Source organism: Dermacentor albipictus, unplaced genomic scaffold, assembly GCF_038994185.2.
Source record: "Dermacentor albipictus isolate Rhodes 1998 colony unplaced genomic scaffold, USDA_Dalb.pri_finalv2 scaffold_33, whole genome shotgun sequence".
Classification (NCBI taxonomy): Eukaryota; Metazoa; Arthropoda; class Arachnida; order Ixodida; family Ixodidae; genus Dermacentor; species Dermacentor albipictus.
The window spans coordinates 1,779,411-1,923,589 of record NW_027225587.1 but is presented as its reverse complement, the minus strand read 5'-3'; the positions used below and the strand labels follow the sequence as shown (position 1 = coordinate 1,923,589).

The window sequence follows — 144,179 nt, the reverse complement described above, 5'->3', positions numbered from 1 at the left end:
CAACAAACCTGTTTATTGACTGAAGACACCAGAGTATGACAGCTGCAGTTCAGACTCTTGCAATATTGATTGAGGCTGCTATGCCAGGGTGGCCAGGTAGCATTTCAGAGCTCAAAAAGTCGTGTGTGTGAAGGTCCAGCATCCAACTCTCAGCGGATTTCTGGGGAATCTGCCACAGCAAGGAAGCATTCAAGAGTATAGGACCGGTCAGGCACTCAGTGGTTCTGGGTGGGAATGTGCCTGAAGGGGGATCATAAGGTGGCCAATCAGAGTGCGTCCTGGTAATGTATGCCTGCACATGTGACTCTGCCCTGGCAAGAACCATCGTTTGTCAGGAAAAATAACTGGTGTGCTATACAGTAGATTTCCATTAATTCGCCTCCAGTCAATTCAAATTTTTGGTTAATTCGACACTGGCCGAAAGTCCCGGCTGGCGCCCATGAATTTCTATGGACCCAAACTCTCGTTATTTTGATCCTACAATTGGCCTTCGCCGTACATTTTGAACTTGACCAATCAATATTTATGTGCTTGACTCCTATGGGGACCCCTTTAGTGGCAGCATCTGTCTCGATAGAGCCTAAAGGGCAACTCTGGCAATTGTGTCATTGTGTCAATTGTGTCATTCAACGCATCGACTGTCCCTTAAAGGGCAACTCGAGCATTTTTTCTTACCATATTAGGATACTGTCATTTTCAAAGGCATTGACAGTCCTGTCACTGACAGAGTGGTTCAATTTGCTTAGAAGTTCATCAATAATTTTAAATAACCAATAATCGAGATACCAAAACCAAAATGGGTAGCTGTTTTGTGTGACATCACGAGTCGATGTCAGACCGTACACTACCATAATCTAAACATGCAGAACACGGGCTAAACGCGCAGTACACGTGGCGCTAACGCCAAAGAACTGAAGCTGATGATGTCTCCGAAAGACACAGGGAGCTTTTACAGATTTTCCGAACTATAAAGTGTTGACTTCAGCAAGTGGCGGCGTAGTGTCTGACATCGCAAACACAGGATGGCCAGTAAGAAGTCTCGAGTCGGGAATGCAACCATTCTCTAAAATTCAGTTTCAGGAAAACTAAATTACTTGCAGCCATATTGTTTGGTACAAATAATTGTAGTGCAAAAGAGAATGTATATTCAGTTTTATTAAGATAAGTGCCCATATGAAAATGGGCTGTGAATTTCCAGCTGGAAAATGGTCTTTTCGGCGAGGTTTCCAACTGGAATTAGTCCCTCCAGCTGGAAATTGCTGGAAATGGAATCCACCTCAGCTGGTCTTCAAGCTGGAAGTTTTCAAAGTCCAGCTGGTAACAACTGGATTGAGTGTTTTCCAGCTGGAAATAGAATCCACCGGCTGGAAAGTCAGGTACAAAATAGCAGGAGCTTCATGCTTGCATTAAGACATTTTTTATAGCTGCTACATGCCCGTGCTTAGTCCCAGTTCATGTTTGTATCAGAACGAACAACTTTCACTCTTGCAGCAGCAAAAGATAATTTTCTTCATTTGTTTTGTGACAGAAATCCTAATTGCATATTCCACAGGAAATGCCTGACACTCGTGCGATGGGTTGGCTTGCCTTGGTTTCATTTTTGTTGCCTCTTGTGGTCGTGTGTTGGTTCGGGGCTTGGAATCTGACGTGGCAGCGCTTGGGTGCCCTTATTTGATGCCACTTTGGCAGAGCCGCACTCTGTCGTTTGTTTTTTGAGTTTGTGCGATGGGTTTCATTTTCGTTGCTCAGTGTGGCCGTGAGAGCGGCAATTTTGGCGATGATTTCAGTGACAGTGGCATTGTAGCCTCTGATGTCATAAACACAGGGTGGCCAGTGAAAAGTCATGTCGAGAACACGCAACCAATCTTCAAAATTCATTTTCAGAAAAACTGAATTACTTGCCGTCATATTGTTTGGCACAGGTAGATTGCAAAATAGAACGTATATTCAATATTTCATTAGGATCCGTGAGCATCGTAAAATGATTGGAGTTGCCGTTGAAGCTTTTCTGCAGTGGCTGCTCTCCCTTCAACTGTCGTGGGCACTTATGCATGTGTACAGGTGCTCCCAGAATAATTCGGAACGCTAGACGCGCAGCTGCTCGTCGGCGGAGCGCGCCGGCGGATAAATACAGGCAAGATTTGCGCATGCGCGGTCTCCCTAGCGAGCAAGTTTCGCTCCCTAGTCCATCTAGATTGGCGTTGCCTTGCTCTAAGAAGGTAGCGCTAGGTGCCCTTTAGCATTGTGTCATGGGGGCTGGGCGAATGAATGTCTGTAGCACAGCATGCATGCATGCACCGTAATCTACAAATAAAGGCTCCTGCATTCCTTGCAGCGCATTCTCGCCATGGTCTGCATCCCGTCTGGGAGATAGCAATGCTTTGCGTGATTACGAGCTAGTGGGGCGGCTTGGCTACAATGGCAACGCTGCCTTATTTTTCCACCGTGTTAGCCTGTCCTGCGAAGTATTAGCTCTTAGTAAAATGTCTCCCTATCCGTGTTACTACTAGCTTCGCAATACGAGGACAATTTCCACTATTACATGACTCCTCTTAACGGGTGTGTCTGCGATAGTGGCAATAAAAGAGTTCACAAAATGAAATAACTCGACACGTTCATCAAGGCCAGTTTCACGCACAGGAAGTCGCATCATGCAAAGGGCACTCTAATGAACTCTTCACGACTCTAGTCATTTATTGGCGCACCCCGTTACGGGGTTCGTATATATTGTGCTCCAATCAATCACGGAATCTGGACCATTGGTAGCGAGTATCCTTACGTATTGATCGCGAGTCGGCGTTTTTTGATACTCATTTTCTTTTGCGCAGAGGAAATATACAATGATAGGCTGTGTGAGCTGAATGCAAAAAAGTAGAAAGGAGAACATAGGAAATTTAAATAACAGGAAGAACATGGGGTTTTTTTCCATAGTAAAAAAAAGAAAAAAAATCCAAACGTAACTGTTTCGTCTAAAGCGATTGGCGTGTTCCGCTATCAATGTCTCGCGAATGCGCCGTCCACGCGAAGCGCAGCTTGTACGCGGCGTGGAATTGACTCGTAGAGCGCATCGACGAAGTCCGTCCTCTCACCAAGACGCTTCCACTCGCGCGTTATGGCGAGCCAGAGCTCGTCGGCACTGGCCCCTCCCAGATTCAGCTTGGATAAGCTTTCCTTCATCATGCCCCACACGTTCTCCATGACATTGAAGTCTGCACCTTTCGGAGGACAGTCAAGAACGCGAACCCCACGTTCTTGAAGAAGTTTTTCCACAGCTCTGGCGGTGTGCACCGGGCTCTGGTCTTGCTGGAACAAGTAGCAGCCATCTTTAAATGGCCCGTCCAGAGCGTATGGCAATAGGTGGTCGTCCAGAATGTCGCAGTAAGCTTCAGCTGTGAACGATGGGGACAGTCGGATTAGCGGACCGAGGCCCTCTTTGCTAATTGCTCCCCAAACGTTGACAGTACAGCGGCCGCTGCTGTAGATCTCAGAAACATACCCAGTCTCGTATCTGCACGAAAAGAAGGGAATAGATAATGGTCTTTTCAGATGAAATACCTTTTGCGCGTCCGAAGAATTTGTGCTTAAAAGACCAGAAAGAAAATGAAAATACCTGCTGCTATATGGTCTCCATACGCGGCGCTCTTGGTCCCATCTAGATGAAAATGTCGATTCATCTGAAAATATGACTTCCTTCCATTCTGCAGTTGTCCAGCGCTCATATGCCCTGCAAAACTCAAGGCGCCGGCGTTTTTGGTGCTCCGTAAGGTGTGGCTTTTGTGCCGCGACAAATCCACGAAGACCAGCCTCTCGCATGCGCCTTCTAAGTGTTTCCTCACTGGCTTGCAGGTTGAGGGCTGTCTTGGTCTGGCGGGCGCTCTGATAAGGATCAGCAACGGCTGGAACAACTATAAAATCGGACTCTTCCGATGTGCATCGGTGTCGTCCCGATCGTGCTGCATCTTTGAGTCGGCCATCTTCATCCCTGTAGGCTTGGATTATTCGGTTGACCGCGCTTATAGACTTTCCATGGAGGCGGCATGTCTCACGTTGAGGTATACCTTGTGAACTGAGCTTAATTATATTTCTCCGCACATTCATCGGCCCTCTTTTCGGCATGTTGCCTCGATTGGAATAGGGCGGAATTGGCGTAACTGTCGTTGTTTAAATATGTTCGTATCCCTTTATCAATCGGGCCGCCGATATCATCACGGTTGCATCAGACGAAAACGCCGCCATTTGCCAGCGCTTGTCACGGTAACCTACCATAAATATTTTTAGCAAATGATAAATACGGCCCACACGAAAAATGAAAAAAAAAAGAGCCAAGCACGTGAACATGCAGACACGAGCGCTTATGTTCCAAGGCGAGTGCATGCATGCGCAGACACAGCTTGTCACAGACACCACCGGCCCAGCCCCCCTTGACAAAACGTTAAGGGGCATCTAGGGCTACCGTTCTGAAGCAACGCAACACAAACTAGATGCACTAGGGAGCCAACCTTGCTCGCTATAGGGAGACCGCGCACGCGCAGACCATGGTACTACTTCTTCCACGGGTGCGCTCCGGCGGCGAGCGGCCGCGTGTGTGGCGTTCCGAATTATTCTGGGAGCGCCTGTACAATCTTAGCCCTGGTAGTGTTAGCCTGCGCCCGTTACGGTCATGTCCTGTCAACTGCAGGCGGCACGTAGTACTTGAACTTGGGAGCAGGCAACTAATAAACTCTTGATGCCATGAGGTAGCATATGAGGGTTTATTGGTCAGTTGCCAGCTTATAAGTTCAGACACTAAGTGTGGTTGAAAGGATATTTCCAGAGCTGCGATTGTTGGTAGCTAACACCACCAGTGCTAATATTGTACTCGTACATGAATGCCAATGAAAATTCATCCACTCCATCATTGATAGATGAATGAACGCTGTAGGACAAGAGGAGATCCCTGGCAGAAGTGACGGCAAATGTCCTGCCTGATCTACGTGTTTTGTATTAACATATGAATATCCTATTTGTAGTTCTACCAGGGTAGCATCCTGAAGGAAGGCAATGAGTTAACACTACTAGCCTTAGACATGTAAATCCTTGAGGAAACAGCAGTCGGTTGAAATGGTTTTACACGATGTGATGGTCTTAAACCAACCCAGAATATTAAAAGGCTACACCAAACAGTTGGTAAATGCAGAATAGACGGTCCCCTGGGTCTTCGAAGATATGTACCTAGCTCCAAGTAGAACTGGCTTCAAGAATCACTGAGACAGCCGGATACAAAACGCTGAAAAGCATTCGTACGCCGGAAGGCGCTTGTTAGGTATTGCTACATCTAGGAACACTGCCAGGTTCGAGAAATTGTCATTACGAAGATGCTTCACATGGCGAATCAAGCCTAGGATGTTCTATTATTCGTAAAGTCAAGAAGAAAAAGTGGTTCCTGCACGTGAGAAAAGCCTTTAATCTCGAGGTGTTGAAGATGGTATGCACGAGTTCAGCCTCGCACATTCTCCATGCAACTCCAAGCAGCGTGTTAGGAGTCGAACTCCGTTGGGTCCATTCCAGATATATGGACAATGACGACTCGGGTAAAGCTCCAAGTGCTTGGGTAAGCCGCAGTGGTCCTCGAAAGGTTAAGAATTCGCAACAAATCGTGCAGTCGCACTCAGTGGCGTAGCTAGGTCGTCTGGCACCCGGGGCCCATAGGTCTTCTGTCACCCCCCCCCTCCCGGGTGTAGTCAAGGAAGGCGAGGATATCGAGAATTTCCGGGTTTCAGCACCAATAAAGCCGCCTTGGATACCGCGCACGTTCCCCGCGTCCCCCTCTCCTTCGCTTTCTTTCCCAGAGATCGCGAATGCAGCAGGTATTGGCGGCGAGGAGTTACGGAGTCGCCATCTATCGGAAGCGCCTCGATGGCGTAGTATGAGGGATCTCGCGGCGCGCTCCTCATAGGTTTTGCTGTCAGCGCTCACTGAAAACACCACGCGTCAGCTCTCCCGGACATTTCTGTAAGTACTTTCGAAACGAGAGAAGTTTTTTAATGTCTCAATAATAATCATGGACAAACTGAAAGCACAGAATCGTTTACAAACGCTATCTCTTTACCGAATACGTACAGTGAACGCCACTGCGCGCGGTCGCCGCAATGGTGTCTCCCGAACCGGCTTCTTGCGTGAAAGGTAGTCAAACGCTGAGAGCAAACTATGTGAAATATGTTCTTATTGTGTTTGTATTACTAAAAGGAGCGTAATAGAATGAAGCCTCAATGCAGCGATCGCACAGCTTCGCAGCGACCGACTGCGTGTCTGCATGCATGCCTGTCCGCGCACTGCTTCGCTTTCGGCGCGTGCGCGTTTTCTCACCGTGCCATGAGCTTTAGGCCCCAGAATATGAGCATTTGACAGTATACAAGCAACATTGTTGCGTGGGCGCTATGAGAGCTGTTAAAAAATGATTTCATTGTAGAGACTTCGACGCCTACTCCCCGTTGCGACGACTCAATATTCTTTTTTTTCTAAATTCTTGTACGCATCAATATTATTTCTCGAGTTGCGTCGCACTATATGTTTATCGGTGTTCTCAGCGTGCGATTTCCCGCTGCTTCCTTTTTTGTAATCCAGTGCATTAATTCATAACGCAAACATGACCATATGCCATGCTTTTCTTTAATGTGCTTCTTACCACTCCCTTTCCACTCCAGCGAACTTGCCAGTATCAAGTTCATAGACCAAACCTTCATGACGTTAGTCGGGCAGCGGACTCGGGCGAGCGTCTCAGTGCGCGTTTTCCGAAGATCGCAGACTCGGCGCCGCAGCAGAAATCTTCGCGCCTGTGCTTGCTGCATACCCGAGTTGTGGCTGATGACTGTTTGCCGGTTTTATGTTTCGGGAGCCAAGCTTCACGCGGCTTGTCCTGCGGCTACGTGTGAATAAGGCTGACACCGGGCTCCGTTGCGTACGTCCGGCATTGCGGCACCGAGCAGTAGCCTACCATGTTGCGCGCCTTCAAAGGGAGCCACTACCTATTGTAGTGCTTTCAAGCGTTGTAAAGGAGACACTCGAAGCGGGAAAATCTCTCCACTAAATGAGGACCGCAGCCGTACGAGGGAACTTAACCTCTCGTTTTCAGCTCGCTTCGGCGCTCCCGAATGTTGCGTACTCCAGGGTAGCGTATCGTGCTGCTGGCGAGTAGTAGCGGCGCCTGCCTATCGAAGTTCGAGCGACGTTACTTATTGGGGAGCGTGGCGTTGTCGGCGGGCTGCAGGCATCCGGTAGACCATGGCGACCAAGCAAGGGCGAGACGATTTTCTAGTGCGAAACTTGCACGGTTTATTCAAAGGTAGATGAAAGAAAATTAGAAGAGCATGAAGTGATCAAAAGTACATTTCGGAGCCCCTTAAATAGGCTCTCTACAATCGTGAGCGGGATCTTGCTTCCGTCGATGTCACGTGACCGGCACGGAAAGAGGGCCCCTCCTCCTCTGGTTATACCGAGCCTGCTGAAGGAAGAAGTCGTCCCGCCTCCCGGAATTACACGCACACACACGCACACACACGCGCACACACACACACACACACACACACACATACACACACACACACACACACAAAGAGGCTGTACACTGCGGGGCTTCCGGCAGACAGGCACACTCGAAACGGTCATGGCGAATTAGAAGTCACGCCTCATTTCGGCGAAGATGGTCGGATGAAATTCCTTTTGCTACGTGGTGTCAGACGCCAACCCTAACACGAAGCAGCCGACGCGGCCGCTGTCCACGCGATCCCTAATAGGACGTCACGCCGACGGTGGCGCCGGCTTTTCCAGTGGTGGAGCTCGAGGCCAATACACGCTGTTTTTTCTGCACCAAATAACACAGGGTGCTGCACTGATAACTTGTGATAAGCGCATGTGCACATCTTCTGTGGGACTGTAAGGCTTGGCAACCAATACAAATGCGGCATCGTGGCAAATACGGCTCACGTCACAAGTAAAAAACATTTTATAAAGTTTTAATTACCAATTTTAGCGGCAACATTGCATTTGCAAAATTGAAGGCCGACATTCATATCTTGCCCAACAACAACTTCACAAAAATCGTCGTAAGTACTATGGCCCGCAGTATTTTGGCTGTGGGCAGCCCTGAACGAAAACGAAAATTAAATTGTGTCTCAGTGACGCCGATGTCCCCACCATATTAGAAAAACGGAAAACGCCACCTGCCTCCCTGCTGCGCGGGCGCCAATGTTATGGCAATTACGAGTTCTCTTCATTGTGATCAATAAAGACCTGTGTTTTTATTTGCTGGTATACGGACAAACGTGATTATCCGAGTTTCGGTACCACCAAAAGATTGGGAACAGAATACAGCACGCTTCGCGTCGATTCTTGGCGTCACAATAAAAAAAAAAAAGACCGCGATGAAGCCCGTGCCAGCGAAACATGTTGGTCTGCGCTAGCAATGGAGAGGGTTGAGGGATCAAACTCACTGGTCCACTATTTCATATTTCTTTCGCTACTGCCATACTGGGCGCCGCCCGCAGTGCCAAAGTATGCTGTCGGTTGTAGCACCCAAAACGATTTTGTTTAAGAAGTTTTTGTTGAGTTAATAATATGACCTCGAGTCCTCAATTCTGTAATTGAAGTGCTTCCTCTGTAAGTACTAATTAAGGAATTATTAAGGATATGGTTATTATCTGCCATATTTTTCACGCGACCAAGTTCCTAGTAATCACAAAGACACATAACTTCATAGAATATCGGGAAATATCCTTACAAAATTCACGTTTCTTTTTGTAAGATTCTGTGCAGCTGACGCAGACACTGTACTTGTGACGTGAAGTCACACAACAACAACAACTTTCTGAAACTTTCGAGGGTAAGAAGGAAAGCGTGAAACATAGCGGCAGGTTTCGCGGCGGCTTCTCGGAGCCCTCGTCAGTCTGCAACGCAGATACAAACACAACAAGCTCAATCGAATGCTCAGGAAACGTATTAGTACTCGCACCCTTCACATCGAAGACTACGCACAACTTACTCGTCAAAATTGGCACAGCACATGCGACAGCATGGAGCGGCAACCAAACCTGCCCAAAACGTGGAATATCCTCCGTTGCCTCCTCGATCCGGCCAACAGCAAGAACACACAACAGCACAACTTGCAAAAAATTATTCACACCCATCCGGGCACGGACGCACAAGTTCTTCAATAATTGATAGATCGATACATAGGATCTCAACCTACTACACCCGCTCCGGCCAGCATCCACAGGCACCGCTAACGACCACCTGGACGCGCCCATACAAGCAGCAGAAGTACGTGAAGCCATCCTCGCACTTCGCCCTAACTCAGCCCCGGGACCTGATGGCATTACTAATAAAATGCTTCGCAACCTAGATGAAGATTTCATACTAGCCCTCACAGCTTATTTTAACGCATACTGGGAAACTGGAAACCTCCCCTCACAATGGAAAGAAGCCAAAATTATTATGATTCCCAAACCCGGGAAGCGCCTCCTACTCGAAAACCTCCGCCCTATCTCCCTGACTTTATGTGTCGGAAAGGTCTTCGAACACGTCATCCTCACACGCTTGCACAGACATATGAACGACAACGACTTCTTCCCCAATACCATGGTTGGCTTCCGCCCGAAACTTTCTGCTCAAGATATGATGCTTCAGCTCAAGCACCAAATTATCGATGGCGACAAAAGCTCCAGGCTGGACACCAGAGCCATCTTGGGGCTAGACCTAACCAAGGCCTTTGATAACGTCACTCATGAGGCCGTACTGAACCAACTGGCACAACTCCAGGTTGGACATCGAACATATAACTACGTGAAAAATTTTCTTACAGGTCGCACGGCCACCATTACCATCGGAGGGTTGCAGTCCCCAATTATTCACTTCGGCAGCAAAGGCACGCCGCAAGGATCGGTTCTATCCCCTTTTCTGTTTAACGTGGCCTTGCTCGGACTACCGCCTGCATTAGCTAGCATCCCCAACCTCAAGCATAGCCTCTACGCAGACGATATCACCCTGTGGGTCGCCGGGGGCAGCGACGGGGACATCCAAGACACGCTGCAGCAAGCCATCAACGAGGTCGTTGCATACGTAGAACCGCGCGGCCTGGCGTGTTCCCCACAGAAATCGTCGGAGCTCCTTCTGTACAAGCCTAATTGGGGAGGTCGACGTCCAGACCCTCACCCACCCGAGATAGAACTCCACGTGCACCAGCAACGCATACCTACAGTACCTAGCATTCGTATCCTTGGCTTCCGCATCCAACAAAATGGCAGAAACACGGAGATACTCAAGCAATTAGATAATCATGTACACCAAACCACTTGCCTCATTGCACGCATCGGAAATCGACATCACGGCATGAAAGAAAGCAACTTGATACGCCTGGTAACCGCCTACGCCCTGAGCAGGATCACCTATGTCGCCCCGTGCCTTAGCCTCAATGCAACTGACAAGCTCAAACTCAATACCATGATCAAGAGGGCCTATAAACAAGCCCTACATCTTCCCATCACCACCTCTAACGAGAAACTGGACGCCCTCGGAATTCATAACACAATAGGCGAGCTTATTGAAGCGCACCGTATTAGCCAATACGAACGACTCGCCAATTCCACCACGGGCAGGCACATTCTAGGCACCCTAGGCATAACCTACACCACCGAATTCGGACCAAAAGTACCCATCCCTCCAAACATTCGTGCTCAGCTAGTTATCCCGCCCATAACTCGCAATATGCACCCTGAACACAATCCGGAGCGACGTGCAGAAGAGCTAAGCAACTACAAAAGCGCTACGACCAGGCCGCTGACGTAACCTACGTGGACGCGGCAGAGTACCCCAACCAAAACGCCATGGCGGTCGTCGCAGTCGCGGGTTCGCAGTACCGCCTCTCCGCGGCCGCATCAATATTCGCCACGCAACCCGAAGTAGTAGAAGAAACGGCCATCGCTTTGGCCTACGCGGCTACCAATGCACACTGCATCATCAGCGATTCAAAAACGGCCATTCGTAACTACGCAAGAGGACTAATAGCACCCCAAGCGCAGAAGATTCTCTCTGGCACTCCTCCCCCAAGGCAACGCCGCGTGCAGATCATCTGGGCCCCTGGTCACTCGGGTCTGGCTGGAAACGAAGCCGCCCACGATGCCGCCCGAGCTCTCGCACACCGGGCGCATCATCCTTCACCTGCGTCTTCCGATCTCGACCAGCCCTCTGTTCTGCATCGTGGTCACGCGCGGGACCGAATGATTACGTTCAGAGAAATTCTCCTGCACTACCGTTAAAAGCGTTTCCCCAAAAGAAATTAGTCGCCGTATGGCTTCCGTGTACGTTGAACATTGGATTTCATTGGCCACTGTGAAGCGTTGGAGCAAACTCGTCAAAGAAGGACGTGAAAATTGCGAATACGATCCAAGACCGGGACAAAGCCACCGTGCAGTCACCCCCAACGTAATTGCAAAGGTTGATGAGCCTATTAGACAGTAACGGAGGATAAGCATCGATGAATTGGCAGGGCGTGTGAACATCCCCTTACAAATTTTTTTATAGAAAGTCTATAGACAGTCTATAGACGTCTACAGACTGTCTATAGACTTTCTATAAAAAACTTTGTAGGGGTCAGTCACGGTTCGGTTCACACCATAACTCATGAACATCTCGGTTATCGGCTCTTGTGTGCGCAATGGATGCCCAAGATTTTGAGCCACCGCCAGAAGACGGAGAGGTTCGGCGCTTCCTTGACTGATATGATCCGGTATCATGCACGATGAGGGTGACGACTTTTTGCCTGCAATCGTCACCGGGGACGAATCATGGGGCCACTATTACGAGCCTGAAACACGACGGCAATGCATACAGTGGAAACATTCGAATTCATCCCCCCCAAAGAAAGCAAAGGGCGTCATTTCCGCCGGAAAGGTGTTGTTGACTTTCTTTTCGATCGTCAGGGGACAGTACCGATCGAATTCGGTAAACCGGGAGAGACTATCAATCGTTTCCGATATTGTGAAACGCCGCATCGGCTACGTGCAAGAACAAACGGCGTGGAAAATGGACGAATGGGGTCATCTTGCTCCACGATAACGCCCGTCGCCACGTCGCTGATGTGGTTAATACAAAACTGGCAAAGTTCAAGTGGGAAACGCTGCAACATCCGCCATACAGCTCCCTGGCGACTTCCATATTTTGGAGCATTTAAAGAAACAGCTCACGGAAACCAGATTCGTGTCAGACGATGAAGTGAAAGAGTCAGTTACAGACTTTTTGAAGCAGCAACCTAAGGAGTTTTATGAGACGGGAATCAGGCGACTCGACTCTATCAAGGCAAGTCAGTGGGACAAATGTCTAAATGCTCATGGAAACTACTTTTACATAAAGTGCCCCGTTTGTCATATATTCGCATTGACTCACTTTCATTTTACTCGCCCTTGTATATTTTGCAGAACTGCTTTTTAAATGCGCTCTCTGTTGCGACTATAAATTCGGTGCAATTACAATACGCGACCGGTGACAGCTGCTCCTGCACAATACATTGGAACGAAGAACAACGTCATTGAGATTTTTCCCTGGCCGTTGCATATGCACAAAAATGGAAACAGGGTTCTTCAATGACAAAGTTTCATTAAAATATTTGTCTTGGACTTCTTCATTTCACGGTCTTTATATACATTTTTCATATCGGCGGCATGCACTGCTTTGTTGGTTTCGAACTGATATAGTTCTAAAGTTCGTGTGATATTTTCTTTACTTATTAAATATACAAAAAACATCGAAGCATTGATAACAGTTATTTCGGGCACAATTTTTGGGACATACGAGTATATTCTTTTATGAAAAAAATACGTATTTTACTTCTCTTGACAATGCGTAGTGTTGAAAAATTCGTTTGCTGCCTCTTTTGCAATTGCAATGCAGTTATTATTCAGTATTTGATCCCTCGACAAATTCTATAAGGAGGAGGCCGAGTGTGTGTGTGTGTGTGTGTGTCTGCGTGCGTGTGTCAGTGAGGCGTTGAATCACAATAACCGGATGTGAAACAGGTTAAAGAATAGAAGCACGTAGGAAAACTACCGGGATATTGCTGAAATTTTGGCCAGGGACTTTCCACAGGCCACATCAGTTGTGTTTGGGACCTTAACTTTTTGATTACTGTATTAACGCGGAAAAACCAGTTTAGTGAAGCCAACGTACGTTCTCTAGAATTAAAAAAAATTTAATGCGTAAGTATTTCTGTGCCTACCCAACGAGAAATTTGCCGCTCATACCGACTCGCTCATGAATAGCTCATACCACCGTAAGAAAGCAAAAAATGGAATGGCTCATTCCCACGTTAAGGCAGAGGCGACAAGCGCTCAGCAAAGTGAAGCAAACAGTGCATACATTCATTGAAATCACCCATACAGCACACAGGACAGCATACCTTTCAACAAAGAACAAGCTCAGAACAACCATCCGAAACGTCAGTAAAACATTACATACCCCCTATACCCCCTTAGCAAACGTAGCGGTGGTTTTGCAACAGCTTCGTTACATTAATCTTAATTCAACTTAACACCAAAGGTCGTGGGTTCGACTACCACCAAAGGTCGCGGGTCCGAGTGCCTTAGTAAAATATGTCTTAAGTAACTGTGGCTAATTATCTTCACCGTAACTAACACAAACAGACATGGGTTCAAGAACTGTAATGAACTCTAAATTAATTAAAGCTGCCTTATCATGGTTGCTATCGGACATGGTAAGGGAACGATCGATGAAGGTTGATAAGAGTTTATACTGGTCCGATCAAGTTCCATAACATTGATAATGACTCCGGGCTGCGTGGAAATGAGCAAGTGGCACAATGCTTGCGCATACTTGGACAACTACCAGAGGAGTTTCTGCGTGAACTTTTTCATGGGCGTTCTGTATATAACTACATTATTCTTATTGTGTTTCGGACATTTACTTACATTAGCACGATACACATACAAGCTGTTTGCTTCGGCATTACCTTTTTGGCCTGTGTACAGCAATAATATATGAAAGGGTTCGCATAAAAAGAATGCGATGGCTAGTTCTGAGCGCAAATTTTCCGTAATACGTGTGAGTGTGTAGTAGAGAACTGAACGAACACAACCGAAAAAAAAAATCGGTTATCATCCTCTTTCTGTAAAAAGCAAGAGAAAACGGGCTAACGCCGCACAACGTTTATAAATATATAACCGCTGATGCCGTATGCTTGGACCATGCGCTATATAGAACAAGAATATCTGTAATCCAGCACCTACTACTGCTTAGGACGCTCGCGCAGTTCGTAAACGGTCGCTTTGCTGGACAAGCTTAATTCAGACTGTAAGGTATGCTGCTATTACTAGCCAAAACTGTTTTATTCATGGGTGGAAACCTCATCCATCCAACCAAGTAATCACGGAATGTAACCTGTAGCGAACAGTTTGAACGCTTGTCAAAGTATAACAGCACAGCTCCTGTCGTAGCAGAACGGTACCCACGCTGTTACGATCGTCGCGTATGTTTCATGGCTCCTAAACCGCAGCTTAGAAATAGAGGATAATACTGCAATAAGGTCACATTAGTATTTGAACATTCGGAAATACACAACTGATCTCCGAGGCTTACTGTAGGCTCAAATATGCGCGCGCACATCGCGCTGCGTGTTCCGTCCACCTCAACGCCAGCAGAAATTCCGGCCATGACGCCTTGAACCACTTCAGCACGTTTCACAGAACCGTTTACCATGTAGAAGACGCACGTCATACTAAACAGACTGCACGACCGCGAAAACAAACGCCAGAACCTACCGCCGAGCACATACCTGCCATGCAAAAGACCGCCTTCATCCAAACCAGTATGGCGCTGCTCATAGGTGGCGCCACTGCGTTCACAATATGGCGGCGCCTACGAAAAAACGGTCTATATCAGAGAGGTTCACCGTGTCCGGCACGGAGGAAGGAAACTAATGGCGTTTTTCACTGGTCGATCTGGAGCGGCCGCCGAAATCCTCGAGCGAGCGCTCGGGTTTCGCGAATCCGAATCGGCCAGCGGAGCGCAAAAATGCTCCGTGGGGGATCACACAGGAAGTCTGCGTGCACGTCGCACAAACCGGTTCCGGAAACCATGCCCGACTTCTTCTCTCGACGTTTCCACGGCAACCAAACTCACCTTCCCCCGCGCGCGGCCCGCGCGTAATTTGACCACGGCAATCGCAGAGTCCGTCATTTCCATGTCGCGCCCGCAAGGATTATGCATGGACAACGTGCATAGAAGGCTTCGTACAGCACCTGCGTCACCTAGTAATCGCTGTCGTCCGAGCTCTCATCGCTAAACGCGAGCTCTGCAGCAGCAACGAACGCAGCCATTTTGTGAAGCAACACAATGTTGTGCGTACCAACCGGTACCGATTTCGCTTGAAGACGGAAGTGACGCGAGCTATTTCCGCCCGAATCCGCGCCTCGGCGGCGGAGCAAGTGAGAGCGATCCGGCGCGGAGCGAGTTGATCCGAAACGACCAGTGGAACGCGCGAACCCGCTCCAGATCGACCAGTGAAATTCGGATTCGTTGCCACGGAGCAAGAAATCCTGCTCCGAATCGACCAGTGAAAAACGCCATAAGGAGAGGCCCTGACGTCACTCTTTGTGAAGCAAAAGTGAAGCCGGAAGTTGGCGTTGCTCATGGCGATGCTCCGCCTTTTGTGCCACCCTCCTCTCTTGTTTACATCTTTCGCGAAACCACGCCGCGCTGCGCGTGGTTTCGCGCGCGGAGCGCGCGCTCTCGCGCAACATCCGGCAGAGCACAGTGCAGGTAACACAGCGCAACAAGACACGGTGACTAACGCAAACCCGCCCACACAGCGCCTTTGCCACGGCACGAAACCTACCAGAGCAACACGTGTGAGCGCTCAAAAAATCAGAACAACGCCGCCATTGTGGCCCAAAAGGCGTGGCCATGCAGCAAAAAAAATAAAAAATAAAAAAGCAGCAAAAAAATGAGAACCTATACGTCATTTCCGCCACACTTTTCTCCTAGCGCGCGGAGGGGGTAGGGCCTCTCCTTAGTTTCCTTCCTCCGTGGTGTACGGTATTCGGGTAAACGCAGGCGGGGGGGGGGGAGTAAATGGGAGCGTCCTGCAGGGTGCATCCACCTGGTGGTGCAAAGCTCAAACGGACAAAAATAGCTAATATTGCCGTATACCCAAGTCTATTCTACTTAGCTGCTGGTGTAAATTTTCGGCACTGGCGTAATCGTGTTGCTGCCAAAAATTTACATCCGCAGCAGAGTAAAATTCCCTTTGGTTACTGCAATATTAGCTGTGTTTGTCTGTTTGAGCTTTGCGCCACCAGGTGGCTGCACCATGCAGGCAGCTCCTGTTTACGGCTCCGCCCCAACCTGCTCCGCCTGCGTTTAACCGAATACCGGACACGCTAAACCTCTCTATTAACTTCTTTTAATAAGAATAGTTTTTATGTATGTGCTTATTCATATGCTTGATTGCAGTTTTAAGAAATGATAACGTAGCAAAGATCAGACGTTGATGGCGCTGCGAGCGCATGCGACATCACTGCGGCTTGCGTTTGGGGCCGCTAACCTATAGCGTGTTTCCGCTTGCGTACGGAAACGCAAACGCACCCAAGTGCTAGGGGCCCCAACGCCTTGCGTCCCCCTAAACTAAAGCTCTCTATTGTGTGCGCACATTCGTCAGGCGTGCACACACGTGTGCGGAACTGCAGCATATGTCCTCGTCCTTGCAGACCATCTACCTAGCGCAAGTGCGTTGTCGAACTAATTGAATGTCTCAAAGTGAAATGCGTCAGAAAATTTGCAAAGTATGGCTAGCACACAACCTGCAGACATGATATCACTGAATTGTAATTTGAGTATACGAGAGAAGATAATTCGTAATTCGAATACACGAGAAAACATAACTCAAACACAAAGCACTTTTTCATCTGCCCTTTCAGGTCTGTTTGAGCGGCCGCGGCCGCTATGTGGCGGTGTCTTTTGGGTGAGCAGTCCACGCAACATCCCGATCAACTAGAGGCTAACAGCTTCGATGTACATTAAAAAGTCGCAGTTCCGCCCTGCAGGCGAGCATTGCTTGCAATAGGAAATATTAGACAGATACACAAAATAAGTATAGTACTATTATCAGCTGCACAAACTGCTGTAAACATTCGCTTGCTAACTAAATTAAGAAGCACGTAGTCACGCACGCACAGTCAAACAAGAACACCTGTCACTTGATGGCCGCGGACGCTCGCTGTCACCTACAGAATACGGAGCGTGGCCGCCATCTTATCACACTCGGACTTAGTAGGGAACATCACGGCGACGCCGATGGCAGAAATTCGCCTGGATTGTTCATATAATTGCTATGACAATAAGAAAAGTCGCAGTTTCCCCCGGAAGGCGAATCATCGATTGCGATAGCAAAGTTGTAGGCAGCTACACGAAGTAAGGATAGTAGTTTCATCGGCTGTAGAAACTTGTGAAAATGGACATACTAACTAAATTAACAAGCATGGTGTCACGTGCGCGCAAGCAAACATGAACACATCTCACTCGATGATTCCGAAAATTCGCCGTGAAAACGCTGGAGCGAGGAAGCGCGGCAGCAGCAGCGAGCGAATTCGCCGTTGTGCTGCGTCTCGCATCAGCGCATAGTAAGCTGCGGAAACACAGCACGCGGCCGATTTTGAACCCGTCGCAGATGACATTCAAGATACAGCGGCCCAGGTGGGCGCGCGCTGCCGCCCGGAGTAGAGAGCGACCAAATAGAGAGCGACATCGCGACTCCCGAAGACCTTTTAGTGAGATCCAAAAAAAAAGACGCATCAGCTGAACAGCACTTGAATGCAAATATCTGTCGCTTTCTCTTTGGGAGAACAGGCTGTTTTCATCGAGTGACTCGCGATTCGTTGCGAACAGGATACAGCATAGCACATTTGTCTGGTATAGCCATTATGCAGGGTGTTTTAGACGACACATATTCTGTAGAAAGAGGCTTTGTGTAGAAAGAGGTGTTTCTGTATAGGAGTTTGCGATATGGATATACTTTGCTACATACAACGTAAGTTTCAGAATATTAATTACACAAAAACCTTTAATTAATTTTGATTAGAAGCTTCAGGGTGGTTGTTTATGTGGAAAATTTGGAGGTAGTCACATTTTAATGCACTTTCATTAAGAAGGCTTGGAAATTGCAGCTAATTCGAGATATTCATCATCGAATTTCAACGCTCAATCGAGGCATTATTGAAACCAAGCGTGCCGCGAGCGTAGAAGAGGGAGATCTGGCATGTTAAACATAAACGGACCCGCGACGGAAAGCGCGACGAAGTTAAACGTGAACGTCGGTCGCGGCAATACTGATGCGGCACATTTTGCCCGGCAAGCATCTGCCCCAAGCATCCGTATTAGCATTTGCCGCGACATGCCATCGTTCAATATTCATCAAACAATTCGTCACGTTGCGCTTCCGTCTGTCATAACCGCGGGGCTACGCCTTTTCTGCGCTGCTGGCGCACTCGGTTTCGATATTGCCTGGACTGAGCGTTGAAATTTGTGTTTGACTATCTCGAAGTAGGAGTAACGTTCAAGATTAAAAAATAATAATGAAATAAGGGGAAGCCTTAAATAGTTACAATTGCCCAAACATTTGCCCTTAAGCATCTAATATTATTTTGTATCCAGATAAATGTTGGCCGTCTCGGCTGTAACAAGGTGGACACAGCAAATTTGCACATAGCACTGAAAAATAAAGCAGGTGAATAAATGAATGAATTCTGCAATTTACGTGCGAGAACCATGATTTTATTCTGAGGCACGCCGTAGTGGGGGACTCTGGATTAATTATGACCACCAGGACATTTTTAACGTGCCCCTAATGCGCGGGACATGGGCGCTTTTGCATTTCGCCCGCCATCGAAATGCGGCCGCCGCAGACGGGATTCCATCCCGCGACCTCATACTTAGCAGCGCAATACCATGTAAAGTAAGAGTGAACAGAGCATGCATAAAGAAAATATGAAAGATTGGACACTATTTCGGATAACATACATATTTGTGACACTATGACAATGAAAATGTGTGCAACCTGACATAAAAACACTGCAGGATATATTTTAGAATTACGGGAATGTCCGCATGCTAGTTACAAAATGCTTATTTTATGAAAGGTTTTTTAAGATGTTCTCTATAAGTTTCAATATAACTGGAATCTAGAACAGACAGTGGTAAACAGTTGAATTCTTTTATTTTTCGCGGAAAAAAATGAAAGCGCGTATACATCAAGAAATGCGCAAGTAATTGCAAACATGCAAATTTTGCTTGATTTGACATTTCTAGTTTGCCTGGAAACGAGGTAGGGTGTGGTAGCACTATTGAAGTAACCTTTTGACAAGACAAGTAATTTAGGTATACTTCGTAATAACAATTAAATTAAATTTTTTAATTAGTCTGCCGAAATACGTTATTTGCGGTAAAGTATTTCCGTATCGCTTTACAACTCCTCTATAACATCGCCGCGTTGACTGTGCTCATCGGCGTTTTGTAAATAATCGATATAAACTAAAAAAAAGCCAGACAGGCAGACAGCCTTAAACGGGAGGAAAAAATAAAGAAGGCCGTTTTGAAATGTTATTGACCGTGGAACTCTATTAAGCTTCTGGCTATGCCGATCAATGAAATGACCAGCTTTCCATTTGAACCACGTTGGCCAGTTGTAATACTCGGCAATGAGTTCACATTGCCATCCGAAATTGGTCTGACCTTTTCCAGTGGCGCACGTGTAGGTAATTAAAGTGCCAGTTTTATTTATCGATCAGCTTACACGCCCCACCAACGCGAACCAGGGGCCAGATTTTGTAACGTTTCATTTCATTTTCTGTTCTCGCTCTTTCTCCCTTTTCATGATCCTTCACGCCGAGTGGCGGATCAGAGCGATAACGACGAAGTTTCAGTGTCTGATCCAGTGACGAAGGGCCAAAAGAATGGAAAAATGAAATGCATCTTTAGAAAACTCGGCTCGAAGGAGCCAGTTTTTTTACTAACGTTTTATTTAATTTTCTATTATTTCCGCCTTTGGTCATTGACTCGCACTCTACTGTAGCCGTACTACCATTATCACCGGCGTGGACCACTCGTCGCGCAAGGTCGTAAGGAAAGAATGCAAAAAATGCTGGCTCTCCCATAATCGAGGGTAGATGTAAGCATGAAATTGCAACCGGCAAAGCAGATTGATTGGCGGTGATGCAGGCCACATTCTTAAAATGGGTCTAGTGCATGTTCACAACGGCGCACGCCACCACACCGCACCGCACTACGCCATATAGTGCACTGGTCCATATGGACGCTGCCCAGCTCGGGTGCTCCAATCTGAATACATGTAAGAGGAGAATTAGTTTTTCTCGGCAACCACTGCACCAAATTTGGAGAGGTTTGTTGTATTTATAAGATAAGCTTAAAATCTAGTGAGTGTTGGTTTCAGATTCTTTGATTTAGGTCGTCAATTCTTTATTAAAAATTGGCAAAAATCGAAAATGTTAAGAAAACGAAACTATCAAGTTTACAACTATGTGATTCAGCAATGAAAATTGATATCAAATGTCTGTGAATTGCACCTCATAGTACATCAAATGTGGACAAATTTGATTGTTACACATAAATTTGAAAGAAATGTAGTACTATGGAAATACAGCTTTTGCAGAAAGCTTGTACACATCGCAACAAATTCGCGTAAGATATAAATTGACATAAAGAATTGGTCCGCTTTGAATGATCTAGTGGATGCCGTTTACAGAACCGCGATATCTGTTTTTGATACGGAGCTATTAATTTGTAAACTTCGTGCTTCTATTTTTTTTCTAACTTTCGAACTTCTAAAAATATTTTGTACAGAATGCAGGCCCTAAATTGAAATTCCGCTTCCAACAGTCACTAGAATTTAACTTTGTCTCTCAAATGCAACAAATATCATTAAAATCGGTCCTGGGGTTACCTCAGAAAAGCGTTTTTGCGTTTTATACGTATTTGAATAGGCCGGGTCGGAGTTGGGCCCGTGCTAAAGCTTCTTCTTAAAGGGCCCCTGAAACGGTTCGGACAAATTTTGTAGGCGCATAGGGTACAGCTTAAGTAGAACATTCGCACCACAATTTAAGTGAAGCGTTACGTATTAATGGAGTTACAAGCGATTAGAAGTTACCCTTCTCCCTAGCCATGCCTTTCCTCCTCAACTCGCTCGCCAAGCGAGCGGCGCTAAGCTCTGCCTTCACTGGTCCTGCGTCACGATGCGACGTCACATCGTCCACTTCCGGTTGTTGGAGCACGCCTCCTCCCGCGCGAGACCTCTCCGCTGGCCGCTTGGCCGTCGACCGAGAGCCATCGAAGCAGCGTGCGTTGCGAGCATTTTGTCGTAGCGCCGAAGGTGGCCGGTATTCCGGTAACCACAGGCAAGCTGGTCATTTCGGCAAATGACTGGAGGCATAAACTCAAGCTGATGAAGGAACTTCAGAGTAGACGTACGTGAGCAGCCTGATCGGTCTGCACTGTCCAGACACTTGTTGGCGCAGCGCTTAACCAGTCAAACGAAGCGCCAATATTGCTCTAACCAAGTGTAAAACATTTTAAACATTTATAAGAACAATGTGTTGATGATTACACTCCTGAGAAAAATACACACCAGCAGCAAAGAAGGATGCACTTCGTTGCTGCTACTGTGTATGGTTGAGCTCTGTGCCACCAGGTGGCTGCACCGTGCAGACCATTCACATTTACCTTTCTGCTCATCTCATGGTTCATCCCGGCGCAGTCAAGCGGCCAGACCCTGTCCCCTTGCGCTTGTGTTTGCCCTAATACCGGACTTGCGAAACGCTATTGCGTTAGTAATCTTCCGCTGTAAAGTGACGGCCACAAACGCGCAAATCCTGGCGCCTATCGGATAGCCACAGTCCGATGCGCAGCAGCCAGTTCGCTCGTATGCTGCCTTGCAGAGAGACACGATTTCGCAACTTCACATCTTTCCAGTCGCTACGTCTGCAGCCCACAACGCAACAAGGGTGATTCATCGTGCTCACGAAAAGACTGATCGACACTGACGGCGGAGCTCTCGTCAAAGACTGCGCACGTTGTAACACAAGCAGACGACACTTGCTGTGTGCCGGAAGTGCTCAAGTGTACTAAAAAACTATTCTTGTGTATTCTCTTTAAGTTATTTTCTTTTTACAAAAACAAAGTAACTAACATTCCAACTATTACGAGCATCATTTGTTCACCATAAAGTTGGAAAAATTATCGACCACGCGCCCTGGTCAGCCAATCAGATAGCTCGCCCATGTGACGTCATATGGGTTATTTGCATCATATGGGTAGGGGCGGCTTAAAATTCCGCCGAGCAGTGCGCTGCGATCGACAGCGATGTGCATTTTTAAAACCTTATAATAAATTACACGCTTTACGCAGAGCACTTAGATGTGTCAATTAATGATCAGAAGGACCTACTCTAACGACTCAGTACGTTTGTAGAAAATCGCCAAAATCGTTTCAGGGTCCCTTTAAGGCGGCATCACAGGCAGCGAAAGACGCCAGGGAGACAGAGCGTATACTGCCCAACTAGAAGAAGAAAATCGCCACGCAGCGTGGGGTCATCTCTCTCGAGGTGACGCAAAACCCGCGCCTCGGAGCTCACGGACCGCTGCTCTTCAAATGAGTACAGGCAACTCTATCAGCGCCAAAAGATGAAGATGAAGTGTATGCCATATGCGGAAAGTTTTCATTTTTGTGGGGATGGAGGAGGGGGGGGGGGACTGCGGCCCGACCATCGTTGTAAATGCCACACACACACACACACACACACACACACACACACACACACACACACACACACACACACACACACACACACACACACACACACACACACACACGCACACGCACACACACACACACACACACACACATTATATATATATTTATATACATATATATATATATATATATATATATATATATATATATATATAAAGCTAACTGACAATGAAACCAAGGAAAGCGTCGGGGAAACTAGGTGTAGTTGAAATTGAAATGTAGAAAATAATGAGGAAAGGGAATTGAAAGTGGACGAAAAGATTACTTCTCGCCGGTAGAAGCCAGAACCCAGAATCTTCGCATAACGCGTGAGTTGCACTAGCAATTGTGCTACGGTGGCGGCTATCAAACCGCCCACTAACTTGGGTATTTATGTTTACTAAGTCTAGCCTTAGAAGTGCTAGAAGGTGAGCGAATGTGGAACATCCTTTTTTGCCCGATGGCGTCACGTAACTCGTGATCTTAGGAGAGCGAGCGCGTGGCTAGAAACCTTCGCAGGCTACTACTCGCAATAGCAATCGCACTTGGAGACTTTCGTCTGACGTCGAAGAATTGTTCACTGAAGTGAGAACTTTATATGAGTAGTTACAAGATCTCATAATAAGAGACAGTTGAATTGCATAGCCTGAGTCCCCTCGCACCACCATGAGACTGGCATTTCTCGGATGAGCCATACGACAAGCGGATTCAGTTAAACATGTTACGAATTGATATGTGTTTTGTGCTTATTCGCACGAATACACATAAATGAAAAAAGCCATGTACCGCCTTTTGAAAGCTATAATACACATAGATGCAATCAAGAAATATTTCCCTGACGAAAGGTCATTTGAGAAGGCATAATATAAGTATTACACAATTTATAACAATTTCTGAACACAATTTATGACTAGACTTATTAGCACAAAACAATGCGAGTTCATAATGCAATATTTTAATTACATGTCAAAGCATGCTTTATGCCATTGGTTTCATTTATTTGCCGGCGGCGGAATAAAGGATTATAGAGCAACAAATTATCAGGCGCACAAATAAACAACCGTATTATCAAATGAATCAATAAATAATAAGACACAGCGATTTTTCAAAAGCGCGAAAAGGCACGAGAGCAACTGGGAACAGCGTGAATTACGCAATTGAGCAGCTGACAAAGCATGTGACGAATAAAAATTAACAATTAAAATACACCGCATAGACTATGCAATTTTGCAAATAGCGCAACCGAGCATCCTTGCGTACCCAAACTCCTCACGCTGCCTGCGCTGTTATGTACCCCGTTTTCCTTCTTTTGCATAACTTATCGCGTTCTTTCCTCAGCTAGGTGGTTTGCTTGAAGCTTGCCTCACTTCTCTGAAGTTTCTTTCACTGCCTCATCGCCTCGTATTAGCGCCTGATAACTTTTGCCAATTGAACACCACATGCATGTCTTATACTGTAGAAGGAGCACTCTTTAAACTGGTACAGTACGGGTCAGAGCTGTGCGATAGCTCCCAACTTCTTTCTTTTATCGAGTCTTATAGCCACGCCACGTTCATGAAAGCGTACCCCTCCATTAAAATGAGAGCGAACAATTTTTCGAATAAGTGCAGTTTCTCCTAGTTTTTAGTGACTGCGCTTGGCTGTCCGCGCGCCTGAGGAGTATTACATACGCTGACCGCGCGCTTTATTTTGGAGCTAATCTGGGCCGGGTTGAAGTTTGCGATCCGAGATGGCTGGTCGCTCTGCATGCAACTGACTCCCCTCGCACCTAGTGTTATATTTCCGCTGGTGCTTGTACGGTGGGAAATACGCTTCCTTCTCAGCGTCAGACTGGTTCTGGCGAAGTATCGATAAGCGACGTGCCCACTGATGGCTTTGTCGTTGGAGCCCACGCTGTGTTTGTAGCCGGTGCACATTGTGACACCCGCAGCCGCGGCGGACTCGACGCATGTTTTCTATTTATCGTTTTGTTTCTCGCCGTCGCCGTGATGTGATAAACGGCGAGCAGGGAGGGCTGCTCACTTCAAGCGCGCTGTCTTCCTTCCTGAGCTGTTTTTTCCGCTTCCATGTAGTGTTGCAGATCGCGTAGTCTAAGAGAGAGAGCGGTTATTGGAGATATCGCTTACAGAGAGCGTCTTGCTGTAGTGGACATAAAAATTAGCAGGTGGGGATAGTGATGAAACTAATTTGCGGTGTCGCGGTGAATCGCGCGACTGTACGAACCGTTCGCCCCCACTGCCGGCGTTCTTCATTATGCCAGCATTGTGACAGTGAGTGCTCGTCGTCATCCAGTGATATATTTACAAGGTTACGTGGCCAGTGCATTACACTATGCTTGTTATTTTAATTTGTAACTGAAGGTTTACTGCACTTTATATGGCCGATATAGGAAACGTATAGACATGTGTGAGGGCCACACTTTTTTGACACGATTTTGTCGAGCCTTACATAGGATTGGGCCATTCGACCTAATTTTTCCAACTACATGTATGAAATCCGCCGTAAACTACCTCGATCGCCACCTAGTAGCGACGATCGAAAGTACGCTGTTGCGCGTGATCGGAATCGGCGCACCGAAAGCGATTGCTTTTCGCTTGGATCTTTTTTTAAATATTTGCTGTCAAGTTGGGGGTGCGACCCTTTTATGTGCGCGGCCCTTACACGGATTTATGCGGTCAGAATTTTTCCTTCGTGTAATTGTTTTATGTTTTGCTATCACTAATACGGCTTCGTCTTTCCGGTGAAACTGCAACCTCATTTTCTTTTCGCTTTCTTTTCCCTGCGAGTCCGAGTATAAGCGCTACTGCGCACAACTACTGTTGAATCCGATTTCCAGTGAATCTGGCTCGGCCTCATTTCGGTCACTGAGCGAATTATGTATATTTGTATGACCTCTGCATGCAAGTGGCGATGTTTTCCTCCATAATAAATGTGGTAGATTATTAGAAGAGCTTTTTTTTTTCATTAGTAGTTAGCATTGCCTACTGGAATGAGAAACAATATACTGAGACACATAATTCACGCGAATATGACACGACTTTGATAATATACGCTGCAGAAGGGGTCGCTGAAGTCTGCAGGTTTATTTCAGGATCAAAAAAGCACGCAAAGTAATTTGAAGCGAGGTGAACATACAGAAACATATTTACTTTCTAGGCGTAGGCTAACCATACCATTACAAATAATGTTTAGTTGGAAACCTCTTTTCTTGAAAAAAAAATTTAATAAGCTTTGTCATTTGTATATATTTAAATATATTTCTGTGCATCACAGTGGAAATAGAAAAAATGTTAAAGTTAGAAAATACGGATGAGGTAGCTGCCGCTACTGCTTCGAATGCGCTCGTCCTCTTATTGTCAGGATTTGCAGAAGTAAAGCGAAAGTATTAATTAAAAGCTGTGCACATCCGCGCCGACAATGATGCAGTAAGATTTTAGCCTCAACAATATTCTAAGGGAAAAGGTAGACGTAACTAATATAGTAAACGTTCTCCTGTGTATATATTTAAATATATTGTGTTTGTACCTGGTGTTCACAGCGGAAATGAAGAATTATGCAGATCCGACGTACCGTGGGAATCGATGTAAGCGAAGCTTTCTGTGCTGTTTGCTTTGATTAACGATAATTAGCAGTGACGTTGACGGTGAATGTTTAATTTCTTCAACGTTTTGTCAACAAAGGAGTGGTGAGTTGATGCTAAACGTTACCTTGCGTGCTCCACTGCTGTTTGTCTGCGTAGTACACAGAACACAAAGGGAGAGGTGTTTGCTTGAGGTGTTGTTGTGTTCCCTATTTCATAACGTCTGAGAGGGTTGTGCATTGTCATTGCCTCACATGGGACATTGTACCGTGGCTGAAGTATTAAATTTTAATTGAATTGTGGGGCTGTACGTGCTTAAACCACCATCGGATTATGATGCCCGCCGTAGTGGCGGACTCCGGGTTAATTTTGACAGCGGGGTGTTCGTTAACGTGTCCCTAAATCAAAGCGCACGAGCCTTTTCTTTTTTTCGCCCCCGTCGAAATGAGCCTGCCGAAGTTCGGTATCGAACCCGCGACCTCGAGCAATGTTATAGCTGCAAAGTTACCGCGGTAGGCACAGAAGTGTTCATTTGACGTGTGACCGCTTCCGTAGTCTTGCCTAGGCCCTGGAATGTGCTTTAATGCCACTCTGATTCTGCACGCCCTGCGTAAATTGTCCAATTCACACATTTGCATGGTGGCTATTTTTCAGAAATAGCAGAAACATATCGCACCTTACCTTGAACTTAAATTTATCCTGTTTGCCCGCAACCGCTGTCGCGTCTATAACAGTAGCGTTTCTTTACTTTCTCAGCGAAGAGTGGCAAGGTTGTTAATCGCTCGTTTCGCGACTGCATTGGTTCTGCCCATTCTCTGTCACTTCTCCCACTCTTCTCTACTATTATATCTAGCTTCCCTCTGGTCTCGCAACTTAGTAGAAAGGTACGAAATATGTTAGTAGAAAGTATGAAATAGATTTCATACTTTCTGCCAATTCCAGCGTAGGGCAGGATGTAGAAGTGTTAGGTAAGGCAAAGTGCAGTGATCATAGGCTAGTGAGGTCTGGGATTGATTTCAATATTGTTACGGGGAGTATTCACTCAACAGCAAACGGCTAGCACTTGGCTAGTCAAGATTGTACGAGGCACACAGCTTTTAGCAGCTCTTTCAGTCCGACAGGAGAGACCCAGCCCCACCACTATAGTTCTTTGTCTTCGCCACTGTTCATGACACTATCCCCGGTCGGTGAAGCACCGTCCTGGTCCTGGTTGTGTTCAAAATGGGTTGTCACAGTTGTAACGCTTGAGGCGGGAAACATGTACTATGTCACTTCTTGGTGTGGCCGTCGATGAAGTGGATGCCATGGGAGTTATCTCATAGGTGACAGGAGTCACCTGGCGCATCACGTGGTAGGGCCCGACGTACCGCGACGTTAACTTTTCACAGAGGCCGACGCGAAGAGATGGGAGCCACAGAAGGACAAGAGAGCCCGGTGGAAAAGCAGTATCCCGGTGTCGACGATCATAAATGGACTTTTGTGCGGTCTGCGATGACGAGAGCCGAGTGAGTGCTACTGTGCACGCGACGAGCGCACGCGTGATGGCATCTTGCGTATAGGAAGTCGTGGACGTGGACGCCGGATCAGAAGGGAGCAAGGTGTCAAAGAGTAATAAGGGATGGCGGCTAAAGAGAAGATAGAATGGTGAGTAGCCGGCACTGTCATGACGCGATGAGTTGTGTGCAAATGTGGCGAAAGGAAGGGCAACGTCCCAATCGTGGTGATCGTCAGAAACGTACATGGAAAGCATGTCGATCAGTATAAAGCTGAGGCTTTCGTTGAGTCCCTTGGTTTGAGGGGGATATGAGGTGGTGAAGTTGTGATGAGTATCACATGATTGAAGTAGATCGCCAACTACACGAGACAGGAAATACCGACCGCGATCTGTAAGTAGGTGACGTGGAGCACCATGTTGGAGGATGACGTCGTACAGTAGGAAGTCGGCTACGTCCGTGGCGCAGCTGGTTGACAACGCTCGGGTAAGTGCATGTCGCGTGGTATAATCTGTAGCGTCTGCAATCCATTTGTTGTCTTTCGTGGAAATTGGAAAGGGGCCGAGCAAGTCCAGGCCCACTCAATAAAACGGGTCGGTTTGAAGGTCAATTGGCTGAAGGAGGCCAGCAGGTTGAGTCGCAGGTTTCTTGCGGCGCTGACACGAGTCACGAGATGTCACGTAGCAGCGAACGGAACGATGAAGCCCCTTCCAGAAGAAATATCGTCGTATGCGATCATAAGTTCTGGCAACGCCTAAATGCCCAGAAGTTGGGGCTTCATAAAACTGGACGAGGACACCTCTGTGTACATGACGCGGGACTACTAGTAGGAGTTCTGCGCCCTGGGGGTGCATGTTGCGGCGGTAAAGAACGTTATCCTGAAGCAAGAACATGTTTAGTGAGGAGTCGAGGGTGTCGGATTGCAGACGGTCAATAAAAGAGAGCAACGATTGATCTCTGCGTTGTTCGTCGGCCACATGGGTGAAGTCTATGATTGCTAAGACGTAGATGTCGGGGTCTGTTTCAGTGGAGTCGGATGGTTCAACGGAGCGACAGGATAGGCAGTCGGCGTCAGTGTGTAACTTTCCAGAATTGTACACAACCGAGAACGTGTACTCCTGTAATTGTAATGCCCAACGGCCGAGCCGCCCTGTGGAGTCTTTAAGCGTTGAGAGCCAGCAGAGCGCATGACGGTCTGTTATGACCACGAACGGCGGCTCATATACGTACGGACGGAATTTCGTGAGAGCCCAGACGAGAGCTAGGCACTCCCGCTCAGTAATAGTGTAGTTCTTTTCCGCCCGTGAGAGGAGGCGACTGGCATACGCTATTACACGGTTAACTCCGTTCTGTGTTTGGGCGAGGATAGCACCTATGCCATGGCCGCTTGCATCGGTGCGAAGCTCTGTTCTAGCAGCTGGGTCAAAATGAGCCAGCACAGGTGGTGATGTGAGGGCAGAAGTCAGTGATGCAAAGGAAGTCGCTTGGTCCGCTCCCCAAGAAAAGCTCGCATCCTTTTTGAGGAGGTCCATGAGGTGTCGAGCAATGTCCGCGAAGTTGAGAACAAAGCGGCGAAAGTAAGAGCGAGCTCAAGAATGCTGCCTACTTTATGCGTGGACCGCGGAACCGGGAACTCACGGATGGCACGGGGTTTGTCCGGGTCTGGTTTCACACCCACAGAATCAACTAGGTGTGCAAGTAATTTGATCTGGCGGCGCAAAAAGGTGAACTTAGAGGAATTGAGATGGAGGCCAGCACGGCGAAATATGTTGAGAATGGCCGACAGACGAGGAGATGGCTTTCAAAACTGGGCGAGAAAACGATGACGTCGTCCAGATAACAAAGGCAGGTCGACCACTTAAGACCGCGTAGAAGAGTGCAACCCAAAAGCATAACCTTAAATTGGTAGAGGCCGTCGGGTGTGATGAAGGCGGCCTTCTCGCGGTAGCGGTCATCGACGGCAATTAGCCAGTATTCCGAGTGGAGATCTAGCGATGAGAAATATCTGGCACCATGGAGTCAGTCGAGCGCATCATCAATTCGAGGGAGAGGATACACATCCGTCTTCGTTACCCGCATACCCAGGAATTCTGGACATACGTTTAGTTTCTTTTTTCGCTACCACGTGGCGTATCGAACTTCAAGATTTGAAATTCGCGCCGTGACGTATGCCATGACGCAAAACTAAGGAAAACACGAACAGGAGCACACCCTGAGACTGTTGCTTCACGTCGGTACGAGCGCGCTTATGTATCAGTCTTATCTTGAAGACAACCTGCTACTTGTTCGGTTGGCAATTAATCGATGATCTTGCTTGACTCTTTGCCAGACAGCTCATCGCCATTCCGGGGAAAATGTCTGGCCCAGATAACGGCTCCCGCAAAGCTTCCGTTAGATTTCCTTTCTTCGCTGTTTCTTTTTTCTTATTATTTGCGAACCACTGCGGCAGCGGGCTTCCGTATAGTCAGCCTTATGTTTCGTGGGTTTCCTATAGAACCGGTGTGATGCAAGAGGAAGCTTTAGCTCGGGCCTTTCTTCGATGCCCGCTGCTCGAATACATGTAAAACACATAAACCGTTTTATGAGAAAATCTCTCAACCGCTCAACCGACCTGAATGAGAATTGTTGCATTCAAGACAGAACGTTAGATAACAGTGATCGCTGCAATAATGATATTAATTTGGGCTGTGGCATTATTGACAAGAATAATCGGAAATCGATAAATATGAAAAAATAATAGAAGTACGAAGTTTACAAATCCGTTAGTTCGCATCAAAAACTGATATCGCATCTCTATACATTGCATCACTTGGAGCATGTCAATCGGAATAAAGTTGATGTATGAATTTATAACTTATTTGAAGTTGTTACAACGCTTGTGAAGATTTTTCGAATGCCATATTCAGGAGTTAGTTTTGTATTTCAGGGTGGCATACAATATATCATTTCTGTCCGCTATAAATCAAATATTAGGTGCAGCTTACAGAATTTTGATATTGTTTTTAGTTGCTGAGATCGAGTCGTATACTTCAAGTATTAATTCTTGAAATTTCGCATTTTTTAGAATTTAAAAAGGTGGAAGTTAAATAAGTATTCGCTTTCTGAAATCTCATTTTAAATGTTACTTCTAAGTTCAACTTAACTCGCAAATTGCGGTCGAGTCGCTGTCAGAAGGAAGTATTGCTCATTTCCCATGCAGAAGCTAAAGCTTCCCGTTTAGTTCGGTTTACAATAATATTTTTGCTGAGAGAAGAAGCAAGACGGGTAACGTATTTACATTGTGCTGGCCGCACTTCGATGGGGGCGGAATGCGAAGACACACGTGTACAGTCGCGGACAGAATAATATGGACCACGGGATCTCCGAGAACGTTCAATTCCCGAGCAGCCTGTTACAGTAACCAGTAAAACTGCCCACGACAACGTTGTTAGCATATTCTAGTCGAGGTCCAAAATGCAAATACCAGATTGCGTTGTGAGTTGCGGAGATATTCAGCTTTTTCTTAGATTTCATGGTCCATAATATTCTGTCCGCGACTGTACATAGATTTAGGTGTACGTTAAAGAAACTCGGGTGGTCAAAATCTTCCAGATTCCCTCACTACTCCGTGCCTCATAATCAGATCGTTGTTTTGGCACGTGAAACCCCAGAATTTAATTTATTTTGTATCTACGGAATTTGCAGTATTTTAAAGTAATTGACAACGCCAAGCATACAGCAGGCTAGTCATTGAAGCGTTCACTTCTTCAGACCTAAGCTCGTGCTCACCTTCCTCAGGGTGGTGCAGAGTTCGCAACATATTTCCACTTGGCGTCGAAGCGCCGTCCCACTGCTTTTCAGGCAGAAAAGAACTGGTAGCGTTTTCGGCGGCTGACCTGAGTGACGTGATGGGAAGTCTCGATGGAGCGAGTAGTAGGTGCGACCGGAGACATTTCGTAGGTTACGAAATGTCTGAGAGACGAGCCGGTAAGGGCCGGAGTAGTGGGACATTAGTTTTTTCGAGAGGCCGAAGCGGCGGGTGGGAGATCACACAGGGACAAAATCCCCGGAAAATCATCGGCGTCCCGGTGACGACTGTAGCAAATGCTTTTCCGCTTGTTCTGAAAAGCACAAAGGCGACGGTGAGCAACTTGGCGTGTTTCTTGGGCTCGAGCAACGACATCACATCTATACTGAGACACGGACTCTTGAGTGGTTGGCAGTATTGTTACAAAAACCAATACCGGATCTCGGCCGTCCAAGTAATAATATGGCGAGTAACCTGGCCTGATGAATTGTACGCGAATGTGACAAAAGTGAGAGCAGTATCCTAATCACGATCTTATCAGAAACACACATAGAGAGTTTTGCCGTTATTGTTCGAATAAGGCGGTCCGTAAGACCGTTCGTCTGAGGATGCTATGGTGTGTTAAATTTGTGTTTGGTAGAACAGGAGCGCAACAAGTAGTCCAGATATGTAGAGAGGAAGGAGCGACTCCTGTTAGTAAGAAGTCGACGAGGAGCGCCGTGGTGAACAATGATGTTCAGCAACAGGAAGTAGGCTACGTCTGTTGGAAGGGCTCTGGTGAACGCGAACAAACTTGTATGATCAGTTGGGACGGCAATCCACTTGTTGTATCAGCCAGAAAAGGTACCAAGAAGTCTACACCAACGCGATAGAAGGGTTCGGTAGGAACGCCAAGAGATAGGAGTAAACCAGTACTTAGCAGAAATAGTTTCTTCTGGTGTTGACATAACTCGCAAGAAGCGACGTAGTGGTGGACAGATCGGTACAGACCAGGCCGAAAGAATCATCGCCCGACACGGTCGTACGTGCTCGGAACTGTAGCCAATGCACGGAACTGTAGCCATAAAGAGCTCCGCAGTAAAAGCGAAACTGGGCGTTGGGCTTTGAGCGTTACTTCTTTTTCAGAGGATAAGTGCGTGAAATATGGTGTTAGATTTACGACTCACAATTTTGGAATTGTCTTTGTTCTTCACTATCGCTTCTACGTGACAGTAAAGACATGCTACATTTCCCTTGATTGTATATGCGTAAATAGACCATAAACTTTTGCTGCGCTTGCGTTTACTTTTCTAACGCAATATTTTATAAATCACAACCAAATCTTTTCTCTAACAGATATCAAAAACGAGGAACTTAGATATGTCTCAAGAGAAAAGAACATTTTATTGCTTATTATTTAGGTTTCACGGGACGGCAGAAAATGGAAATTCAACAAAAAATATCCTTAGCATATTTCAAAGTCTGTTCACTTCGAAACGATTCATTTGAGATCCTGCTTTTGCACTGTGATACCGACTAGAGGAAAATCTAGGGAAGGATAAGCAAAAGAAAAAAGAGAAAGCGCTAAGAAGACTAGTGAAGGGATAGCCACAGTGGAAAAACTCCAAGAGCAATGACCGCTAACAGTCGCAAGCGTTCGTATATAGTCTGCAGTAGTTTTCCTCCGAGCGCAGTCTGCCATCCAAGCGGCTAATTCTCAGCTCCTGGAGCCGAGCGTGGAGCGTCAGGCGTTGAGTGTCCAGCCTCCGTAGATCGAACGAGACGCGTCGGCCTAGAAACGACAGGATGGTTGCTAATGCATTTCGATGACGTTTCAGCGTTTTCAGTGAACCCATATTGTTAGTATTCCCACTATCGCAAGAGTCAAAAGTGTGACCTGTTCTTTCAGTTGCACGTTGTCACGACAACGGAATTGTAATTCACAGCGCCCGCCTGTAAGAAATACGCAATGAAGTATGGCCGAGGACGAAATAATTGCTAAGAATGGTATTGAGGAGGCGTTTATTACCATGAACTGGGAGCGCCTATACCACTGCAAAGGACGGATGTTGGGTGGTGACTGTAATCGTTTGCTCGCCACATGACATATCTACACTGCAATTCAACTGGTTTTACCAACGTCCTCTTGTATTCTCTAAACCCTTAATTGGGACTTCGCCTGCCACTAGGACTCTTTGCCTTTCTTCTCTTGATGTACCTCGCCCCTTTCGCAACGTGGTAAGATTTGCTTCACCCGGTGCGACATTTTCTTGATTAGTTAATGAAATAAATTAATAATTAGTTACTACTAATTATGTCATTATTAATTAGTTCTGCAATAAATGTATTTATTGCTGCAGAAAATAGCGCCTCTTCATCTCCGTAGTTACCCTCTCTCAGGTGGACTCTGTATATTTGTGGCAACGCCGCGACAAACCTAGGCCTCAGTTTTGCACAGAGAAACGGGATTTATGATCTTTAATGAAAGTACGAATTACTTGGTGTGAACTAATGTTACAGGTCATATCCATAGTCAAACAATGTACATGCAGAGTGTCTCACGTGAACTGATATCTATTTGTGAATGCTTCACCGCTTCAACATACCACCAATTGTTACATTATCTTATTTAGTGGTTACGGCTCCGAAATTTGTTGGAGACGTCAGAGTCGTACGCAATCATCAACTGAACCGTTGCCAGATGGGAAGAGGACTTGGCACCTTCAACTGCTGCGCTTTTGGCATAGAGAAAGAAATTCAGCATGAGGAGACACTCTTCAAAAACTGGCAACAGGAAACACGTCACGCCTAGTTTCAACAACATCCGTTAGTTGACGCGAGCATCAGAAAAAAAGAATGTGAAATAAACTTCCAGACAACGATTTTTTTTATTCCTTCCCACTAAAAGTGAAAAAGTTTTGCGTGTAAATTAACTTATAGTTTGCAACTTTTTGTTGCGTTGCCTAGCAACAAGCTAGCGGCACGCCAGACGCGCATGCATACGTCATGCGCCAGACAAGCCGCAGGAGTGAGCGAGGATGGTCGTACGTCCGAAGCTCGCGTGCTCGGCGACCCGTTTGTTTTGGATATAGCCCATTTTATTGGGCTCCCGGCCTTCTATATACTTCTCTTGCGTGTCGTCTGCATTTGGACACGGCACCGCTGCACTACTGGACTACGGCAAGGTGAGAAATTGTGTTTGACAGTGTGCGGCTCATTTGAATCACATTTGGGCTTAGTTCGAGTGGCGCAGTTAGCGAAAAACAGCACCGCCGTCCTGGCGCAGTTAAATTGAGTTAATGCCTCGTTCTGGGAGATGTTTTCGACGCTTTATATGAGCCCCAACATTACTGTAACTTATTTCGGTAGTTTTTAGGCACGCTTGCCGCGCCCGGCTTATTGACGCAGCTAAGCGAAAACCGGCTCGGCCATGTGAAGCATTTGCGCGTGTATATGCGTGTACTACGTCGTAGCGCCTAAGACAGACAAGTTTTGGCGCATTCTGTGGCCCCCAACATTATTGTAACTAACGTCGTTATATTTGGGGTAGTTTAGAAGCACGGCTGCCGCGCCCGGCTTATTGACGCAGTTAGCGAAGAGCAGCTCGGCTGTGTGCTCCAGTTTCGCGTGTACTGAATCTTACTGGTAGAAGTTCGTGACGCATTCTCTGACCCGAAAAAAGTATTGTAAATTATTTGGTAACTTTTTGGGATACCTTGAGGCTTGCTCGCCGCGCCTGGGGTTGTGAAGCTGTTAGCAAAAAAGCAAGCCGGCCATAGTGAGATGGTTTTGCGTGTACTGAATTTTAGTGGGACAAGTTTGTGACGCATTTTGTAGCCCTGCAACAACATATACATTATTGCGGTACTCACGCTTCTCGAAAACGCGAGGAGCGATTGCCGAGAGTGATAACACGGGAGGGTTGCATGCGCCGGCAGGACGCGTAAAAGATAACACGGAGGAGCTCAAGAACATGACATTTATGTATTCTGAGCGACTGAAAACAGGCATTGCACCGACGAGTCTGACTTGAGTGCGATTAGAAGGCATTCTGCGAGCGTGTAACATGGTCTGGCTGAGCCTTTGTTGTAGCCACCTTTGTGTACTTGGCGTACCATCGTGTCGGCCGAGGCCAAGTTGTTTGGGAAACACGCAGTCACCCGCGTATTTGTGCACTTCAAGTGCAGGAAATAATGCCCGGGCAAGTAGGGGTGCTTTAAAATCGGATGGTCAGATTTTATGGCATTGTTTGGCAGGAGTCTTTGCTGCGAAATGTACCTAAAAGTGAATTTATCTGTAATGCCAGTCATTCACCACTTACGCACGTTTCGCCTCTACACGCAATACTCCTGTTAGGTCAATATACCGCAATGATACATGCTTGTACTTTACTTTCTTTCAGCTGATGGAATCCGGTGGAGCATCGTACGGCAACGACTGCTGCTTACCTGGTGCCACAACTTTGGATGAATGCAGAAGAAGCCGGGAACGAGCATTTATATAGAGGAAAATAAACATTTCATCATGTCAGAAGACGTCTTTCGTTTTCTTTATGAAATTGCAGCTGACAGATTCGGCGCAGTCTTGTTAAGGTCAATCGCAATCATCTCTACTCAATAATGAAACGATTCCACGCGAAGGCCACGCGAGGTTCAGCAGAAGCGAAAAAAATGAATGCCGCGCCGAGCAGCGGAACCGGCGCGGCGTGTACCAACTGGTGTTCAAAACACGCGCGCCCAAAACCGAAAGGAGTCAACAACATTCGCTTGGTGCGCTACAGTCAATTCGGCCGCTGGGCTCTATGGGAGTACCCGCTCTTGTTGAAATTTCTTTGCAATGCTTTTAGAGTGACACGTCTACGAACTACGGCAACTCTTATCCAAGGCCGCAGTTCTCTACTCATAAAACATTCTCCGTTGAGCAACAAGTGTTCGGTGCAGTCTAAACGCAGTTTCTTCACGTATCTTTCTATCAAACGATATTATAGTCACCGACCTATTCCAATGACTTACCGGACGTGCATCTGTTATTTCAACACATAAAAATGCTTACATTTTCAAATTGAACGCGCACAATAATAGCGCGGGAACGGCGCAAATTATTCCCAAAATCTGAACACAAGCATGAAGCAGAGAGCGAGAAGGAACGTCAGGCAACGTTGACGCCTTACACCAGCCGGTTCGTGCTACTGAAATTGGATGGCGCCACCGAGGTGCCGCGCGCTCGGAAACATCCGCTGCCTTCGGCGCGCAAACGAAAGTGCCTTTGTTCCCTCACGAAAGCGCAGCCAGCGGCGTATGCCGAACGCCGTTTGTGCGCGGTCGGGCGACGATGAACACTCTTCTGCGCAATGTGGAATTGCGCGAAACCACGCACGAAACGTGGAAAGCAATGGAAGAGGCATAGAATGTTTCGAAATCTCGGCTCTGCTCGTACCGCATTGAAAGAGTGCACCGCGGAGGTATTTCGGGCCAGAAGCTTGCCTCGGACCAAAGCAAAATTAAAGTGGTGGAATTGTTTTTCATTGGAGTCTATATATGTGCTGTAAGAAAAGGTTCGTGGGAAAAAATAAAGACGAATTAAGCCGGGGAGCGACTCCCCTGTAAAGAAAAGGCAAAACCGCTGCGTTCAAGAAAGTAAATGTACCACTTCTCTATGAGCCGAAGTGGCAGTCTTTGCTAAATAATGATAATGATAATAATCCACGCTCAATCTTCTCTGAGATGTACCTGAATGACGCGTAAACATTTCGTAGTACTGAAGTGGCGTTTCGTGGAAGTATGTTGGTGTGTTTGGTATAATTGCGAGAGCACCGGCGAAAGAACCGTGAAACGGAGACGCGTGTGGAGAAACGGAGAAGTGAGACCTGTACGACAGAACGTAGAAGAGGAGAGTAGGAGGGACAGTCACTGGTGTAATAGATAGCCCGCAGCGGATGTGGACGCTGGATGAAATATGACCGGGAGATGTAGCAAATGAAGGAAATTTATGCAACATTTATTACGTATATATACACTACACCATTATGAACACTGTGCAACCGCGCTTGGGCGGCGTCTACGTGTGGCGCGTCGGCGTGGCCCGTATCTCGGACGCGGTTTTCGGAAGCGGCGGAGTGCGGCATGTGCTCAGAGCTCCGTTGTGCTCTCGCCGCTTCGTTGGCGTTGAAGCAAGAGGCAGCACGCCGGCGAATCCGCTCGCTGATACGGGCACCCTCTTTAACGCAATCGTCTTACGGGACGGACGGAGGGTCGGTTTTTCAGTTGGGTAAGGATAGAAATACTTGCGGATGTAAAACCATCAGTGTGTCTTTATTATCTCTGCATTCGTAAGCGCCGTTGAACATCAGCTGCTGCCTAGAGTACGTCGTTGAATAGGTCCCCTTCTGCAGGTAAAAGCATTACCGAGTTGGCTTTAACACGTCTTCTGCGGTTTCCTTGATGACCGACGTTGGAAGTCTACGGCAGACATCCGTTATCCTTGCCTTGAGCTCATCTGGCGGCCGTCGCGATCATGTAAACACGACCTTTCACATAACCCTAAGGAAAGAAATCGAGTGGAGATAGGTCAGATGACCTGGCCGGTCAAATTATAGGCCCGTGCCTTCCAATCTATTTCGCATGAAAACTCGCATCCAGCCAGTTCTGTGCTCGGCTGTTGCTATGTGCTGGCGCCCCGCCCCATCTTGCTGATATACCACAGAAGTGGAAGACGAAGACGTGACAGCGGGACTTCGCTGAGAAACTTATCCACCACTCCTTGAAGGATTTCGTCCATGTAACGCTGTCCAGTCAGTATGCGATCGAAGAAGATGGGTCCGATTATAGCGCCGTCGTAAATTTCGAACCACACATTGGACTACTGACTGTTACTGGTGCCGAGTGCACTTTTACCACTGTGGATTTGAGTCTACTATAGTGTGCGTTAAGGAGATTTACGTCGCCGTTTCTTCAAAAATTGGCGTCATCTGTGCACGTGATGTTGATCAAAAAGTCCGGTGAGCTTTTCTGAGGACCCAATTCGAGAAATCAAGATGATTCTTTAGGTCCCTATATTCCTAGCGTTGGTGCAGGTTAAGGTGGTTCGGGTGCAATGCCGTCGTTTAGAATCCTCCAAACTGGTGACTTGGAAATCGGTACCTAGGCGGCCACGTCGCGCACGCTAGCATGAGGGTTTGATGCCATAAATGGTAGAACATCCGTGCCTAGGCTTGAACTCAAAGATGGAGTCCTTCGCCGCTGTTTCTGGAAGCTGCCGGTTTTTCTCAGGTTTTCATAATTTCTTGTTATAGTCGACGCGTTTGGTCTGCTGCCACACTTCCATGACGGATATATATTTATGGCCTTCATCTTGTCAATTTCAGCTCCCAAGGCAAGGATCATGTTTTCCTTCTGCTCATTCACGACAACTGGGACGAAACGAAACGCACCTTTAAACCTTTGGACTGATGTAATTCGCTTTAGCGTTGATAAGTATTGTGGGAAAAAAAGAAAAGGAAAAGGAACCTGTGGACTTTATCTACGCTAAGACAACAGCTATCACAGCTTGTTTCCAAATAACACCAAACCGGACGTGTACTAGATAAGGAACAAGCTAGATCACGATGTTTTTTTCTTTATTTCCTTCATTTCGTTCTGGCTAACTCGGAGGGAGTTTGTTCGAAAGTGCTGCTTTATGATGCGCGTGGGAGCGCAGTCACATGGTATACTGGTGATGCAGCAACAGTATGTTCCTTTTATGACAAGTTCATATATGACACATTATTGTGCATATCCCGAATGATCTCTATATCAATCGCTGAAATGAAGTTACCCAGATGGACTATCTTTGCATATTTTGGTGGGTAATAAAATATGCCCGCGTAGAATGATATGCTCAGAAGAGTGACTGGAGTACTGGCAGTATCATTCCAAAGATTGCAATTTATTTTCCCTAATGCACATTTAAATGTCTTGCTCATACTATGAAACGAACGCATCATTGGCCATAACTTCAACAGAAGGCAGATAAATTGATTGTATTGATATGGTCACTTCTTAGTTTGTTATTGGTAATAAGGCCTCTTTGTCATGCTGACACGATTGCAAGTTAGGTATACCACATGAGCACCCGAAATACCACGTGAGCACTTTCTGTGTAATGGCACGACAGATATGCACCTCCTGGGAAACAAAACTGAAGCTATAGTTCGAACGAATGCTATCACAGTAAATTATTTAAAGTGCTCTAAAACATGAGTGATTTTCCTAGGGTTTCGAGGTTCAGGACTTTTAGTTAGAGCACAAAAACTGAGTAAGAAGTGCCATGTCGGTATGTTTCACTTTCATTTTTTTTAATAAATCGTACCAATTAGTCTCAATTTTTGTTGAGGTGAAACGTTTCAAAAATATGTTTAATAGAGAAATTCTCTAAAAACGTTGTATGGCATATAACAAGACAGCATACCTATGTGGACATTTTCAAATTGCCTGATCTTTTTCTAAGTCTTCACTGGCTGTTTTGATAAAAATTCTCTGGCACTCTATGACACCAGAAGCTTAAGTGCAATAAAAAATATTGCAGCTTAAGGCTTGCGAAGTTGCTGTCAGTCCATAATTGTTAGATAAAACGAATAAAACGTCAGTCACTTGAATTGCAGTATTAGATTCAAATGTATTGAATCCTTGTTTAATAAAGCTGACAAGGGCTTGGGCAAGTTCGCCATTCATGGCAACACGAGTAGAGCACGGAATGACACATAAAGGCACACATGTAAAGCAGATGCAACAATGTGAAGCAAAACTATTTAATGAGGTATTTTTCTGGTTTTTTAGTAGCTTTATATATAATTTGTGCTCATCACTTACGTCTCTAGTCAACTTGGTTTACCTCTGACTAAAGACTACATGACAATATGAATCAATGCCAATATAATATTTCATTATTTTACAGTATAATGAGTAGTTAGACAACCGTAATCGTCGCTGGTGCAAGCAACGGTACGTTTCATTTCAAGACACGTTCGTATGACACATAGTGTACTTATCCAAATAAGAAACAAATGCAAGAATCCGAAAGGATTCCTATAATAGTAATTGTTGAAACAAAAATACCTGGCATGACTGCGCTCATTTTTCGGGTGTTAGTGCAATGTGTCAGTGCCGAATGAACATGCTCACAATAGTGACTGCAGTTTTGAACAATCACGTTAAGAATTGCAATTTATTTCTGCTTAGAACAGCCTGCAATGTCCTTTTTTCCAATACTCTGTGAGGAATACATTGTTTAACACACTTTCAGTAGAATGTACATGAATGGGGCGTGTTGACAAGGTTACTTATGAGCTAAAGCTTTGTAAGGTCTCTTAGGTGTGTGGATAAGGGTAGAACAAGTGCAATGTCCACTAAGTTATTTAGATGATCTGTACGTTATATATTAGAAGAAGGTCAACAAATTGATAATCTGTCCTTTTTTTTTTCACAGTCCATGTAGTATACAGTCTCTACGAGACGACGGCACTAAATGCAATAGTAATGAAAACCGGAACAGTTATTACGCACGACAAGGGCTTCATACCATGCATGAGTCTGAAAATGCGGATCTGCGCCAGCAGCTGCCTATACAACCAGCTGATATAGTTTGAAAAAGAGCTCGTAAACTGCGTAACACCGAAGCATCGAAAGGGTCTTAATGCTTTTCAAATAGCCCGGTAAATAACTCCTGCTGCTAATAGTTAATAATAGAGACCCGAAAAGAAAAAGAGATCTGCCAACTATCGTCAAACCTCTCGCACATTGCGAATACACGCAATGTGCCCCGAGTGGCAAGTCGCGCGGCAATGTCGCGTCTATTCGCGGGCTTCTTTCACGCTCGGAAAATCTTTTTTTGTGTAGCACGTATTGATCAACGGAAAGCTGTATCGGGTGTTTCTGGTACTGCTCTACAATGTTCTCATTGACACTTTTCATGTAACAATAAAATGGAGAAGTTGATTATTTGATTAAAACTAATCATCTAATTAGGTGGAGTGTAATAGGTAATCTTAGTATCTACAAGTGACGGCAAGGATTACCTTGGTAATGACAAGCTACATGGCGTTTGCATACTTTCAAATCATGGTGCATGATAGTTAATTGGGGCACCCTGTGTCCCAATTGCTTCCACCTCTCCTTTGAAGAGTAAGCGGGCGTTGGGCCCATTCAGGTTGCAGTCGCATGCCTGTTCCTCACTTTCCCTTTCCTGTTAAATGTAATAATGTTTTCAAAACAAATAATAATAATGATACAATCACGCTGGCCTCGGAGTTACAATTTCAGAGAAAATTAACAATATTCCTTGTCTTTTGCACGATATATTCTGGGGTTCTGATGGTAACGTACACACACACACACACACACACGCACACACACACACACAAACAAACATAAATAAATAAATAAATAAATAAATAAATAAATACACACACACATATATATATATATATATATATATATATATATATATATATATATATATATATATACGTTACCATCAGAACCTCAGAATATATCGTGCAAAAGACAACGAATCTTGTTCATTTTCTTTGAAATTGTAACTCAGCTGGTGGACCTTCCTTATTTTAAAGTATATAGCATATGCTCGTGTGTGCATATGAGTATGTGCATGCGCGTATGTGTGAAAAAATTGATAGACTTGGAATATACAAAGCGAAACAAGCATCATATCGACTTTTTACTATAGACTCATTATAGAACGGGAGTAGACAAAAAGAAATAAAAACTTTATTAACTTTTGTCTATAGACAATATATAAGCTGGGAGTAGACAAAGATAATCAACATTTTGTCGACTCTCGTCTATAGACAGTCTATAGACCAAGAATGAACAACAATAAATAGAAACTGTATTACTTTTGTCCATAGACAATCTATTTATTGAGCGTCAACAAATATAATCAACACCTTATCGTCTCTCGTCGACAGACGAATAATCAGCAAGAATAAATAGAGTGTACCGGCTTTTGTCTAAAGGTAATCTATACAGTGAAAGTAGGCAAAAAGAAACGAACATGTTGTCGACTTTCTTCTATAGGCAATCTATAAACCCGCAGTAGACAAAAAGAATCCACACCTTGTCAACTCCCGTCTATAGACAGTCTATAGACGAGGCATGAACAATAATAAGTAGATACGATATCAGCTTTTTTCTATAGATAGTCTATAGAGCGGAAGTAGACAAAAAGAATTAGAAACCTTATCGAATCTCGTCTATAGACATTCTATAGAGAATTAATGAACAGAACTAAAATAGAGATTGTATCGACTTTCGTCTACATGGCAGCCCATAGAGGGGAAGCAGACAAAAAGAAACAAACATGTTATGGACTGAAATCGAGGGTTCGACGGAAGCCCGCCTGGTCGGAATGAAGCATTGGAAAAATAAAACGAAGGACACCAACAGAAGTGCTAAAAAATAAATAAATCTAAAAGACATTTCGGCTGCGCTACGGAAGCCTTGTTCACAATGGGCAGAAGAGAATCGAAGGCCATTCAGAGTACTTCAGAACTTAGTTTCTAAAAAGGACATTATCCATCCCGCATAAATGACAGATCCAGATTTCGCGGGAAATTGTGCAAGCATAACAAATGGTAAGAAACACTGCTGAGGATAAGAAAAACAATATAATAAATTGTTCGCTTGTCAATAGCTTGCGTAACATCTGAGGTTGACAGTTGCTTTTGACTGCAGAGTTGCGAAACGTGCCCAAGCGCTTTTTCTATTTATTTTCAAATAGCGTGGATGTGCTTTTCGAGATTCACTTTGAGGGATTTTGCTGCTGAGGCTCTCACAGCTGCCAGAGACCGCGGTTCAGGTGACGAGTGGCGACGAAACTAGCAAGGAAGGAGCCGAGAAACAGGAAGCGGGGAATGCAGCATTTGGGCCGTTGGAAAGCCACAACAATTGTGCTAGCGACGAGCTTTCTTGGTAATTTTCAACTTCGCTAACAGGACAACGATTGCATACCCAAGAATTGTGGACATGCTTTTAGTTTCTTTTTTCGCTGCCACGTGGCGTATCGAGCTTAAAGATTTGAAATTCGCGCCGTGACGTATGCCATGACGCAAAACTAAGGAAAACATGAACAGGAGCACACCCTGAGACTGTTGGTTCACGTCGGTACGAACGCGCTCATGTATCAGTCTTATCTTGAAGACAACCTGATACTTGCCCGACTGGCAATGCATCGATGATATTGCTTGACTCTTTGCCAGACAGCTCATCGCCATTTTGGGGAAAATGTCTGGCCGAGATAACGGCTCCCGCAAAGCTTCCGTTAGATTTCCTTTCTTCGCTGTTTCTTTTTTCTTATTATTTGCGAACCACTGCGGCAGCGGGCTTCCATATAGTCAGCGTTATGTTTCGTGGGTTTTCTATAGAACCGGTGTGATGCAAGAGGAAGCTTTAGCTCGGGCCTTTCTTCGATGCCCGCTGCTCAAATACATGTAAAACACATGAACGATTTTATGAGAAAATCTCTCAACCGCTCAACCGACCTGAATGAGAATTGTTGCATTCAAGACAGAACGTTAGATAACAGTCATCGCTGCAATAATGATTTTGATTTTGGCTGTGACATTATTGACAAGAATTATCAGAAATGGATAAATATGAAAAAAGAATAGAAGTACGAAGTTTACAAATCCGTTAGTTCGCATCAAAAACTGATATCGCATCTCTATACATTGCATCACTTGGAACATGTCAATGGGAATAAATTTGATGTATGAATTTATAACTTATGTGAAGTTGTTACAACGCTTGTGAAGATTTTTCGAATGCCATATTCAGGAGTTAGTTTTGTATTTCAGGGTGGCATACAATATATCATTTCTGTCCGCTATAAATCAAATATTAGGTGCAGCATACAGAATTTTGATATCGTTTTTAGTTACTGAGATAGAGTCGTATACTTCAAGCATTAATTCTTGAAATTTCGCATTTTTTAGAATTTAAAAAAGCGGAAGCTAGATGAATATTCGCTTACTGAAATCTCATTTTAAATGTTACTTCTAAGTTCAACATAACTCAGGAATTGCGTTCGAGTCGCTGTCAGAAGGAAGTATTGCTCATTTCCCATGCAGAAGCTAAAGCTTCCCGTTTAGTTCGGTTTACAATAATATTTTTGCTGAGAGAAGAAGCAAGACGGGTAGCGTATTTACATTGTGCTGGGCGCACCTCGATGGGGGCGGAATGCGAAGACACCCGTGTACTTAGATTTAGGTGAACGTTAAAGAAACTCGGGTGGCCAAAATGTTCCGGATTCCCCCACTACTCCGTGCCTCATAATCAGATCGTTGTTTTGGCACGTGAAACCCCATAATTTAATTTATTTTTTATTTACAGAATGCGCAGTAATTTAACGTAATTGACAAGGCCAAGCATACAGCAGGCTAGTCATTGAAGCGTTCACTTCTTCAGACCTAAGCTCGTGCTCACCTTCCTCAGGGTGGTGCAGAGTTCGCAACATATTTCCACTTGGCGTGGAAGCGCCGTCCCACTGCTTTTCAGGCAGAAAAGAACTGGTAGCGTTTTCGGCGGCTGACCTGAATGACGTGATGGGAAGTCTCGATGGAGAAAGTAATAGGTGCGACCGGAGACATCTCGTAGGTTACGTCAGTTACCTGACAGACGAGCCGGTAAGGGCCGGAGTAGTGGGACATTAGTTTTTTTCGAGAGGCCGAAGCGGCGGGTGGGAGATCACACAGGGACAAAATCCCCGGAAAATCATCGGCGTCCCGGTGACGACTGTAGCAAATGCTTTTCCGCTTGTTCTGAAAAGCACAAAGGCGACGGTGAGCAAATTGGCGTGTTTCTTGGGCTCGAGCAATGACCTCACATCTATACTGAGACACGGACTCTTGAGTGGTTGGCAGTATTGTTATAAAAAACAATACCGGATCTCGCCGTCCAAGTAATATTATGGCGAGTAACCTGGCTTGATGAATTGTACGCGAATGTGACAAAAGTGAAAGCAGTATCCTAATCACGATGGTTATCAGAAACACACATGGAGAGTTTTGCCGTTATTGTTCGAATAAGCCGGTCCGTAAGACCGTTCGTCTGAGGATGCTATGGTGTACTAAATTTGTGTTTGGTAGAACAGGAGCGCAACAAGTAGTCCAGATATGTAGAGAGGAAGGAACGACTCCTGTTAGTAAGAAGTCGACGAGGAGCGCCGTGGTGAACAATGATGTTCTGCAACAGGAAGTAGGCTACATCTGTTGGAAGGGCTCTGGTGAACGCGAACAAACTTGTATGATCAGTTGGGACGGCAATTCAGTTGTTGTATCAGCCAGATGTGGGGAAAGGTACCAAGAAGTCTACACCAACGCGATAGAAGGGTTCGGTAGGAACGCCAAGAGATAGGAGTAAACCAGTACTTAGCAGAAATAGTTTCTTCTGGTGTTGACATAACTCGCAAGAAGCGACGTAGTGGTGGACAGATCGGTACAGACCAGGCCGAAAGAATCATCGCCCGACACGGTCGTACGTGCTCGGAACTGTAGCCAATGCACGGAACTGTAGCCATAAAGAGCTCCGCAGTAAAAGCGAAACTGGGCGTTGGGCTTTGAGCGTTACTTCTTTTTCAGAGGATAAGTGCGTGAAATATGGTGTTAGATTTACGACTCACAATTTTGGAATTGTCTTTGTTCTTCACTATCGCTTCTACGTGACAGTAAAGACATGCTACATTTCCCTTGATTGTATATGCGTAAATAGACCATAAACTTTTGCTGCGCTTGCGTTTACTTTTCTAACGCAATATTTTATAAATCACAACCAAATCTTTTCTCTAACAGATATCAAAAACGAGGAACTTAGATATGTCTCAAGAGAAAAGAACATTTTATTGCTTATTATTTAGGTTTCACGGGACGGCAGAAAATGGAAATTCAACAAAAAATATCCTTAGCATATTTCAAAGTCTGTTCACTTCGAAACGATTCATTTGAGATCCTGCTTTTGCACTGTGATACCGACTAGAGGAAAATCTAGGGAAGGATAAGCAAAAGAAAAAAGAGAAAGCGCTAAGAAGACTAGTGAAGGGATAGCCACAGTGGAAAAACTCCAAGAGCAATGACCGCTAACAGTCGCAAGCGTTCGTATATAGTCTGCAGTAGTTTTCCTCCGAGCGCAGTCTGCCATCCAAGCGGCTAATTCTCAGCTCCTGGAGCCGAGCGTGGAGCGTCAGGCGTTGAGTGTCCAGCCTCCGTAGATCGAACGAGACGCGTCGGCCTAGAAACGACAGGATGGTTGCTAATGCATTTCGATGACGTTTCAGCGTTTTCAGTGAACCCATATTGTTAGTATTCCCACTATCGCAAGAGTCAAAAGTGTGACCTGGGGTGCGATCGGAGATGGTTGTTCGGCGCGTTCGTTCGGTTACCGGCGAGCGCGATTGGCCTACTCCGCGCCGACGTCGGCAGCCGCGGGGCGCCGCCCCGTTTTTGGTGACGTCAAAATGACGACACGCTCCGGTCAATCATCCGCCCACCGAGCATTTCGTCCGAACGCGACGGGAGTTGAGAAGTTTGGAGCGATCATACGGCTTCGCATGGCGCGTCTGGTGGATTGGATTGGATCCAACAGGCGACCTTTGCGGCTGCAGAATGGCACGTTTGCGAAACGCGTTTGAAGAAATGACAGAAAGTGAATTCCGGCGTCGATTTCTTTCTCGAAACAAATAATTCGTCGGTTGCACAGAGAAATCGACAACATCATCGGTGCCAGCGAGCCACTGGGATGTTGTCGCTGCCTCTTGAAAAGTGCGCCACTCTTCCCGTCGTTTTTTTTTCTTTTTCCTTCTCGCTTTGAGAAGCGTATCCCCGCAGGCCGGCTGTACCCGGTTTAGAGGCAAACCGGATGTGACGTGGGCCAGTGCCGTACTCCCTGCCCCCAGATAGGTACTTGTAAGCCTAGGGAAAGACGCTGCTAGGTGCTGCTGCTAAATCCCTGTGGTTTCTGCCGGCTCACGTAGGTTCGTTCGCGTGGTCTTGTTACGCCTCGCTGGATCGTGTTCACTCATGCCGTCCTTGCGCGGCGTCATTGTCGGCGAGTCAGGTTAAATTCTTTAATAGGTCGCGCCTGCGCCTAATTCAGTCTATTAAAGACTGCACATTCAGTTTTGCTGGCTACAATTCAGTGTGGCTGGCGTGGGCTGTCTCCAGGATGCGCTTCGAGCGTGTCGATTTCGCCGTTCTTTATGTTGGCGGAAATGACCGTGAAAGCAACATGGATCTACAAGAAATATGCAACAACATCAAGGTAAGTCTACTGAAATCACAGAATTTGAAACAATAAGCGCTAATAGTTGTGTTTTCTTTTAAATTTTAGGCCTTGATTGTTCAGCGAGACGGCGCCCGTCGTGCTGGTTTTCAAGGTGCTCTCTCGCTGGCTAGAAGATGCTGATGCGGAACAGAAAACGCAAAAACGTCGCTTGCTCAACCGCAAATTGACGGCTACGCTGAAGCGCATGCCGTGTCTGCGGAATTTGAACCCCGAGGTATGGACCCCTTTTTTCCAGCGGCATGCCGTTACATACCGTCAGGAACACGCTTGGCTTATTTCTGACTCGGTAAAAAAATGTCACTTTTCCTCGCTGCTGAAGAAATGCGGACCGTTTGTCGTAGTTGTCTCCATTACAGGGTGGCATTACTGCGGTGAACAAAGCAAGTGTTGCCGTACATACTGTGCGCACTTCACCCTTTGTTGGGCGGTCGGAAAATATTGGTCCCACTATTCAGGGCAACTTCGCTACTCTGTAGCGGTGAAGTGTAATTTCTACCATTGAACGTTCCTGTGTAGACATGTTTCTGAATCACGTTAAGCACATTTTTTCGTCAATTTCTTTGTCAAACACGCGATAGAGCGGTTGCGCAGATTGTTTACTTCCCTTTCTACAATGTTTGGTTTATTCTGTCGCCGTCCTTCAAACCACCACAGCGGCAAATGGACTCTTTTGATCGAAATTCCGCGTTTTCATAATAGCTGAATTTTGGTGCGGTTAGGTGTCTAAATTTCTCGTGCCCACAGCTACCAAAACAGGTGATCAAATTATTAGATGGCACTGGATATGTGCTGCTTGGCATGTGTCCAAATGGCAACTTGGATTACCTGTTAAGTGCAGCTCAACATGTACCACTGGGTAGACACGTAGAACAAGAGGCAAGAAATTAAGTATACAACAGGAAATTTAAGAAGTCAGCCACAGAGAAGTTGGAAAGTCAGCATCGAAAGCAACCGAGTATGGACAAAAATGAACTAAACGAGACCAGGTCATGCATTGTGTGCAGAGTTATAGAAGTGAACGAGTGGTTGCATTTTACTGAACATTACAAAGGCTTCACTTATAACCGATTTTCACATATGCATGGAATCTGCTAACTTTTCTGTGCAAAACTCTACCGGAAAGGATATATTGCATCCATCGGTGTTAATATATTTCCTAGCATATTTTCTCTTTTTCAGCCATCATACACATCCCCGTTAAATCAAATAGATCACTGTAGATGGCTGCCACAAGCATATTACAAGAACTGTGAATTGGAAGCTGTTAGCTACCTGTAGCATGAAGTCATGCAAGGGTACATGTAGTCTTTGTGTGCACATTGACTTCATGTTTTACTCATTTGAATGGCTCCTATTGCACTCCGGCTGAATAGCAATAACACACAGGCCACTTTACGCTCGAGCTACTCGAAAGCCTGCGAAAGCTGCAGGTACATTCATAAAAGTTCATAAGTACATAGCATTAGTGAAAAAAATTAAAACCTTTTCTGGTACAGCCGTGCGTTGTCGGAAGTGTCTCAATGCATTGCAGTGATTAAACAGGCACATATTGGCTGTACCACTTGGATTTCAGCGTGCACGCGTTGGCTGGATAAAAAATTCTACCATATTTTAACTCCAAACATTTGCTCACGGGTGGAAAAGCGCTGTTTCTGTTGTAAATAGATGTGGCTTGCACACAAGGTATGCTGCATGAACAGAAGGTGCTGCAGCCACATAACCTGACCTTTGATCTTCATTATGCTCACAGATTGAAGGGATGGAACTAAGTGCGTGTCTTTTAAATGCTTGATTTCAGCCAGTTAAATTTGCCAACACGGGGGATTCAAACCACTGGTGTCCATCTGCTGTTGGGCTGGATTCTGAATTTAGTGAGAATACTAACTACTGCGTTCATTGGTGCTGACAGATATCAAGTCAGTTGTAGCTCGGCATTTACTGTATTCCGTTTGTCACCAAAATGCTAGAGAACCACTCGAGATCCTTCGATGTCAGCATCCTCATAATCAGTGGGCACCTCATAAGAAAAATAGGTCAATTTTGGATGGTATCCTTGCAAGTGTGAGAAGGCTAGGCCACAGAAACTCTCGTTTCTGATTTGTGCACTATTCAGCCACGTTAAAATGTGAGGAGCCTAGACATCTAAAAGACGGGGAGCAAGCAAATTGAATGTAGCTACCAAGCAAAAAATGTGGAAGCGTAAGCTGTTGATTTTTTACTCTAAAGGCACGTTCATACTGAAGACGGAGCGGCTAAACCGGGCAAAGCTCTTGGCCAGGCGTATAAAAGCAGGCGTTAAACGAGGCAGCAAGCCCGATCGCTCGCGGACCACTTTTTTCCTGCCCGCCAGAGCTGTCCGCTTTGCTGCAGCCAATTGGAACACCAGACGACGCTGGCGTGTGCGCGATAAGGATGGATGACCGGTGCTACGATGGTGCGGTGGTGCGGGCAGCCAGGCAAGCTGTCCAGTATACAGGGTGTTTCAGCTAACTTGTGCCGAGGCTTTAAAAGAGAAAGACCGAAAGAAACTAGGCCTGCAGTACTCAAATGCAATCAATTCAGTAAACTACCCTTTTGAGCAACTTTAGTACTTACGGCTCATTGAGAGACATCTGCTTTATTTTTTCAAGACAAAAGAAAGTGCACAAAGTCGAAAAAAAGTACCATGCAACTATGCACTTTTTAGCAGTGATGAACAATGCGGCATGCAGACAGGATGTAAAAAATATGCAGTTCCGACACACTGTGAAAATTATGTAAGCAGCTTTCTTTGCTGCTTCTGTTCATTGATGACATTTGGCAGTGATGTGTTAAATGTTACCTTGCATGCACCACTTGTGTTTGTAGTACACAGAGCTCACAGGCAGACGTGCGCTCCGATGCTCAAGGTGGTGTTGTGCACCATCCATATCCTGTGAGAGTAGTGGCACTGTCATTCCCTCACATGGTGCATCGCATGGTGGGTGAGGTAGAGAAATCCGTTCATTGAATCCTTAGGAGAAATAGTTGCTGCCACGTCCTGTGCCCGACAGAGCAGTGCCTGCTGGCCACCCAGGCTTCTGTCACGCAGCATGGCCTCCCAGTGTTGCAGTGTAGGGACATTGAAGTTTTGATGCTGGACCACCACTTGCATACTGTCGTTTTGACGGCGTGGTGCTGTATTGCAGTTTTGCATCTGCACATCCTGTGTCAATTGTTGGCATGGACACACTTGCCGTGTTTATTTTTTTAGAAATAGCATAAACATGCCATACCACACCTTGAACTATCATTATATTTTAGTTTGCCCACAACTGTCACCATGTCTAGTTGTAGTGTTTTTCTTTTAAAGAGACTCCATACGAAAGATGCTTTCTGATGGCATCTTTACCTTCTCGTGTGATCATTCAGCGAGCACAAAGTACTGCAGCTTCTGCAATGCTTTTTTCTATTCCTTCCAGGCACACTACTCTCAATGTATCATTAGCGCTGAAATAGAACACCACCTGTTGCTCAAAGCAGCTTCACTATAGATTCTAATCGGAATAGGCAGACTTGTGGCAGTATACAACTTTCTATAGCCATAAAAGGCAAGCTAGCATAGTGGGGCATCTCAATGCTCGTAAAAGCATTCAACTGCATGTATCTCCAAATAACTAAGCTTAAGCAGACACTGTCAAAATCTGTGCTTGTCACGGTGAGTTGGTGCGGGAACTTGAAGGTGTCGCTTTTCCTTCATTTTTGTGTCTCTTATGTTTTTGCTAAGGCTCTTGCCACAGCAAAGTTGCTCTTGTGGTATTTTAGAAGGGTAATTTACTAATCACCTAGGCGATGTCATTTCCTACATTTGGTTGCACCGTGTGCATCAGTGCAATAAAATGGGTCAAACGGCTTAATACAAGATGTTGCCAGGCCTTTTTGGCACGACACTTGTGGATAACATTTTGGTGTGACTTGGGCGAGACCGAAAGAGAGAAATGTACACATACGAGCACAAAGGCCAGGCACTGTTCCCTTGTGGCCTGCACAACCACTAGAATAGCAGCTAGTCTTATCAATTCATACTGAGTATCACAAAGTGGAACATTGCAAGAACTGTAGCTTGGTTGAGACAAGGCACTTACAGCTGCAGCTGAAACATGTGGTGTGATCATGTACAAGGTTACAATACTCTTCACCCTTTTTGTATTTAAGACTTTTTAAACTTTGCCCACAATTTGATTACAGCTTTCCAGAGTTCCTTGGAAAATCCTCCCATGCACCTGCCATGTACATTGCCCCCGCCCCCTCCTCGATGTGGCATGCAAGATGGCAGCAGCAGCTGTGGAACAGTTGAAGAGGGGAAGAAAGGTCCACATTATAATAGGTTGTATGTAAATAAAACTGATCGAACACAACTGATTCGGCTTTCACTTTTGTCAAGACAATTGTCAGCAAACAAATGGAGTAATTTCAGTAGGGCGATACTTATAGTGCATAGAAATTCTTGGAAGCCTCAACAGCTGTGTTGGTGAGGTGGTTTAGGCAGGGAATGCCAATTCATGAGGGATGGTCATGGCCACCATGTTCAATGTATGTGCAGCATCAATCAGTTCTCTAGACCGAGTGCACTAATATCATGGCAGGCCAGCACTTCGTCGCATGATATATTTTCAAACCTCGCATGCTTTCTTTGGGGCTCTGGGAAAATTAATGAAGCATGAAACTAAAATCGGCATGTTGCAGTTTTCAATACAACCATCACTGCATTTGTCCATTCTTGAAACAAATTTTATTGTACCAAATGCATACAGAATTGTGGAATATCCGAAGTACATTTTGCTTGTTTTGGTCAAGCAGCTGGCAGAACAAAACCACAAAGTTCCAAAGCAGGAAGGTAACACTTCTATTGAAGTACACAACGAGTGCAAAACTTGCCACCAATTAAAAAAAGAAGGGAGCTGCTACACACCATTTCTTGGTTCTTTGACCATTTATTTTCTCTTGTGTGGCTGATGTTTAAAAATCCTTGCTATAGCAAATGCAAAGACATCAAAAATCAACGCACGACAGATATTGGTACTATGGTGTAAAGTAATGAAGATATAATTTTGCATGCACATTATTTCGTCTGAAATAAAGGGATATAGCACAAACGTTGCTCTTCAATCCCAATAAAATATAACTCGTGAGCTACGGATGATTGTTGAGGGCCTCGGATTCTGTAATGTGCAGCTATACTTAAGTACACAAGCATTTTTGGAATCTGCCTCTACCTGGGTGCAGCTTTGTGACCTGGAATGAAAAGCCACAGCCATCGAGATCGAGCTGCTGCAGTGGCGACATCACAGTAAAAGGTAATAGCGAAAAATTAAAACAATAATATGGCCATGCAACTTGCAACAAATCAGACAGGTCACCTGAAGCTTCTATTTCCAATTTTTCTGGTGTTGCATAGAAGGGCAAAAATCTTGAAAAGTGATAGTGTACGACTTTCATGCATAAACAATTGTGCATATCTACTTTTTTTTAACCATGCAGATATTTAGCAAAAAGTTTTGAGCACGGAGAGCCCGGCATTTTTGCAAAGGAGTTTCTAGGTGAGGTGGACACACTATGCTGCTAATAATGCGAGTTTCAGAAAATTAATTTTGAAAAATTCAGTCGCTTCTTTATTAGTAACTTGACGGCAGCCTTCTAAATGGCATATTTGGAGGCAGTCGCATGTGAACGCACAACCTTTCTTTTTCTAAATCTCGAAAATTGCACTTATTTTGAGATATTCATTATAATCAAAACTTGGTGCATCCTCCTCCACATCAGGCGGCAGTGCCCTGTCAAGAAGTGTGGGACAAAGCTTAAATGATAGCCTGACATGGCACACTGACGCACATGCTTGCCAGGCAAAGTGTGTCGTATCAGCAGCTACAATGACTGGCCAAGATGTTTCCATCTGATGAGATAGCGGGACCTTCTTTTCTGCACTCCCAGCACACTCAGTTCCAATATTACCTCGATTTACCAGTGAAATTCAATGATGAATATCTTGAATTAGGTGCAACTTTCAAGATTTGTAAGAAATGAGAGTGCATTAGAGGAATTCCTCTGCAAGAATGCCACATTTTCCGCGCTCATAACTTGAAAACAAGAAAATCTGTATGGTAATAAAAGACACCCTATACGTATACAGTGTGTATTGGCGCATTTCATGCAACCAATATTCAAGCACCTTCTGTCTACAAAGAATTCATAAAGCAAATTTATGCATTAATACTTGAATCAGTTACGAGCACTGGAAATGCAAACACTGTTACGAACCCTGGTCACATGCCAGGCATTGTGTTGCTGCTCTCTGCGTAGGGCCTATGAATAAAAACCACCTTCAACATCGCACAGTAAGCTACTAATTGCTATGTATAGGAAGACTTACAGTTCTTCAAATGCAATTATGACCTAGACATTCTAAAGCTTTTCTAATAATGTACTTTTAGTGAACAAGTCCCCAAAACTTGGAACAACTCTGAAGCTATAATGCCATTATTATCTGAAAGATGCACTACACATTTTTTTAACGCAGTAAGGAAACATTCATAATCGACAATGCCACCATACACATGAGAGTCGTATAATATTGCACTGCGTGCAGCAAGGATAGCACAATCTCGCACAAAAGATTAGTCTCTCCCGCAGCCTTTGAGGCCCCCTTTATTATGTCTCGCTTATGATGCCGTAACATAGTACGAAACCATGATGACGTAACTTATGATCGTGAGTTACTCTTGAAAGAAAGCTTGTGCACACATGCATATTCCTGCATTGTAACTCTGGAGTGCACTTACAGTAAGGACACTGTGAAAAGAAGAAAAATAAGGCCAACAGCAAGAACCTGGCAGTGCAGTGCTATTTGCACCTTCTCGGCTGTTGTCGGTTTAAGTCACCTTTGCTGCAGCAGAGTCGTGTTATGCGGCGAAGCATATTTATCATCATGCAGTGAAGCATATCTGAAGTTAAAGGAGACACTGTCACGGGGCCCCTGCGGGTGCTTATGGTTACCCGACACTAGCTTAAGTACCTATACTGTGACCTCTTCATGCATTTGGACAACACCAATCGCCATGTGAAAACCTCTGTGTTCACTGCTAATCTCGCCAAGAGCCTAAATTGTTCGAAACTACAAATTTCACCAAGTGGCAAACTTGGCAATGCTTCTGGAACCTCATTCTAAAGTACTTTAATACTACCAGGATGCTTCAATGTCAAACTGGATTAACAACCTGGGATGAAATTGCACCAGCTTCTAACTTTCTGAATGTTTGCTTCACCTCCTACATCAGTGAGTAGGCAGTGTTCAATTGGCGCTCCCGCTTCACCAAGCAGACGACCGCTGACGAAAGCACAGTGAAGGCGAATAGTGAGAGCGCAAGCAAACATTCAGAATGCGAGATCTCGCCCTTGGATTTAGAGAAAGGAAGGGTAATTTCATCACCAAGGAACCGAAGTATGCATTCAACAACAAAAGCTTCTGAACGGGCCACTTCCACATCAGCACTGTGGAAAGACTCTGATGAGCTTATCAACCAGCAGAAATTTTCACTCGTGGCAGAAATTTTCACTACCACAATCGCAGGTTTAAAGATATTTGCATGATGACATTTTGGTCCAAAAAGAAGATCCGTTTGAGCGATGGTGTAAGCGTGGTGCCCACTGTTGGCTCGGCTTGCGAAGAGCGACCTGCTGATACCAGACACTTAAGCAGCTCTTCTTGATGTCTGAATCGATGGTGACATGCACTAGGTGTCATTGCTCTTCGAACATGTTGAGCTGTTGTCCTTGCTTCATGAAACATTAAGTAACTACAATTATGACATTGTCAAACAAAAGTGTTGTATTAGAGAATTTTGTAAACCACGAAACAATATCCCTGTACATTATTTGCTATGCAGTCTATGTAGTATAACTATTTTGCACCTCTGGTTGGTGAAAACCAGAGGTGCAAATGGATTTTTGCAATACCAATAGTATTCATATTCGAAAAATATTCGCTTTGCACTTAGGTTTCATTATTCGAATTAGCTTTGAAATTAAAAAATTGATATTTCCACACCCATAGTTTTTACTCAAATACCTGGAGCATAAGTCATTTGAGGACGTAACTTCAGGAATAGCAACAGTATGCCACCAAAGAGTCAACACAATTCAAATTTTTTTTACATTCTTTTGCAATTGTTTCCTAATGTACATTCATTAAAACCATCTTAAGCCTCAATAATTGACTAAACTAAGCTTTGATAACAGCTGCATGCTTGGAACGAACGGTGCATGTTCCAGCCACTCTAGGGTAGCAGTTTAGGGTAAAAAATATCTGTTACTTAGGAATGCCACTTGGTGACCTTGTGCAGAGAAACCCCAGCTGGAGTTTGCCATCTGAAGCTGCTGCGCATAATGGCTAATCACTGGCTTCTTTGGTCTTCTCGATGGCATCTACTTGCTTGAGAAGCTCGACCTCAATGACGTCTGACCACTGGCAGCACATATTTCTGTTTATCACAGATAAAAATTGCCTATGAGCTCTTATTTCGCCCAAAACACAGACTTTTGCCACATTTAAGAAAGCGGCACTCTCCAAGTCAGTGTGGTCAGCATGTCTGGCATGCACTTTCATCTCCTGCGTCAGAGTGGAGTTACTATCCTAAATTAATGTGCTACAGAGATGACAGAGAGGTTGGCAAAGAAGTTATGTGCCCAGACAGAAAGAATGATAATATTTATGTCTACTGCAATTCAAAGCCATCTATTTGAGCACCTTGCACCACCAGAGAAATCCTAATGGCTTCCTTTTCTTCCATCTCATAATGTGGGCGGTAACACCCCATTAAATGGTCCCTAAGATGGTTTTTGTCAACCCTGAGGAAATCTCTCACAGAAAACTTGTACTAGACAGTCTTGATAAGTGTTGTCAGATTACCTTTCAATGTGTCCTTTATCATCACTGTGGTGATCGTAATTTCAATTCATGTGCAGCACTCACACAGTGTGCGCTCCTTGCAGACATCTGTAACTAGTGGCAGTTTACCAGCATACTTGAAGGGAGGAAAAAAGAGCATGGCCACACCAACCACATCACAGCATGTGCATACATCAGATGACATTGTGGAACCTAATTCTATGTCAGCAGGAAATGCATGGCTGCTGTCGCTATTTCGAGTGCAAATATTTGTCCCACGGGTACAGAGAAGTCATTATGGCAACCACATAATCCAGGCAGCTTAGTGCTGGGCAACTGCAATATTTATGAAGCAGCACACTGCATTCAAAGCCAGGCACTGTCACACTTGTCTGGGAAAATCGGTGCTTGTATACACAGGGGCTGGACCATTTCAAACCACAGTCACATTGGAACTCTGTCCACTCTCGTAGGGTGCATTTTCTGTGTAGTGACTGCCACTGCAGGAATAATTTTCTTCGAACTGCACAAACAGAAAATTGTAGCACTGTGCTCTGCAGTGCTTGGTGCAAAGGCAGAACAGCCATGAGCCTTCTCCCATCCACAATTCAGAAATCCGCCAATACATAGATGGCTTACAGTGGCATCTCTACAGGCAGCACACACCACCTATATGCTGCCACTTAGATTGCAACACACTGAGGGTCTCCATGCCTTTATGTAAATGCTCAAATATACTACAGGACAGGATCTTTAGGGAATAAAGGTTGTTTCACGGTCCTCATATCTATGCTATGACAAAGCCAACTCCAACTGCACAGATAGAAATTGCTGTGGAAAATTAAATTTTACAGTTCCATGTACCATATTTTCCATACTGTACTATAGTCTGCAGGATCTAATTTGGGCTGAAAAGCCCCTCTCATTAAGCACCATGGCAAATTTTAGTTATAGGTACATTGGAAGTTGTAAGATGCCGTCAAGGGAGCATTTCCTCAAACAAATATTTCTAATTAGTTCATTATTAAAGGAAATGGAAGAAATTGAAATGTTGCAGTTTCACGCTGCCAGGAGGCGAGTGCTAAAAGTGACGGCACTCAACCCCTTTGCCTCCAAGTGATCTTCCTTCTTCATCTTCCCCCATGACGGAGCCAAGGGTTCACGTCACACTCGCATGACGAGCCGTCTTTTCTTTCCTTTTTTTCTTCTCTTCCTTTTTTGCTGTGGGGCACACATCCAGGGATGGCATTTAACATTGGTTGGCTTACGAAAGTCACGTGCCATGGTTGGTGATATTGCAGGCAGCACGTTTTACATAGAGACATTTGTGCATGTAACCTTGACTCTGGCTGAAGCAGGGCTTCGTTGAGACCATGATGGCTTTTGTTTAAAATTTCAGCTGTTTTCCCACTGTGCATAATTTTGATAATTTGGAGACAGGATTGTTAGTGTGTGATCTATGCACTGCACTTGTCGGTTTGCAACTTCCAATCTTGGTGAGACGCCTTTTCATATAACAAAGTGCAACTGAACTTCCTGAAGGCATTTGCCTCCTATGTTCAAGGGAAGCAGCCCACATCCGCATACCTTATTCACAGATGTCAATTCTTTTTTTGCTGCTGCTCCGTATTAAAGATGGGAACCCAAGACTGTGGAAGTAGCGTGGGCTTGGTGGTCTGGAGCTTACCATTGGTTGTCGGATCGTGCCGCTGACTGCATTTTGCAGCGGCTCATGAGTGCCGAGGGGGCCAGGCAGGAGATACGGCAACAATTCAACGAGTAGCAATGAATGTTTACTTCACATTGTTACGGAGTGGTCAACTCTGCAAGTTTCCCGATGGTGAGCGACAGACATGCTAGTTTGCTCAAAAACTGAAGGCTGAAGTCCATTAGCGAAGACATCCTTTATAGTGTTTGGAATACCCTCGCTCAAGAAAAGGAGAGAGAAAACACTCTGCACGCTGGCAGCTGCCGCTCGATACATGCAAGTGTTCAACGAATTTTCTAACCCCCACTGGCTCAGTAGAAGGAAAGGCACTGACATGCGCACACGCACACAACGCTGGCATCTTCCCTGCCGAGGACGCAGAGAAAGAACGAATGCACACACAAAGCTTAATCGTCCCACTTGCTGAAGGGAGACAACACTGTGGAGACTAAGCAGACATCAGGGTGTTGTGCAAGCCGCGGGTAAGCTGGCGAAAATGCCTGCACAAATGATAAGGTCTTATTGCTATTGGGGCCTCCTAGGCGTTTTCCAACGGTTGCAGGCGGCTCGGCATATCTAAAGGGTCCAGCCTTTCGCTGTTGCTTTGGTGGCGCGACACAAATCGTTGACCACACAGGCCAGTCATAACATCAGTTAGACTAGTTCTTGTGCACGCTCAAGGACACTGAGCTTGAACGACGCCATGAATGCTCTGTCTTTTCAGTCCTATTAGAACTGTTCTTGTATTTTCTGAGTACACGAAGTCGATTATAAATCTCTTGTGCATTTTGCAACGTGGCCTTAAATATCCAAGCACTGAAACGCAGCCACATGATCAGAGTAAGCAGCATTCACTTGCATATCGTGAGTTGCCAGAATAAATTGAAAATATTGTGCTGCGACTATCATTACTGCATCATGAAGCAACCAGAAATGACAGTACCATGCTTCACAATGAGACTTTCATTTCTCCCCTGGTGCGCTTGTACTTCTCTGGTCCCCTTTCCACTGTGTAGAGCTCCCAGAAAAGCTTTTCTCAGGACAGGGGACCATACTGTGCGCTCAACCAGGTGGCACCCATCACCACAACATTGCCCCAATCAGTCTCACCTTGTCATCTCTCGTCCTGTCCAGTGACGTTCTTCACATTTCAAGGATGAAGGTTTAGCACTGTGCTTCCGATGACTCTTTAGAGCTCTGGGACAGTGCTTCCGCTGCCAGGGATAATGCTACAGAACAGCGAGTCCACTGACGCAGGTACGCGATGTTTGAAGAGACAAAGACAAAACCTTGTGCAGGCTGTCCGACATGCATATACATCTTTTTCTGCGCCTCTTTCTAAGCAACAATGCTTTCACTGGTGAACAGGAAGGCAGCCTTTGTTTCTTTTTTTCATTATCGTTTCTCAGTTTTACAAGGCCATAAAAAAAATAAGGAAAACAGAAAAGATTGCGAACCAGCCCTGCAATTTTCTTGTATTGGAAACGAATATGTGCAAACAGAGGATGCCAAATGAAATGAACAGCCAGGTGCAACAACAAGTGACATCATTCAGGTGGTGCAGGCGGTTTGGGAGGCCCATAAAATGCCTTAATAATGGGATTTATTTGAGCGTGAACATGGTGAGAAGGCTGCTTCTGCCTTGCAGTGGTGTAAAGACTGCTGCATGTCTGGAGGTTAAATGCTCATCATTCTATCATACATGGAAGTATTCCGACTATTTAGTGGAGGCATGGGAAAGCCACTCAAGCCTACATTAGCAAAATGTGTGGTATTGATTACAGCGAACGCACTCCCTCCATGTTCATGCAACCGAATGTAAACATACTGAAAGCTGAGGTGTGCCTGACGAGTGTAGCATTGTGATGCTTGCCAACAGCCCATAGGACAGGAAAGGCAAATCCCTGTGCACGCATAGTGAATTCGTCACTACTGTGCATGCTCATTTCGGCAAACTGGCATAACAGATGTATTGCGAGTGCAATATGTGACTGTAAAGCATGTGGCGCGTCTTTGTCACCATAGCTTGAGCTTGGTGAGAATCAAGTGGTTTGATAAATGTACAACAGAGTCAGCAATGGTGGGACAGTTCTTAGAAACTTTACAGCATGCCCGTCTGCCTCTACAATGTAAAAAAAAAAATTGGCTTTGGTCCAAGAGCCAGATCTTTCTGATCGGGCAACATTCATGCACCAGCTTTGTCAGTTTTTTTATGCTCCCAATACTTGTGCTGAGGTTGTGAGAAAGGCCTGGAGAGAGTATACAATTAGAGAATCATGTACCTCTTACATTGTGGATGTCCTGGAATTGTGCTAACGCATGAACACCACCACGTCTCAAAATGATCGAATGCGACATATTAAAGGCACAAGCACTGTTACCTTATATGCCCTTGGTATGCAGAACCCCAGCACCTTCACCACTTCTAAGGAACCGCTTTATTCTTGCCGAGCTAGAGCTATGGCGAGGAAGAAGCGACACACTACGTACGGATGAGGAAGATGAAGGAAAGCCACATTGCGCTCACAATATCGCTAACGTGGTAGTTTCCCAAAGGAAGCGGTCACACCACTGCGTATAAAGTGTATGCACAGGGATACTCATGTCTTCCCTGTCCAAGGGATTGGTGGCAAGCACCACAGAGCAGCACTGGTCAGGTGCATTCCAGTTAAATTCTTAAGAATTGAGAAAAGGCCGATTCCACACAAAGCAACGACCTGACACCCTTGCCAACAAATATGTTGAACTGGCATTGAGTTTCAGGTATTTGCGGCCACACATAGGTAAACCAATGGGCAAGGTTCTGACTGGTGTTGTAGAAGTCGCGGGGCGCTTTTTTCGTTGCGACGATAGATCGGATTCATTTACAAGTACTGCTCCAGGAGGGCACATGTAACCGGCAAACAGAGGCCTCAGGAGAGCATTAGATTATAATCAAGGAGGCGGCAGGGTACCCAAGGGGTAGCGGAGGGATCAAAACTGGAAGCAGGGCGGTCCCAAACTGGAAGCAGGTTATGTTGCCCCAACCCACGGACCACCCCGACTCCTGCTTTTTTGTCTGCGAAAGCGGACAGCTGATCTTAAAATGCGTCAGTAAATTCGGGAAGTACGACTTACACACAGCCTACGGGCATTATAGATATACTACTAGCACGCGCAGGCCTCGGCGAGCCCCAACCCATGGACCAGTCCGGGTTCTAGCTCTGGTGTCCCCGTTACCGATTTGGTGTCCTGGAGACGCCGCTAATAATATGAAATAGTGACACGTTGTTACTAGTAAAAAAACACGATTTAAGCCGCTAACGCTACGTTCAGCACTGCCGCGCCCAACAACTTCTGCAACGCCTGTGAGAACTTCGCCAATCAATGGTTGTTCTTGGCAATACTTCGAACTTGTGAATTTTGTGTACCGTTCATGCTTAACTTTGTAGTGCACTGTGGCTTAATGAAGCACTACGCTTGCGTGTGGCATACGTACACATCTTACCTGATAGACGGTGAACGGGGTCTTGTACATATATCCGCTGAAGAAGAAAAGACTACACTTTCACATGTGTTAAAACACATGCCAAACTTGAAAAAACAGACGTACAATGAACCTCCACACGTTAAAATAGCAAAAGAATCACTTAAAAGGCGAAAACTATTGAAAACTTTGCAAGCGCCACGGCATGCGCAAATCCGCCATTGCTGCTGATATTGATGTTGATGAGGCTGTCCCCTTGCGATCGAGTCGGCAAGCGCGCGTTTCTTTATTCTATGGAAGCGCAATTGGCGCAATGTAGCCAAAATAAGTAATTATAAAAAACTGCATCAACTCCAAATACACACACGCAAAAGAAAATAGTCGGGATTCTCTATAGCGACGTTTCCAACCCCTTGACTGATATTTCATACAGCTCGTTGCATTAATTAAAATACCTGCAGTGCATTGTTTTCATAACGCGCAAAAAAAAAAATGTGCGCTTAAGTTTACCCGCACAAACACGCGGCGCAAATTCGTAGAACGCCACCAGTGCAGCCCCCACCGTCCAAGAATATATATAAAAAACTAGTCAATAATAATAGCATATAATTATAACGTGAGCGTCGGTGCAATCAATGGAGAATTCGATTTTATTTGTTATAGAAAATCAAATGCAATGCAGTAAACAATGGATAGAATTCAGCATACGGCTTCCTGGAGTCTAAAAAAAAATCTGCCTTGAAACTTGACATGGTGACGACGCAAATTGTGGGTATACAATTGAAAATAATTGCTATAATGTGTTCGCGTATGAGTAAGCTTCTCAAAAGGAGTTTCAAGTGTTTCCATGGTATGGCAAGCTTATATCTTGATTCATAAAGTTTTTTTTTTATTCATATTGGTCAATTATGTTTAAAAAGAGAATTGCAAATTTCAATGGTTTTGTTTTTTACCGGGGGAACACAGAGTTGAGCCACTGTTTTGAAACAAACTTTTATTTAAAGGCAGTTACAAGTAACGCCGACACCCTCACTCATGACAAAACAACTTTCACTTGCTGTGTCCAGACACTTGGTTCAAGTTGCATGTAATGCTTCATCTCCAAGCTTTGCGTGGTTTCTTAAAGGCATTGTGAAATCTACACGGTGTTTTTATTTTACACCTCCTCATCTCACAGCACAAGATCTGAAATGCGTGATTAAGAAGAATCAGGCCAGCACATATTCACAGAAACGAACTCTTCACAGTGCAGTTGACAAGTGCAAAAATTACAGCAGAAACTGTCAGTCACATGATATGAGCAAAACATAACTGTTCTTTTTGCGGGAAAGCCTCAGTCCCATGCCGACATTAACCCATATGGTGGTCATCACTGGCAATGTTTGAAAGATTTTCATAAATTAGAGACTGAATGTCTGGAGTGTTTATCATAAGGGAAGTAGAAACTCACACGTCTTCTAAACAGCACTTTGCAGTGCTAAATGTATGTTGGCTATTGATAGTAATAAATAGTATGACTGTTACAACTGTTAAACAAGACAAAAGCTCACAGGAATATGAAGGCTTGAAGTGATAAACAGTGTTTGGAGGGGGAATGTAGCTGTAATGAACCTTTTGACAAAGATTTGTCTTCGTCAGTGCTGCAATTAAGTTCTGCACAGCAATCTTTATGCACGCTTAGCTCACTTTCCCACACCGTCAATGTAGGATGAAGAGGAGAATAAGATAGTGCGTACAATGAAGTTGAAGTGTAGAAAAGAAATGGGGAGACAGTGAAAGAGAAGGTAGGAGCATTGTTGTAGATTATTCTTCCAAGGTTGCTCTTCCAAAAGAAAAAAAGAAAAAAATATTAAATGTGTAAGGAAGCATTGCCAATTATTATTCTGCCACCATAAGCACCATAAAGGATGCAATATAAAACTGATCTGATATGTAGAGTGGCCTAAAGCTTTCTGCATAGTTTTTACTATCATTATGACACTGTCTGCTGCAGCCAAATATGCAGAAGTTTTCATTGAGTGCACATGACCAGAGCAACTTATCCAGACTGCACACAACACCACTGCATATACCCTCTATTTTGGTAATCTGAAAAATAAAAGTTTATTCAAATGGGCAATAAAGAACATCAGATGGAACACAACATCTAGATCGAATTATGAGGCATGCCACAGTGCGGGACTCAGTATTATTTTGACCACCTTGGGTTCTGTGATGTGCACTTGAATTCAACTACACGCTTTTTTTTTTTTCATTTCACCACCACTGAAATGCAGCCACCTTTGCTGGGATTGAACCCGCAGGCTTGAGCTCAGCAGTGCAACAACATGACTACTGCGCTACTGAGTGTTTACACAAATTTATAAGTAGCAAAACACATTGGAGGCTTTTGCACACTGAAACACTACACACCGTCCAATGCGCTTCCTATGTACAGACATACTTACCAGCGGCTCATATGACAAGCATGGAGGCGTGCTCTAACACACTACAATCCAACAGCTGCCACATACCAGAGATAACCACTGGGTCTGTACCTATTTTCACAGAACACTTACCAGCAGCTCATACAACAAGCATGGAGGCATCTCTCGTGCTCTAACACACATACCATCCAGCTGTGACATATGGCTGCACACCACAGACAAAAACAGACGGGCTAATCATCAGAGACCACATGTCATGATTTGTTTATATGCGAGCCCTCAACCTGCTTCTATAAGGCATGACAGCACAGCACTACTGCACCACTTCTCTCTTCCTAACTGCACTGGAGGCTTGTTACCAGTAATCGTGCCCTGCTGACGTGGTTATCTCTTCAGTTTCTATGTTGCTGTCCCTAAGCTGTTATTTAAGGACTTCCTTTTGAGCTTCAGTGGGCCTTGAAAGGCTAGATGATGGCTGCGACAATCTAGGGTTTTTTGTAGAGTGAAATCTTAACAGGTGCACAACTTTTTTGTTGGCTGGTTCATATGAATGGTCTGGCATCTTTCTTTTTGGGTCACTTTCACTTTCCACAAGCATGAAAACTGGCTAAAACAAATTGTTTGCCTTCTCAGCCACACCCTCAGAGACTTCACCATCTGATATTGCCTGTCTGACTGAGTCCATTTTTGCTCTTAAGAGTGTTGAGCTTGACACTGCTTTGGCTGCTTCCAGCTTTGTTATACTCCGTACAATGTGCAATGCCCGACTTGCCTCACATGCTTCTTTGGGTGAGCTCTCATGGGCCTTGTTGCTGCTAGTTGGATTAGCGATGACCGCACAGTGACTGTGCTTGCACACACACTGCGCATTCCTTGCACCTCAAAGGACAGCAAGCACCATCTTTCACTTTTGACACTTTGTATGAGAGCCCTTTAATAGACTGAGATGGCACAGTCCATATGCCATCTTCATTTATTTTGGCACAAGCTGCCATTTCACTGCCAGACCTGTGGTTTTTCTAAATTGTTCTCCGCTCCTTACCCTTTGCCCCTTTCATCATCTGGCTAGCCCTTTTCATTAAAAAATGATTTGTCAAGTCCATGAGGGCAGAAATTAGTTTGTCACCATGCTTATTCTGTTTTCTCTCCAGCATAGTACGCTTTAACGTCCTGTGCTTGCTCTCAAGGTGCATGTTAGTGTTGACAGCTGCTCTAGTCCTAAAGCGATAGGCCCACTCTTGCGGCCTAACTGCATAGTGGTCTTTGAAGTACTTGAGGAAGTCCCTCAGTTTTTCTTCCTCACTAGAAAGGAATTGCTTAAAATAATCTTCAAATGCCTTTTCCACGAGGAACTCTAAGAGTAGCCACACACTATGGTAAACATGTGGCCTTAGCTGTCTCTCTACACACTCGAGTGTCTTCTTACGCCAATTGTTATCCACATGCCAGGCACAGAGAAGTTTCTGTTTTGCGGCACCCATGACCCTGGACCATGCTTTGTAGAATTGCGAGGCATCATCAGATATCAATGTCTTAGCGGCCACTTTTTTGGCCATGGCCGACTCCAGATATTTGAAGAATGCTGTCAAAGTTTGCTCGTTCATGTGGTTGCAGATGAAATAAGCTATAGCTACAACTGATGCTACTTTATCTAGCACCAGAAGCGTGGTCAGGTCAAACAGGTACTCTATAGTACCATGTGTGGAGTCAAGACATACAGTCCCTGCAGGGCCCAATTTTTCTAGTAGCTCCTTCTGAGGCTCTGTCATCAGAACAAGAGAAAAGTCTGCTGAAGAAAATGTACCACTTGGGTCCACTGCACCTTGTGCCTTGTACAGGCGGACAAGTGTTTCACCTTTTTCTTTCATCACAAGCACCCACATGTCTACACTGACAGCGTCATTAGTGTGACAACGTTCAGGAGCAGCAATGTTAAACTGCCGTTTGATGTTATGCAGGGTTGAGCACTCTGCCAAGTGCACTGGCCTCAGCTTGGATGCCACAGATGTTCTTATTCGCTTTAGAATGGTTTTCATGGGCACACCCCTTTCTAGGTTCTCTGCTACGCTGGCCTTTTCGTTGTCACTCATTCCCAAGTGCTGAATTTCTGGTTTATGACCATAATGGTTTCTTTGATACCTGACTTTTATGGTGGTGCTTTCAGGTGTCGGACTCTGAGTGTTGTCCATTGTGATGGTAATAAATGAAAGACATATCTTACCAGACCTACAGCTCCCCTGACTTTTCTCCCGACGGTCACTATGACCTTCCCTTTTCCTTGCCTCGCCTGATCTATTACAGTAATAGTGGATCCTTGTCTCTCCACTGGCCAGCTTTTTGGGGTCCCTGGGCAAAATGAACCAGCAGTTTTGGCTACCCTCTTCTTCTGCTTTCCATTCATGAAATTCTGTAATAAAAGCACAAAATAGCATTTGATGGTGACAAGTACTTTGGGGAGAGAGATGCAAACAAAAATAATCACTTTGAAGGCTTTGGACACGGGCTAACGTAGCATTTATTTTACTCCCTCACCTTCAACTCGACTGTGTCATGAGGTCACCCTTGATATTGCTCAAATTTCTGTTAAAATTGAATTTCAAATATGCAATGCGCAATAACTTCAAAAAATTTATCATATTAGTTTTGTTTTAATAAGAAACAAGTATGAAACTTAAGCATGATCTATGCTCACTCCTTCCTCAATATTGAATCAGACTGTACATTCACAGCAATGCTGTTATGATAAGACAAAGACGAACTGAGAGCACGTGGTGCAAGTTACGCCCCAGAACAGTGTGAATCCCTTCCCTCAGTTTCTTCTTGAAAAGCTCCTTCTTTTCAAGAAGAGCTTGAATTTTTACTGTAGATAGGGGCTTGGCGAGGGAGTGTTCCATGGTCACGCGGTTATGATCTGGCTTGGGCATGCGCCTGGTTCGAAGAGGCAGCATTATGTGTGATTTCAATAAACCAGTTGCTAGTCTGCGTTCGTCCTGTCTTCTTCTACGTTGGTGTCTTTTCCCAAGTGCAGTTTAAGTTCACAAAAAGATGTCTTACCAAGTAGCCTCCTAACACACTCTTCTTAAAGAAAAAAGGATTGCGCGTGCGTCAAATTTGGCTCTATTTTATGAAATCTACAACCAGAGTCCTTCAATTGAAGGATTGTGGTACTACTAAAGAATTTTCCCAAAGTGCGCCGGGAGACCAAGCCGCTGACAGCCGCAATTGCAAGTGTATTGCGGTCGGCACTGAGGCGAATACTGTACCACGCACGCAAGTAGCGCAAAGCAACGTGAGAACGCAGTGCAAATCCCTCCTCTCGTTTAAGAAAAAAAAAAGAAGGGGGGGGGGGAGTAGGGTGCGCGAGCGTCACATTTCGCTCTATTCTATGAAATGTACTACTAAAGAGTTTGCCAACAATACGCTGGGAAACCATCCCGGCGACATCCGCAAATTCAAGTATGGTCCCGGTTCTGCGTCTCTGCCGCATTGCAACGTGCATTGAGGCGAAGACTAGGCCACGCACGCATGTGGCACAGAGCAACGTCAGAACGCAGAACAGCTTACTCCTGTCGCTTAAAAAAAAGAAAAAAAGATGTGCAAACGTCAAATTTCACTCCACTTGCTGGGCAGGAAAGCAGACCATGCCAAACGTATGTCATGTAGCGCATCGCTGGGAGCGCGCACACATGACTATACTATATATAGATAGATAAACAGACAAATTAAATTTAACGAGGATACAAACTTCAACATACCCCAAGGAAATAAATTAGGCACGTGCGCAAAAGATACTCTTCGCGAAACAGATGGAGAAAGAAAAAACAAAGGCCCGCAAGGTATAAACAACTGCTTTTGGAGGCACACTGCGCAACAAGAAATTTAAAAAAGTCCGACATATAATATTGCGTTTAAACGTCATTTGCTTACGATGACTGAGAATAAACTTAATAAAACTGTTCCTCACCCTTATTGTTCCGGAACACAGGTGCACGTAGTCAGCCTCGAAGTTGTGCGCAGCGATCTGGTGCACCGAATACTTCTCCATTGTAGGCAGGGAAGTGCCACATACGTCGCATTTCATCAATTTCTTGACATCCACGGCCATTCTGTGAACGTTCCTGATGTGTTGCAGCATGTTCTTCCTCTGCATGAATAGTTGGCTGCAAAATTCGCAGCGACGATCGTCATCGCCGATGGCAGCTCGATCACAGACGTGCGCCATTCCGAAGCGGAGAGACGGCGTTTAGAAGCACGTGGTTTCTGCGTCATTGCACGCGCTAGGATTGTTGTATATTCCGGCAGTAATACAGGGAAGAAACCTCCCCAATCACGTGACACACTAGGTATTCAGTGGCCTCATAGGGACAGTTGGAAACCAACTTAGGGAACCAACATCCGGGAACGCAGGGTCACGTGGATGCTGCCTTCTATTGTTCACCGGCCTCAGCCGGCCTGCGGGGAAACGCATGTCTCGCTTTGCGCGACACCACCTAGGGATGACGCAAAGAACCTTGTAGTTATAAATTGCAGTAGTCACACGTACTACTATTTGAAAACGTGTTTGGGCTTGAGAAGAAAAATACATTTTTTTAGATAAAGATTTAATTCATTTGGAAGACGAGAAACATTTGGTTTTGTAGTATACTGCTTGCAAGCAGACGACAAACGACGGAAGTAAACTTCCGGGGAGGTCACCGCTTCCTGATTGGCTGCTCTCTCCGCCCCGCTGTCACAAATTTTGCATACTGCAACTTTGTGACGTTGCAGCAACTGAACAGAACGCGCAGCGAACAAAATATCTCCGATCGCGCACCTGTTCTTTCAGTTGCACGTTGTCACGACAACGGAATTGTAATTCACAGCGCCCGCCTGTAAGAAATACGCAATGAAGTATGGCCGAGGACGAAATAATTGCTAAGAATGGTATTGAGGAGGCGTTTATTACCATGAACTGGGAGCGCCTATACCACTGCAAAGGACGGATGTTGGGTGGTGACTGTAATCGTTTGCTCGCCACATGACATATCTACACTGCAATTCAACTGGTTTTACCAACGTCCTCTTGTATTCTCTAAACCCTTAATTGGGACTTCGCCTGCCACTAGGACTCTTTGCCTTTCTTCTCTTGATGTACCTCGCCCCTTTCGCAACGTGGTAAGATTTGCTTCACCCGGTGCGACATTTTCTTGATTAGTTAATGAAATAAATAAATAAATAGTTACTACTAATTATGTCATTATTAATTAGTTATGCAATAAATGTATTTATTGCTGCAGAAAATAGCGCCTCTTCATCTCCGTAGTTACCCTCTCTCAGGTGGACTCTGTATATTTGTGGCAACGCCGCGACAAACCTAGGCCTCAGTTTTGCACAGAGAAACGGGATTTATGATCTTTAATGAAAGTACGAATTACTTGGTGTGAACTAATGTTACAGGTCATATCCATAGTCAAACAATGTACATGCAGAGTGTCTCACGTGAACTGATATCTATTTGTGAATGCTTCACCGCTTCAACATACCACCAATTGTTACATTATCTTATTTAGTGGTTACGGCTCCGAAATTTGTTGGAGACGTCAGAGTCGTACGCAATCATCAACTGAACCGTTGCCAGATGGGAAGAGGACTTGGCACCTTCAACTGCTGCGCTTTTGGCATAGAGAAAGAAATTCAGCATGAGGGGACACTCTTCAAAAACTGGCAACAGGAAACACGTCACGCCTAGTTTCAACAACATCCGTTAGTTGACGCGAGCATCAGAAAAAAAGAATGTGAAATAAACTTCCAGACAACGATTTTTTTTTATTCGTTCCCACTAAAAGTGAAAAAGTTTTGCGTGTAAATGAACTTATAGTTTGCAACTTTTTGTTGCGTTGCCTAGCAACAAGCTAGCGGCACGCCAGACGCGCATGCATACGTCATGCGCCAGACAAGCCGCAGGAGTGAGCGAGGATGGTCGTACGTCCGAAGCTCGCGTGCTCGGTGACCCGTTTGTTTTGGATATAGCCCATTTTATTGGGCTCCCGGCCTTCTATATACTTCTCTTGCGTGTCGTCTGCATTTGGACACGGCACCGCTGCACTACTGGACTACGGCAAGGTGAGAAATTGTGTTTGACAGTGTGCGGCTCATTTGAATCACATTTGGGCTTAGTTCGAGTGGCGCAGTTAGCGAAAAACAGCACCGCCGTCCTGGCGCAGTTAAATTGAGTTAATGCCTCGTTCTGGGAGATGTTTTCGACGCTTTATATGAGCCCCAACATTACTGTAACTTATTTCGGTAGTTTTTAGGCACGCTTGCCGCGCCCGGCTTATTGACGCAGCTAAGCGAAAACCGGCTCGGCCATGTGAAGCATTTGCGCGTGTATATGCGTGTACTACGTCGTAGCGCCTAAGACAGACAAGTTTTGGCGCATTCTGTGGCCCCAACATTATTGTAACTAACGTCGTTATATTTGGGGTAGTTTAGAAGCACGGCTGCCGCGCCCGGCTTATTGACGCAGTTAGCGAAGAGCAGCTCGGCTGTGTGCTCCAGTTTCGCGTGTACTGAATCTTACTGGTAGAAGTTCGTGACGCATTCTCTGACCCGAAAAAAGTATTGTAAATTATTTGGTAACTTTTTGCGATACCTTGAGGCTTGCTCGCCGCGCCTGGGGTTGTGAAGCTGTTAGCAAAAAAGCAAGCCGGCCATAGTGAGATGGTTTTGCGTGTACTGAATTTTAGTGGGACAAGTTTGTGACGCATTTTGTAGCCCTCCAACAACATATACATTATTGCGGTACTCACGCTTCTCGAAAACGCGAGGAGCGATTGCCGAGAGTGATAACACGGGAGGGTTGCATGCGCCGGCAGGACGCGTAAAAGATAACACGGAGGAGCTCAAGAACATGACATTTATGTATTCTGAGCGACTGAAAACAGGCATTGCACCGACGAGTCTGACTTGAGTGCGATTAGAAGGCATTCTGCGAGCGTGTAACATGGTCTGGCTGAGCCTTTGTTGTAGCCACCTTTGTGTACTTGGCGTACCATCGTGTCGGCCGAGGCCAAGTTGTTCGGGAAACACGCAGTCACCCGCGTATTTGTGCACTTCAAGTGCAGGAAATAATGCCCGGGCAAGTAGGGGTGCTTTAAAATCGGATGGTCAGATTTTATGGCATTGTTTGGCAGGAGTCTTTGCTGCGAAATGTACCTAAAAGTGAATTTATCTGTAATGCCAGTCATTCACCACTTACGCACGTTTCGCCTCTACACGCAATACTCCTGTTAGGTCAATATACCGAAATGATACATGCTTGTACTTTACTTTCTTTCAGCTGATGGAATCCGGTGGAGCATCGTACGGCAACGACTGCTGCTTACCTGGTGCCACAACTTTGGATGAATGCAGAAGAAGCCGGGAACGAGCATTTATATAGAGGAAAATAAACATTTCATCATGTCAGAAGACGTCTTTCGTTTTAACGCGATAGCGTTAAGGAGCTCGTGTCGCAGAAAAGCCGGTGTCGTCGGCGTCGGTGTCGGCGTTTGCGGCGTTGACCGTGAGCGATAAATCACGGCAGGCACTCGATAAATAAAAAGCAACTTCCAAGATGGGCTGGGTGGGAATCGAACCAGGGTCTCCGGAGTGTGAGACGGAGACGCTACCACTCAGCCACGATTTCGATGCTTCCAAAAGGTACAAACGCGCCTCTAGTGAATGCGGTGTTGCCTTCGAAACGAGCCGTGGAAAGTTATACTGTGGTGTATATCGGTAATTATGAACATGTAACTTACAGAAGTCGCAATTACACGAGTAGTGAAGTGCGTTTCGCTGCATTTCTTCTGCGCTTTCCGCACACGGAGAGCCATCTTGCGGCAAACACAGAAGACCCCCTCCTCTCCATGTGCGGCACTGCCCCGACAGATGGCGCGCCACGCGCGCATTGGCGCTGTCGCGGCTCGGACTCTCTCCCCTGACAACGCTTCGCCTTGCTCCCTCTGTAGAATCAAGCGTCCTTCCTTTCTTTAGATCACTATCTCTCTATCTCTCTTCACTGGCTGTTTGATAAAAATTCTCTGGCACTCTATGACACCAGAAGCTTAAGTGCAATAAAAAATATTGCAGCTTAAGGCTTGCGAAGTTGCTGTCAGTCCATAATTGTTATATAAAACGAATAAAACGTCAGTCACTTGAATTGCAGTATTAGATTCAAATGTATTGAATCCTTGTTTAATAAAGCTGACAAGGGCTTGGGCAAGTTCGTAATTCATGGCAACAGGAGTAGAGCACGGAATGACACATAAAGGCACACATGTAAAGCAGATGCAACAATGTGAAGCAAAACTATTTAATGAGTTATTTTTCCGGTTTTTATTAGCTTTATATATAATTTGTGCTCATCACTTACGTCTCTAGTCAACTTGGTTTACGTCTGACTAAAGACTACGTGACAATATGAATCAATGCCATTATATTATTTCATTATTTTACAGTATAATGAGCAGTTAGACAACCGTAATCGTCGCTGGTGCAAGCAACGGTACGTTTCATTTCAAGACAGGTTCGTATGACACATAGTGTACTTATCAAAATAAGAAACAAATGCAAGGATCCGAAACGATTTAGCTCGGGCCTTTCTTCGATGCCCGCTGCTCGAATACATGTAAAACTCATGAACGATTTTATGAGAAAATCTCTCAACCGCTCAACCGACCTGAATGAGAATTGTTGCATTCAAGACAGAACGTTAGATAACAGTGATCGCTGCAATAATGACATTGATTTGGGCTGTGGCATTATTGACAAGAATTATCGGAAATCGATAAATATGAAAAAGGAATAGAAGTACGAAGTTTACAAATCCGTTAGTTCGCATCAAAAACTGATATCGCATCTCTATACATTGCATCACTTGGAGCATGTCAATCGGAATAAAGTTGATGGATGAATTTATAACTTATTTGAAGTTGTTACAACGCTTGTGAAGATTTTTCGAATGCCATATTCAGGAGTTAGTTTTGTATTTCAGGGTGGCATACAATATATCATTTCTGTCCGCTATAAATCAAATATTAGGTGCAGCTTACAGAATTATGATATTGTTTTTAGTTGCTGAGATGGAGTCGTATACTTCAAGTATTATTTCTTGAAATTTCGCATTTTTTAGAATTTAAAAAAGTGGAAGTTAAATAAGTATTCGCTTTCTGAAATCTCATTTTAAATGTTACTTATAAGTTCAACATAACTCGCAAATTGCGGTCGAGTCGCTGTCAGAAGGAAATATTGCTCATTTCCCATGCAGAAGCTAAAGCTTCCCGTTTAGTTCGGTTTACAATAATATTTTTGCTGAGAGAAGAAGCAAGACGGGTAGCGTATTTACATTGTGCTGGCCGCACCTCGATGGGGGCGGAATGCGAAGACACCCGTGTACTTAGATTTAGGTGAACGTTAAAGAAACTCGGGTGGCCAAAATGTTCCGGATTCCCCCACTACTCCGTGCCTCATAATCAGATCGTTGTTTTGGCACGTGAAACCCCATAATTTAATTTATTTTTTATTTACAGAATGTGCAATAATTTAAAGTAATTGACAAAGCCAAGCATACAGCAGGCTAGTCATTGAAGCGTTCACTTCTTCAGACCTAAGGGCGTGCTCACCTTCCTCAGGGTGGTGCAGAGTTCGCAATATACTTCCACTTGGCGTGGAAGCGCCGTCCCACTGCTTTTTAGGCAGAAAAGAATTGGTAGCGTTTTAGGCGGCTGACCTGAATGACGTGATGGGAAGTCACGATGGAGTGAGTCGTAGGTGCGACCGGAGGCATCTCGTAGGTTACGTCGGTTACCTGACCGACGAGCCGGTAAGGGCCGTAGTAGTGGGACATTAGTTTTTTTCGAGAGGGAGAAGCGGCGGTTGGCAGATCATACAGAGACAATATCCCCGGGAAAATGATCGGCGTCCTGGTGACGACTGTCCCAAATACTTTTCCGCTTGTTCTGAAAAGCACAAAGGCGATGGTGAGTAACTTGGCGTGTTTCTCGGGCTCGAGCAATGACCTCACATCTATACTGAGACACGGACTCTTGAGTGGTAGGCAGTATTGTAATAAAAACCAATACCAGATCTCGCAGTTCAAGTAATAATATGGCGAGTAATCTGGCGAGATAAATTGTACACGAATGAGACAAAAGAGAGAGCAGTATCCTAATCACGATGGTTATCAGAAACACACATGGATAGTTCTGCCGTTATTGTTCGAATAAGCCGCTCCGTAAGACCGTTCGTCTGAGGGTGGCATGGTGTACTAAATTTGTGTTTGGTAGAACAGGAGCGAAACAGTAGTCCACAAATGTAGAGAGGAAGGAGCCACTCCTGTTTGTAAGAAGTCGACCAGGAGCGCCGTGTTGAACAATGATGTTCTGCAACAGGAAGTAGGCTACATCTGTTGGAAGGGCTCTGGTGAACGCGAACAAAGTTGCATGATCAGTTGGGACGGCAATTCAGATGTTGCATCAGCCAGATGTGGGGAAAGGTACCAAGAAGTCTACACCAACGCGATAAAAGGGTTCTGTAGGAACGCCACGAGATTGGAGTAAACCAGCAGTGAGCAGAAATAGCTTCTTCTGGCGTTGACATAACTCTCAAGAAGCGACGTAGCGGCGGAAAGATCGGTACAGACCACGACGGCGTCATCTAAGTAACAAATACAGATGGGCCACTTGAAGTTATAATGGAGTGTGTTCACCATGCGTTCAAAAGTAGATGGAGCATTACCTAGCCGAAGGGCATAAACTTGAACGTGTATAAGCCATCGGGTGTTATAAATGCGGTTTTTCTCGCGGTCCATGTCGTCGACGGCAGTCTGCCAGTAGCCGCAGCCAAGGTCGATGGCAGAAAGGTACTTTGCACCATGGAGTCAGTCGAGGGCGTCATCAACGCATGGTAGAGGATAAACGTCTTTCTTGGTGACCTTGCTGAGGTTCCGGTAATCTACGCACAAGCACCAGCTGGCGCACTTTTAGCTAGAACAACAGGGTCCGCCCAAGAACTGAATGATGGTTCAACGATTCCTCGAGAGGGAATCCTCTCGACCTCCATTTGAATGACTTGTCGTTCGTGCAAGGACAGATGGTATGGTTACCTGTGACTAGGGTGTACGTCACCAGTGTCGATATGGTGTGTCGTGAGAGAGGTCTGGCGTGCAATCAATGCAGTCATTTTCTTTGACAATGTCAAATCGATGCACATACGCCACTGGGTGGTAGGTTGGGCCCGATTGGTGTGGCATCGCAAGGGATATGTCTGCAACACGGAACGCGTAAACGGTTCCCTTTTCGGTACCGACACATACACATTGAAATCACCGACAACGACAACAGAGGGAGTGTCATCGCAGCTAATTCACTCAAAGTGACTAGCCATGAACCTTACGGGACTATGAGTCATTGCATTTTGTGCTTGCTTACGGGGTATGAGCCTTTGCTCACGGGGCTATGAGCCATTTATGATGACATTTTTCAACATGCTGTTCTGTATGTTATATGCGGAATTAGACAGAATTTAAGCACTGTTCGCTTCACTTTGCTGAGTGCTTGTAACCTCTGCCTTACGGAGGTACGAGCCATCGATGATGATAGTTTTTGTTCACGGAGAACACAAATGCACGGAACTGTAGCTATATAGAGCTGGGCAGTAGAAGTGAGACAGTGCGTTGGGCTTTGAGCGTTACTTATTTTTCCGAGGATGAGCGCGCGAAATATGGAGTTGAATTCACGACTCACAATTTAGGAATTGTCTTTGTTCTTCACTATAATTCCTACGTGGCAGTAAAGGCATGCTTCATTTTCATTGATTGTATACGCGTAAATAGACCGCATACTTTTGTTCCGCTTGCGTTTACTCTCCTAATGCAACATTTTATAAATCACAACCAAATTTTTCCTTTAAGAGATTGCAAAATAGAGGAGCATGGATATGTCTCAAGAGAAAAGAAGATTTTATTGCTTATTATTCAGGTTTCGCCGGACGGCAGAAAAAGGAAATTCAACAAAAATCTTTAGCATATTTCAAAGTCTGTTCACTTCGAAACGATTCATTTGAGTTCTTGCTTTGCACGCTGATACCGACCAGAGGAAAAGCTAGGGAAAGATAAGCAAAGGAAAAAAGAAAAAGAGCTAACAAGAATAGTGAAGGGATAGCCACAGTGGACAAACTCCAAGAGCAATGACCGCTAACGGTCGCGAGCGTTCGTATATAGTCTGCAGTCGTTTTGGAGAAGCACAGCACAAGCCTGGAGCCGAGCGTGGAGCGTCAGGCGCTGAGTGTCCAGCCTCCGTAGATCTAACGAAACGCGTCGGCCTAGAAACGACAGGGTGGTTTCTAATGCATTTTGATGACTTGGATAAGTTTGTCAGGAGACCAAAGACAACATCCTGTCTTCTAACGTCTTGTTATGCTGACGTTCCCGTACAGTAAACTGAGTTCTAAAGGGACGCGCATCGTAACATGCGGTAGTGTTGCTTACGTTTAACACGTGTAACGTATCTCTCCTACGTATGTAAGCCGAGACACGCTATTCCAAACTGCCTGTTTAGAATAGCGTTTCACTGAACCCATATTGTTAGTATTCCCACGATCGCAAGAGTCAAAAGTGTGACCTGTTCTTTTAGTTGTACGTTGTCACGACAACGGAGTTGTAGTTCACAGCGCCCGCCTCTAAGAAATACGCAATGAAGTATGGCCGAGGACGAAATAATTGCTAAGAATGGTATTCAGGAGACGTTTATTACCAGGAACTGCGGGCGCCTATACCACTGCAAAGGACGGATGTTGGGTGGTGACTGTAATCGTTTGCTCGCCACATGACATATCTACACTCGAATTCAACTGGTTTCACCAACGCCCTCTCGTATTCTCTAGACCCTTAATTGGGACTTCGCCTGCCACCAGGACTCTTCTCTTTTGTTCTCTTGATGTAGCAAAATGTAGTAAATGTTTGGATTGCTTCGGCTCAGCCTCAGTCGCAGCGTATATGCGCGTAGATAATCTTATAAATCCTTTGCCTCGTGTTGACAGAGATGGTTTTTATGTGTATTAACTGCTTTTAATAAAAACGGTTTATTCTACTTTACGTCATATGGTTGGTTTCATATTTTAAAGAATGATAACGTAGCAACGACCAGACACTGATGGCACTGCGAGCGCATGCGACGTCAGTGCGGTTCCGTTTGGGGCCGCTAACATATAACGTGTTTCTGCTTGCGTACGCAAACGCAAACGCACCCAAGCGCTAGGGCCCTCAATGCCTTGCGTCCCGTAAACTAAATCTCTCTATTAACCCGCGCGCACACGTTCACGCACGCCCAGATACAGGCATGCACACACGCCGCCAACGCTCACACAAGCATACACGCACACGCAAGCAAGCATATGCAAACACGGAGGCACAAGCACGCGCACACTCTCTCTCCCACACACACACAAACACACACACACACACACACACACACACACACACACACACACACACACACACACACACACACACACACACACACACACACACACGCACACACACTGAGCACGCACAGACATCCATGCGCACAAAACACGCACACATTTGTTTGCACTCGTGCATGCTGAAACTGGAAAACGCACGTTGGCACGCGTACATGTTCACACGCGCCGGCACGCGCAGGCATGCACACACGCCGCGAACGCTCCCACACGCATACACGCACTCGCGCGCATGCAAACTCAAATACCAAAGCACACGCCCGCACACACATACACAGAGTGCACACGCGCACACAACTTACAACCATAGCCAGGCACGCTCAAGATATGCACACGCATAAGCACTCCATACCATCTCGGCTTCCTCTCAAAAACCTGCCCCGTGCTAACGGACTTCATGACACTCCCTCTACCATTACCGTCTCAATACCAACTGAAATAAATGGTTTTATGGCTTAAATTCGGCGCTTCTTCAAGTCAATGTGCGCTCTGCTGGGAGGCTGCAAAACGATTTCCTCTTGTGGGACTTCATCGCCCCTGTCTGACCTGCTTTAACTGCTTTAACTCTCTACCAATGTTCCGACTAAGTGCCAAAATGCATATGTTTTTAGAAGGGACTACCCTCTTGTTGTAGTCAGTTGAAACGTTTTGGCCCTCGGCCTATATTCTGAAATATAACTTTGAAAAAAAAAATTACCATTCAGTTACACTTGTGCATTGCTGTGAAGTTCCAAAGGAGAATGTCCAAATTTGCTGGACGTGATTGAGGTGGCGATAATCGACGCAAAACCGCCAGCTGTTGCCCTTTTTCACAAGCACCACATGGGATGGCCAAGGACTAGAGGAAGGCTCTATAACATCTTTGTGAAGCATTTTCTCTACCTCCTTTTGGATGACTTGGCGCTAAGAGTGAGACACTCGGTAAGTGTGCTTGTGAAGGGGGCTGGCGTCTCCAGTGTCGATGCGGTGGGTCATGACATGTGTACGCCTAGTGAACTGTTCTCAAAATGAAAAACGTCAAGGTAAGAAAAGAGGGCAGCACGGAGTGCTTCACTTCCGGAAGGTAGGAGGTCGGGGGATATCATTTTGTTCAGACGAGCCTTGGTTGGCGCCGGTATGACAGGTTAGGGCATAGTCTCATCGTCAGCTGCAAATTCGGAAACTGTACATTCATCCAGCGGTGACCGTTCGGCTAGTGAAATTCCTTGTGGAATAATATGGGTTGAAGTAGAAAAGTTGAGGACTGGAAGCATCGTTCTATTGTTGGCAACAACCACTACAGTGTGAGGAAGTGAAATGTAGCGCGAGGGGATCAGATCTGTGAGGAGAACGACCACATAGCCAGCATCAGTGACTGGGGGAAACGGTGACAGAAGGTCATAGGTAGCAGCCTGAACAGGCAGTCGTAGAAACTCCACAGAACGTAGGCGAGTGTTGCGCGATGCGGTGTCATCAGGACACAATGGCAGTTCGAGCCGCAAAACGCCAGTAGAACAATTGACGAGGGCAGAATGGGCTGTCAAAAAGTCATTACCAAGAATGACATCATGTGGGCAAGCGTCGAGAACAGCGAAGAGAACTGAAATGTGGTGGCTGGAAACAGTAACGCGGGCAGTGCACATACCAAGAACCGGTGTTCTGGTGCCATCAGCTACTCGTACAGTAGGAGAGACGGCAGATGTCAGCAGTTTTCGTAAGCGACTTCGGAGCGTAGAACTGATAACAGATATGTGAGCGCCAGTATCATTGAGAGCAGTAACGGTCACGCCGTCGACGAGAACATCGAGCAAATTGCGTCTTGAGATGGGGGGGGGGGGGGAGGGGGTCAATAGAGATTTTTTGGTTCTTGTCGTCAATGCAGCTTCACCTACCGGAGCTGTACGGACTAGTTTCCCGGGTGATGGCCAGAGTAAGCGGGTGAGGGAGAGCGATGCCGCTGAGGGGAGCGCGACTGGCGACTCTGAGGTGACGGCGATTGGCTAGACCATTGTCCTGTTGCGGCAATGTCGGCGTACGTCGGTGCAAAGCGCGAATATAGACGGTTAGGTTCACGGGCCGGAAGGTGGTCGTCGAGAAGAGATGTGCTAGAAGACGGGCTACGATGCTGGCGGCGGTCACCGGCGAAGCTGGGTCGGCAATACCGACGATTGTGGCAGTGGCGTGAAATGTGGCCGACGCGAGAGCAAGAAAAACAGATTAGTCGATCGTCTGGTGTCTTCCACTCAGATGGATTTCTGCAGCGGGGTGTGAATGGGGAGCGGCAGTAGCAACAAGTGGTACGGTGTAGTATTCAGTCTGAAGACCGGAAGCGTGCATGGGCTGAAGTGCGTGACAGGTGACTTGTGGAATGCCCATATTCACATACTCTCGGCAGACGACGGCTTAAATGAGAGATATTGTTGCCAAATGATCCTGATAAGCGGCTGGAGCCATGGCTTCAAGTTCCTGCTGAACAATCCTGGTTAGATTGGTAGGCGTCGAGAACGGAGGAGGCGTCACAGAATCTTCGCATGAGGATGTCGCAGCCGTGTTCGGGAGTCTGGTAAGCGGTGAGTAATGCGCCCGCTTTTCGCTTGTTCGAACGGAGAGCATTCTGTTATGATGGCGTAAAGCGTGCTGCAGTGCTTATACATGAGCATGTTGAAGGCATCACCAGCTACGCCTTTCAACACGTGGCCAACCTTGTCCGCATGTGGCATGTCTTTGACAATGGTGCGGCACAAGGCTAGCATGTCTTGGTTATATGCGACGTACGATTCCGTCGACGTTTGAGCTCTGGCCGCGAGTTCGTGCCGGGCTGTGATTTGTTGTACGATCAACCGGCCAAACAATTCGCGCATCTTCTCCTTGCATACGCCCCAATTCGCCAGTTCCTTTTCGTGCGTGTTAAGCGACACGCGAGCTGCATGTGCCCCGTAGGTAGAAAATCATGTTGGCGAGCATTAGCGTTTCACTCCCCCTTTGGTGTTTGTTGACGCGCTCGTACAAGAGGAGCCAATCGTCGACGTCATTGTTATCCGTACCGCAAAATGTTCCGGAATTGATGGGATGCGAAAGGACCACGGTTGCCGGAGCCGCGGGCGCGGGCTGCGGTGACGGCGTACTGTCTTCGGCCATGGAGGCGGGAGAAATGTGCCGTCCGCTCCGAAGATCCAGGGCCGGGAGGAATAGAGCCACCAAACTCTACCAAAAAGATGTTACGGGGAGTATTCACTAAACAGTAAACGGCTAGCATTTGGCTAGTGAAGACTGTGCAGGGCAAACAGGGTTTAGCAGCTCTTTCAGCCCGAGAGGAGAGACTCCGACCCAACCCCACTACCAGGCACGTACCCAGGATTTTCTTTCGGGGGGGGGGGGGGGGGCAACCCAAGGTAACCTTTCTATGGAAATGGGGGGGGGGGATACTTTTACTAGTGCAAATGTTAATAACGCCCGCCATTCTCCATAAAGACGCGTAAACCCGCAAAATAGAAATGAAGTAAGGTGTATCTCACAGGTACGCCTGTGAGATACACCTCTCCTTTACTAGGCAAACAAGGAACCACATCAAATGGACTCACGCAGGAAAGAAGCGCAGTACGAACACTGCCAAGAACAATTAAAAAAGCGAAAGTGTAAAATAAAGATTTCTATGGTAGCATACAACTTGGGAAAAAAAAAACAGCATTTGGCAACCAAGGCACGTGGGCCACGCGGGGGGGGGGGGGTTGTATTGTGTTAATCCGCCAGCCAATCAAAGAAGCAAATAAAATCGTCGTCATGCGGCCTTCTCAAAATTGCGTCGTACATGCGTCTGCTGTTCTTGAAGAGTCTTTTCATCGACGGAAGCAACGAGGTGTGCAACAGACATGGACAAAGTGCATGGAGTCTGAGCATTTCACTCTTCAAAAGTCTGCCTGCCATGGTTGCTTAGTGGCAATGATGTTGGGCTGCGAAGCACAAGGTCGCGGCATCGAATCCCGGCCACGGCGGCCGCATTTTCAATTGGCACGAAATGCGAAAACACCCATGTACTTAGATTTAGCTGTACGTTAAAGAACTCCAGGTGATCCGGAGTCCCCACAATATGGCACGCATCATAATTTCTGCACGTGTAACTTCATAATTAATTAATTAATTAAATCTTCAAAAGTCTGCGGTACAGTTCATTTCACTGCTGAGCCCATTTTACTCATGAAACTTGACTGCCAGCTGAAGTGCACCTTGACAATGTACTGCATAGTTGCAGCGAAGCAAGCATTTTATTTCAGTTCAATAATGAATTAGGTATTCGCCATTCCACTATTATAGGCGAGGGAGAACATATAAATTTACGTGCTAATCATTTTATTTATGTGGTTACCGCCTGATTTGGGTAACAGGAAAAGTTTGTACGAATTATTTGCAACCTCGCGAAGGAAGAGTGACTGGTGGTTATGAGAACGTGTGCGGGGCTTCCCTGTAGACATGAGGTGTATCCGGCTATAGCAGCATTTTTTTAATTAGCTCTGGAAGAATTATAGAGGAATATACATTTGCGGAACAATCACAGTTCTATTGGATACCTCGTTTACTGCTCTACCAAGTTAAGTGCCACAACCGACTCGTATGGTTATTTGGGACGTTGTGTAACGATGCGTGGACGTCAGTCCTGTATAACTGGGTAGAGCGCAGGACACTTCCGTTATAGACGTACTGAACCCACCGCGGAAGGTTAGAAAAACACCTATACATAAGCACACCAGAGAAGTGGCTACGTCAGGCTGCTCGACTGACAATTGTAGAAGCGTCATTCAAAACACACGGAATTGTTCTCCACTTCCGGCGGCGTTTTCTCTACTTCCTCTTTAAACAAAGAGGTGTTGATCCATAGATTTTCGCAAACAACGCTTAAAATTTTTAATATTCGCATTTTCTTCCTGTTTGGCTGTTGCCTTGGCTGTCTCCCTTAGTAGGTAACTTAATTTTTCAGCTCCTGGCGACTCTTGTTTCCCATTGCCAATTTTGCACGAAAAGTGCTGTACAATTACGCAAAACCATGGCGAGGTAACGGGGGACAGTCATATTGCTTATGGGTTTAAAAGGGAGCTTTAGCCCGGGCATTGCTCCTATCTAAACCCATGTAAAAGGAGAAATTGATTTTTCTCGGCAACCACTGCACCAAATTTGACGAGGTTTGCTGCATTTAAAAGCCACACTTAAAATCTAGTAACTACTCGTGTCTAATTTTCGATTTAGATTGTCAATGTTTTATTTAAAAAATGGGAGAAAATCAAATTTTCAGAACACGAAGCACGAAACAACTCTCTAGCTCCGCAAGGAAAAATAATATCACATTTCAGTGAATTGAATATGATGTTACATCTAAAGGAGACAACAGTTATATGTTACACGTGGATCTAAGGAAATCAGTAATATGGAAATACAGCTTTTGCTGAACCCTTGTACACAACGCTACAAATTCACGTAAGATACAAATTGACGTATCAAATTTGTCCTCTTTGAATGATCTAATGGTTGCCGTTTACAGAACTGCGGTATTTCTTTTTCTTTTTAAAGAACCCTTGGGCAGACAGTCTGCAGCTGTGTGCGCAGCAGGGCCGGCATAGCCACCTCCCTTACGGGATGCCGTTCGAATTAAGGCGCCCTGCGGAGAGGGCATGGCGGAGTTGAATACACTCCGCATGCGTTACACGCACACCACACAGTACCGCGCGTATGGTCGTGGTACGCCTTACCCTTCTTATTACAGCCTGAAGGTAAAGGGCGGCCGGATTCGAACAACCGACCTACCGTAGCTGGGGCAGACGCCGATACCACTGTACCACGACTGCGGTAATCTGTTTTTCATGCAGAGCTATTAATTTATATACTTCGAGTGTATTTTTTTTAACATTGGAATTTCTGAACATCTTTTTCACAAAATCCAGGCCATTAATCGAAATTCCGCTTCCAACAGTCGCTATAATTTATCTTTCTCTCTCAAATGAAAAAAAAACCCATTAAAATTGGTCCAGGGGTTATCTCAAGAAAAGCGTTTTTGCGTTTTACATGTATTTGAATAGGCCGCGTTGGAGTTGGGCCCGGGCTAAACTTTCTCTTAAGGGTTAAGCAGGGTTTGATCATGAACGCTGTTTCGCATTATTTTATTTTCGCCCTTATCTAACCCATATCGCGGGTATATGGTTCCGACGCTCTGCCACCGTCGCGGCGAGCCGTCACTCGAGGAAATAATGAAGCAAAAGGACAAGTTGTTAAACGCAACTGGCGTTTTCTCCGCCCGCAACTCGTTTCTCGCGCATACACATCAGCTGGCTACGAACCGATTCCCTTTCCATGTCCCTGGATCAGTCTGCATAAAGAAGGTTGAACTAACGAAGCAACAGCAATGCGCCTGACCGTTGAATAGGTGGTGACAACTGAACGCATCTCGAGTAAATCGCGCGGGCACCAAATCTATGAGAAAACTGGCCTTCACACCCCAGGAGATGCCGATGCCGAAAGGAGTGAAAAAGGCCGCAAAATGTTGACCGCGAAATAGCTGTGAAGTCTCAACATTGATTTGGCGGAGCTTTAGGAATGTGTGAGGAGTGGTGGCGTGGGCGGGTAGAGGGGTCCCGGTACCCTCCGTCCCTCCCCCCCCCCTCTCCTGCGTACGTGCCTGCCCACTACAACGTATTTGTTTTCGCCACTGTTCGCGACAACATGAAGAGAGAAAGAGTAAAATTAGTTGAGAAGAAATAGGCCAACCTAGACACAGTAAGCGTAAAATCAGACCAATTAAGGCTAGTGCTTGCTAACAAATATGCAGCATTAGAACAGAGAGATTAAGATGACATAGAGGTAATGAATAAAATCATAACTAGGCTGGCCTCAAAAGCAGCAATTGAAGTGGGAGGTAGCGCACCAAGACAACCAATAGGTAAGCTCTCCCAAGAAACGAAGGACCTAATAAAAAAATGTCAAAGAATGAAAGTGTCCCACTGAAGAGATAAGATTGAATTCGCGGAACTGTCAAAACTGATAAACAAGGAGAATATAAGGGATATTCGAAATTATAGCGTGCGAAAGACTTAAGAAGCCGTGAGAACTGGAGACGGCCTGAAATCAGTGAGATGGAAAATTGGCATAGGTAAACCAAGACGTATGTACTGAAATATAAGCAGTATAATATCATCAGCAATTTCGAAGATACAATAAAAGTAGCAGAAGAATTCTAAACTGACCTGTACAGAACCCCGAGCAATCACGCTACCTCCATTCAAAGCAGTAATGAACAGGTTACAGAGGCTCCTTCTACAACTAGTGAGGAAGTTAGACGGGCCTTGTAAGACATGAGCCGGGGAAAAGCGGCAGGAGAAGATGGAATAACAGTCGATTTGATCAAAGATGGAGGAGACAGCATGCTTGAAAAGCGTGCGGCCGTTTATACGAAATGTTTCACGACTTGAAAGGTTCCAGAGAACTGTTAAGAATGCCAACATTATACTACGTCCAAGAATTGAAAAATTATAGGCCCATTAGCTTACTTTCATTATTGTATAAAATATTTACCAATATAATAACGCTTCAGTCAACTTCAGTAACGCTTCAGTCAACTAAGAGAACAGGCTGGCATCAGGAACGTATACTCTACAACGGATCATATCCATGTCATCAATCAGATAATCTAGAAATCTGCAGAGTACAATCAACTTCTCTACATGGCTTTGATAGATTATGAAAAATGCATTTGACTCCGCAGTGATACCAGCAGTCATAAAGGTATCATGTAATCAAGGAGCACAATAGGCATACGTGAATATTTTCGAAAATATCTACAAAGATTACACCGCTACTTTGATTCTCGGCAAGAAAAGTAGAAATACACCTATAAAGAAAAGGCTCAGGCAAAGAAACACAATCTCTGCAACGCTATTCACTGCATACGTGGAAGAAGTATTCAATCAATTAAACTGGGAAGACTTAGGAGTCAGGATCAACGGCGAATACAGCGAAACCTTTGGTTTGCAGATGACATTTTCCTGTTTAGTAACATTGTGGACGAATTGCAACAAATGATTGAAGACCTGAACAGAGAAAATGTAAGAGTGGGCTTGAAGATTAATATGCAGAAGACAAAGATTATTTTCAGTGACCGTGCAAGTGAACAAAAGTTCAGGATCGCCAGCCAGCCTCTAGAGTCTGTGAAGGAGTACGTTTACCTAGCTCAATTACTCACAGGTGAGCCTGATAATCGGAAGGAAATTTGCAGGAGAATAAAAATGGGTTTGAGGGCATACGGCAGACATTGCCAGAACCTGACTGGAAGCTTACCGTTATCATTGGAAAGAAAGCTGTACAACCAATGCATTCTACCGGTGCTAACATATGGGGCAGAAACTTGGAGGCTGACAAAGAAACTCGAGAACAAGTTCAGGACCGTGAAAAGAGCGATAGAACGAAGAATGTTAAGCGTAAAGTTCAGGACAAAGGAAGAAAGCGGTGTGGATGAGAGAGGAAACGGGGATAGTCGGTTCTAATTGACAATACGAGAAAAGAAATGAAGCTGGGCAGGCCATGTAATGAGTAGGATAGATAACCAGTGGACCATTGGGGTTACAGAATGGGTGCCAAAAGAAGCGAAGCGCCGTTGAAAAAGGATGAAAACTAGGTGGGGTTGCTGCTGCCAGGGCGAAGGGTGAGCATGCACAGGCGAGCTGAGATGGCTGGTTGCACGATGCGCACCAGTATTGGAGGTCACGTAATCTACTGAGTTTTCTAGACATGACGCAGTTGAAACGGTGAAGCGGCAGCAGGGAACGCTCGCTCTGGGACAAGCACGTGCGCTTCCCGCTTCCGGCGCTCCTCATCACGCCTGTGTTGCTCGCTGATGACCCCGAGTTCTCAGGGTCATCGACTGAGCTCACTTCTCGTGCGTCATTGGGTGCGTGTCCTCACGCTTGTTTAGTCAGTAATCGAATACTTGCTGCTATTTATACTGCCTATTGAATGTTGCTTCCAAAGTTTCAAGATTAAAAGCGTTTTGAAAATCAGCCAATGCAACGCGGCAAGACATGCTGCAAATTCCAAGTAATCGAGGTAGCTGCCTCTCAAGTTGTTACCTGGCATAAAGCGAGGTAGCGACCTTAACACGTCATCGAGGCCCAAGAAAATAAATTCCTTGCAGTAAAATGAACGTGCATGCTGTTTTATTTTCGCTTCATTGTCTGTCACATGCGGATTACAAAACCTCTCAAACATCAATGACCTTCCACTGCTTCAGCGAGCCCATGCGCAAGAATGCAAACATCCCCATCTCCAGTTTGATGAAGAGAGGGATTGCATAAATCGTGAGCCACACAAGTATTTCTGCCAGCATTTTTAATTATACAAGGCGTGTGCGAGCGAGGCAAGTGCAATATAATATGCTAGACAGCCACACTTGTTTGAGGGCCACTAGGTTGTTTGCCCGTCCAGGGTATTTCGTCTACGCGCGTGCACACGTGCACATCCACCTGGGACAAAAGCCAGACATGCGGTGCAGTATTTTTATGCACCTAGTGTACGGGACAGTGTTTATCCCCTTTTTACATCTGAAGCCGCATGTCATATGACAGGTCACATGGTGTGCACCTTGCGGATTCCAATTATCGAGGGCAGGTTAAAAGAAGCACATTTTTTTTTTCGTCTTCAAAAATTGCCTTCTCTGATAGCGCTTGTCGTTCACTCCAAAAGGCAGTCGTAACAGCTGCGTGTTATTATTGAGCCGCAGTGCGGCTGCGTGGCCTGGCCACACGCATGTATAAATTGCGCAGTTGATCGCATGTGCGGCGCACGGTAGTAGTTTCCCAGTTCATCGCGATGGCTCTCATGCTCGTTTCTGCACTGCTTCTGGTCTTCAGCGCCTCCGCTGTTCACGGAAGCGAGTCGCCGGTAAGTATGAGTGTACTATACTGTGTGCGTACATAAACTCTGCTGAAGGTCGCGGGATCATGTTTCGTTTACTGACGCTTTCTTCCTCGGCCGTCGTTTGCCTCACCATGCTGAAGTCGATGTTGCACAGGGGCAATTAATGTGATCGCGCGAGCCGTCAATTTTCTTGCAATTGCGCTTCAGATCTGCGTTTTGAGGTGGAACCTGGACGGCATGGGCCGTGATCGCACGTGTCCTACGAGGAAGCGTTAGCTTGGTGTCCATCCCGATTCCGCCCATTCGAATACATGCAAAACGCAGAAATGATTTTATGAGGTAACCTCTGCATTGACGAGAGGAAGTTAAATTCTAGTGACTGTATCATGCGGGATTTTGATGTATGCCCTCGACCTTTTTGCGCAAATTGCTGAACATATGACAGTAAAAAAAAAAAAAAAATAGAACCAAGATGCTTCGTAACTCCGCACCAAAAACAGATATCGCAATTGTGTCAATTGCATCTGTTAGGGAATCGAAAGTGGACGAATTTGATGTATAAACTTAAACCTTACGTGCATTTATTACGTTGTTTGCAAGGATATTGCAAATGTAGGACTGCCATTTGTAATACACCACCTTTGTTCAGTTCAGATGTACTATTAGGTGCAGTTTACAAAATTGTGATAGCGTTCTCATTGCTAAGCTGCAGAGCTGTAAGGTTGATAGTTTCGTTTTCTGAAGTTTGGCTATTCTCAACAATTTCTATAAAAAATGACGGCATAAATAAAAAGATCTCCTTCCTAGAAACAATAGCTAGATTTTAGCTTTTTTTTTCAATGTAACAGACCTGATCAAATTAGGCGAAGTGGTTGCTGAGAAAAACGATTTTTCAATTTCCATGTATTTAATAGGACCTCCAGGGCCAAAACAGCAAGAACACTTTATTGCATGACGACTCTACTCCCAGTCGTAACTGTGGAGGGGGCTAAAGCTCCCTCTTAAAGCTGCAACAATTTAGCGCTTAGTGTCAAGCATATTGACACGTGTACTTATCTTTATCGGGTGACTACGTTTCGCCGCTTAGCAACTGCAATCGCACAGCGAGGGACGCGCCTGCATGTATCCGACGTTTCTGGAAAGTTATCGATGCTTCTACCCGGCTGTCTGTTGTCGCCGAACCTTGTGTTATCTGATTTCATCGCGTAACGCGAATGGTGTAGAACTTTGTGGAAGGCACGCGGGCCCGAACGATTAGTCTGGAACATTCGACGACTGCTGTATAAAAGCCAACGCGCTTGACCCGCTGATCCGATTTTCGACGATCGCCGACTGTGTTCGCCGCTATCGTTGTGCTTTAAGTGTAGCCTGTTTTGTGGGCACAGGTTCGCCCAATAAAAGCTAGTTTTGTCTTTCACAGTACTGCTACTGTGTTCTTCAACGTCACCACTGCGTGACAATATAGTGCCGTTATTGCTATGCTATAGACGAGTCCATAAAAGGCCATGATGGTTTACAAGTATGACAAGCAAAAAATCGCCGACGATTACATTACTCTCTAATGCGAAAGTTGAGCGCAGCTTTATGCGTGTATTATTTCGCTATATATTTGCTAGTGCCTACCAATTGGTCTAGGGCGGCAAGTTGCAGACGAAGCGAAGTGTGGGGCGGCTGCCTTGCTAATCTGGAGATCGCAAGAGCCAGCGCGTGGGCGAGGCATGGGCGCGATTCACAGAAGCCGCCGCCGACAGCCCCAGACAACGCGCTAAAACCTCCCAATTTTCCAAAAGTGGCGCCATTATTAGATCTTTCCGCCACCCCTCTCACGCCGACGTTTCGTCCTCCACGCCTCCTGTCGCCCCAGCCTCCATCGCTTCCCCATTGGTCAATCTGTGTCTGGTGGATGCAGGCGCCGCGCTTTTGTATAATTTTTCTTGCCAGCGCGCTCCGAACGGCCATTGTTGGCCCTGCGCGACGAAAGTACGCGCGAACGGACTGATTGAGTGCGTTAGCAGAACAAATCAAGTGTGTTAGGGACGAGAACTGAACTGTGATACCGTGCTGCTGCGCCTTCGGTTCCTGCAGCCGACACAGGGACTGCAAAAGGCTTCTTTATTTACCATCCGGCGAGCGCAACGCACAAACAAGAAAAGTGATGATACATAGGATCGGGCGGGCTGGCTTTGTGAAGTGCCACGTTTCCTCACAATTTCTGCTTTTGAGCGTAGCTCACACCTGCCGCTTCGAAAAAGTGTATGTGCACGCTGTGCGTGCTTTTAGCGCGCTTAAGTAGACTTTTTTTCGAATGTGCTCTCTTTGTTTCATGTAGTTTCGTCTTGCGGCGAAAATGTGCGCATCTGCAGCTTGCCTGCGATGTAAAAGCGGCTTTATTCATGCTACGTTTTGAGCTCCACCAGAAGTTCGCACATTCTCGGCGCTTTTACAAGGCTCAAATGATTTACGGATGCAGTCATTTAGCTTCGAATGTACGCCCCCATGTATTGACTTCCGTTTCGGTGATTAACGTTTTTAAAGGGCCCCTGAAACGGTTCGGACAAATTTTGTAGACGCGTAGGGTACAGCTTAAGTAGAACATTCGCACCACAATTTAAGTGAAGCGTTACGTATTAATGGAGCTACAAGCGATAATAAGTTACCCTCCTCCCCAGCCGTGCTTTTCCTCCTCAACTCGTTCGCTGAGCGAGCGGGGCTAAGCTCCGCCTTCACTGGTCCTGCGTCATGATGCGACGTCACATCTTCCACTTCCGGGTGTTTTGGAGCCCGCCCCCGCCCGCGCGAAACCTCTCCGCTAGCCGCTTCACCGTCGACCCCAAGCGAGAGCTATCGAAGCAGCGTGCGTTGCGAGCATTCTGTCGTAGCGCCGAACTTGTCTGGTATTCCGTTAACCACAGGCAAGCTGGTCATTTCGTCAAATGACTGGAGACATAAACTCAAGCTGATGAAGGAACTTTGGCGTAGACGTACGTGAGCGGCCTGATCAGTCTGCATGGTCCAGATACTTGTTGGCGCAGCGCTTAACCAGTCAAACAAAGCGCTAATATTGCTCTAACGAAGCGTAAAACATCTTAAACATTTATAAAAACAACGTGTTGATGATTACACTCCTGCGAAAAATACGCACCAGCAGCAAAGAAGGAAACGCTTCGTTGCTGCTACTGTGTATGGTTGAGCTCTATTCCACCAGGTGGCTGCACCGTGCAGACCATTCACATTTGCCCTTCTGCTCATCTCGGCTCATCCCGTTACGGCACAGTCAAGCGGCCAGACCCTGTCCCCTTGCGCTTACGTTTGCCCTAATACGGGACTCGCGAAACGCTATTGCGTTAGTAATCTTCTGGTGTAAAGTGACGGCCACAAACGCGCAATGCTGGCGCTGATCGGATAGCGGCAGTCCGATGCGCAGCAGCCAGTTCGCTCGTACGCTGCCTTGCAGAGGGACACGATGTCGCAGCTTGACATATTGCCAGTCGCTTCGTTTGCAGCCCACAAGGCAACAAAGTCGAATCATAATGCTCGCGAAAACACTGCGACCAACTCTGACCGCGGAGCTCTCGTCAAAATGGAGTACGTTGTAACACAAGCAGACGACACTTGCTGTGTGCCGGAAGCGCTTAAGTGTACTGAAAAATTGTTCTTGTGCATTCTCTTTATGCTACTTTCTTTTTATGAAAACAAATGAACTAACATTCCAACTATTGCGAAGATCATTTGTTTACCATAAAGTTAGAAAAATTATCGATCACGCGCCCTGGTCAGCCAATCGGATAGCTCGCCCCACTGACGTCATATGGGTTATTTCGGTCATATGGGTAGGGGCGGCTTAAAATTCCGCCGAGCAGTGCGCTGCCATCGGCAGCGATGTGCATTTTTAAAACCTTATAATAAATTACACGCTTTACGCAGAGCACTTAGACGTGTCAATTATAGATCAGAAGGACCTACTCTAACGACTCAGTACGTTTGTAGAAAATCGTCAAAAGCGTTTCAGGGTCCCTTTAACGACCCGAAGCGACTAAAGCTATGAGGCAGGTCGTAGTGGATGGCTCCGGATAACATATTTAGGTCGCTTGGGGATGTTTAACGTGCGCTTTGATCGTAGTTGTACGTGGGCCGGTAAATTCCTCGTTGGCGTTTTGTAATTCTCGCGCGGGCGCGGTAGCGCTGCGCCAGAAGTTGGTGCCACGCTGTGATTGTATTTCTTTATTAGATTTTATTTACTAGTTGTAACAACGTGTCATTATATCGTATTATTGGCGGCGCCTTCAGGGCACCAAAGCGGCCACGGGAACGCTTGTAATGTCACGTTCTCTCCAGAAGCCTGTGTTAGCCGTTACATGTGCCCTCCTGTAGCAGTACTTGTAAAAAAAAAAAAACAATCTATCGTCGCTATTACAAAAGCACCCCGCAACGAAAAAAGCGCCCCGCGACTGCTGCAACATACCACGCCCGTGCGAGAAGAATCACGGAATACCAACGAATAATCTCTCCACGGGCCTCTTGAATTTTGCCTATATCCCGGCTGCTGCTGGATGCGTCTTCAATAGAGAATTTTAGTGCGTCCGGTACTCCGGCAAGAGCGGGCGGTTTGCCGGATGTGAGAGGGCGTAAACGTGAGCAGCCAGATTGGTGGCGCCAGCTGGTGGTGCAAAGCTACACCACCTGAACACAGATGCAATTACTATGTTCTTCTTAGCTGGGGTGTAAGTTTTGGACAGTGGCGTAATTGTAAACACAATTACGCCGCTGCCGAAAGTTTTCACCAGCAGCGAACCAAATAAAGTAGGTTAATGCAATTTTAGCTTTGTGTTTGTCTGGTTGAGCTCTACAACACCAGTCGGCTGCACCGCCCCGGCCGGTCACGTTTACGCCCCGACCGTCTGGTAATCCGGCAAGCGGGGGCGGTTTGGGCGGAATAGCGCACACGCTGAAATATCTATTACTGGTGGCATGAGCAGCGGCTACTCGCATGTTGTGTGTGCAGGATTATAATGGCCGAGAAAGGCCGCAAAGGGCCGCAGGCCCGCTGATAAGGCTGAAAATTTTTATTGCTTAACGTAAAGATTTTTATGCGTCCGATTAAGTGAATGGGTATCGCATGCGTCATATGCACTGTATGTGAACCTACGAAACCACGTACACATAATTTCACACTGTCAAAACCTGAAACTCTGGTAGTTACGCGCGTGTTTGTGCACACCGCGTGCATGCGTCGTGTTTCAGCAACACGAACTCTCAACGTGTGTGGGCTTTACGCCTTATATAATGGTTCTTTTCTCTGTTTTTTCGGCTATTCCACAGCGACATTCTTAAGGCCAATAACCGACGGACGAAGCAAGATCTCGATTGAAAAAACTGCTCCGCAGGGCTCGAACGAACTTTTCCGCGGATTTCCTCAGTTAGCGTATTAGCCGTCGTCTGCTACGGCAGGGCAAGCATGGGCGGCGCCACCATCGAGGCCGCGCCGAGCGGAGGAGGAGGGAAGTGGTTAGCGCTACTTTCGGAGGCTGAAGGCCAATGCAATCAATGGATGGATGAATATTATGAGCGTCCCCTTTGGAATGGGGCGGTGGGTTGCGCCACCAAGCTCTTGCTATTACACTGCGTAATGTCCTAGATAGGTTAAACAAAAAAAGGAAAAGAAAACGCTAAAAAAACACTATGAACTACCATACCCAAATTTTCTGATCCCCTATTTCGGACTGTGCTTTTGTACGTCATCGTTTTGTCATTTCCCTACTTTTATTCCACCAATGCTCAAATCGCCTCTTACTAATTGCTATTGCGGACGTGTTTACTTTTCCACTGCTTTGGCTGAACCCAAGGGCTTCAAGGAAGCCAGTGGTTCCTAAATCGACCGCTGGGCAGAAGTCTTCACATACTAATAAAACATGCTCCGTCATTTCCCTAGCTTTATCGCAGCAAGCACATGCTTCTTCTTCCGTCTTATATCTCGCTTTATAGGTGCGTGTTCTAAGACATCCCGATATCGCTTCGAAAAGTAATGAGCTTCCCTTTGAGTTATCATAAGTTGTTTCTTTCCTGATTTCGTTTTTTCCTCTTATTTAGTTACTCAAACAACGCGCGCTACTCAGGCGCCATCTCGTAGCCATCGCCGAAAAGCCCGTCGTGCGTGACACTACGCTCTTTTCACGCTTTCGCCATACCCCCTCCCCTTTCCGCTTCATTGTTCTGCTGCACCCTTGTCTTCGCTGCCTACTCGCGCCTACTGCTTTTTTCATTCCTCGCTGCGCGCCGCGTTCGCTTCCATCTTTCGCTATGCTCGTTCGCTCGGTTACGATGGGAACGTCGACGCTCGCCGCGCAGGAACGGGCGCCGACGAGCTGCGCTCTAAAAAATTACAGCAGAACTCATCTTACGATGGCTGTCGGCTGTAATGGGAATAGCAGTCGAGGAATGTAGCTACAGACCACATTCCTGAAGTCACGTTTATTTTACACGTGTAGTGCTGCTTTTGAGACTTTCGTTGCTTCGGCTTTATGTTCCATACTCCGATATCAGAGAGTATTAGAATAGGGGCCCCAAACCAAAGAGCTTTGCGGGTCTTAGCGTTGGGGCACGCAGGAGTGAAGAGCTTTAGAATAGGGCTTTGCGTTTGCGGCTAGCGTCTTGCGCTTGCAGCGTCACTACGGCGTCAAAGAAACGCTATAATAAATAATTAAATAAAGCATACCATTTTATGATAAGCTGAGTAATTTTCAGATTGGAGTTTCCGCGATAAATTACAATTGAGAGGTTATTCTATTAGCAGCAAGCAATTTGTTGCACTTAGTTTTTAGCAACCAATTTTACGCGCCTTCACCAGCCAAGCTAAGCCGTGTCAGGCCCACGAGCCATAAATATACAATCGAATTCGGAATCAGCGTCGTTTAATGGATCAATCTTCATAACACACGCTAGTTGCGAGAAAGCGATAACCATAGTCACTTCTTCTAACTTGCGAACTTCACGCGTTAACACGAATCTAAGCTAGTTTGGTGATAGGTTAGAGCCGTCGCTTCGATGGGTGCTGCCATGTTTGTTGACACAAAGCTTTTGGGGCTCTCGCTAAATCTGCGAAATAGCGTGCCCGATGCAAAACCCAAATGCAGTTTGCGTCTTGCGCCATGCGCATGCGCAGCGGCTTTGACGCTATTTTCTTTTGGCCCCAAACCTTCGGGGCCCCTATTCTAAAACTCTATATCGTCCCAGTTTGCTATGGCACTCGCTTGCCAAGGTCACCCATGAACATGAAGGCATAACGACGACTCTATGACGCTGACGCAGTGACGATGAATTGACGAAGAAGGAATAATATCGACGGAACGACAAAAGCGTAAAGGATGATAACATGACGACTATGAGATGTAGGAGGAGGAGGAAAAGCTTTGTTTTCCTGAGATGTTAGAGTTCTTTAAATTACTGGGTGCTTTCTTCTGCCAGGCGCTGTGAGGTGGCCGTAAGCCCTTGACTTTCGGCGATATCCAAAACACAGTTAACCATCCGCAGCTGGACTGCGGGATCCGAGCTGGACACCGCTACCTCCCAGTCTGAAGTGTTATTAAGTTGGAGTTTCGCCATAGGCTTTAGCCCGGGGCAGTCGTTCATTATATGTGTCAGGTCCGCCTTATGGGCGTCGCAGTTTTTGCACTTAGATGAGAAGCAGCCAGGATGCATCGGCGAATACTTGTAAGGGCTGGCAAACGAGCCAGTCTACTGTATGCAGGTATAACCTGTTGCAGTTTATCAAGTGATTTATGTGGTGGGGGTATTTTTGTCTACCTTCGCGGTAGTGCATAGTAATTTCGTGGAACGTCCCCATGAGATCCCTCGCTGAACCCAGACCGAGGCTTCCCCTCCCGGCTGACGAGATCTCGGGCATAATTGTTTGGCCTGATTTCATGTGCGAGGAATGTGCCGAGACCCAGATCATTTGAATCCGACGATCAGGTGGTGGATATCGGTTTGTGAATTTTGCCACGCGTAAAGTTTATAACTGCAGTTTTAGATTCACTAAAAATAATTTTCGCGGTGGTGCCATTTATAGCCAGAGCTATAGCTGCTTCTGCTTCCTCTGCATGCTTGCAACAAACTATTGCTGCAGAGTGGGCCTGGCTTTGACTTCGACGTCAACGTGGACTAACTGAAAGCAGTGTAGCGGCGACCGTTGGAACCGCAGGCGGGCCTCGTGCCGGAGAAGCCTGCTTGTACTGCAGGCATGACTGAATTGTGTGCGTGCGATTTGCTGCTTGTGCGCGCCCCAGATAATTACTTCTGCGGTCTCAGTGTGCGCAAGGAAATCGCACTGTACAATAGTGGACATGAGTTCGACTTCACGGCTGTCTGGGACGATATTGTCTCCTTACGGGCTAAGTGTTTGCCGCAGATGAGCATCAACAAGCTAGCCTGCGAAGTGGAGCTCATCGGCAATATGCTGCTTTCATATAAAGCTCCCGCCGCTAATGGCTTCATTTGTTGGCCCGTGAACCAACGTTCTTTATGCACACACTTGCTTCGTTTACATGCCGTGTATTTTTATAGCAGGCTGAGGGAGCGCCATCGCGCCTGCGAATGCGTGGCTCGTACAGGCGCGGCTACGTAAGAAGCCAGCGACGGTAACACTTGCAAACCAGCGCGATGAGCTTGAGAAATATAGCACATATAGGATTCCGGCAATAATTAAAGATTGATCGTTTTTATGCTTGCGTCTTACCACTGTCTGCACAGCGTGGATTTCACATGTTCTATGGTTAAAAAGGCAGAGCGTTTCGATGATTTCACGGGAGCACGCGAATGAGATATCAGAAGACGCCATACTTGAAAATTTGCCCCCCTGGTCAGTCAAGAGCATATTGCTTTTATATTTTATGTTATTTTTTAGTGCCACCACGATTTTTACTAGTATCACCCTCGCACCCAAATATATAATTAAACCACATGTTGTATCGCTTCTTGTAGTGCCCCGAGTCTGAACAGCCATTGCAGCACTTTTTAATTAGTTAAAAGAATACGTTGACACAACATTAACAATTTGAAAGCAAATACACAGCACGGCATTAAATAATTCTTGTAAACCCCGTGCTACATTGAAATCATTTTCAAAGCAGTGACAACTACAGTGAAGCAACATCAACATATATCGACCCATTTCATGCAAAGAAAAAGTGAACAAGCACTCGCTAGCACCACTAGCAAAAAAAGAAAAAAAAAAGGTAACGTGAAGGTTTCAGAATTGACCACAGCGCGTGACACAGCTGGCCTAAAGTGAATTTCCATTACTTGCAGACATCAGGGCTTCGAAGGTCAGGTATTTCCAATTAGCGAGAACTGATATTAGGAGTCACTCAAAACGAGGTTGAATGCTCTGTCAAAAGCCCTTAATGCCCACAGACGTCAATTTGTACAGTCAACTGCAGATAGCTGAGGTGAGCGTACACCAAACGTTCTAGGCTGCAGGTGGCATTTCAGGTCCATCGATAGGTAGAGCAATAGCCGATTCCGTGCAAGGCATGCGAGATTGCGTGACGCTTTTTTGTGACGCCGTCACCTGCTTTCTAAAGAGAGCCCTTTGTTCAAAGCGTCCAAACACAATGAGCGCTTCACAGCTTCGCCATGTTCGCCATTCGTCATGTTCATTGCGAGTGCCCGCAGTACAGCGTGCAGGGACAACAACTTTCCGTCGTGCTGAACCAGTTGGACGACCAGACTCTGTCGGAAGAAATAATTTTGCATCGACGCGACTTAACATCGCCTCAGAAGGCCGTGCAAGCGCTACTGCGTTTCTTGACATCGACCGGCCTGTGTGAACGCCTGTGATTGGAACGCCTTTTCTGTCACCTGTTTTCTTTTTCTTCTTCTTTTTTTTTACGTTTTTCTTCTCTCGCTCTTTGTCGTCATTACAAACCCCATATCCCCCACTCCAGTGCAAGGTAGCAAACCGGAAACTCGCCTCTGGTTAACCTCCTTGACTTCCCCCCCCCTCTCTCTCCACAGCTTCGCTCCGCATTCTCTGGCTTAGCTATTCACATCTTTCTTTCTTTTTTTCAAAGGGGGCATTACATCTCATCAGTAACAGCAACATAATGTTTATAGTATCCGCTGGACTGTAGACGAGGCGAACAAGTTAACCATAACCGCCTACTTGCTTAGTGGCTATGGCGTGGAGCTGCTAAGAACGAGGTCTCGGGATCGTGTCCCGGCCACGGCGTTCGCATTTCGATGGGGGCGCAATTAGATTTAGGTGCACGGTAAAGAACCCCAAGTGGCCAAAATATCCGGAGCCCCCGACTACGGCGTGCCTCATTATAATATCGTGGTTTTGGCACTAAAAACCCCATAATCTAATGTAAGTTTAAACGTAGACGCGTTCACTAAAGGCGCAGCGACATCAAGCAAAAAATAAAAACATAGTAATCGCTCTAAAACTGCAGTAAAGAAAGCGCAATTGCTTATATTCTCTGTCGAACCGCCACGATCCAACGCCGCCGTCGCTCTTGCTAGTGAAGCAGCACCGGAAACTAAGAGTGTGCCTGACGAGGTTTTGTACGTTTTAATGCACCCAATTACACGACAGTTGTTTTAAGACATCGGAAGGCTGACAGAAGCGTTAAATCACGATCAAGAACGCAAACATGACAGCACGCGCATAGGCGCTGACGGGTACAGTGCTCGCCCGAGCCCGCCTACGCTTCGCAGCCTTGGCGACAGGGGGCGTTGTCGGCGTTTTCCGAAGGCCGTATATCCTGTGGGCCCGAGCAGTGTTTATGTAGAGCTTTAGCTATTCCTGTCCTTCTGTCCTTGTGGTGTTCAGGATGCGTATTTTTTGGTATTGGATCTATCCTTACGTTTATGTGGTATATTAGCGGGAGTTTGCACATTGAAGTATGTGTGGATCCATATCGGGTCCTCCAATCCTCCAGCATGTGTCTTCATATTTCAGTTTTGGATAGTATCTCCAGCCATGCCAGTTTGTGTGCCTCGGCGAGCTACTCTAGGGTATTGTGGATTCTCAATTCTCGGAGCTTCTCATTAGCCGAATATCTAGGGAGGTGAAGGTCTGATTTGATTGTGTAATTAGGCAATCGATTTCCTGCTTTTCAGCCGGATAGGGGTGCAGGTAAGGAAGGAAATATACTATCTGGCCCAGGATGAAGCCTTGGAAATGTTGCCAGAGATTCGCATCTTTCATGCCATTATGTTTGTTTGCTGCTCGCCTAAATAGCCTGTTTGTTTGGCTAACGAACCCTATGATTTTGCTGAGTGTGACTACCTTCTTTCCGTTGTTTTGTACGTGCATCCCCAGGATTTTAAGGGTCTGCACTTGTGCTTATGTGCCACCTACCGTCGCATGATGTCTGGGTGAGGTGTTTTGAGCTTGTGGTTAAGCCCTTATAATCACAAGTTCAGACTTTTGGGGGCAGCATGATATACCTATTTAATTAACATGATATACCACTCTGCTCGTGCTTGTAGTGTTTCCTCTATCTCACTGTCGCTTCCGGTATTAGCCAAGAATGTGATATCGCCAGTGTCTTAAACCAGCAATTGTGCTAAGCGCGGTTTAAGCGAGATGTTAAATAGGAAAGGGGATAGTACTGATCCCAGTGGGGTTGCCTTGCTGGCAAGTTTCAATATGGAAGATGCGACGGAGCCTAGTTGGAGTTCGGCAGCCCCGTCGGAGAGGAAGGCTTTGGTATAGTTGCAATTTTGTGTCCGACATTGAGTTTTTCCAATACAAGCATGATTGCTTCATGCGTAATGTTGTCAAAGGCTTTTGTTAGATCTAGGGCTAGGTCAGCTGTAGTTCTTTCTCTGTGATGTAAAACCTCTTCTGAGATCCTCAGTATGATGCCTTGTGTTTATAGATTTGCTGTAAAGCCAGTCATGGCGTGCGGGAGCTAATTCCTGTCATCCATGTGGCTCTGCAGCCTGCTTAGAATTACGTGCTCTAGCACTTTGCCTAAGCAGAAAGTGAGAGATACAGACTTGACTTGCAGAACATGGTGGTTCTGCAAGTCAAGCTTCTTTGCCGGTTTCGGGATGAAAACTATCTTTGCACGCCACCAACATGAGGGGAGTACCCCTCTTTCCCAACATTCGTTAAAGTATTTAGTACTTGCTTCAATCGAGGCATCATCTAAGTTTCGTGGTGATTTGTTCGTAATCCCGTGCGCGCCTGGAGCTGAGGAGGTCCGGAGTCTGAAGCACAGCCCACATTTCAGACTCTTCGATGTCCTCGTCCGGTTTGTGGTTCGGGGCTTCCTAGTAGCTCGGCAAAGAGACTTTGTTTGATGTGTCTGCGTATCGGTGTCTGAGTTCCTCGACGAGTTCTTTATCCGTGAGCGCTTAATTATGCACTAGACTAATAATCTTTTTACTCTGCGCTATTTTGCTGTTCTCTAGATCTAGCAGGTGTCTGAGGAAGTGCCGAGTATCTTCGAGTCCAAATTTGCCACTCATTTGGTCGCCGCAGACTTGGCTTCATTGTTGCCTGGAAAGCTGTTGTGCATAATCTTCTATCTCTTTGGACAGCTTCGCAATTTTAATGCGCAGTGGCCGATTGAGTATCTGCGTTTGCCACCTTCTCTGCAGACTGTCGTATGCTTCCTACATATGTAGCAGCCGATTGTCCATAGATGTGGTGCCTCTGAGGACGGAATTGATTTCATTACTGTTTTAACATCATCGTTGAAGTCTTTGATTCACTCCTCTAGTTTGCTTATCTAATTTCGTGCGTTTTCATCTCTGCGTTGCCTGCATTTGCCCCAGTCCGTAATTTGGACCAGTTTCTGCCTGTACCTCTGAGGTTTTTGGCTCTTATAGTAGTTGCCACTATGTAGTGGTCACTACTTAGGTTATTCATGGTGTTCTGTCATTTCACTTCCACTATATACTTTGTAAGCGTCAGGTCCGGAGATGTGTTAACTTGTATGCTCCTGCTACATCTAGTAGGGGTGACTGGGTCTGTGTGTAGCGTAAGGCGCGCATCTTGGATGTAATTCCAGAGGTGCGTGCCTCTCTTCTTATTGACTCTGTTTACCCAAGCCATATGTTGTGCATTAAAGTCGTCCACTAGGACTAGTGCATTATGCTTAGAAATTTTTGCTTCGATAATGGTAGGGTGTCCTCCCTTTGGGTTGCTGTATACATTAAGTATGAATGTGGCGGGTATGCCTACCCTCTATAGAAATAGTTCTACTAGAAGACAGTCCAAATCAGACATTTCTAGGTCATGTTCTATGGCCGTTAGATTTCTCTGTTAGATACGCGACCAGCACCTTTTGAATGTATCGCCGTACGTTACGAAGCGGTGACGCTACGTAGGCAAACGGGTGTGCTGATGACGTTGCAATCACTATTAGCCGTTATCGCCCTTTAGCGCCTTATTCAACTGCGTGGAACCGTTATAAACCGTGACGAAACGTACTCGGGCGGCGGCACCGCCGCGTGGACCATACCTTGAAAGCGATATGCGATGCCGACAAAGAGTGTCCACTGCTGATATAGCTTCGCCCCTTTTCGTAATCTATGATAGCTATATAAAGAGGCTGATTGTGCTCCACGGATTTCTCGATTACCTGATTGATGATATGGATGTGGTACATTGTAGAGTATCCCTTACTGAAACCTGCCTGTTCCCTTAAGTGACTAACGTCCAGCGTTGCTCTTAATCTATTGGAGATGATATTTGTTAGATTATGAGGTTTTACGTGCCAAAACCACTATCTGATTATGAGGCACGCCGTAGTGGAGGACTCCGGAAATTTTGACCACATGGGGTTCTTTAACGTGCACCTAAATCAAAGTACACGGGTGTTTTCGCACTTCGCCCCCATCGAAATGCGGCCGCCGCAGCCGGCATTCGATCCCGCGACCTCGTGCTCAGCAGCCAAACACCATAGCCACTGGGCAACCACGGCAGAGTGAAGATTATCTTTCTGAATATTTTTATAATATTACAATAACCTAATGGGAATTCTTTCTCAATTTTTTAACTTCTCCCTTTTTGTGTATTAGTATGATGTTGGCATTCTTCCAGTTCTCTGGGACCCTTGAAGTCGACAGGCAGTTCTATAAAGGGCCGCTAGTTTTTCAAGCATTATGTCTCGACAATCTTTGATTAAATCGATTGGTAGTCCATCTTCTCCTGCCACTTTTCTACGTTTCAGGTCTTTCAAGACCCTTCTAACTTCATAGCTAGTTATAGAAGGAACCTCTCTAACCTGTTCATTACTACTTTGAATGGAGGTATCGTTTCTGCTTCGGGTATTGTACAGGTCAGTATAGAATTCTTCCGCTGCTTTACTATATCTTTGAGATTGCTGATGATATTACTCTGTCTATCTTTCAGTGCCTACATCTTGTTTTGTGCGATGCTTAGTTTCATTCTCACTGTTTTCAGGCTGCGTCCATTTATATACTGTTTGCTCTCTCTTTCTCACGTTATAATTTAGAGTAGCTCTTATTTTCTCCTTGTTGATTAGTTTGTACAGTTCCGCAAATTCTATTTGATCTCTTGAGTTGGACATTTTCATTCTTTGTTGTTTTTTTATTAGATCCTTTGTAATTGGGAGAGCTTACCTACTGGTTCCCTTGGGGCTTTACCTCCCTCTTCAAGTACTGCTTCTGAAGCCAGCCTAGTTAAGGTTTCATTCATTGCGTCTATGTCATCTTCATCTCTCTGCTCTAAGGCGGCAAATTCGTTTTAAAGTGCCAATTCGGCATTGGTCTGCTTTTACCCTTACTGCGTCTAGGTTGGCCTATTTCTTCTTGACTAATTTTATCCTTTCTTCAAATTGAGGTTAATCGTAGCCCTCACTAACCTATGATCACTGCACCTTTACCCTACTTAAAACTTCTACATCCTGCACTATCGTGGAATCAGCAGAAAGTATGAAACCAATTTCATTTCTTGTTTGCTCATTACGGCTTTTCCAGGTCCACTTTTTGTTCCAACGCTTCCTGAAGAAAGCGTTCATTATTCGCAGCTTATTCACTTCTACGAATTCTACCAACATCTCTCCTCGAGTGTTCCTATAATCCACGCCGTAGTTTTTAATTGATTGTTCACCAGCCTGCTTTATCCCCACTTTTGCATTGAAGTCGCCCATGACTACAGTATACTGAGTTTGCACTTTTGGCATCGCTAATTCAACACTTTCATAAAACTGTTCTACTACTTCAACATCGTGACTGGAGGTTGGAGCGTAGGTGTGTACTACCTTTATTCTATACCTCCTATTTAGCTTTGTTACGACTACAGCTACCCTCTCATTATTGCTGTAGAATTCGTCGATGTTGCCCGCTATGTCATTATGGATTAGGAATCCTACGCCGAACTGCTTATTATCTGGTTGTCCTCTGTAGCAGAGGACGTGGCCATTTGTCAGCACTGTATAAGCTTCACCAGTTCTTCTAACCTCACTAAGGGCAATGATATCCCAAACAATGCTTGATAGTTCCTCAAAGAGTCCTGCTAGGCTATAGCTTCACCCGAGAGGGTTCGGGTGTTAAACGTTGCAAGGGTCAGTTTCCATTCGCGGCCTGGCCGGGTCCAGAGATTCCTAGCACCCTCTGCTGCGTTGCAGGTCTGACCGCCGCTTTGGTCAAGTGCTCCGCAACTGCTGGGGACTGAGGGCCATTGGGTAATTGAGTAAGTCATTTGGGAGTGAGTGGCCGAATATTGTACTAGGGAGGCCAATTCCTGTTCTGGTGAGGGAGTGTCGTGTTGAAGCTTAGTGGGTCTTCCTAATTTGTTAGTACATGCATTAGTATAGGATATAATCATGCCAGAGCAAATATTCGCAAGAAGATGGGGCATGTGTTTGTTTTTCCTTGAATGCACAAAACGACGCTTTGTTGAGAATGTATCTGGAACGTCAATGCATTTCTCCACAATGTTCGAGAATTACGAGTAATATCTCTGAACTGGCGTCATCCTGAGAATTCCTTTCAAGCGGATCCGCCTTGTCAACTACATGGCTAGAATTTGTATTTTGCAATATGGGCCATAAGATAATTAGTTACGAACTTAATTAGGGGATTTTTGTTAATTAGTAGCTTAAAATTAAATTATGGGGTCTAACGTGCCAAAACCACTTTCTGATTATGAGGCACGCCGTAGTGGAGGACTCCGGAAATTTCGACCAACTGGGGTTCTTTAACGTGCACCTAAATCTAAGTACACGGGTGTTTTCGCATTTCGCCCCCATCGAAATGCGGCCGCCGCAGCCGGCATTCGATCCCGCGACCTCGTGCTCAGCAGCCTAACACCATAGCCACTGAGCAACCACGGCGGGTGTAAGCAGTAGCTTATACATTTCATTTTTTGTGCAAGTAATGTCCGCCTCTTCGAGTAGACAAGCTAATGAAGAATAATTGTGCTGTCTGCCACAGTCAACATTCAGAAATTTTTGAAAGTGTTCGCTGAAACACCCGGTACAAGCACACAAGGGCGAGTGGCGCCCTGGTACTAATATTTACTGTTCTAGGGGTGCCAGATTAAAATATAAGACGCTTGCACTGATGTCGCCACGGTTGTCAAACCTGGCGATCACTAGACGCTGAAAAGATCTGTTGACTGGGGCTCTAATTAGGCTACAGTACATGTCGTACGGTGTGCCTGACATTACGTGGTATCCGCTTCTGCTACATTCCCGTCATATTGCCGGGAGGCCGCAATGTATAAACTGCGCTGCACCACTTCGTTCCCACTTGAACTCTCGCAGATGAAACGGGTTTGGTTCATAATGCACGTCGTATTTTTCCTCTTTGTATTTTTCTCGTTCGTCCCACATTTGACCTGTCATGATGAAACAACTCTATTTGTCGTGCGTCGATACCGACGCTACACTTCTAATATATTCACTCACCGCTTGAGGCAAGTAGCCGGCGAAATCGAAAATTCCAGCGCCGTGATGCTCTTTGCAAGGCCTCCGTGATCGGGCGGCGCGTGCTCTCACGTCTTGAAGGCCATTTCATTAGATGCACATGACTGCCCAGCGCGCGGTAGTCAACTGCCTAATATCTGTAAGGATGCACTTCACCTCGCACCTCGCACAACATTGCGACGTTGGGAAGAAGCCGGTTGCCTATTTGTTGCCAACATTTCTAATACCATAATAAATGTATAAACCTTATTAGTCAGCGTGCTACCGCCTTCGCTAATGAGCAGTGCTGATCAGAGGACTTTATCGCTGAACTTCGCAGATATTTTTGTGGCACACGAGACGTGCACGTTGGGCGGAATGAATGCTATCACATTTAAAAAAGGAATTTCATTCCTGTACATATTCGTACATATCCGTACCTGCTGTAAATATTTATTTCAGGATGACACGGCAAGTTTGCTACAAGCAGTGGCAACAATGCAAGACACCGTCGCCTACTTCAGCTCGGTCGATGATCTGAGTGAGAGGTGCATGACAGCTGAGCGTCCAGTGTTCATCCCCGAGGAAGACCGAGCCGTGTTCGTTTTTCATTACCAGGGCCAAGATGACCAGTCCAAGTGCGTTGGTCCACTTTTTTCCTTTGTTATGACGATATTGAGAACGTCTATCGTCAGTATTCCTGACGGAGTGGACTAATACACACCAGTCTCGAACCGGACGCACGTCACCGCAGCGAGCTTCACTTTCCCAGTTCGCGCTGTTATATGGGGAAAGAGGTGTCATTTGGAATTAGTGGCGGTGTAGATGGGTAAATCAGGCAGCACAATATACATTTGCTATTTCACGCGATATTAGAAAAGTAACATAATCATCCCTAACGAAGACAAGACGGCATTGCTACCAATATGCCAGAGCTAGCTATACATGTCTTGCGCGTTTGGGAGCTAAGTGGCGAAGTGTCACCCGTTTTTACTGCAGATGACACAAAGCTATGCACGACATTATAACTCGCCCATCCCCCAAGAAAGAAAGAAAAGAAAAAGAAAGTGGTTTTTGAGTTAACGCTGACCTTGCATTGTATACTAGATTATTCATTCTTGAACTGCTATGGTGGCTACAAATTTCGATGTGATTTATATTAAACCTGGTTCAAGCGTTATCTAGTATATAGCTACGGTGCCAAGACAGCCTTCATCACGCCAAATACGCTTTCACAGTTGTGCTTGCGTGTGAGGAAGAGAATTGGAGCCCCCTTTTAGCATAGCGAAAGCGGCTATCTAATAAAGCACAGGAAGCATTGCGCTTCGTGCAAGATCTCTGTGGTGTGTGCCTTTGACCTGCAGCAAGCCGTTCGTTGGCCAGAGCGGCAGGTGCATCAAAAATACAGACTCGGGAAACACAAATTGTCCTTGTCTAACTTGGCAGGTCACTGCCGCAGTTGCAGCTGCAGACCGGCGCTCACGGTCGGACACTGGACGCTAATGTTTTCCCTCTTACCCTTCTCTCTTCTTGCGGCGAATCACCCCCTCCACCCCTCCCCCCCCCCGAAAAAAAAAAACCTAGGTTCAAAGTTTGCTTTCAAACCTAGGCTATCTCCGTACATGAGCATCGTTAACACTTTATTTAGTTAAGCTTTACTTAACGTGTACGCTAAAACGCTGTTTGGTGGGCTTGTGACTCTTCAATTCTATCTCCGTTTTTTTTCTCGCCAACCAGCGGGTATACACGTGCCTACTGCGTCAATATTACTGCATCCGATTCTGGAAACTTCCCCTTCGGCCCTTGCGAAGGTAAGCCTATGCAACAATACACGCGCATTATTTTTTAAATCGCTTATTATTTCGTAATCTCATTTCCGTATTTCCCCATAGTAAAATATACAGTTTCGAGCAAGTTTGGAGACCAATGGTGCAACGATACTTTTTTTTTTTGGGCAGCCTGGGCATGCCAGATAATATCAAGTGGTATACTGCCAAAGTGGGCGTATGAAACCAATGCAATGCATCGAAAATTTTCCACGTTTCACCACAATGCTAGATTTTATTTATTTATTTATTTTTTTATTTTTTTGATGCTAACTTTTGTTCACGAGTGCGTATTCCATTGCCTCTTTTTTAGTCCCAGCGATTCTGTTTTCCCCAATTTTCTTCCCCATGATACAACAGCCACGAGTAGCTAGTTAAGCTTCAGTCACTTCCATCGAGTATTTTTTTCTCCAAATTAGCTCGATAACATCATGAAGCCGTGTCTGTTCTCAGCAAAAATTATCGTCGCACATGTTGCGACATGTTTCAGTATGTGACACAAATTTACGGGGTTACTTCGAGCACTGCCCAGCAGCATTGGGAATACCGTTGTGTACTTGCAAGTTCATGACGACTTTCGTTACGACGAAGGTACCTCTTATCTGAGGGTGAAGCGTGGAAGATTTATACGCAGTGTTTCTGATCCGTCTTGAAATAAAAACCACCGGGAGGACTTCCAGTCTGCATCTCGAAAAACGTGATATGGGCTGCAGGTATAGCCTATCTGGGTCCATGCCAGGCGCCAGGCGTTGCTCGTGAGCCACATCCGATCCACGAGCTGCCACTTGTTGACTTTTTATGTCCAACACTTTTTACGTAGAATAGATTGGCGACAGCGCCAGTCTAGCGCCTGTTTTTAATTTGAAGGCGCTGTGGGCCTTAATGAGACCTCTGCACCATAGTGGATTTCATGGCGTGGTTTCATTCAACTCCTGTACACTGAAAAGTTCGTCTCCCTTGCAGAGAGCGAGACGCCTGGCACAGCTCAGATGCTTTTCTTTGACGGCCACAGCTGCTTTGGCGGTCGATTTCCGCTTTCCGGCACTGAACGTAAGTAATAATAATTATTGGGTTTTACATGACAAAACCACTTTATGATTATGAGGCACGCCGCAGTGGAGGTCTCCGGAAATTTCGACCACCTGGGGTTCTTTAACGTGCACCTAAATCTAAGCACACGGGTGTTTTCATGTTCCGCCCCCATCGGTGAACGTAAGTAGAGCACATTTGCTCATCTGTAGCGCGAAACCGCTTCGAACTATTGTATTTCTTGGAATGTAGCTTCTCAGCTGCCATAACAATCGCCATAAATATTCATTCCATAGGATGCATCCATGCGCTGCATAGTGAACGACCAGGACATCCAAGAACTATTGCCTCGAGGCCCTCGTGTCAGATGTCGACATTACACAAATATTGAGATATGGCGGTTTCCTGCGCGTTAACATATCGCTCTAGTTGTAGCAGCCTCAGAACTGACACATATATTTATTTTGCGACTTTTTGTGTTTCTTTCGCGCAGATGTGAGCAAGCGTTCCACTCCTTGTTATCGCTCTGTCTGTTCACGCTCTTCATCATTCATGTCGGTGTCATCTAGTAGTTATGGTGTTGGGCTGCTAAAGCACGAAGTCGCAGGGTCAAATCCCGGCCACGGCGGCCGCATTCCGATGGGGGCGAAATGTAAAAATATCCGTGTACTCAGATTCAGGTTCACGTTACATAGCCCCAGGTGGTCCAAATTTCCGGAGTCCCCCACTACGGCGTGCCTCATAATGAGGTCGCGGTTTTGGCTCCTGAAACCCCAGAATGAAATTTTTTTATCGGTGTCGTCGCACATTTTTCTCCTTCCTGGCAGTAACAAAGTAAGGCGGCCAGTGAGCAGAACTACATTAAGAGGCATTACCTGAATCTTAAACATGTGTCAAAGTGATTACTATTTGGTCGAGCGAGGGATGTATCTCGAGCCAAACTTTCGACAAGAGCTGAGGCTCTCGTCGAAACGTTGGCTCGAGATACATGTTCCTTGTTCAACCTCTGTTGATGACGTTGTTGCATGTATTGTGTAGCGGACTTTCTCGTCTGTTTAACATGCCCCGTCGTCTGTGCTGTTTCGCCATGGCTTACCATGACACTAGCATATGGCAGTGCAAAACTGAATTATTTAACAAGACGACAAGCAGGACCACTTGTAGAGGGAATCTCTTGAAAAGGCAGATTACTGCGAAACAGCGAGCAGTTGCAATGGTTAGATTAGTATGATCGACGCAGTGGTCAGTTATTGCGTCAGAAATTGTGGTTAATAGAAAGCGTCTTATGTCCAAAAGCGGTGCCATTTTGCCGGCACGCTTTGTAATGGTTGCGCGAATGATCGTTACGCGCACCACGCTGCCTTTACTCCTGATATCTTTGTCGCTAGTTTCGTGAAAGTAATCGTGCAGCACGCCTCAAATGCACGTACACGCGCACATTAAAACTACGTACATACACCCTGAACGTACGTACGTACGTACGTTTAATTCATTTTAAACAGCTCCAAAAACACACGGACAAGGAAGAGCACAGGACCAGCCCTCTGTGGTGACTTTCAGTGAATCATTCACTCATATTCCAAACCCAATATTTTTCATGGAGAATGGTTTATGTATGCACCATCTAAAAACTGGGCTTTTCAAGCTGTCCGAAATTTCGCTTCAGTTAGCCTTTAACGGAATTCGATATAGTTTCAGCCCCTCCCACAATTCCTTCTTTCTTTTTCTCCTGCAGAATGCATCATGTGGGTAAAGGTAGACTCCAAGGATTCCGTGTCCGACGAATGCCTGCAATACTATGACCAACAGTGCGGGTCAGAGAAGTACAAGCTGTACGACAGCGAACAATGTACCTAACAATGTTCGAGAGCTCGTATTCAGTAGGCATTCCGTAATGTCGCACAAATATCTGCGGTTAAGCCTGTTTCTGTATGCTTGCAAATAAAAGGATTTAGGATTCATACCCGCTGCTTGTTCATCCTTGTCATTATAGCAGCACAGAATTAAATAGAAGCACGAAATTATTAAAAAATGTATCTTGGTGTCTTAGAAATGTAATAATAAGTAATAAGACTCATATATAATGAGACACCCAACCACCTCCTAGAGAGGTCGTTATGGGAATAAAGGTAAGTAAGTTAAGGAAGCTACACTTCCGTATTTTTCCATTGTGTTAGATTTATTGAGTTGCCGTGTTCGCTATTATTTATTTTTAGCACTGCTAGGTGTAACCTGTGTTTCCTAAATCTGAACAGCACTTTGAAAAATCATCAGTGACTTCCTGCGCCGGAAGTTACTGAGCGGTCTGTGTAAGTGAAATTTTGTCAGGCGCTGCATATTGCGCACAAATACTTCCTGAGTGAGGGTCATGAAAAAAAAAAAACTGCATATCCCATGCAATGTGCTAATCTGTGCTAGTTCTAAGCATTCGGCTGCACAACATATGCGGTTAAATGTGCTAACGTTTTCAGTTTATGTGTGTTTCACTTGTGTATGGACCCTCTGGTTACTCGCCCGTTCCGGTCTTGCTTTTAACTTCCGTTTTTGCTATTCGCTCTTAGTGGTGATGCGACGACATTTAGCAGTAGCAGCTTACGTGAGTCAACTTTTCCCGCTGTTTGTGCTTGCTTAAGGGCTATCGGAAGCAGACTAATGCATATTTAACCTCGGAGCGCCTGATATATCTGTAGCAATGAACGACTATCCATGTAATGTAGGATCCCTATAGTGCAGCAGAATGACTCAAACCGCCTGTAATACAACGCACAACACATCAGGGTTGAGCGAACTAGCAAGCACGCACACGCGTGGCGCTGAACTAGACACTTCAATAAAGCCCCTGGGCCCTATAGCTACATCAGTGATGTACAAGGGAGAACGCTTGACACCTCTCTCGAACACCTGTGTGGATGGCGAGGAGGCTCGTGAAGAAGCGGAGACTACTGGGACGACGACCAACCTAAAAAAACTCGGGGGGTGGGGGGGATTGCTTCGCATATTGTTACGCGAAGGACGAGTCGGTAAGACGAGCAACTATTTACAGGTTATATTTACAACAGCGGTTGCAGCGCTGACCAGTTAGATTCACAGCGCGAGCCCAGTTCGTTCTTCCTCCTCTTTTCTGGAGGTATGGCGCCCACGCACCTCGTTCAAACAATCAAATACCACACGCGTGTAGCAATATTGCCTCGCGCGAGCACTGAAATAGTAGCTGACACAGTATACGGAACGGGGCGCAAATAAGCAAACTGATAGCGCTAACATCACAACTTTTGCGACGCCTACTTGTTTGCTCTGAGGCTGGTGAATATCACCCTACAAGGCTGGGAAACAGTGTTAGTAGAGATACGTGTCCGGACATGAGGTTCACCGAGAACATAAACAGCGCCATTTAGAAAAATACCGAACAGCAGCTGGGAAGCGATCACTTCATCCTCTCTCTAATAATAAGCACAAACGCGTGCAAACGCAAAATAGGTATCGCAAGAATTACGAACTGGGACAGGTGGAGACAGGCCCAGGCATCTACTGCAAATGCTATTACAGACCTAGAGGAATGGGATTAAGGGTGAGGTGCAAACTTTGAAAGCCTTTACGAAAGAGGTCTGCACGACAGAAGATTGCCCAGCGGTCGATCTGCACCTTCTACATTTATGGGAAGCAAGACACTCATTGAAAAAGAGATGGCAAAGACAACGGTTAAACCGCAAACGCAAGAAAAAGATGGAGGAGATAAACTAAAAGGCAGAATCCTACACCATATCTTTGGCAAGAAAGAACTGGAATAATCTCTACGATGGTATTCAGGGGAAGCTAGGTGTGTCAAAGACTTGCAAGCTCCTGCGTGTCCTAATCGATCCCAGCAGCAGCAAGTCGGCCACTAAAGACAGGCTCACGAAGATTGTACACATCATCCCGGGTACGGACAGAGTTGATGGAAAAGCTCAAGACCAGGTATCTGTGCACGGCCCAAGTCATGGAACAACCGGTGTATTCTGAGCTGCCGAATTCCAAGCTGGACATCCCACTCACGAAAGATGAAATCAAAGCAGAAATCGTGGCCATGAGAAAAAATGCAGCTCCAGGTCCAGATCAAATAACAGCAAAGCTCTTATTTAACCTCAGCGATGACACCATTACCTCGCTGGTGGAATGCTTCAACGAGCAGCATTGGGCTACAGGAACGCTACCAATATCCTGGAAGACGGCCGAGGTTCGGTTCATTCCGAAGCCGAACAAACCCCTTGCACTGGATAATATAAGACCGATATCGCTGACCTCGTATTTGGGGGAGCTCATAGAGAGGTAAAAAATAACGTACAGCGCAAAGGACAAAGTCAGCAATAGACGATATGCACAGCGCTGTGTATGTCGTCTATCGCTGTCCTTGTTCTTTGCGCTATACATTATTTTTGATCATGAATTACCAACTAGCCCAAGCAACCACCCTAACTCATAGAGAGGGTCATCAACACGAGACTCAGTATATACTAAGAAGAGAACAACCTCCTATCTAACACTCAATTCGGCTTTCGCCCGCACCTATCGACGCAGGACGCCCTCTTGTACCTGTACAAAGACCTCCTTGAGACACCTCCCAAGTCACAGACAAGGGCCATCCTGGCACTTGATTTGAAAGCAGCATTTGATAACGTTCTGCATAAAAATATTCTGCAAAGCCTCGCCGACAACAACTGTAGCGCCAGAACCTACAACTATATCAAAAACTTCTCATCAGCAAGACAAGCCACTATAAACTTCGGTGGAATAAAATCAAATCCCATCACCCTAGGCCCGAGAGGAACTCCGCAAGGGGCGGTACTGTCACCCCTTTTGTTCAATTTGGTTATGAAAGATCTCCCAGGCCTTCTCTCCGAAACCCGGGTATCCAACACACATTGTACGCGGACGATATCACTGTATGGCGCAACTCAGGAGTGACACAGAGATCGAGGAGCGTCTTCAAGCAGCAGCGGACACGGTGGACCGGTACGCCAGGAAGAGAGGCCTCCAGTGTGCGCCGGAAAAGTCCTAGTTGCTCATCCTGAAGAAACCGAGGACACCCCTGGCGCAGAACATCACGGTGTATATAGACAACCACTCAGTATCGAAACCCACGGAGATTAAGATCCTAGGGCTGTATATCCCGCAGGGGCGACAGAACACCACCACTATGAAGAAGCTTACAACATCCACCGAGTAAATCCTCCGGATGATACATCCTATCAGAAATAAGCACCATCGCATGAAGGAAAGGGACACCATCCGCTTAGTGCAGGCTTTCGTGATTTCTCGGATAATGTACGGGACGGCATTTCTTAACCTCTCCAAGTCGGAAATTGAAAAGTTGGAGACGCTGATCCGGAAGGCCTACAAGACGGCACTGGGGCTACCAAACTCCACGCCAACGGCAAAGCTCATGGCTCTAGGAATACGTAATAACCCCAAAGAGATGTGGGAAGCACAATGCCTGTCACAACTCAGTAGGCTCGCACTCACAAAACCAGGTAGAGATCTGCTCAAAAATATCCATATTAATCTGCCCTATACGATCGACCAAAGGGAAGAAGTACCACGTGGTGTGAGGACGCATCAACGTGTACCCCATTCCGCGGAACATGCAACCCGCATATAACATCGAAAGGAGAAAAGCAAGAGGGGAAGCCCTGCAGAAGAAATGGAACGAGCAACCTAACACCCTTTACGTGGATGCTGCAGGGCCAAAGAATGAAGTGATGACTATTGTGGTTTCAACGCCTTCAGGATCGATGGTGAACTACGCCTCGATGAAAACATCCAACTCCACTCACGCAGATGAAGCAGCTATTGCATTAGCTATAGCATTTAATCCCAAAGCCGAGGTGCTCACTTACTCCCAGAACGCCTGTCGCCACTTGAATAATGGATTAATTCGCAGGTCAGGGTTGCCATTGCTGATTAAGCATCCACCTAGCCAAGCCTCAGTCATCTGGTTTCCCGGTCACCTGGAACTACGAGGAGAAAACGAAGCCGCTCACAGGCATGCCCGAGCTCTTCTATACCTGGCGTCTCCCCCCCCCCCCCTGATGACCTTGAAGGGAGCGGCGACCTAACTGCTTAAGCAGTGTATGCCGACAATCTCCCACCATACAGAACAGCCAGGAAGGAGTACCCAACACCACATAAATCACCCAATGAGTTGGAAGAGAACACCCTTACGAGACTATAAACCCATACATACCCAACGCCAGCTAAGTTAAAGCAGTGGTACCCTACATTATACTGCCCGCAATGCCCACACTGTGGAGAGAGCTAACCTCTACCACATGGTGTGGGCATGCTAATTTAATCCCATAGTTGACCCCATTCCAAATCGCTTAGAAGACTAGGCGGCCCGGACTAGGCGGCCCACCCACGAGGTCTACCAATATTCTGCAAATAAAGATGTTTTCAATCAATCACTCAATCTCTTATATCACGCGACACATGTCACGTGCTTTCGTTTTATTTTTCTCGCTCCGTTCAGTGAATTATTCAGTTCTAGATACTTGTCATGTTGCCTGTTATTGTATGTACAATTATCTGGAGTAACAGGTGTGCTGCGGTACGATGTACATGAACGATAGGCTTGTGCGCTGGTCATGAAAAGAGCTCTTGGGATACGATAAACTCCAGCGCAATGAGCGTTTAAGGGGGTCGGTCCGCGCATGCGTGCTTAAAGAACGGAAAACTTAGCGTCGGAAAATTAAACTTGGCTAAGGAAACGATGGCAGAGGCATAGGGTGTGCGGCGATAGAGAGCAGCGTCCATTTGTCGACCGTATTTTCCTTCAGTTCTGTCACCAAAACTATGTTTTATTTATCATTTGAGCTGCTGCGAACCGATTCAGGTCAATGTTCCTCTTGTTCTTGTTATGGTAAATGAATGATTGAGCACTTGAAACAAACAACCTGTACGCATTTAGGGAAGCTATAACATAACGCTATATTCTAATCTATTTCTATACCATTCCATTTAAAAAAACCTACGAGACTTTGCGAAGTCTACGGGCGGGTCTTTCAAGCTTCGCGTTGATAAACTGTGCATGAACGATACTATATACACGTACGACCCTGTTTCTGACACAATCACAGAATGTAGCCGATAGCAAAAATATAGAGCGGTTTCACACAAGTCAGCCAATCATCCCCAGCCCTACTGTGGTGGTACTACACAACCTCGGCTTTCTATATTATTCACCAACATACGTAGCATTTTTCGAAAGCGTACCGAACTGTGCTCATATCTACAATATAGTAACTCGGACATGCTAACGTTGACTGAAACGTGGCTGCACACAGATATAGTAAACGACGAAGTCTTACCTGATTACAGCGATTTTGTTGTTTATCTGAATGACAGACCTAACAAAAGTAGTGGTGTGGTAATGATATCCATAAAAAAGTATATTTACTCTTTTGGTGTTAATATCTCATCACACTTAGAAATGTTATGGGTTTGCATCACGTGTTGATCATTTAAATCACTTGGCCCACCGCCCGATAGTTGAGACACTTTGGTGACCTATCTGCATGCCAACCTCGGAGGTATCAGGTTAAACTTCCTAAAAGCCGAAATCTTTTTATTCGGTGATTTCAATAACCCGAATATCAACTGGAGTACCTTAACTGCACCGGTTCATGACTCAAATAATTCGGTTGAAATAACCTTACACTTTTCCTTAACTCAACTAGTTCGCGAACCTACGCGTGGTCTTAACAATTAGTTGTTGTTCTCACATCGGCTCCCGACAAAGTAAGCCCGATCACCTTCACAGACGGTTTCAGTGATCACAAACTACTTCAGTTCACCATAAAAATGCCCTCGCACCAACCCAGTGTAACGTCCAAACACATCTTCGATTATAACAGGGCAAACTACGATGCAATTAACCTTGGGTTGCAGAAGTTCTCCATGTCTTTTCTGCAATCCTTTACGCAGTGATCTGGTATTGAAAACTCGTGTCATTTTAAAGAGGAATTAACTCAGTTGATGAACACTTATATAGCTCGTATATGTTTTCGTGCTAGCTCATCTAAACCGTGGTACCACAGGAACCTTCGTACTTTAATGAACAAAAAAGCCACTTTTCTAAACAGCTAATTTCCCGCAGGGGCGTCTGCGTCAGTAGGCGTTTGGTGTGTTGCGACACCACGTACCCGAGCACACGAGGGTTGGACCCTCCCGCGTTTAACCGTGCGTGGCTTAGCCGTGTCCGGGGAAAAGGCGATCCTGGGGGTTGAGCCGATAGCGGGTTTTTGGACCTTTACGGCCCCTCAGTGGAGGCAACACACCCCTTAGGCCTCGGCTTCACGCAGACGGCACCCCCAGACTGACCTACCCGGGGAAATCGGTAGTTGCCTTTTCCTGTATCTCTCTCCCTCCAGCCTTCGTCTTTCTCTCACTTTTTCAACTTTCCTGTCTTCTCCTAGCTTCCGTTTACTTCCAATATTTCCAGGCAGCAAGGGTTAACCTTGTGTGAATAACCAACCTAGGTTATCTCGTATTTGGTTGTAGTAATAACGTAGAGCTGGCGTTTGCAGGACCTGTTTTTACAGTCCCTGTAACGTCCCCTTGTAGGACTTCACGGTGGGTGGCTGGCGTTATTGCCGAAAATTCAATCCCTTTATGGCAACCTCTTTCCCTCCGCTTCCTGATCGCCCTCACAAAAGAGGGCGCACCGATGAAGCCTTCCAGTTCCTTGGACGTCAAAGACCAAACTTTCCACGTTACCATGTGATCCATTCAGAAAAATCCGATAAACAAGTACGAAACATTTCCCCTTTTCCGGTTTCCAAGTCCTTAACTGATGTCCTTGGTCTAAGCTACAAGGTATCAGGGCTGGCAAGTGGTGATCTCCTGTTAGAGCTCCATGATCCGAAACAATACGAAAAGTTGCCCAGTCTAGTATCATTTGGGGATATTCCATTGACAGTAACTCCACACCGCACTCTGAACACCACCTGCGGCGTTGTCTCGGATGACGATCTGCTTCAGCTGACAGAGGCTGAGCTCCTGGAGGGCTTCAGTGAGCAGAATGTTGTCAATGTCCGAAGAATTAAAATGAGAAGGGATGGTAAAGAAATTCAAACGAAGCACCTGATACTCACATTCGGTTCAAGTATTCTGCCCGAGTCTGTAGAGGCCGGGTACATCAAGCTCCGCGTCAGACCATATGTGCCAAATCCCCTAAGATGCTTCAAATGCCAGCGTTTCGGCCACAGTTCGCAGAGCTGCCGGGGCCGCCAAACATGTGCAAAATGCAGTGCCCTTGAACACGCCACTGAAGCTTGTGATAACTCTCTCCACTGTGTAAACTGTGACGGGGATCACGCCGCGTACTCGCGGTCGTGCCCCTCCTGGAAGAAGGAAAAAGAAATTGTAACCATAAAAGTAAAAGAAAACATATCGAAAACATACCTGCCAAAGAAAAGCTTTGCCGAAGTGGCGCGTCAGGGTGCAGCACCACAACGGCCTCCGGCGCCTATCCGACCCACAAACAGTGAGTCGGCAGTCACGCCATCTGCCCCCGCGGCGGTTGCAGCTAGCGCTGCTCCGTCAACCGAGGAGAAGGAATCATCGACCCCGAAGGTGGGCGCACCCGAGGCTGCCTCAACCTCCCAGGTCCCTTCCAGCGCTGGCAACAGCCGGCACAGCCAAATCCCTCAGGGAGTCCCATCCACCTCCGGGCTGGTGGGCGCAGGGGTCTCGCCTTCCGAGGTGAGCGCGTGTCCGGCGCCTCACAAGAGGCAATGGACACAACACCTATCCCCACGGCGCTCCAAGCGCCCAAGGAGCGGCGAGGCTCCCTCGAACGCTCCAAAAAAGGCAGAACCCCGGTTACAGGGCCTCGCAAGAGCGCTGTAATCTGAGGCATCACTTCCGTTTCCGTAAACACAGCACAAATTCACTTTAAATATGGATACACAAATCATACAATGGAATGTAAGAGGTCTTCTGAAAAACCTTGATGATGTACAAGAACTCATCTACCAACACAATCCAAAAGTGCTGTGTTTACAGGAAACACACCTAAAATCAAAACACACAAACTTTCTCCGACAGTATATAACTTTTCGCAAAGATCGCGATGATGGTGTCGCATCATCGGGCGGTGTTGCCATTGTCATCCATAAAAGCATTGTGTGTCAACCTTTACAGCTACAAACGCCTCTTGAAGCAGTGGCGGTTCGAGCTGTTCTTCTAAACAAACTTATCACTATTAGCTCTCTTTACATCCCCCCACATCACAAATTAACGAAACATGAATTCCAATCCTTTATAGATCAATTGCCAGAGCCTCATGCTGTTCTGAATGATTTCAATGCACACAGCAGCTTGTGGGGAGACTCTTGTATCGATGCGCGAGGTCGTCTCCTTGATGAATTCCTTTTTTCGTCCGGTGCGTGTCCGCTGAATAAGAAGGAACCCACTTATTACTGTCTCGCAAACAGAACCTTTTCTTCAATTGATCTTAGCCTAGTTTCCCCGTCAATACTGTCTGAACTCGAATGGCAAGTTAACAACAATCCTTACGGAAGCGACCACTTCCCAAAACTGCTTAGAACACCTGAAGTAAAGGAATATCCACCAGAGGCTCTTAGGTAGAAAATTGACACTGCCGACTGGGAAAAATTCCGAACTCTTTCTTGTATTTCGTGGAATGACATGTCCTCGCTAAAAGTTGACGCTGCTGTCGAATATTTTACAGCCTTCATAATAGATGCCGCATCTAAATGTATATCACAAGTAAATGGCCTGTCGTGCAAACGGCGTGTCCCGTGGTGGAACGACGATTGTAGGATCGCACGTAAAAATCAGAACAAAGCGTGGGGGTTGCTACACGCCTACCCCACTGCGGAGAATCTTATTAACTTTAAAAAAGTAAAATCACAAGGCAGGCGAACCCACCGACAGGCCAGAAGAGAAAGCTGGCAAAAGTTTTTATCGGGCATCAACTCTTATACAAAGGAAGCGAAAGTGTGGAACAGGGTTAACAGGATAAAAGGACGACAAACTTATTCACTCCCCCTGGTAAACACACAAGGCGATACCCTGCTTGAACAAGCAGACTCACTTGGGGAGCACTGTCAGAGCGTGTCAAGTTCCACCAATTATTCCAAACCCTTTCTCAAATATAAACAAATAGAAGAATGCAAGCCACTCATAAGAAAGTGTCGGCAGAATGAACCGTTCAAGCGCCCCTTTAGTATTGCAGAGTTGAGAGCTGCCTTGAGCGCATGCAAGAGCTCTGCTCCGGGATCTGATAGAATCATGTACGAAATGCTGAAAAACTTACACAATGACGCGCAAGTTACACTACTTACACTTTTCAACACTATCTGGGACGCAGGGTACCTCCCGACCGCATGGAAAGAAGCCATTGTGGTCCCTGTTTTAAAACAAGGCAAAGATCCTTCCTCAGTGGCAAGCTACCGCCCGATAGCCCTCACAAGTTGCATGTGCAAGCTATTTGAAAAAATGATAAATCGGCGACTCATCCATTTCCTTGAACAGAACAAAATGCTTGATCCCTATCAGTGTGGCTTCCGAGAAGGGCGCTCCACAACTGACCATCTTGTACGTATTGAAGGAAATATCCGGGACGCCTTTATACATAAACAGTTCTTCTTATCGATATTTCTCGATATGGAAAAGGCGTATGACACAACGTGGCGATACGGGATCTTGCGAGATTTATCGGAAATGGGCATTCATGGTAGTATGCTAAACGTAATAAAAAGCTACCTGTCCAATCGCACTTTCCGGGTAAAAGTTGGCAATGTACCGTGACGTCCTTTTACACAAGAAATTGGTGTACCCCAGGGTGGCGTGCTCAGTTGCACACTCTTTATTGTTAAGATGACAACACTTCGTGCATCCTTACCACAGGCTATATTGTATGCCGTCTATGTGGACGACATTCAAATAGGTTTTAAATCCTGTAACTTCGCAGTGTGCGAGATACAGGTACAGCATGGTTTGAACAAGGTGTCAGGGTGGGCAGAGAAAAATGGATTTAAAATCAATCCTCATAAGAGTTCTTGTGCTTTGTTTACAAGAAAGAGATGCCTGGTTCCGGATCCTTGTTTAGAACTGTGTGGACAACAGATACCTGTAAACAAAGAGCACAAATTTCTAGGTGTTATACTTGACAATAGACTCACTTTCGTCCCACACATTAAACATCTTAAAGAAAGGTGTCTTAAAACAATGAACCTAATGAAACTTCTATCCCAGACTACGTGGGGTAGTGACAGGAAGCGCCTAATGAATCTCTATAAGAGCCTAATCCGGTCACGTTTAGATTACGGTGCCGTGGTATATAACTCTGCCGCCCCGAGCGCGCTAAAGATGCTTGGCCCTGTTCACCATCTAGGTATCCGCTTAGCCACGGGCGCTTTCAGAACAAGCCCGATTGAAAGCTTATATGCCGCATCGAATGAATGGTCTCTCCACCTACAGAGATCATACATTGGCTTTACATATTTCCTTAAAGTGCGCTCTAACCCTGAACATCCATGTTTTGATACTGTTACCGATATGACGTGCGCTACACTTGTCAGCAATCGTCCCTCCATAAGACAGCCTTTCTCGCTTCGTGTGAGGGAGCTTGGTCATGAAATGCATGTCCCATTCCTCGAGCTCCGCATAATGCATCCAACCAAGTTGTTACCACCTTGGGAGTGGCAGATCATAGAATGTGACATATCCCTTTTAGAAGTAACAAAACATGCACCCGAGATCGAAATCAGAATGCATTTCCTAGAACTCCAGCACAAGCATTCCTGTGCAGAGTTCTACACAGACGCTTCGAAGTCAAATACCGGGGTATCCTATGCAGCCGTCGGCCCGTCCTTCTCGGAATCCGACGTACTGCATCCGGAAACAAGCATATTTACGGCCGAGGCCTACGCATTACTCTCTGCTGTAAAGCATATAAGAAAATCAAAACTTCCAAAAGCAGCGATCTATACAGACTCCCTAAGCGTCGTGAAGGCCTTGATGTCAATCTATACACACAAAAATCCTGTATTTAATGAAGTCGACACCGTCTTGTGTAAAGCGTACATATCTAACCAGCGTATCATTATATCCTGGGTGCCTGGCCACAGCAGCATTGAGGGTAACGTTCTGGCGGACGAGATGGCCACGTCAATCGCATCGCAAGCTGTTAACCCCACCGCTGCGGTGCCTGTCACAGATCTGAGACCTTTGCTGCGAAGGAGATTGCGAGACCACTGGCAACGCACGTGGGACGCGGAAACGGATAGTAAGCTCCACCTGATAAAACCACAGTTAGGATTGTGGCCCTCTACTACAAAATCGCGCCGAACAGATGTCCTATTCTGTCGTCTCAGAATAGGACACACGTTTGGCACCCATAATTTTCTTCTCACCGGAAGTGAGCCTCCAACCTGTGGTAGATGCGGGGAGAGGCTGACCGTACTCCACGTCCTCCTGGAATGTCGGGAAGCCGAATCTGAGAGAAAGATACATTTTTCATCAGCATACCGACAGCACATTCCTCTTCATCCTGCAATGCTTCTTGGTCCAGAACCGCTTTTTAATACAGACACAGTATTAGGTTTCATCAGAGAGGTAGTCTTACATGTTATTAGTCCCATGCATTCGTAGCGCCTCCTCTCTCCAGAGGATGCCACTGCGATAATTGTTTTGCATAGCACATGCCTCCAGGTCCTTGTGTTTCAAGGGCCCGAAGGAGGCACTAGTGCTCTATCATTTCTTATAATCTGCTATATTTTACCTATCGTATCATTCTTTTTAAATGCATCTAAATGTTCATAGTACAAGTCATACGTCATCGCCATAATTTTATTATACAGATTTTGCGTATATTTTAAGGCCCCTTTACAGCCACGTCACACCAACTTCATAGTAATCATAAGTACATTGCAAACCCATTAGCACGGGCATGGCGCTCTTTGGCCATACCTGGCCCTTGCGCCAAAAAAACCCATACATCATCATCATTAAACAGCTAAGGGCGGACAAAAAGCAAGAGGGGGGACAGTGTTGCCTGGCTTCAAGCCTGAAAATTAATGCGGAAAAGACACTCTGCGCAGTTGTTGGCCACAAAGCGTGAAAAACTAAAGGCCTTGCATTAGAAAAAAAGATGCATGTCAGTGATAGTGACGTCTTCTACATTAAAACATTTGGAGAGTAGAGAGGGATAAGTAGAGGGGTGAGCTCTTTGCCAACAACTTTGCTGACTTGGCTTACGGACACAGTCGCTGCTACGGGGACACGGTAAGAAAAAATAAAGAGAGAGAGAGAGATGAAACAAGAAAATCACCCTCCTTTAGGCTTTACTTTTGTTTAGTCATTTGCGATGCGCACAAAAAGAAAAAAAGAAGAGAAGTAGAGAATTACGCAAGGGGGAAATGTAAAGCTGACAGGGTTTTACATATATTTCTTTAGCGCTGCATATTACCAGTAAAGAGAGTAGTAAAGCAATACGTGACAGAACCATTTGCAAGAGCTGAGCAGGGCCGTCTCCAGCCACTGACGACTCAGACAAGCCTTTATTTTTTCATTCCGCTTTGTTAGTAGTTAAGACGAGTCTGGAAAAAAAAACATGAACACCGTTGCACGAGCCTTCTTGCAGTCCAATCTTGCGCTTTTTGACCGCTGCGACATAACTACGATTTAGCCCAGCGATTTCTCCATACGCAGGCGTTAGAGTGCAAGAGCCTTTTTGGAGATATTCCAAGTTCCACCGCCGCCCTAGCGTTATAAAGCAAGAGGCTTGCGCGTTGCGCGGTATAAATATTTCTTTAGTGAATACTTGCGTACGAACTACACACGTGGTGATGGTCGGGTTGGTGGATCTTTCGCCTGTCGTCGCGCCTTTATGCACACTGGCCACGTCGCGCGCGCTGGCATGGACGGCAGCGTTACTTGTTGTAGTATGGCTTTTCAAGAAGCGGGCTCTGATTTGGCTTCGAACATGGCTGACGCTGAGGCCAGTTCCGGGACCCTGGGATTGGATACCGTTCTGGTTCCTGGCCTGTGTGTTGTGGCGAAATAGGAGACGGCTAGACAAAGAGAACTTCACAGCAGGTAAGCTTCACTTGGGAGGGCAGACCTAGCGACATCATAGCATGGTTTTGTTGTTGTTGCCTCGACGCAATGCACATACTCACGAGGGGGATTGGCCACACTGTAGGTAGTGAAGTAAACACGGAGCGGAGAACTAAGCGAACCGACACAGCAACAATCGAAATTAAGAGAAATGCACGACTCAAGCATAACAAAATTTTGATAGAGTTTTCTGAAGAGGTGTGCTACATTTCATTCATTTTATTGCCATCATAGAGCCGGTGTGAGTAAAGTTGAGAGAGGGAACAAGATAGAGGATTGTGAGAAGACGGAATAGCTTTTCGTCAATGATATTTTCGTGAACTTGGTTATGCAATGTGGCCGTGTTAGAAGTTGCTCTAATTACAGTTGCTGTAATGCGGTCGGGGTATAAGACAAAACAGGGAGAGAGCTAAACAAGATAACAACATTCATTCAGGTTTTGCATTTATTTGGCCGATTGCTTGCACAAACAAAAAAAAACAGGTATGATGAGATGGAACTGCGCAGTATGAGCAAGAACGTTTGTAACGAGGTTGAGACTCTCGAAAAGGGAGAAAATCACTGACCTACAACCCATGGTCAGCGTTTCCTGACGCAAGGATACACTCTTGTTGGCATGACGTCAGCATAAAATTATTCAAAGGCGAGTAGGGAAGTATAATTACGAGTGCGTGGGAGTGCGACGTACAAGTACTGTGTGGGCTGTTACTATAGCGTGGTGTAGTCAAGAATGTCGCTTTGGAGCCTGAATTAGGTCACCGTTAAGAATTAAGGCGAACCTGGAAACGCAACAACACATTCCAGTCATTTTTTACTTCCTCGTGCTTAAATTTATCTTGATAGCAGATCTATGGTAGAGTGTATTTGCCGCGTGTTGATAACACTCGTCGACGACAGACTATATTTCTGCCGCAGTGTTCGATGCAGGAGCTGTAGATGACGTCATCTAATTTGCGTTTAGGTCGTTTAGGTTGGCCTGTGTCCTGGGTGCCGCTATGTTATTTGTCTGCAACTCGACCCACCAACAGTAAAACCGCTTATCGTTGCTGACATCTTTGTGAATTGTGGAGACGGGTTTGCACAAGGCTCACCCTACGAACGACGGTCAGAGAAGGGCTCGCGCTCCTACACTCCGCAACGCGCAGAGGCGCTATGGCAGGGTTCGTCGACTCTCCGACACGGCGCAGAGAAGGCTCCAGAGTCAGATGGCCAACAAATGTGGGTTTATTCACCCCAACTACAGCACAGTGCGACAGTCACGGCGCTTGCGGACAAAGGCTCATCGCAAGACCGATCCAGTACGCCCGCCCGCTGGGCTAGGGCTAACCAGGAAGCGTATTTACAATTACTAGTAGGTACAGCGGGGCGTGGCACTTTCGCAGACGCCGGAGGTTTGCGCGCATGAGTGATTAAGAGCGGGTGCGAGAGAGGAAATGTGGGGACTTTTACTCCTTGAATATATGACTCGGCTTAGGCACTACGGAGGAGTTTCTTAGCGCGTGTTGTATGCGTTTGCCCCTATAGGCGTGCCGGCAGAAGTCGCATGACACGGTAGTGCTGAACATAGCGTTGCAAGTTGGCGGCTGGACGTAATTATATTTATTCAATCGTGTTTTTTACTAATTGAAACAGCGTGTCATTATTTCGCTTTATTGGCGGCGCCTGCTGGACACCCAAGGAATAGCGTGGGGATCAAAGCTGGAAGCAGGGTGGCCCGTGGGTAGGGGCCGTCGTGGCCGAAGCGTGCCCGGGGGTGTTCACATAAAAAATTGGCTGTCCGCGATGGCGGACAGCCGGTCTTATACATCCCTGGCCGGGGCAGAGTGAAGACGAAAACGCTATACCTGCCGCGGTGGGCTCAGAGGCTGTGGCGTTCTGCTGCTAAGCACGAGGTCACATGGTTCGATCCGTGGCTACGGTGGTCGAATTTACATAAAGGCGAACTGAAAAAAAAAACAAAAAAAAACATGGTGTACCTATATTTAGTTGCACGCTAAAGAACCCCAGGTGCCCAAAGTTAACCCGAAGCCCTCGACCACGGCGTCTTCATAGCTATGTTTTGCTTTTGGATGTTGGACCACATAACTTTATTTCATTTTTGAAGTTCTGCGCCACCGGGCGTAAAAGTGTGCACAGAAAATTTTACGATGGTCTGAAAAGGCAGTGCATATACAATTGCGTTGCGGGGTTCCGTTAAGAAGCTGGCTCGCACTTTCTTTTCTTTCTTTTAAATTCCGTGCACTGCAGACGGGTTGAAAATTGCGGCCACGTATTGCAAGAGTGGCCCTCGTCTAGAAATCCCTTACGAATTCGTGCCAGACCTTCTAGCGAGTTAGCGAGTTATGCGCGCCTGGGTGTTTACCCCAGACTGACTTGCACTACGACACGCTTTGCGTATTGCCACCGACTAACGACCTTGGTTTCTCTCTCTCTCTTTCTCGTTTCCCTTCCCGCGTGCGGCTACCTGTCGCATATGTTGAGATTCGCCGTCACTATATACCCGAGAAGCTGCTTTCGCAAAGTCATACATACGGCGCAGGCACTCGCTCGTTTCGTAGGAGCTCTGTAGTAAGTAGAGCCGTACTTGCATGCGGCTAGATATACGGCATGCCCTAGGTGACACTGCCTCTTGGGTAGTGCTGCAATATGCAAAATAAGTTTGGGAAAACTGTGTTTGCGTCCGTATGAATGTTTGCGTAGGTGTACGATCACAAAAAAAAAATCAACTGGTTAACATAATATTCTGCTGCACCGCATAATACAGTGTACAACAGTGACTTGTTGCGGCTTAGCGTGATTGTCCACACATACATGCATGCATACATATACATACATAGAGAATAATAGAGGTGTGAGAATATTCGACGTTTAGAACGAATTCTGAGGTTATTACGTGCCAAAAGCATGATTTGATTGTGAGGCACGTCATATAGTGTCGGACTGCGGAATTATTTTCACCATCAGGGGATCTTTAACTTGCCCCCAATGCACGGTACACGGGCGTTTTTGCATTTCGTCCCCATATGCCACAATCATACCCCATGCCACGACTTAGTGCTTAGTAGCGCAAGAATAAAGCCGTTTGAGCCACCACGCGGATCAAAATTTTGAAGATGAATTGAATAGTCGGCTTTTTGATTCGTTTCGGTTCGAAAATTCACTATTAGAAATTCTGGAATATTCTTTTCTGTTCGAATGTACGAATCACAACACTTGCAATGCAAGTGATGGTTGTTCCAAATTATTCTGCTGTGGCGTGGTCGCGGTTGTATTGCAGAGGCATAGGTTCCTTAGCGAACCTACGGGGCAGATCGCTTCTGCTGAGTAATTTGTTGTCAATCAACAAGAATGGCCCCACTTTTGAACAGCCTATTTGCGAAGGTGCCTTTATCTAGACAAATCTATTTGTTATTTAGTCAGTCTTAGCGTGCTTCCATACCTTAAAAACAATGTGAGGTGCTGTCGTATCATACTGCTCTTCAACAAGCTTTAATTCATATTTTTGTCCGCCAAAAATAACAATTACGAGAAAGCAGAAGAGTCAGCTTCAAGAGAGTGGTTATCCCGGCTCTTCTATAAACAACCTTTTTTCTTTTGTTTATTATTACTTTTTTCCTTGTGTGAGCTCGTTTCATACGGCATTCTCTGGCACGTGTTCACATCCGACAAAATATGAGGGAAGGTTCGAGCGCACGCGCTCACGGCGGGGGCCAGCTTCTCCGCAGCACGACTTGACGGCTGTGTGGGCAACGCGTTCCCCCCCTCACCGCACCCCACCCCGACGCCTTTTTTTTTCTTCGCATCTGTGACTATACATAACATGATTGCGCAAGAGGAAAGACGTCTAGTATGTGTCTACTGCCACCCGGATCGCGACGTTATATAGCTGGAGGCCGCCAACTAAAGGAATGCGAAGAGTTGTTTTCAACGCCGCTCACGACCCGCACGTAGCGATGGCTGCGCTATTCGACCCTGACTCGTCAGTCTGTCTCTAATTGAACTTGGCACTCCGAAAGCGCTTGTATGGACCGCGGCATTGCTGACTGTAGCATGGCTTGTGACAAGTCTGTACGTTCCGCAATGGCTACGGATATGGCTGGCATTGCGGTCACTACCCGGACCTTGGGATTGGGTACCGTTGTGGTTTTCGGTCCATGTGGTCTGGGCCAATCGGAACCGGCTGGGGACAGATGACTACACCGCAAGTGGGTTCAAGGCAGCACGGTTGTCCGGATGCGTGTTTATTAACGAATATTCAGAGCAGCTGGCGGTTACAGTGCCGCCCTGCGGCGTGAAGCGGCTCGATACCAATCATGAACGCCAACATTGCCAAAAGCCGTCTTTCTGTTTGTTTTATAACGCAGCAAAGCCGCACACTGCTTTAGCCCAGGAAAGAATGGTTCGGAGCCACGCTTATTTCGGTGTTATCTTGTTCTTGATTTACGGCATAATCTTAGTTTTCTAGTATTGCATCCCATTTCAGTATTTCATAATTATCAAAGCACCTTCCAGGTTGTGTAGCACCGTTCAGATAAGCTTCAGTGAAGCTATTTTGTCTGTAAGGGCTGCGGGAAAAGCATTAACGACCGTTTTAGGACATCACAGGTGGGCGCAACACGTATCCTATTGCTTAATTTGTTAGTTTTGTGGCTGCAGGACCGCTCTAAAGAACTTGTTTATAATTAGTTTGTTTATTTTACTGCACAATCATGTCAAGTGCACTAGATGCTTTGTCTGACTTTGCTAAGTCCCTGGCCGATACACCACCTGGCAGCACCAAGGAAGTCACAAAAGTTTTGATGGAATTGACTACGCAGTTTGTTTAAGCAATGTTTGATCTGTCTAGCACGATTAAGAATCAGGACCCAGCACCAATGCTATCAAGACTGAATTGATCGCTGTGACAAAGCCAATGGGACACAATAATTAGAGTTTTGAAACTTCAGAACCGAAATGAAGATATTACGTTCGGAACTTCCTGAAGTAAAGGATCGCAGCATAGAATGCTAAAGAGACAACCTCAAGCTAAGTAAGGAACTGAAAGAAACTAAGAAGCAGTTAAATGAGCTGAAACAGTTAGTAGAACGGCAGAAAAATTCAACTTAAGGGAGTCCCACAGACACCTGATGAAGACCTTGCCCAGACTGTCAAGAAAATTGCAAAGTCGTTTGGCATAAAGCTTGGCCAGAACACTCTCGGTGCTCTTCATCGTGTAAAAACTCGAGGAACTGGACCACCGAACGTGGTTACGAAATTTCTTCTAGGTCGACACGGGACAGCGTCTTGGAGGCTGCTAAAAAACACAGACTGAATAGGTCGGCCCTTGGGTTTGACGGAAACGAGCCGATGCTCGTGAACCAACACCTCTGCCCCCAAAACAAGGTGCTACTTGGAAAGGCCATACAGAGAAAGCCGGAGGAAAACTGGAAGTTTGTGTGGGTGACTGATGGCAAGGTTCTCATGCGAAACAAGAACGAAAATTCGCGCGTTTTTCATGTGACATGTGAGGACGACCTCAGCAATGTGGCATAATTAATTTTCTCGTATCGCTACCTTAATACCAAGTGCTACTATGTCTCATACAAAATTACAAGATAACAACATACGCACTCACAGAAGTGTGTCACTACCCATAGCAACACTCACAGCACAAGGAAAAATGTGAATCTTCTTCTCACGTTCGTAACTCAGCAGCCGCAACGATTTGACGTAATCGATGTCACTGAAACGTGGCTAAAGAAGAGCGAAAATATTGTCATTCCTGATTACACAGTGTCATCGCAGCCGCGTGATTCTTCCGTGGGGGAGGCGTTGCTCTCTTTATGAAAAATGAGCATTCACTTACAAGCTTCCGTCGCTTTCGTACTGCGCACGTGCCATTGTATCCTTATTCATCTGGCTAGAATGCTCACTTAAAGTCGGTGTAGTTTATCGTCCACCGAAATGCTTGCTTTGTCTCCTTTCTTGATATACTTGAAACGATGTTTAATGTAGTAACAAAAAATATGAAACAGTTGGTTGTTGGCGATATGAACAGTGATTCCAGTAGTTCAGCCAATGATGAATATATGTATTTATTAAAGTCGCATCACTTTCGCAATCTCGTCACGGTACCCACACGAATAACGATCACCTCTGCTACTTCGATCGATCATGCATCAACAAATTCTGAGGACAATAGTTTTGCTGCTGTATATGATAAGCCTATTACAGATCACTTGCCAATATTTGTCTCTGTTGATAATGTAAAGAAGAAAACACATGATGGGCCGAGGTTTGTGACAGAAATAGAGTACGCGATTTAAGGAAATATTATTCTTGCTAATAATTTAGTTGGTATATACAATGACGACATAAGTACAGAAATATTAAACTTGATTTCAGTTTTTAAAGATGCAGTCATCAATGCGTAACAAATTTGTTGAAATAATGAGAGCGAATAAAAAGAATAATTATGCATGTAAAATAGAACAGGCGAACGGCAATTCGAAAAAAACTAGCAAAATTGTGAAGGAAGTCGTTGGCAGTTCTCGCGCGCCTGACGTCACTGATAGCAACATGGTTGAAATAGTTAACGCCTATTTTTCTTCCATTGACCCAAATTTAGCTGAAAAATTTATGGAGCCTACTAATCAACGTAGTCTTTCAAATTCTAATATTGATTCTTTTGTAATGTACGACATCGATCTTGAAGAAATCAGATCTATAGTTCTGGGAATACCAACAAACAAGTCGGCAGGATTAGATGGGATAATTATAAGGCTTGTTAAAGAGAATATCGATGTTCCCTGATCAGTTTTATGCTGTCTATTCAACCATTCAGCAGAAGTAGCAGTGTGTCCATCCTGTTTAAAAACGGCAAAGGTTGTTCCCATATACAAAAATCACCATCGCTCTCACGCGTCGAATTAAATGCCAATCTCCGTTTTGAGTATATTTAACAATTTCTTTTAAAAACTTCTTGCCAACCGTTTTCATCAATATATTTCAAAGCATAACGTGCTGTCTCCTCAGAAACACGGTTTGAGACCAAATTACTCTACCTCCACTGCCGTGACGGCCCTTACTCAATAAACACAGCGCTGAATGACAATGAGTTAGTAGGAGTTATTTTCTTAGATCTCAAAAAAAAAAACATTCGATACCGTTGATCACAGTGTACTACTAGACAAATGAACAAATTACCGTTTTGGGGGGGGGGGGGTGTGTTTGAGCTACTTTCAAATTACCTTCAGGATCGTCAGCAAGCAGTGGTAATGAATGCTATCACGTCTTCTATGCGGTACTTGCGCACCGGTGTTCCTCAGGGGTCGGTGCTCGGACCTTTGCTTTTTACCTTATATGTGAATCACTTGCTGCACATATTGGAATATTCTAACTTGCTGATGTATGCTGACGATATATGTATATAGTTACTGCTAATATTCCAGCTGATGTTTAGATGAAAGCAAACGCCGAATTAAAACATATTGCCCGATGGTTATCAAATAGCAGACTAAGCGTTGACATAAAAAAAGACTAAATATGTCGCCTTCCGCTCCAGGTGGAAATCTGTAAACAACAATGAAATTAAACTAGTAATCAACAAGTCTGAGATTGAACAAGTATCTTCATTTTACGTACCTTGAAGTCATTATATATATGCACTTACACTGGCAAAAGCTGATTCGACGTATTTGCTCCAAAGTAGCTTCAGGATGGGAAGCTCTTGCTCAGGATCGCAATTACCTTGGTACCACCACGCTACGAATGCTTTACTTTACTCTTATTATTTGTCACCTCTCATATTGCATTGAGTCTTGAGGAGGCACGTACCGAACTAATCTGGACCTGGTAAGCCGACTGCGAAAACGTGCTGTGAGAATCATAAATAATTCTTAACATAATGATCCTAGCAAGCCTTTGTTCAACAGATCGCAGATTCTGCCATTCGACATCTTATGGAAAATAAATACAGCACCATATGTGTACATCCCTGTAAGTTACAGTCACCCTTTTCATGTGCCGTTGTTTCGCGCGCCTTCTCGTTATACTAGACAGAGACCTTTTGATAATTTAAGTATACATCCTACCAGGCACGTACCCAGGATTTTTTTTCGGGGGGGGGGGGCCCACCACCACCTCCATCATCATCATCATCATCATCATCATCATCATCATCATCATCATCATCATCATCATCATCATGTTTTATGTCCACTGCAGGACGAAGGCCTCTCCCTGCGATCTCCAATTACCCCTGTCCTGCCGCCAACCGATTCCAACTATCACTCGCGAATTTCCTAATTTCATCGCACCATCTATAGTTTTCTGCCGTCTTCTATTGCGCTTCCCTTCTCTTGGTACCCATTCTGTAACCCTAATGGTCCAACGGTTATCTAACCGGCGCATTACATGACCTGCCCAGCTACATTTTTTCCTCTTGATGTCAATTAGAATATTGTCTGTACCCGTTCGCTCTCTGATCCAAACCGCTCTCTTTCTCTCTCTTAACGTTATGCCTAGCAATCTTCGTTCGATCGCTCTGTGCACGGTTCTTAACTTGATCTCAAGTCTCTGTCCCATATTTCAGCACTGGCAAAATGCACTGAGTGCACACCTTACTTTTCAATAATAATGGTAAGCTTTCAGTCAGGAGCTGGCAATGTCTGCCGTATGCGATCCAACCTATTTTTATTCTTCTGTGAATTTCCTTCTCATGATCAGGGTCCCCTGTGATTAATTGACCTAGGCAAACGAACTCCTTCACAGTCTCTAGTGACCGATTGGCGATCCTGATGTGTTGTTCCTTTACCCGACTATTTATCATTATCTTCACCTTCTGCATATTAATATTCAACACCCCTCTGACACTCTCTCAGTTAAGGTCTCCAATCATTTGTTGTAACTCGTCTGCACTGTTGCTGAATAGAACAATGTCATCGGCAAACCGAAAGTTGCTGAGATATTTGCCGTCGATCTTTACTCCTAAGCCTTTCCAGTTTAATAGCTTGAATTCTTCTAAGCGCACAGTGAACAGCTTTGGAGAAATTGTGTCTCCCTGTATGGCCCCTTTCTCTATAGGTATCTCCCTGTTTTTCTTATGTAGAATTAAGGTAGCTGTAAAACCTCTGTAGATATTCTTACGCGAAGGAAAAGTCAGTAAGACGAGAAACTACTTACAGTTTATATTTACAACAACGGTTGCAGCGCGCTGACTGGTTAGATTCACAGCGCGAGCCCAGTTCGTTCTTCCTCCTCTTTTCTGGAGTGATGGCGCCCACGCGCCTCGTTAAAACAAACAAATACCACACGCATGTAGCAATATTTTCCAAGCTTTTTACGTGAGCGTTCTGTACTCCTTGATTACGTAGTGCCTCTATGACTGCTGGTATCTCTACTGAATCAAATGCCTTTTCGTAATCTATATAAGCCACGTAGAGAGGCTTATTGTACTCTGCGGATTTCGCGATAACCTGAGTGATGATATGGATGTGATCCATTGTAATGTATCTCTTCCTGAAGCCAGCCTGTTCCCTTGTTTGACAAATCCAGCCCTTATTCTATTGGAGTTTATTTTGGTAAATATTTTACATAATACTGGGAGCAAGCTAATGGTCCTATAATTTTTCAATTCTTTAATGTCTCCTTTTTTTGGATTAGTATAATGTCTGCATTATTCCAGTTTTCTGGGACCCTTGCAGTCGATAGACACTTCGTATAAAGAGCCGCCAGTTTTCCAAGCATTATGTCTCCTCCATCTTTGATTAAATCGACTGTTATTCCACCTTCTCCTCCCGCTCTTCATCGTTTCATCTCTTGCAGGGCCCTTCTGACCCCATCGCTAGTTATAGGAGAGTTTCTGTATCCTATTCATTACTGTTTCTGAGTGAACTATCGTGACTCCTCTGGGTACTGTATACAGGTCAGCTTAGAATTTTTCCGCTGCTTTTACTATATCTTCGAGATTGCTGATGATATTATCCTTCTTATCTTTTAGTGCATACATCATGGTTTGTCCTATTCCAGGTTTCTTTTTTACTGATTTCAGGCTGCGTTCATTTTTTACGGCTTCTTCAGTCTTTCTCATGTTATAGTTTCGAATATCAGTTATTTTCGCCTTGTTGATCAGTTTTGACAGCTCCGCGAATTGCGTAACGCTGTGCGGCCGCCAGTCCCACACAACCGCGTAGAGCGCAGGACTCTGCGATTCTAGATGTACTGCGCTCACCGCGAAAGGCTAGAAAAACATCCAGATAAGCACAGCAGAGAAGTGGCTACGTGAGGCGGTTCGACCGATAACTGTAGAAGCGTCATTCAAAGCAAGTAATTGTTCTCCACTTCCGGCAGCGTTTTCTCTACTTCCTTTTTAAATAAAAAGATGTTGATCCATAAATATTCTCATAAACAACGGTGAACTTTTTTTATTATTCGCTTTTCCTTGCAGTTTGGTTGTTGCCTTGGCTCTCTCAGTAGATCGCTTCATTTCTCAACTCCTTGCGATTTTTGTTTCCAGTTGCCAATTTTGCACGAAAAGTGTTATACAATTAGGGAAAAACAGACGAGGTGACGGGCGACAGCCATCTTGCTGATGGTTTTAAGGGTTATTGCAGGGTATCATGATGGACGCACTTTCACATTATCTTATTTCCCACCTTATCTAACCCACATCACGTGTATATGGTTGCGGGCGTCTGACAGCCTCGCGGCGAGCCGTAACTCAAGGAAATAATGAAGCAAAGGGAAAAGTTAAACGCAATTAGCGTTTTCTCCGGCCGCAACTCGTTCCACGAGAGTACAGACCAGCTCAGTAACAGCCGCATCCCTTTCCTGGTCCCAGGATCAGCCTAAACAAAGAAGGTTGAATTAACAAAAGCAGCAGCTATGCGCGTGGCGGTTGAATAGATGGTGACAACTGAACGCATTTCGAGTTAATCGCACGGGTGCGGAATCTATGAGAAAACTGTCCTTCACATTACAAGAGATGCCGATAACCACCGCCATTTTAACTACCGTTAAAAGGAGTGAAAAAGGCAGCATAATGCTGACCGATTAATAGCTGCCAAGTCTCAACATTGATCTGGTGGCGCTTTATGAATGTGTGAGGAGCGGTGGCGTGAGTGTGTGTGTGTGTGTGTGGGGGGGGGGGGTATGCCACTTGATTTCGGGGGGGGGGGCCCGGGCCCCCCCGGGACCCCCCTGGGTACGTGCCTGCATCCTACTAATAATGTCTGCGGTGAACGTCTGCTACAATTATGTGGTATTAAAATCTGGAACGCGTTTCCTTTTATAATAAAAGATGTCACCTGATTTCGCTAATGCATTAGAACACTACGTGGAACAGTTAACAAATCTCTGACGTTATCAAATAGTTATCAAATGGGCAACTTATTTGCATTTTATGTAGATTATGTTTATCTTGTTTTATTCTTCTTCTGAAATATACTTTTGTATAATCTAGTTTAGATTTTACGTTAAATTAGATAAAATTGACTGGTTTTATGTTCAGTTTCATGTTTCATCAAAATTGTTTGCTTTATCGTTGATGAACCTGATGATTTGATATTTGACGAGTGTATATTTGATTTTGTCCGAAGTTGTTCACCATGGCCGAAAAGCCATTGTAATAAAAAAACTTTTTTGGACCCAACCTAGGGATAAGGGTCCACCTAGTGTGTGCAAATTTTATGTTGCAAAAGGAGGAGATAAAGTCAATCAATCAATCAAAATATAAAAACTTTGGTGCTCAGCGGCTGCAATGGATATGATCGGCACGTTCATTATTATTAGAGTAGTGGAATTTCCCAAGTTTTGCCCACACCACATGGCATACTTTGCACCCGTCTCTATCGATCAATCAATTAACTTTTATTTCAATATCAAACGGATGCTGTGGTGGACGCAAACAAATAGCCATGGCTTAGCGAGGTCTGCGCCCCCAGACATGACATGGCGGGCAGTAACAGAAACATATAAGGCGAAAACTCATGTGTAATACAAGTAAATACACGGGAGTGATATTACGAGAGTAATAGACATCTACATCAATCTACAGCTTCGACCTCCAGTCGGACTCTCTCATCGCGATACAACTCTCCCGTGCAGGCTGTAGCTTCGAGTTGAGTTTACAAAAGTTACACTGGTCGCAGCGAAATGACGGACATCACTGTGTGTGCTGCCTGTGGTTGCGTCGAGACCGCCGAACAGCTTTTCCGCGACTGCCCCTAAGTTTGCACCACAGTGACAATCGTTGTCCATCGTATTACCACGACTGAACGACAAGCCTCTGTCTAGAAAAAAATTAAGCTCTGGGATTTTACGTGCCAAAAGAACGATCTGATTACAAGGCACACCATATGGGGCGCACTCCGGATTAATTTTGACCATCATTGGGTTCGTACGCCTAAATCTAAGTACACGAGCTTTCTTTTTGCGTTTACGCTGCCATCGCGGCTGGGAATCGACAATGTGATTAGCAGCGCAACGCCATAGCCCCTAAGCGACCACGGTGGGTCTCCTTGGTCTATAAGACAAGGTGTGTGAATAAACACCTCGCCTTTCATCGGCGCGCAAGATTCCAAAGGCATTATGTGGCTTTTTAAGCTAGACTGGCCTGTGTGATCGTCTTTGACCACGTGACATTGTTCTTTTAAGCACATATGTTCGAGAAACACATGTTCATCTATATGCAGTCAAACTTCACCCTTCCTTTGTGTGTAGGGTGGAGGAGCGAACGTAGCCAAAAGGCATTGCTTCGGTTATGTCTCCCAGCGTTCATCTCTTCGTATTATGTGTCTCTTCAAGTATGAAGCAATCATACATGACGCGAGCCTTATTTCAGTTATGTAGTCGCTGTGCCTCATTCACGTCGCAGCTTTTGGCTAAACAGATTTCGTTCCAGGCCACAAATTGTAGCATACAAGGCAAGACAAACCAAATGGCTCGCAGGTGTTCTTGATGCTCTGTCTTATTTTTTCGCTTTTATATGTGGGATAGTATCTGCTCGTGCTAAAGCGCCTTTCTTTTTAATATTACAATGAATTAATGAATCAGTCAATCAAGCAAGCAATCAATCAATCAAATGTTTATTACAGTGCTCAGGAACCGCTACGGAGTCTTCGTACTGGTGCACTTAAAAAGTAATACGCGAGACAAAATGTACAGAGAAAGCAAATGCGGTAAACACAATGTGAGATACAGAAACAAATCGGGAAACAGAAAATGAGGCGGCGTAAAAGGGTTTAATCATACGACATGATTGTCTACATTTATACGAAACAGAGGCAATGAACTCTGAAACATATCAATACAGGCAGAAACACTTATTACACGTTCCTTGGAGGCGAACCATAGGACAATGTCTAATGCAGCAACGCCGGGCAGAAGATGCGGAATGTTGCCTGGTATACTTTTGCGGCACGGAAAATTTCACGTGATTAAGAAGCTTCGGGCAATGTATCATGCCATGGACCACCTTGATTATAGAGCAACTAGAGGTCTGATTTAGTACGTCTTGATTTCAGAGGTGTGAGTTGAGGTATATATGAGGGGGCTGAAATATAGTCGACAAGACGGCAAGATTCAGAAGAACTTCAGTTTGGCCTAGTTGGTACTTACTGCGAATCATTTTGACCGCAAAAAAAGACGGGGACATATTTGTTTTCTTCCTCTGTCCCCGTCTTTTTTTGCGGTCAAAATGATTTGCAAGACGGCAAGATTGCTGCTTGAAAATAGATATCAATTTATTTGGTCCGCGTTCAATTAGGTCAGAATTGGATCTGCACGTTCCGCCCAAAACTACAGATACATGCTCAGGCAGTGAAAGTCACACAGTAGAATACAGATTTAGAAAGGTAACAGGAGAGCGGAGTCCATACGATATAAGGCGAACAATGCCAAGAGTACGAAGGACTCGTTTCGCATATTTCGCGTGGGAAGAGAAGCTTAGTGGTTTTTCGAAATACACATGAATATTTTCATTTCATCGTCCCTAGGCAGTGGAGTATATATATATAAATTATGGGGTTTTACGTGCCAAAACCACTTTCTGATTATGAGGCACGCCGTAGTGGAGGACTCCGGAAATTTCGACCACCTGGGGTTCTTTAACGTGCACCTAAATCTAAGCACACGGGTGTTTTCGCATTTCGCCCCCATCGAAATGCGGCCGCCGTGGCCGGGATTCGATCCCGCGACCTCGTGCTCAGCAGCCCAACAGCATAGCCACTGAGCAACCACGGCGGGTGGTGGAGTATACCGAAGGGCGTATAGAAATTGCGAACGGTTTGTTTTCAGGGTATAACTTATTACCACAGTTTCTGAAGCATTTAAGAGTGGCTTATTGTCTCTGCGCCAGTTCAAGAGTAAAAAAAAAAAAAATTTGAGGTCAATGCAGTCGTAAACACTGTCGAAGCTGTCAAATAGCCTTAGGTCGTCAGCATGTAAAAGGAATGATGAGTGTTGAATAGTTGATCAAATGTCATTTATGAAAAGTAGGAAGAGAACGGGGCAAAAAGCGACCCTTGGGCAACTCAGCTATTGTGCTCATAGCTAATAGAACTCTGTCCATGAATGCCAACGAAGCACGATCTACTGCTTAGGTAATTTGATACCAGGAGCGTGGTGGAAGAAGGTATGTCGTATTAAGCGTAGCGTGAGCTATACATGTAATAAGGTACTCATGGCAAACTAGATCAAATGCTTTACTCAGGGAAAAGTAAAGAACGTGCAGTTGGTCCCTACTATGTACCGGTGGTCAGTAAGGGTTAGGGACTGGATTCCAAGAGAAGGGAAGCTTAGCAGGGGGCAGCAGAAATTTAGTTGGACGGATGAGATTAAGAAATTTTCAGGGACAACATGGCCACAATTGCACATGACCGGGGTAGTTGGAAAAGTATGGGAGAGACCTTTGCCCTGCAGTGGGCGTACCCAGGCTGACGATGATGATGATGGTGTACCACACTGGTATCATGGGTCATAAATGCGACCCAGTTCGTTGTTGTGGAGCGCCCTGATACAAAACCACGCTGTTCATCTATCAAAATGTTCTTAGCGCTAACAAAAAACAGGGAATACAATACAAATTCAAATACTTTTGAAGCAGCGCGGAGTATAGTTATAGGCCTGTAGTTAGTAAATACACTTATAGCCCCCGATTTGTGTAGGGGCACTACCCGTGCCCCTTTCCAAGCACTAGGAAACGTCCTAGACTTTAGGGAACTGTTCAAGATGCTTGTGAGAACACGGACAAGTATACATATTTCAGTACGTCTTAAGCAGTGCAGGAGGGATACCATCAGCGCCACAAGAAAGGGAGGGGTCGAGGCGCTTCATACACCTGAAAACAAGATCTCCATTGAGTGATAGCGAACACACCGTGCCAGGCTGAGAAGAAAGGTTACTTGAGGCTGGAGCACTTTTACAATCAAATACCGTAAAGGAATCTTCTCCAAAGACATCAGCAGTATTCGAGACATCATGGCAATTTTGATAAACAAGACATACATCTTCGGCGCTCTCTTTAGAGGAGCCCACATGGCTAAAAAAAAGAAGTTTGAAATTGATGTCATGCTGGCGTCAACACGTTCAGTGTAGTTGTAGTGATCACCGTCATAATAAAATTTGCAGAGACAACGACAGCGCCTAGATTTAACTTTACATTTATCTAGGCCTGTTTCCTTCGCTTTTCCGTGTGCACGGTTGTTCAGTTTTATTGTCATTTTTAGTCATTTCGAAAACCAATGAGGGAACTGACTTTTAGAGCGGGTTTGCAGGTACGAATATGTACATGCCAGCTTGAGTGATTTTCGTAAACAAATGCTCTTCATCAACATCAACTGTACCATCTACGAAGAAGCCAGCGTTTTCAAGATAATGGTACTAGCCAACGTAGTCTACATGGGAAAAGTTGAAGCTGCGCTTTGTTATCGGAACGGGTACTGCGTTTAAGCGCTACCAGAGCTAAAGAAACAATTAAAGGAGGGTGGCACATCTCTGTGAAAGTTGCTACGCATGACGGAAACGGTATCCACATTGCTAAGACAGAAGACCGAGATGTAGAACGCTGTCACAGCAGTTCTCATTGAGGTTTAGCTGCTGCACGGAATTAAAAGAGATAAGGGGCCCTATAACGTAAAACTATTCCAATATGTTTCTATTCCAATCTCCTGACGTCAAATTTACGTAACCACCGACGCAAGCACCGGGCGGTCACCCGCTGGGTTGTCTGAACAGACCAATCAAACGCTCTCCTCGTTCATAGGAAGTCACTTTTGTTTGCTTGAAAAACGAATAACATTGCCTACACTGAGCGGCTTGTCGCATCTCATTAGCTGACAAGAGGCGAGGAGAACGCTTAAGTGGAGAGGGATTCATTGGGGCAGAGCCAGTGCACTGAAAATCGATAACCGGATGAAGAGGGTGGTGCCGGCGTCGGCGATTGGTCGGCTTTCCCTTACTTAGCTTGTGGTGGCTGGTCGAAAATCATGGCGGCATGCAACGGAAGCTTAAGAATGACGCTAAAACTGGCCCTCAGCAAAGAAGAGTTGGCACATTTAGGTGGTAAACGTGCCGAAAGGGCTCGAAAACGTTACACAGCCACGCAAGAAGTTTTATTATACGCAAATACACTCATGCTCTCCGGTAGGTGCGAGTAGCCAGCGTCTCAGCGATCGGCGGCAGCCATATTTTATTCCTTTCGGAACGGGGCAGCCTGTGGCTATTCCGAAGAAAATTCAGTTTTGTTTGGCATATTAATGAATCTTTATCGCACACACGTCACTTTGACGCGGTGAGTTCGGGTGGTTTTGTGAAGTTGCGTGACAGGCGGGTGAAGTGGGTGCAGCCCGAAAACTTTTTACCAATTGCCGAGGGCTAATGGCGAAAAGGGGTCGAATCACAAATAACTGTTTTTCTTTTTTCTGTCAAATCATGCATGATAAGTGTGTACACATCATATCAGATAGGGAGGTATCGCGGTTTTCGTGACGTCGCGTGGCAGACAGTTGAAGTGGGGGTGGTCGAAAAACGTTTTTGACCAATCGTGGAGAGCTGATAGCAGAATTGGAATAGAAAAGTTTGGAATAGTTTTACGTTATAGCGCCCAAGGTGAAGCAAGGAGAGGCACATTTATGAAATGTAAAACAAATTCTGGCAGACAGTATTAGTAATCCATGGAATTCCGGCTACATTAAGTTCACCAATAATTAACACTTTCTGGTTGTTGTGCGAAATAATAATAATAATAATAATAATAATAATAATAATAATAATAATAATAATAATAATAATAATAATAATAATAATAATAATAATAATTTCTGTACGAGTGAAATAAATAGCCGGATGCGTACTGCTTCCGACCTCCCCAGTCGGACCCCATTTCAACCCGCCTCCATCGAGCCCCGAACTGGGAACAAAGCTGAGCACTTCTTTCCCGAGCCCCACGATTGCGGGGCACAGGAATGAGATGTACGTACAGGCGACACCATCCGCTAAGGAGCACGACTGAGCACGATGGCGCGAAGGCATGCGTCACGAGAACGCGTGCCGCTCCACGCCAGAGGAGGGTCGCCTGCACAGTAGCGAGCACACTACCGCAACAACGCGTCTCGTAGGCTGGAAAGTGCCCGAGTATTGCGACAAGACGCACACAGGCAGAAGGAGAAGCGCACGCGGCGCGTATCACAGAAGGAAGTTCAGACGACCACACAGAAGGGCGAGATTATCATTTTGCCACGGAGTAGGGAGACGCACGGGGAGGAGGCACTTCAGCTAGGCCACATTCTTTTGATACTTGGGAAGATTCAGAATTCAGAATTAAATTTTGCTACCGTATTCGAAGTTGTTACAAAATGCAATATACTGGAGGAGGTCTCGGAGTCGCAAGCTTAATTGGGACCTCATGTACATGGCATACACAAATGCAAAAGTAAACTTAGTATAAAAACAGTAGAATATGAATTAAAATGATGAAGCAACATAATAAATATGCACAAACTGAAAAAAAATTGGGCGGGTTTAAACAGTTCATACGTGATTAATAAGCATGATGTAAACTGTGGTATTTATCAATGGGAACGAAAATGCATACATTATGTGGCATATAAACAAAACCAATGTCAGACTGACTTGCTTGAAGAGAAACTTTTTGAGTTCTGTAATAAGTGAGTGCATCATCACTAATTTTCAAACAAATGGTAGGGAGTTCCATTATAAAAAAGCGCTGAAATGAACAGTTTGCTTGTCATACTTAGTCCGGAATTTGGGTAAGATGAGGTTCTTGTTAAGAGCAAATGTTGTACTGTTAGTGTTATCTAGTGAAGAACACGGGATGAAAGGAAAGTGGAATCGGTTGTTGATATCCTTATATAACCAGATCCCTGGATTACATTTAATTATGTCGGACACTGTGAGGATATCATTGCCTTGTAATAATTGTTTGGCATTGGTGCGGCATAAGCTAAAAGTTATTATTTTGATTGCTCTATTCTGGGGTGGTATAACGTAAAACTATTGCAAAATTTTCGATTCCAATTCAGCAATCAGCACTCCGCGATCGGTCAAAACTCTTTTGAAACACCTGCACTTCGCCTGTCTATCACGCGACATCCCGAAAACCGCGATAGCTCCCCATCTGATATGACGCGTACACAGTGATTATGCCTGATTTTACCGAACAAAAGAAAACTAGTTATTTCAGATTCGACGCCTTTTCGCCGTTAGACATGGGCTATGGTCAAAAGTTTCATGGCTCCACCCACTTCACCTGCCTGTCACGCGACGTCACAAAAGCGCGAAAACTCACCGCGTCAAAGTGAGGTGTACGCGTTAAAGATGCATTAATATGCCGAACAAAGCTGAATTTCCTTCTGAATAGCCGCAGGCTGCCCTATTCGGAAAGGAATAAAAGATGGCTGCTGCCGATCGCTCAGGTACTGGCAACTCGCACCTGCCGGAGAACATGGGTTTATTTGCGTATAATAAAGCTTCTCGCCTGCTCGTGTAACGTTTCCTAGAACTTTCAGCACGTTTGCGACCTCTTTCTGCCAACTCTTCTTTGCTGAGGATCCGTTGTAGCGTCATTCTTAAGCTTCCGTTGAATGTCGCCGCGATTTTCAACCAGCCACCACAAACTAAGTAAGGGAAAGCGGACCAATCGCAGGCGCCGGCACCATACCATTCACCGGTTATCGATTTTTAGTGCAGTGGCTCCGCCCCATCGAATCCCTTTCCACATGAGCGTGCTCCTCGCCTCTTGTCAGCCAATTAGATAAGACAAGCCCCTTAGTGTAGGCAATGCTATTCGTTTTTCAAGGAAGCAAAAGTGACCTCCTATGAATGAGGAGAGCGTCTGATTGGTCTGTTCAGACAACCCTGCGGGTGACCGCTCTATGCTTGCGTCGGCGGTTACGGAAATTTGACGTCAGGAGAATAGAATAAAAACATATTGGACTAGTTTTACGTTATAGGGCCCCTGGAGGACTTGTAATGGTGAAAGATGAGTACTGTATGTATTACCCCATGTAGTTATACAGTAGTTGATATGTGAATGAATGAATGCATAATACAGGGCTAAGAGAATAGAACATGAAAGAAAGGGCCGAGCTCGAATGAGGATGCGCACTCCATAGGACATCTTCTTTAGTCTGAAATGTGGTGATGAAATTTTAAGTTTCTATCTAGTCTGACACCCAAATACGTGCAGTAATCGCTAGCCTGGATCGAGTACTGTGGCATACGAATGGAAGGAAAACGAACTAGTGATCGTTGATGCGACTTAAATAAAACAAATTTTGTTTAGCTGGATTAAATTGTAATTTATTTAATTTACGCCAGTGTAGTATGTTGAGAAGGTCTGCACTAGGTTTTTCTACTAGGCAGTTCATGCTTTTATCAGAGTTAAAATTGTAGTATCGTCAGCATACAGCACACAACCACAGTGCGTGATAAAATTAGGCACGTCATTAATATAAACTAAACATAAGAGTGGGCCCAAGATGTAACCTTATGTTACCCATATATTAGAAGTTTTTTTTGCTTTAAGTAGGTACCGGAAATGCTGACGACACGGTTTATATTATGGAGGTAACTGCGGATTAGCAGCAAGGCATCACTAGATATTTCCATTCCTTCTAATTTTAGAACGGGTATCTGGTGATCTAGTGTCAGACTTCAGTTAGGTGAACAAAATTAGAGCCGGCATAGTTCCCATCATCAATGGCTTTCTTTAGACAATCTGATAAATATAATAGCGAGATCTGTAGAATATCCTGATCGAAAACCGAACTGATAACGCGTAAGAATATTAAATTTGTTGAGATAGCTTGTTATGAGTTTCTCAGTTAGCTTCTCGATTACTGAAGAATGGCAGCACACAGGTGGGTCGGTAGATCGTTAATAGTGAACGATCTCCCATTTTAAATGCTTGCGTAACTTTGGCGCACTTGAGTTCACGGGGAAATGTCCCCATTTTAAATAATAAATTATTTATTTATTCATTTCCTCAAAGGTCTCTGTTGAGACATTACATGAGGGAGTGGGGAGTTAGTGACAAAAAGATACTACAAATTACAAAGGGATATTTCCGACGAGTCGCTTGAATGCAAGTGGGTCGATGATAGGGGCAACTTCGGCGGGCAGGCCATTCCAGTCTCGTGTTGTGCGCAGAAAAAATGATTGCTGAAAAGTAACGGTGTGTGCTTGTGGGGGATATACTGTATTAGAGTGACTGACGCGGGCAATGCGATGTGCTCTTTTTATGTGCTCTTTTTATTAACATCCGCAAGGATATGAGATATCGGATAGGTAATTAATTTTATATGGCATAGCCTAATATCGTCGATACCGGCACTTGTGATTTTTAGGTTATTAAGTATAGAGGTCACTTCATCGGGAATAGTAGGAAAAATGTAAAAAGAATGCGGAAGGTGTGACTCTTGGTAATCAAAAACTTTGTCCGAAGCTGAATTGTTCGAGAAAAAGAAGTCACTGAAGAGTTCTGAAATGTCACGAAGGTTGGAATAGTCACTGCCACTGTGGTTTATTCTAGTTACGGTTTTGTGGCTGCTGTTTCTATATAGGAATTTACTATTTTCCATTTTCTAACAGAGTTGTTCCCACACTCAAATACTTTTTGTTCAAACCAGCTTCTCTTTGCATTTTTCAGCTATGAGCAGATACAGTTGCAGTATTTCTTGTACCGGGCTATCAATCTAACATTAAATAGCTGCTTTTGTTTCGTTTTTTCAAGATTCTCGCGTCTTCGCATTGCTTTGAGCAATCTGTATCAGTAAGCCACGGGCTTTGGGGTGGCGCTATAGTACTTTCTTGCATTCTTTTTTCTTGTGCGAATGGAAATGGAAGTTTTTTAAAAGTAGAGACAAGAAGCGCAAGAAAGCGTGTAGACGGTCATTCGTTTCTTCTACTGTGAACCAGTCTATCTTTGTTAGTGATTCGAAATT

At 45.5% G+C, this 144,179-nt stretch overlaps 2 protein-coding genes and 2 long non-coding RNA genes across 4 annotated transcripts; 2 read left to right on the top strand and 2 right to left on the bottom strand.

Annotated features, from left to right (window-relative positions):
* The first annotated feature begins 47,601 nt into the window (after positions 1-47,601).
* Positions 47,602-52,384, top strand: LOC139052775 (uncharacterized). Its single transcript, XR_011510053.1, has 3 exons — positions 47,602-47,982; positions 48,052-48,220; positions 52,213-52,384. It is a non-coding gene; the product is annotated as an uncharacterized lncRNA (long non-coding RNA).
* Positions 52,385-53,500: 1,116 nt separating this feature from the next.
* On the bottom strand, positions 53,501-62,296 carry LOC139052776 (uncharacterized). Its single transcript, XR_011510054.1, has 2 exons — positions 62,104-62,296; positions 53,501-55,797 (listed from the first exon to the last, which is right to left on the bottom strand). It is a non-coding gene; the product is annotated as an uncharacterized lncRNA (long non-coding RNA).
* Positions 62,297-63,056: 760 nt separating this feature from the next.
* LOC139052756 (uncharacterized) lies at positions 63,057-68,937 on the bottom strand. The gene is made up of 2 exons (XM_070529819.1): positions 68,473-68,937; positions 63,057-66,915 (listed from the first exon to the last, which is right to left on the bottom strand). Exon 2 carries the CDS (start codon positions 66,695-66,697, stop codon positions 65,528-65,530), a length of 1,170 nt encoding a protein of 389 aa, XP_070385920.1. The 5' UTR covers positions 66,698-66,915; positions 68,473-68,937; the 3' UTR covers positions 63,057-65,527.
* An 18,803-nt stretch (positions 68,938-87,740) lies between these two features.
* On the top strand, positions 87,741-109,579 carry LOC139052773 (uncharacterized). Its single transcript, XM_070529851.1, has 5 exons — positions 87,741-87,899; positions 105,224-105,399; positions 106,499-106,572; positions 107,551-107,637; positions 109,352-109,579. Exons 1-5 carry the CDS (start codon positions 87,828-87,830, stop codon positions 109,471-109,473), a joined length of 531 nt encoding a protein of 176 aa, XP_070385952.1. The 5' UTR covers positions 87,741-87,827; the 3' UTR covers positions 109,474-109,579.
* The last annotated feature ends 34,600 nt before the right edge of the window (positions 109,580-144,179 follow it).

What these genes read in the sequence shown, in the direction of transcription:
- LOC139052773 (XM_070529851.1), top strand. Translation starts at nt 87,828, where the DNA reads ATGGCTCTCATGCTCGTTTCTGCACTGCTTCTGGTCTTCAGCGCCTCC. An exon ending in TTCACGGAAGCGAGTCGCCG is followed by an intron (nt 87,900 to 105,223) that starts GTAAGTATGAGT and finishes TATTTATTTCAG; the next exon opens with GATGACACGGCAAGTTTGCT. An exon ending in TCCGCTTTCCGGCACTGAAC is followed by an intron (nt 107,638 to 109,351) that starts GTAAGTAATAAT and finishes TTTCTCCTGCAG; the next exon opens with AATGCATCATGTGGGTAAAG.
- LOC139052756 (XM_070529819.1), bottom strand. Translation starts at nt 66,697, where the DNA reads ATGGACAACACTCAGAGTCCGACACCTGAAAGCACCACCATAAAAGTC.